The sequence below is a fragment of the Ylistrum balloti genome, unplaced genomic scaffold (assembly GCF_031769215.1).
Source record: "Ylistrum balloti isolate Yb309-2 unplaced genomic scaffold, AGI_CSIRO_Ybal_v1 Utg370650, whole genome shotgun sequence".
In the NCBI taxonomy this organism is placed as follows: Eukaryota; Metazoa; Mollusca; class Bivalvia; order Pectinida; family Pectinidae; genus Ylistrum; species Ylistrum balloti.
In genome coordinates, this window is record NW_026782395.1 from 1,326 (window position 1) to 145,504 (window position 144,179).

Consider the following 144,179-nt stretch of genomic DNA (forward strand, 5'->3'; position numbering starts at 1 on the left):
ACTTAGAAAATTCTTTTGGAATATTGTTTTCTTGACTTTCTTTGGTTATGCTTTGAGTTATAGAAATGACATTTGCTATATGCTGTCTGTGACCCTTCTTGGCAAGAGTTATGCACCTTTATGCTTCAAGTTATAGAAATGAAATTTGGTATTACAACTTTATGGATGATCGTTGCACATCCAGTTCAATTTCTGGGTGACCGTGACACTTTATGCAGGCGACACAACCAATTCCGAGGAACTCTTGTTTGATTCAAGACTACAGAGTAATTTACTTATCTTTTCTCCTCCTTCAATCCAATTTGCTCTTGATCTGATCATGTTTCCTTTTTACTTTTCTTTTCTAATATTTTCTAACTCCTTTTGTTTATTTTGAAGTTCTTGTATATATATGTCTGTTAATGTAGTTTTACTGTTCTCAATGTCATCAATTTCTACTTTTAGTTTGCTTTCTATTTTACTAGATTTTCTTTTTTTTTATTTGATGCATATTGTATAGACAATCCTGTAATCTCTATAAGAAGAGTTTCTAAAAAGAGCTGGTCACTTATTGTCAAGTCTAGATCAATATCAGATATATACTCAACAAAAAAAGAAAGGTTAACATGTTTCCTCGGCGAACACCTGTAAATTAGTGAAAACAATGACGTTTGTGCAATATTAGAAAATGGTAATGTTTTACATTACAAAGCTCAAGGGGTTACCAAAATCATTCAAGCGTGAAAGTGTATTAGCGAAAGAGCTGCACGAGGTTTTCTGCGACTAACTTGTATCTTCGCTTGAATTTCATAAACATTCAAACTGACAACTGTTCCTTAGATCCTTAGGACTTTGAAATCACCGAATCTTGCTATCTATCAATATTATCATTATGCCCCGGCTGTCACAAGTACAGAGAGAAAGGGCTGTAGGCATGATCCTGGCTGGGGAGTCTCGCCGTCGAGTTGCACGGCATTTTGGTTGCAGTGTTAAGACAATTTGCCAGTTGGTTAGTCGTTTAAACCAAACTGGGTCAACATCCGATCATCCCCGAAGCGGCCGCCCCCGTAAAAACGACCGCCAGGGATGACCGTCGTATACAATTGATACACTTGCGCAATCGATTCGTAACCGCAATAGAGACTACAAGGACATTGATAGCGCGGCTTCCCTACACTTGACCCAATTTGTTGCGACGTCACCATAATAATCGCCGTAACTAGACCCGTGTTCACCGGCGTTGGGCCTTGCGACAATGGAACAATGTTCTGTTTTCAGATGAGTCCAGGTTTTGTCTGCAACACGGTGACGGAAGGCGCAGAGTGTGGAGGCGACGAGGGGAGTGTTTTGCGAACTGCTGCATCGCAGAACGGGACCGCTTTGGCGGCGGAAGTGTAATGGTTTGGGGTGGTATTTGTGGGGGGACTGGTACCAGGCTTGTTGTGTTAAATGGCAATTTAACCGGCATTCGATATCGGGACGAAATTTTAAGACCAGTGGTTCTGCCATTCTTAAGACGCCATGGCGTTGGCACCATTTTTCAACAGGATAACGCACCTGTGCACACCAGTCGCGTCAGCAGAACTTTCTTGCAGCAGAATAACGTACAGGTGTTAGATTGGCCATCTAAATCACCTGATTTGTCACCGATTTAGCATTTCTAGGGCGTTCTTGGGCGTGAGAGAACGTCAAAATCAGCCGTCAAACTTGCTGGAGCTGGCCCAAGCCTTGATCGCTGAATGGAACAACATCTCTCCTCGAATTATGCGCCGGTTTACGAGTTCCATGTGACGATGCTGAAATGCTGTTTACTTCTCAAACGGTGGCCATACCCATTACTAATGGTGTTACCTTTGAAATTGACCTAACGTCCTTTACAGTCGAATAAAATCAACTGAAAGCAAAGTTTTATAATAAACCATGACTGCAGTTTTATCAGAATAGATCTATTACTTTATTCGTACATGATTGGTAAGGATTTATGAAGGGGTTAATTAATTAATCACAGAATAAAGTAGTGTTACCTTTCTTTTTTTTGTGTTGTTTTGGTTGTACCTTGGTGATGCGTATTGTAGTTTAGTGTCAGTAATTTTCTGTTTTATTTTGTTTACATATTTAGTGTTGTATAAAAGACTATTATTGAATTTCCATAATCCACAACCTTTTTCAAAATAATTTATTTTTAGTTCTAGTGTTATTAGTGAATGATCTGTTCTGTATCCTGCATGCATGTGTGTTTGTTCTGCTAAATTCATAAGGTTATATGATATACGAAAAGTCAAGTCTTGTTTAAAAGGGTTTCTTTTTCTCCAAGTATAACATTTATATTCTGGGTAATTCTAAAGCAATCGACAAGAGTAAATTCTTCTATGGGGTCAGCAACTTTATCTCTAGCTCTGGGATTGTTAATGTTTTCATAATTATGTGTGTCTTATTTTGGATCCAGAACAAGATTGATAAGATTAATACATGGGGAATTGTTAAGTTATCTTGTAGTGTTTCTTAAATTTTCATAAAAATCAGGACAATCCTTATTTGGGCCATACATATTTACAAGAGTAATTCTATTTTTTTCAATAGTTATATCAAGAGCTAACATATTTCCCATACCATCGTCTTCATTATTAAACACAATACTTACTCCACGGGCATTTGATTGAAAGGAGTTTTAAAAAACATTTAGACCCCCATAGTGTTTCTATCGCTTTCTCCTGATGAAATGTAAAGTGTGTGTCTTGTAGACAGATAATGTTAAAGTTGTGTTTTTAGATAGATCAATACATCTTGTCTTTTATTTTTGGTACACAGGCCCTGACAGTTTGCTGACACTAGTTTAAGTTATGACCTTGACCATTCATTGCACAAGACCTTCAGACTTGCTATAAAAAATTGGCATGAAATGGCTAACTTTAATTTCGTGAATGTAAATAGATGAATGAAATGAAAAACAATAAAATACAGGATACTTGGAACTGCTTGTATTACATTATAGCTATTAATCACTTTGTTTCTCCAGTCTCCAAAATTGTACAATATATTTTGATGAGTTTGAAAATGTCACCGATTCATTCATAATTTACAGAGATATGGCCTTGTTACTTTCTTTCAATGGACCATGAAGAAACCTGGGTCTGCAACCTTGCTATTATGGAACCGATTTACATAGTTATGGCCCTTTGCAGTTTTATCACTGGTGGACATTGTTGAAATTGGTCACATGACTCTTTAGGTCCGGGGACCTCTTGTTAAAGAGAAAACATCCATCAGTTGCTTTTTTTTATAATCTTAATAAGCTTCAGCACATGAAAGATAAGGAATGCACGCACAATTGGCATTTGGATTTCCAATTTTTGCTGTCCTGTTTCTGTCAAATTGGTTTAAGCATTCAGTTTGATTTCTTGCAATGATTGCATCACCTGAATGAAAGTGGAATTTTATTTGAAATGTGATGCTTGTAAAGTTTTGATAAAGATAACTTAAAGAAAAAAATAATTTCGGAAATCAAGAGATGCACAATGTGACATTGTCCAAGGAGGATATGGGTGAATTTCATGACCCCAAGGTGTTGCATTTCCCGTGAGAGGTAAAATTAACTGCCGGTTATTTTTTTTTAATATTTTATAAAATTTTGATTTCAACATAAATCAATAATATTTTACAGATGGATACTTGAAGGAACTGACCTAGTGTGGATGTACTAGACCTCACATGGCTACATTGGATTAGAGGATTATGGCTACTGGTTGAAATAATGATTTGCTACAAAATTGAATCAAGACGGCAGTTTGATGATGAAGATTAATGAAGATGATGATCGGCAGGTGTGATTCAGTGGGTATTCTTCGGTTGAGATTGTGATAATAGACACTAACATTGTTTCTCTTTAACTGCCCCACCCAATCCCACCCGGCCCTTGTCTATATTTGCAATACTTCCAGCAGGTTTGCCCTCTGGTATCATTTGTGTGTGATTCAGTGGGTTTTCCTTTGTCGAAATTGTGATAATAGACACTAACAGTGTTTCTCTTTAACTGCCCCACCCAATCCAACCTGGCCCTTGTCTATATTTGCAATACTACCGACAGGTTTCCCTCTGGTATCATTTGTGTGTGATTCAGTGGGTATTCCTTTGTCGAAATTGTGATAATAGACACTAACAGTGTCTCTCTTTAACTGCCCCACCCAATCCAACCTCGCCGTTGTCTATGTCTATACCGACAGGTTTGCCCTCTGTATCAATGTGATTTCAGTGGGTACGAAATTGTGATAATAGACACTAACAGGTCTCTCTTTTGCCCTCTGGTATCATTTGTGTATGTGATTTCAGTGGGTATTCCTTTGTCGAAATTGTGATAATAGACACTAACAGTGTCTCTCTTTAACTGCCCGACCCAATCCAACCTGGCCCTTTTCTATATTTGCAATACTACCGACAGGTTTCCCTCTGGTATCATTTGTATGTGATTTCAGTGGGTATTCCTTTGTCGAAATTGTTAATAGACACTAACTGTCTCTCAATGCAATACAGTTTCTATATTTGGTTTTGCCCTCTGGTATCATTTGTGTGTGATTTCAGTGGGTATTCCTTTGTCGAAATTGTGATAATAGACACTAACAGTGTCTCTCTTTAACTGCCCGACCCAATCCAACCCGGCCGTTGTCTATATTTGCAGTACCCGACAGTTTGCCCTCTGGTATCATTTGTGTGTGATTCAGTGGGTATTCCTCATAATATTTTACAGCTTAGACCTGGGAGGAGCTAATCACGCATGGCTGTACTGGAGCTGTTGTAGTTGATTACCTTCGCATGGCTGCCCTGGATTGGAGGATCATGGCGGTAGGTTGCAGTGAGGTACATTTGTACCAAGTTAAGGTATGCTTTGATTAATTGAATAATTGGTGGCCTGACAAAGGTGTTCAATTTGATAGCGATAAATGTCAAATAGTGTGAATGTTTTGTTGAAAAATCTTCTAAAATCATTTGTGTGTGATTTTTTTAGATTTTTTGTCAAAATAATCACCATGGTGGTGGAGCACCACCAATTTCACCAAAACTGGTGGGTATTCAGTGTTTTTGTTGATAATCTAAAATATTAAATCCTCTCAGAATAATATTTTACAGTTGAATCCTGGGATGAGCTGACCACGCATGGTTGTACTGGAGCTGTTGTAGTTGATTACTTTCGCAAGGTTGCCCTGGATTGGAGGGTTGTGGCTGAAGGTTGCAGTGAAGCATTGTTTTCGATAGTACGCGGCCTGCAAATCACAGACGGCGTTCGGTTATCGACGGTTTTACCCCCATCTTTGGTAAGACGATGTTATTTTCAATTAATCAAATATATTCACACTTGTCAGACTTATATATTTGCAGGTGCGGCGGCAGGGAGAAGCCGGCTGGTCGGTCAGGTACATTTTTACCAAAATAGAGGTACGTAGGTTCTCTGTTCTAAACCTGTTGTAGGAATGAAATCTATATTGTGTCGGGATTAAAGTTCTTACAAGGCTAAATTCAGACCCTACTGGGAACTCTAGCAATTGGAGTACTGGACGAAGTTGGTTTTTTCATCAGGTCCGCTCAAACTGTGTACTTCTCCCACAACGCAAGTTCCTTCGGCTGGTAAATGTCCGCGAGTCGTATACAGATATTTCTTCGAACATATGGGAATTTCAGTTGGCACGCATTCAGTGCAGAACTTGTTATTCCATACACACTCATGGGGTGAGAATGTTTTTTGTATGTGGCTTAGCAGGGTTTTCTTGCCTTGAGGGATTGTGAAACAGGAGTCGAATACGGTGCGCCTCGGCTGGTAGATCGACTGAGTTCATAATTCGATTGTCACGAGAGAAGGTATTATTTGTTTGCACCGAATTTGAGCTTTTTTCTGTACATGGTGTTTTCTTCCCCTGCGAACAGTGTTAACGTTGATACAAGCAGCGGAGCTTTGTTTTCAACAGTTCGCGGCCTGCAAATCACAGGCAATCGATTTCTCGTCCATATCGGCGTTCGGTTATTGACGGTTTTACCCCCATCTTTGGTAAGACGATTTTATTATCAATTAATCAAATATATTCACACTTGTCAGACTTGTATATTTGCAGGTCCGGCGGCAGGGAGAGGCCAACCTCGCTGGAAACCGGCTGGTCGGTCAGGTACATTTTTACCAAAATAGGTACGTAGGTTCTTCAAATAATAATTTGTCCAGGGTATATTTCGTAAAAAGAAATCTTTCATAAAACTTGATGTGCAGTTACATCACCAGACGGGAATGTGCAGTGCACTACAAAAATGTCACTGTGACCTTGACCTCGAAGATAAAGAATATTGTTTTTGCCAAAAGATTCCTAAACTGTAAAGAATATCTTCACATCAAACTTGATGTGTAGTTGCCTCATCTGAAGATGTGCAGTGCTTTACCAAAAGTTCACTATAACCTTGACCTTGAGCTCAAAGGTCAAATGATATATATTTTTGTTGGAAAGGGAGACATAATCACCAAAACATATTTCTAGTTCTTATCTTGATACACGAACCTTTTGAGCACCGAGTTAAAAATCACCCTGGATTAGTTGAAATGTACAGAACATTTTTTTGAGCACTCTGGCTTTCCTTTACCATGAAAGTTTCTAAAGACCTTGGCTCTGAATAAGACATAAAACATTACAAATATAAGAATAGATTTGGGTAAGAGTTACAGGTAGGCATTGCTGTCTACTGAGATCTTACTTGGTAATCTCAATAATCTTTTTGTTGCAGACCTAAAAACAGGAACAGCTGGAAAAAGTGTCACTGGCAGACCTAGAATTTGGAGCAGAAAAAAGCGGAGATGACGACGATGATGATGATTTTGATGATGGAGAGAGTGTTGGTTTAGGAGTCTTGTTTCCATCTGACGAAGAATTCTACATGCATGGTGTATATGGAAAACACTAGCTCAAACCAAAATAGATGTAAAATGTAACATGAAAATTGCAAAGAATCGGTAGAAATAATTCAATCCTAAAAAGAATGCGCTGTCTACCTCACGCTGAGAAATTATACAGTATACAATCTAAGTATTCAATTTCAGTGCTAATAAATTATGTCTCCCATTTTTTTGCAGGTGTATTAGTCAGCCATTTTATTGAGAGTTCAAATATATTTAAGTAGATAGAGTCAATATGTATTATATAATGTACCTATGTGATGTAGATTTCCTGACACATTTTGTGGAAAGCTATCATTAAGGGGGAAAATAAAACAAAATATACTGTTATAATGCTATATCTTTAATTGAGAAAGAAATTTATGAACCTCTTTTTCTAAAAAAATCACGATTTGATAACTGATAGTGTACGCCTAATACTTGCAACATTCTTCAGGAACTATTGGGAGCTACTCTGCACCATTGTGTTTACGAACATAAGTGGGCTTTGGCTTATGGCAAATCGGACTTTGGTCAATGCAGTCACAAATAGCCGAAGCAGACCAAGACCAGGAATGGTTAGAAGAGGGAAGTGCAGCTCACAACGCACTCAGAAGGGTTGTATTGGATACTTGGTTTCTTCGTCAGGTGCCTTACTACTTGAACTTCAGGTAGGTTTTCACTTCAAAACACTGTGGTGTATTTGTGTTTCAAAATAGCAAAAACTAAGTAGTGATTGTAGCAGTAGGACCACTGATTGTGCATATGTAATATTAACCTTGACATGTAGTTTAGTTGACATGATTCTATAGTAACAATGGGTCGAGATGACCAAGAGTCAATATTTTCTACTTTGTTCTTCATCATGTGCCGTCTATAAAACCTGAAGGCCTAGGATTCTATGTTGCATTTGACAAGCTAGATAAAGTTCTACCAAGTCTCTTTTTCAAATTATTGACCTTGACCCACTTTCAAGGTCACACAGGTCGAATGAATTCTCAGAAAACAGACATTTAGGGTTCTGATATTTGACTCTAGCATGTTGTAATGAAGCTTCGCCAAGTTTGTTCAAATGGTGGACGTTGGCCCTCTATCAATGTCACAGTAGCACAGATATTTGTGCTGCTTTATGAGAAAAGTTGTCAAATAACCATCTCACTTGCTGTAAAAATCAGAGTGCAGATATACAATTTATGAAGCGCACTCTTCAAATGAGATTTGCAATCATATATTTTTGTGTCGCATGCAAAAGGTGACATATAGGTATGGTGATGTCGGCATCTGCACTAAGGTTTTTTCACGATAACTTGAGTTACCTTTGGCCGATCAACTTCAAACTCCTTACAGTGATTCCTCACCAAAAGTACCTGCTTGCTATTGCTTTTCAGGTTCAAGGGTCATAGGTCAAGGTCAATTTTAGTATAAATAGATTTTTGTCCTAGGCACGCAACACTTTTCTATGAAATTCTTGTTTATGTACATCTATTGTAAGAAATTTTGACCAGAAGTCATGGTTTCCAATTTGCACACATTTTTTTTTCACTCCACAGAAGTACTTCAGAGCATGGAAAATTTTCATCAGCTTGTTTTGACGTATTGTGTTAAGCGATACTTGTATGTGCCACCTGTCAACCATGCCAGGATCCTTATGGCTGCTCTTGACTATAATGAAAATGTGGACAGACATAAAAAGAAATAAAAATGGCACAATAAGGTATCTTCTGATTTGATTTGCAGCTGTAGAATTTTGTGCCAGATGAAATTGTTTTTTATTTAATTTTATTTTTAATTATTTAAAATTAAATAAGATTTTACAATATTTAGAACAATGGGCCTTGTAATGCTATACATGCTACTATAAGATCTGGCAATAGGCAAGGACTCAGATCAGTATTGCACCAGCACTTCTGGAAAAGAAATTGATGTAGAATATAAAATACACGTTAATAGATTACATTGTGACATATGATAATGCTCCCTTGGTAAAGAGTTGTTTTTCTTGAACAAGTACAGATTACATATCATGGTAATACATATCAAAGTATTTAACTCCGTGTAGAGAAATGTACATGCTCAATGGGTTAGTTATGCATTTTAGACTGAAGTACTAGAACAATAGAAAAATACAGTTCATCATTTTGATCAGTCCACTCTCGTGAGCATGTGCATCATGTAGCATTTGTCAATAATAGTGCAAAGTTGCCCAAGGCAATAGTTGCTTGGTTTTTGAGTGGTGTAACTTTTAGCTGTTGGCTACCTCATCGATCAACATAATAAGGCCCTTTGCATGACATTTCAAGCAAATGGGGAGTAAAGCATATTCCCCAAGAAAGCACAGACTTCTGAACAGGCATAGTCAGATGTTTTGGGTTTTGATTATGGTTTTCAAATATTGGTAGCAGGTAATCTTGTCCTTCTTGGTAAAGTTAGTTTAGTTGATAACTCTATAGGAGTCTTAGTTGTTGGTCTTTGTATAAAGTGTAGAATAAATTATTTGGTCTAAAGTAAAAGGATGATTTTTTTAGTGTGAAGTTCTTCCATTGTAATTTCAAGAAAATGAAGCAATTAGTTGAAAACAACTAATATATGGCAGAAATAGTGAAGTGTATCAAACTGTTAAATTGACTGCTTGTATGATGTAGATTGTTCATTGACGATGAATTTTAACTGAATATTTTAAATACATAAACCATGAGTATGTAATCAGACAAACTTTAAAATGTTGAAAAGTACAATGAGGTATCAAATGAGCAGTTAAAAATGACTTGTACCAACATTCGTAACCAATTTCTGTTTACCCCTTACTTCGATTTAGGCATATTCAACTTCAAATCAAACATTTAAATTTTTGGTCAACTGAAGAAATGCAAGCTGTATTTACAATAAAATCTTGTTTAACTGAAAATCTCACTTATATGCACACATGGCCCTATTTTCCTGAGCTTTCATGAAGGATTCAGATAATGAAAATTAATACTACACTTACCTATGTCGTGCCTCCGGGCTGAAGAGCCTGCTTTTTGAGTAGTACTGTGAGGGAAGACTCCTGTCTAAGAGGTAAGTATGTGACAAGATAAAGTCGTCAAAACAATCCGCATTACCCCTCTGTATGGCGTCTGTTACCACTGATAACATTGTGATGGTCTCGTGGTAATCCAACTTCACCTGTAATACACACAGTAATGATCTCTTAACAACTCAATTTTTTCCCTTGCGAGTCCAGAGTAACATTTCTAAAATTCTGATGAGTCCAGTAACACAGAGATAAGATGGTTTCTCAAAATCTGAGTCGGTCCTACAGGAAATGTAGGGGTCCCAAAAATCACTGCAAAACATAGGTCTTGTGGTCACCAAACTTCACTTGTGACACAAGTTTTTAGGTTTTAGAATTATTGGAAGAAAAGAAGTAAAAGACTAAAGAATGCGTCAAATAATCTTGCTATTAGATTCCTGTCTGAAAAGAACAATTCTCTAAATCAAATGTTTTTGTTCAATTGAATGCTATCTTCATCTTGAAAGTTGTAAAAAGGAGAAAAAAATGAAAATAATGAAAAATGAAGACCAACACTTCAAACTTACCTTATCTTCCTTTTGTTTGTTAAAGTTCTGTATGCCTTCTCTGAAAAAAACATATAACTTTAAAATACATTCACTCTGTGATTATGGCTTATTAACCTAATAAGAATTGGGTAATGGTCTAAGGGGAGATAATCCTAAACGTGTACAGAACTCCCAAGTATTATGTATAATTGATTACACCAATTTAAAGCCTGTGATTTAAAGACAATCCTGTTAAAAATACAGGTGTAGCAGGTGTCTTTGTACTGACACAATATGAGGGGTGGCTCCATCTTTTCCGAACTCCGAAATGTAATTCCACACCATCTTTAGATGTGCCTCATGGGTCCAGTCCTCAAACGGTAAGGAAGCATCCTCTAATGCCTTTATAAATATCTCATCTCCAACGGATCTAAATGACCTGAAAATAGCCATACAAGTTATTACTACATATACGAATTAGAAAGATGGTGTTCCCTGCAGCATGGATTAAAACTGTAATACATTTAGATTTATAATTGATATTTTTTTTGTCATTATTAGCCTCCATCACCAGAAAACACCTAATTTCTGAAACAAAAAGCAGAACACTGTTGTATTTCTCCAACACTTCAAAAGTTCATTCCTTCCTATCTTTCGGAATAGACAGCTTTTAATCTAAACTTACTCCAATGACTTGCAATAGAGTCACACCATCATTTCTTGTGGTATGTCATTATATCACCCATTTTGATTCAATTTCACAGGTCATAAAGTAATCAATCTTTTCTGCATGATGTAGACATACAAATCTGAATCCTCAGGATACAGTTTTTATAGTTTAGAAGAAAAAAAAAGCCTCATGCTGAAAGTTAAAAAACTTAAGATATCTCTGTCTTTATCAAAGGTAGGTGAAATATTCTGTTAATGTAGAACCTTAACTCCTGAAGCATCAATGCATGAAAATCTTGATTCTACCTATCAACCTATTTAGTGGCAGAAGGACGATCAAACCTTGAACTGTACTCTGATTTCTAATACGGTGCACGAGTAGTTTATCTGTTTCATTTTAACACAATATGAATTTTACAAAGTCATTAAAAGAATATGAACTTGAGATGGAATCTTAATCCTTAAAAGTGAGAATTGTCAGTGTCATAGATCAATAAATTGCATATTCAAGGTGTGTCAATTCCAATCCACTTTTGAACACAGAACAGCGCCTCTAAGTTTTATACAGGTTGAATATTGTTTATTCCATTGTTTTACCTGATGAAGTACAGAAGAGGGTCGGGTGTGCTGTGATTGACAACAGCGTTACAAACATCTCCGTACCAAACATGATGGTCCCCAACTGTATGGACAGACTGAGCTGTGCACTCCAATACTGCTGAACACCCAGATATCAGAGGAAGGCCCTGGAACAACGCAATATATACTATAATACCAAAATTTTGAGAAATATATAATTGTATACATTGAGAAGCTATGTCATAATATATTAACTGACATGACAAATTCTTGTTACCTCCTTCCCTAGGTGGTGGGGTACACTGGCAAACTGGCAAATGCCATCCTTCACTGGCTCAGAGAAATGTACACCATATTTCACCTAAATCAGAAAAGATTCTACAACTTTTTTATTTACTTGTAGTGTCTTTGATTGCTAATTTGAAATCTTTATTGTTTTATCCATAAACACATAATCTTATGTCTAATGCATGGGCACTCTGCCAAACAAATAGATAATTCACAAAATACATAATTATTCACAAGCAACCACAATTTCTTGTGAAATTTGGAATTATCAGCCATTCAATCTTAGATCTTACAAGAAACTTTACATGTACAGTAATCTGAGTGATGGTCTCGCATGGTGTTTTCACAGCCACAAAATTTTAAGAAATGCTAGAAGATGTGGGTTTATATATTGAATTTTCAGAAAGAAAGACTTGAATGAATAAAACTTTTCAGTAGATTCCCAGATTTCTGTTACTGGACATAACCGATTTTGTTGTGAGTTTTTGAGACTTTTACAATGAATCTATCAAGATAAACTTGTTTAAAATAACCCAGATGCAACTTACATATTTTACATATACAATAAATCTAAAACTGCTGTGAACTGCAAGAACTGCACATTACCTGGTCCCTGGCAAGGACATGGACAGCAAACTGCTGAGTCCTAAGCTAAAGGTCATGCATGCGGCTGAAAACACATCAATAAAATTGTTTATTGGACTAAAAGTTTTCTTATTTCAATCATAGTAGTTCTGGTTTTCACCAATCTGTAAGACAAACTGGTCTTTTTTGTTGTACAAAGTTGATTCAGTTAGCTCATATTAAATTAATCCTATTTGCCAAGTAATGAACTATGGAAAACTTATAACTTAAGATGGCAGTTGGATACATTTTTCATATTCTTTTCCGTTTCAATTTTCCATTTTTTCTGTGTCCACTTTTTGAATAGTGATTTAAATATTACTTGATCTTAAATTTTGTCATTGAAATGAAGACTACAAGATCATGAAATCTGGATGAGTCATAAACACCTTAATATGTATGAAAACATACAGAAGAGATTAAGTATCATACGGAAGAGATCAAGTATCATACGGAAGAGATCAAGTATCACACGGAGGAGATCAAGTATCGCACGGAGGAGATTAAGAATCATATAGAAGAGATAAAGTATTATATAGAAGAGATTCAGTTTTCAAATTCTGATAAAAGAAATTTTACCTTGAATGATTCAAACAGAAGGAGACAACTGCTGGGTCTAAGGAAATGCTGCTGAAGGATGTACAGGTTACTCCTCTTTTCAACCAGTTGTTGTTTAAGATATCATGTTCAGACGTCGTTACAACCACCACTGAAAACAGACATCAAGCAAGTTTTTGATCGTTCATTGTTCTACCTTTTCCATATACCAGCAAACTTTGCCAATTCTGTCCTATATGTTCCGACACCTATTCAGTTCAGACTACTCACATTTTCCCATTTCAAAAAAGGAGAATTTAGTTTTACAGCAATTACAAGGATTTAATCAAAACCTGCCTTGATGAGCAACACATTTCTCAGACTACACTCTCTAATACAAAGTGGCATGCTGTAATGATAAACTGAATTTCACTAGGAAGATACTCACCTGGCTGTGGGACCTTCCTCATAACATTTTTATAGGCATCACCAACATTTGTCGACTTTGCCTCTGAAATGAATACAAAGTATTTGTATAGCTTTCCATTCATTACAAAAGCTACAACTCTTCAACTACAGCATTTTATATAATCATTTAAAAAGTTACAGTTTAAAGGGATATTCCAGTTGCAAAATATTTGGCTGTTATGTACAACTTAAGAACTCATTTTAATTACTTTAAAACTATTGTTAGCATCAAAATATCTCTCCTGTGGTCAGTTTGGACAGGCAAAATTGGCAGGAATAGTCCCAGCCAATGTAAGTTTACCATCTTAATATATAGCACATCAGGAAATCCAGCACCTGGTCATTATTTTTATGCAGAGTATTTGGTAAATAAACAAGTGTGTATGCTGTTCATTAAAATTCAGCTGGGTTTGCAGTTTGATTTCTTCTGTTTTTTCTGTTTATTTTATGATCATCTATAACAAATATTTCATTCTGTTCAGCTAGTAACAAGCAAACCTGCTGTGATGCAATCAGGACCAGGAGAGCATTTTTAAATTGATCTAGCAAGTCTATAAAGAATTTCTGCAAAATAAATATCATCTGTTTCTTTAAATGGTAAACTGAAATTTATGATTCCCATAAAAACGTAACTAGATAATTTTGTACAAAAGCATCTTTTGAAATCTGAACTGTGTAGAATTTCCCTTTATTATTCTAACACATAACCACCAAGAAATAGTCTGAAGTTTAACACACCATTCCTTCACTATGTAACCCTGGTTAAAATACTAGCCGCAATATACCAATCGGCTAGAGAGAACTTCTTTTTAGCTCGATTGGTTGAGCGTCAGACTAGTAAGCCAGGGGTCCCAGGTTCGATTTCTAGCAGGTTCAATTCCTAGCAGAGGCATTGAAAGAAATAATGACCTCTGTTACAACTACAAATTACTAGTAGTTCACAATTTCGTTTACAAATAATTAAGATGGCCTTGACCTTTCAGCTTTTGATTGACATTCTTAGCTTTATTTGACCTTGTAAAAATAATTCTATCCCATTTTGTGTTTGTTCCAATATTCTAACATACATCATGCGTTACTTCAAAGGGTTCTGACTATCTCTGTGCAATTTTATTTTTGTCTTCGATTTGGACAATAGTCAGCTGTTAAAAACTACAAGAAACATTGCCTGAATGCCAGCACTTGCAAGGATCACTAGAATTTGGCATTTTTTATAGTAATTTTGACGAAATCATTGATAGACAGTCAGAACCCTTCTGACTTATTGTGGAGCTGGTCACTACCACAGCGATCATTGTTTTCTTCATAACTCAATGAAATTATTAAACTTGAAAGTGATTTATTATACTACAATTTTATGCAATACTCTTCATTAATTCTTCGCTCTTACCAGTTGAGAATAACTTGGGAACATAATGTGATATACGTGACCAGTTGAAGGTAAGCTTTTTTCCTTGTAGTTGAAGAATATATCTGGAATTCATCTTGGGCTGCACTAGTAAATAATGGTGACGAAATGAATCTTAAAATCTGAAAAAGAAATAAATATAATGCCTTGAGAAATTACATATAACACATGTACAAGTTTGAGTGTCCTTGGGTTGACCAACCTCAGCTTCACACAAATTGAAGGTGTTTGCATAGGATTGCTTTTCAGTGTCAAATGTCAATAGTCGATGTAAGTAGAAAACAAATTTTCATCTGGTAACTCTAGTTCACTTTTCACCTTTCAACCTGAAAGTACATAGTTTCAGAATGTAAACAAGGGTGGCCAGAAGAGTCGGTATCCTTCAACGAAGAAGTCACTTCATCATCAGAACATGACTTCAAGTTCAGATGAAAATTCAGGTGATGAGAATGCCATGATCACTGACCATGTAACAGAAACTGAACCCATTACTTTAGTTGCTGAACAATAAGAAAGTCTTGTTAAGACACCACCTGGCAGTGGACAGTCATCTAAGAAAAAGAAACACAAGACTCACAAAAAAGACACTAAGAGAGGCACTAAAACCAGCACCTTGACCACCCTCAACAAGTTTCTAATCCAAGTAACTCCGTCGGTGTCTCGTAAATCAAGACAGATGGCCGAAGTGGTGCGTACACCAACAACTCCCGACAGAAATGCTGGAGGCTGGAGGAAAAGCAAAGAAAAAACCAAAGGACGATAAAGTAAATAACAAGGTGTAAATGTAATGTAGCTCAATGGAAAATTATACCTTTTGGGATTTGTATCCTTTTTCCCTCCCAGATCTACAAATACAGTATCCATGAGAAAATACAATCGTAGTAAATATATAACAGAGGAAGTAGAAAATAAGTTAGAAATATGTTTATTTACAATGTAGAAAATTTCACTAAAGCAATCAAACATGGTAATATATGTATGAATCACGAGATATATCCTATACAGAATGTATGCCATATTAACTACATAAATAGTATACATGTATTTACATTGTACATATATCAACAAAAAACAACACCATGTTAATTACCAGTATTAGTATGTCATACAATGTATAATGTACAAACATAATGAAAACACAAACATCAAAATGTTACATATGACAATCATAATCTAAATATCAAAATATTAAATACGTCTTACAAGGTGTTTATGTATAAATGTATGTATAATGATAAAAAATACCTGTATGTAACAGGATAAAACACATAAAATTATTAATCAGTTAAAAACAGACAATATTTTCAAAATATTCAAAAATTCAAAATAAAATACAAATTGCACTGTATAACGCTAAACACACAAGGTCTCGGAGAAAAACAAAAAAGGAACCGATTTTATGCATGGGCTAAGGAACAAAAAGCCAATATCATATGTATACAAGAGACACATTTCATAAAAACAGACATAAATTATATCAATGCTGAATGCCGAGGAGATATAATGCATAACTTCGGTACCAGTCAGAGCAGAGGAGTATCTATATTACTAAAAAATAGCTTGAATCATGAGATCATAAATACATGGTCTGATGAGATTGGTAGATGTATTATGGTAAATTTACAAATACATGAAAACAAATTTACAATTATCAACATATATGCCCCATATGAAAAACAGCAAAGAAACAGATTTTTCAAAAAAAATTAAAAACAAAATAGAAAAGTTTAAACAGGGCATGATAATAATTGAAGGGGACTGGAATGACATACAAGATAAAATTGACAGAAAATCAGCGAATAGAATACAGAATGGTGATAATGGCCTTACTATATTAAAAAGAGAACTTAAAATTATTTGACAGGTGGAGATTAAAAAATCCTACAAAAGAAAAATTTACTTGGAGAAGAAAAGACAACAAAAGAGAAGCAAGTAGAATTGACTACTTTTGATATCAAGGGAAATAACTCCGAAATTGATTCACACAGATATCCGTCCTGCTATAATAAAATCAACTGACCATCTTGCTGTTTCATTAATCCTACAAGAGGCCCAGGATATTGGAAATTTAACAAGAGCCTACTAAACAATGAAGAATACAAGAACAGAATTAAAGCCATTATAAAGACATGTAATACAAAAACAGAAAACAACAGAGGTACATACAGCATGGGACATATGCAAAATACAGATTAAAGAAGAATCAATATCCTTTAGTAAAATAATAGCCAAAAATACAAAAAATTAAATACAGAGGATTGAGACAACAATAAAAAGTCTATATGAGCATTCAAACAATTGATTTTTCCTACAGACGAAAAAGACCAAAAGTTGAATTGAATGGTGAGGTGATGTTCAACAGCGACAAATCTGTTACAAAGGAATTAGCAACACTAGATCACAGCTACCAGACAGTAAAAGTGAAATCGGGTATTTATGAATTATAATGCCTTCAAGTCAATCTAAATTTTCTTTCTAGATGAGTAGCAAAGAATGGAGTTTTTAGTGCAAATTTATATGTACCATGAATATTAAGCCAATGACTTTTTTTCAAAGTTCAAGACTTGGAAGAGGAGATTGCTTCCTTAGAAAAAGAAGTAGAGATGCATAAGCTGAAAAAAACCAAGAATGAAAATACAGGACATCATTCATGACACAGACAAGGTTAGCCTTTAAGTAATTATTTTATGTAGATTCCTCCATACCTGAGGTGAAATTTTAGTATTTTAAAGCATAATGTTTTGTTTCATTAAATATCCCTCCTTTCCTATCAAACAAAGGTCATTTTACCAAAGAGGAGGCAGAACTTCGTTTTAAGATTGGAAGAAGTAGGATCCACATTGAGTGAGCAAAAGAAAGAATAAAGAATTTTGAGATTTTAAATCACATCCCAGCACAATACAGGCATTTGTCAACAAAACTTTTTCAAGTTTGTGTCTGTCTTGTCAATGTTCAGGCTCCATTGTTAAAGGAAATTGCAGATAGATATGAAATTGTCCAGTCTTTAAATGTCACGTGTAGACCAGTCTGTTTTTCTATAATTATATATATATGATGGGTTTTTGGTTAATCAGAAGAAGTTGACTAACTATTTTACCAAATCTAACCCCAATGACATTAAATATTATTATGGGTCAAGCTATTTTTTCACACACTATGTGGGCACCATTAAGGGAACCTTTTGGACAAATATTATGATCCTAAGCATTTAGCTTAATCAGAAGTTGTTCAAAGGTTTAACACATTTAACTGTTGTGATCTTGAATATGGGTCAAGGTCATTTCTGTTCTCAAATATTACCAGGCATCATTGAGAACCTATTTTGGAATAACATCACTATCCTAGATGTTTTGGATCATCAGAAAATGTAATTTAAAGGTTTACCACATTTGACCCCTGTGACCTTGACTATGGGGCTAGGTCATTTCTTTTTGCAAACTTTCTTGGACTTCATAAAAGGAACATACTGGCCAAATATAATGATTCTCGGCGTTTCTATATTTCATAAGAAATTGTCTAAATGTTTTAACACATTTGACCCCTGTGACCTTGAAGATTGGTAAAGGTAATTTATTGTAGCAAACTTTGTAGGACACCATAAGAGGACATAGTAGCCTAATATAATGATTCTAGGTCTTCCGGAATTTGGGGGGGAAGTCATTTAAAGGTTTTAACACATTTAACCTCTGTGACCTTGAAAATGGGTCAAGGTCATTTCTTATTGCAAACTTTGTTGGGCTTCATCATAGGAACCTTCCGGCCATATATAATGATTCTAGGCCTTCCCGTATTTTGGAAGAAGTTATTTAAAGGTTTTAACACATTAAACCTCTGTGACCTTGAATATGGGTCAAGGTCATTTCTTTTTGCAAACTTTGTTGGGTTTCATCAGAACCTTCCAGCTAAATATGATAACTCTACGCCTTTCGGTATTTCAGAAGATGTTGTTTACATGAAAAGTTGACAGACGCAGGACGGACGACGGACGCTGCGCTATGGCGTCCGTCGTCGTAAAAATTACAACTGGTTTTACAGTTTTTATCAAAAATTCTGTGTTAAAAAAAAAACTGGTGATGAAAAAATAATTTTCAAAACACACTGACCAATTACTTTTGAAGCGATATAAGTATTTTTTTCTGCCTACAGGAACTACTGAATATGTACATGTAGTACTGATCAGCAGGTTAATAACCTGGTAACATGTATCGGTGAATATATTCCTGTATAGAGTTCCAGAAGGCGATAAAGAAATCACATCTGCCAGTCTGAATTCTAAGTCAGATGTGAAAGAAGTTACATAAAACACCAATACTTATCGGATATATAGTTTTTGCGAACTCTAAACAAAACAGCGTAGATCACCTGAACACTGTCTAATCTAATCTATTACGAAAAGAGGCACTCCGCCACTTTCGACAGATGCTTCGCCTTTCCGAGTGAGTTTACTCTGGTCATTCACATAGTTGGCCCAGTACGAAATCGAAAGTGCCATTTGTAATGTATCACAGTATGATTGGAACTCTCCAGTCGTGATTGGAACTCTCCGGTCTTAAAAGGCAATAAAAAATATAGTTGGTCTACCAGTCAGCATGGCGTCCTGTTATGAATATCCAACACCATTGTTGTTGTTGTTATGGTATTGTTGTACCCGGAAGTGCAAAAATCTCGCAGATCACGTGACGTGACTTACGACCCATAGATATCTAAGGAGAAGATACATTTTTACTCAAATTGAAACTGCTGTAACGTAGGCAAAGGTCAAATTTAAGCTTCCTGGAATTGCATTCAGTGTTAATCTGCACGAAGTTCCAAAATTAAACTTCGATCATTTTTTAATGAACTAACCTCAACACCTTTCATCTTTTAATTGAATAGTAAAACTGATAAGATAAAGGGAGAGATTATTACGCATAATTATTTTGAATCAAAATGGTTTATATACAGTTATTTGTCAAAACTTTAATATTAGGCTGAATCAGAAGATTACACATGGAAACAGTTAATTGGCAAGCTATTCTAAAAACGCCTATAAACCTAAACATGTTATCTACTTGTAGAAGTGACAATGTCCAGGGTTGTTATATTAAATGTAAAAATAAAATATTTGGAAGTATGTTTTTAAAGCTTTGATGAGGTCCATTGAAAGATTGAGGGTAACAAATATGAAAAAAAAAATATATCTGTAAAACTCTCATATGTTTTGTTAGAGATTTACTGAAATGGCAATATATATACAACAATACATGGTATGATAGGAGTGAGTATAACGTATGGGCTGTTTTAAGATTTTTCTACTGGTACTTTTTATACATTTCAAGAATTTAAGTCCTTAAATAGCATGGTTTAGTATCTACTGTTAAAAAAGGGACAGATGTCCAATTATCGGCAAATTACATTATTATCCTGTATCGGTAAAGTTTTGGAAAGTGTTGTATTCATGTGTATCTACATTACGTGCTTGATAATCCCTGCTTTTATGAAAAGCAATCTGGATTTATGTTAAATCCTTCTACAGTGCATCAATTACATACATGTTTTTGGAAATAAACCATAGTTATGTGTCTCTGTTGAAAGAAAAAACACGTCTGTTTTTTTTTCTGTTTTTATATATATATATATACATAACGAAAGTTATTGACCGTGTATGGAATAACAGTTCATTCATCAAATTAGAATGTGGTATTACAGGTAATCTTTTAAATTGGTTGAAAAATTCAAAAATAACATTTCGGGACGGCAACAACTACAGTAGTTCTAGTCAATAATGTGTATTCCGATTCAGACTTTACAAATGCAAATGAGTTATTGAATAGTTGTTCTCTGACAGACGTTAGCAGGCTAGAACAAATACAACTTAAAGCAGCAAAAAATATTACCTGCATGCCTTCTTTCTCAAACAACCCCGATATTAAAAAATCCCAACTGCGACCATTATCGGAAAGAAGGAAACTAAAAAAAAACTTTCACTTATGCATTAACATCATCATAATCTAACTCTGTCCTATTTACCCAGTCTTCTTTCTCCGAGAGAAGCAGAACATTACAACATTCGAAATCGTGAAAACTAGTTAATGAGAACTATTCTGTTAATAATTTTCATTACTTGTGAATCTTTCATTCCATTTTCTGTTAGATTATGGAATAATTTACTAACCAACGTCATGTAGCAGCCATCCACCAGCTGTCTAAAATTCTAAAAATATCAATAAAATCCTGATTTATTACCTATCGATTATTATGTTGGAAATAGAAAATTGATCGTTTTAAATACAAGGTTGCGACATGCTTGAAGTGGCTTGAAATAAGACTTGTTCAGAGTTAAAAATCATGAACGATCCAGCATGAGAATGTGGTAAGGAATGTGAAAATGTTGTGCATTCTTTATTGTATATTATATATATGTATAAGGAAACGTGGAATTTTATTTGATAACATTTTTCGTTATTGTAGCGTCACAATTAATGATGTACTCTATTGTTCTCAAAACCTGTCAGATGAGCAAAATGCAAATATTTTTTTCAGTCCGTTCATACTTTTATCAAAACCAGTAATCAGTTTTAAGGGCATCTGTAAATATCATCACTTCAGTAATACGTGTCTCTATCTCCTAACCTCTGTACTAGTTATATTCAATTTCTATTCTATTTTCATCTCTTCTCTTCTAAAATATATACAGGCAGCCACTCAAATTTGATGAAAGTATATATCTAGTTTTCGCCTGAACGTAACGGTTATATTGTTGAATATCAACCAATTACAACGACAAGGAGTTCGTACTAGTGGCGATAATGAGAGTAATAACAACGACACCGACATTTTTACCACACTAGACCTCGGACACGCGCTTTAGACAAGAATTGTCACTAAACTAACCAATTGTTTTCACTTTATGCTGATCATAGCTTAGTTCCTCTTTCAATTCAAGTTCAGAAAATACAGAAAAGTCCTTGGCGGTCTTTCGTTAAGGATTAGCTGCATTGGTGTTTCTTCAGGCGGATATGCGTCTTCTTAGATTCCAGAGCTGAACTAGAGACACGCAAGTGCATGGATATGTGTATGGTACAGTTAAATTCAATTGCGGCGAATTGTTTCAATAGAAATGTGCTAATCACTTGCGAATCTTTCATGCAGTCCTGTAATAAGCCTCTGGTATCAACGCAAGTCATATGAAACATATTAGAAAAAATCCCGTTTTATCTACTAACATCAGTTTCCCCCAGCATTAAACAATACATTAATTAAACTCCATTGTCGTCACTTAGGTTGCTTGAAGTATATTGTGTCATGATGAAAGGTTTTCTTCAACCTGTACCGATGATAACAGGGTTGATTGATAATTGGTAAGCATCATATTTAAGGGTTTGACTTTTAGTGGACATATAGCACTAGTTTTCACCATAATCCCCTTCAGTATCTCTACACTTTTGCCAGCGATGTTTAAGGTCCTCAACGCCACTTTCAGTGAAGCCCTTTTCTTAACCCTCTTTACCTTCTTTGGCGGGGTGAACCAGGATGTTTCCATTGTTTATACTACTGTTTGGCCTCTGTGGTAAAATGTTGAACCCATATGTTAGCATGATCTGCCTGTAAAGAGATAACAGGTTAGCACACGACAAAGTCCGCCTGTTGTGCTTCTGATCAACAGTCAGAAGTCTTGGTACCCAACGGGCCGAGAGCTTTCTCATTGCAAGATCTTCCATAAGTATGGAATGTGCTCTTTCCTGTGAAATCCTAACTATACTGACTATATCTGTATCTCGCCTGTCAGTCATAACAATATCATGGCATTTATTGACCATTTCTGGGGTTACAACAGTGACGGACTTTTCAGGACAGAAGTCATCCCCAAGGCTCTGTTTGCCACTCTTAAATTCTGCCACCCACATTTTCACTGTAACATATGAAGGGGTGTCATTCCCTAGTGTTGCTACAATATCAGTATGGCTATCCTTAAGTGCTAGATCTTTTTGCAAATATTGAATCACTGTTCTGTCAATTTTGCACTTGCTCTGTTTACTTTAGAGTGCTACATAAACTAACTGAATGACACAAGTTATCAGGTACACAGTCTTAAATAGTTAGGGGATAGTACAACTGAAAAAAGACATATTTGCGTAACTTCTTCAATACAAGGCTCACAACTTATCAATCAGCCCTTGTAACTATCGCTCCATCAGTTTCTTCTTTTGGCCTATCTTGCACTTGACAGTTGTCCGTAACCGATGAAGCATACTGATAGGCTGTTTCTTTAAGGTTTGATACCATGATGACAGTTTTCTATCTTTTATTCCTACAGAAACTGAATATCCCCTTAAAAATTGCAAACTTGTTTCTTCCAGACTACCTTGGATTGAGTACCAGAATTGGTCAAGTGGCGAAGATAAGTGGCATTAATCTAAGATGGATCAGTGATCAATTGACCATCTTTAAGTATGCATGTGTGATTACTATATCATCTTTCAGTGTATAAGGGTGTCTTGTGAAGTTGCTAAATAGTGTAAGGATATAAAGATCTAACTTGGTGGGAACTTATCTAACTAGTATTAAATTTGTTGAATGACATTTCCGTTTACTAAAGACACTCACAATCTTCCTGATGGGAATAAACGTTTTTCATGGTCTGCAATTTAGTAATGATCAAGAAGAAGACACATATTTTCGGGGGAAACTGCTATAAAAATCTTTTGGCAGTCAGCTTATTTTAGCCCCAGGGATATTGCGCTCAAAAATAATTTCGCTCACTGCAGTTTCTGTATGTCAATATAAAATTGCGCAAATTTATAACTTCGCCTATTTGTTCACAACTGACATTGCGCTAAAGGTTGACTGCGTCAAAATAACACATTTACGTTACGTTTTTCTCAGGGACATAAAATGTAGATCACGTGTGCTTGCTTTCTCCCCGACTGATATGCATCGTTCCTACATACTGTTGGCATTATGATCGCCGCAGGCCACTTGCATACAATGAGAAGCAAATCAAAGCAGTATTTAAACCTTTATTGTCATTAATGATACAATAAGCTAGTTCACATATCGAGATTACACACAAAATAGACTCCTTATCGTCATCAGCTCTTCTGACGTGTGTGGGTCCAACTGACATATCAAATTAACAACGTATAAACACAACCAAAAGGTGACGATCAAATACCGCTTACGTCACAAAAAGGATGAAAGATGGGTTTCAAATATTTTGGGTATGTCCTTATTTAAAATGTAATTGTCATATTTTCTTGTCATCAATCAAAACGCAACGGTTTTCGGGGAAAACTCTCCTTGTATACTCTTTGAGTGGACATCAAAAATATAGTAAATTTCAATACAGCTTAATTCTATTGCGATAATATTTTTAAACGCAACAGTAAATGAGTTGTTCCATTTGCCTTCCAGCATGCCCTCTCACTTGAGAAAAATATCTTCTAAGTGAGGAAAGATTTCTAACACCATTGAACCCACCTTTAAGTAAATACAATGTAATATTAATGCAATGAAATCTGCTTCTTGTCACCAAACTTAATGGAGTATTCTTATACGCCGACAGTGAATTGCAAGGATTGGATTATGAGGAGCAAGATAAAAAAAACTAGCATATATTCATTATACAGCACCCCAGTTCATGAGAGGATTCACAAATTGATCATATATTAAGTTTAATTCAAAAGCCCTGCAATACAAATTCACCAAATAAATAACACAAAAATTCAGATATATACAAAGCAGATATCATGTGTATGTCACTTCTAATATACAAGTCTTATTGGTTGATGAATAAAACAGTGAACTAGTAATAAAATTAACAACAAACAAAACACACGTGTAACGGAATGATAGTCCAATTTACAACAAATCATTAGACATGGCACTCTTGTAGTTATCTAAAGGTCAAGGTCAGGGACTTCCCTCTTAAGTTTTTTCTTTTAGCAACATACAATGTGATGGTGTGTTATTCACGACTGAAACTGGTTTTATGAAAATGTGAATGACACATTAAGACTTTATCAATTATAGTATAGCCTTGCCAATCAGGTGTAATGGTGTATCGAAATTTAATCAATTATATAATAAAATAAAAAAAAAAACCCAAAACAAAACAAAAAAATCTAAAAACTGATCCTTGGTTTGTTATGGAAGTTTATATCAGAATAGTCTAACATACATTTAAAGTTTTCTCAAAACTACATTTAACTGCTTGTTTGTTTCAAGTTTTATAGCGCCTCTGCATATGGCCTAATTTGCATTACATATAAATTTACAGATTTCTAGCAAAACCTTCCCTTTGGAAGCACACTCCTAAAACTGCCATGTTTATCTAGTAAATGTAACTATACAAGACGGTAAACACCTAATACCAAATTGAACAATAATATATAATACTAAATAAAATGTGAATATTCCTGACTTAATTCCCTCACATTAATTATGCAATACATAAATACACACATTTTTATCTAGCAGTGGTACTTATAATTCATGTTTTAATGATGCATACAGTATATAATGGTATGGTGATGTGACATGTGTTCTGGTACACTACACACAGGCCGTACTATAATATGGACTTAAAAGCCGTTTGTAATATTAATGTTATATAGATGGTACCTGTACATATGTAAAACTTTTCTTGGTATTTACATGTAGTGATGGTAACAGACGTTTCTAGTAAATCTGTGGTATGTTTTCGTGGTAATGTATGTAAGGGTTTTGTTGTGGTACTAGATAAATACTCTGTAAGATGGTTGTACCACTGAAGACTTTTGTTAGCACTCGGTGAATGAGATGTGGGTAATAATGAGAAATTAATTGTTAGATAATGACAGTAAAGAATGGGGTACTAGTTTCTGGCAGTACAGAAACCAGTAATAGTACATGTAGTAAGTGCCACTGTTAATGCATAGACAGTATTCTAAATACAAACATATAACACGGATAATTATGACCTGCAGTTGAACCAAGTTTTTCTACATCCTCAGTATTACTTACACTCAATATTGAAAAAGATAATGGTTAACAACAATGATGGTTTAAAATGTCAGTGCAGTTTGTGTACTATATATTTATCAACGTTGTAAATGATAACTGCTTATTTAAATGCAACTCCTTGTACATTATGTATTTTAAAAAATCAAACCCCGTCTATTCAAATATTCAAAATAGTCATTCTTATTTCTGCAATCTGAGAACAAACTTCAGTGTTGATTTTTTTATCAGAAAGACTGGGAAAATGACATCATTTTGTTTTTGTTAATGCTAAATGGAAAATGTAAACAATAGAACTGGTTGTAGTTTGTGTCACTTCTAATTTTCTTTATTTTAAGTTTTGCAGATGATGTCTAATTTAAATCTCTTGCACATGTAGGGATTGGAAGGAATACATACATGTATTGTATAATTAATATTGCCTTCCTCAATTTATGAAAACTTCTGACTACCCATAATTTTGAAGGATGTTTTTCTTTTAAAAAAAGCAATATTAAATATTTCAAAAGCTTTTTAAGATAAATCAGGAATTTCAAAAATAATGTGAAATATAAAATATGCTATCAAAAAAGAACAAATAATATCCAAAAGCATCAGTTATAATGTGTAATTTCATAATCATTTGACAATTCTTTGACAAGACAGATAAACAGCGAGAATGTCGGTGTGAAAATCTCAAAATCTTCGAGTCTCACCTTTATAAACATTCATTAACTGAAAGAAGTCTCTTTATTTTCCCAATAAAAAGAATTGATTTTTCAGCAAATTCTGAAAATTTGTTAAGTGGAGCTTGCAGGTATGTTACTTATAAGGCACAAAAACAGTTATCCTATTCTGAGATGCTTCAAATGAGAACTGAGTAGTTTAACTTGTGTTAAGTGTGTGTTGTCTGTAAATTCTATTTTGGAAAGCTGATGGGTGAAAAAAAATTTTCAAAATAATTCAGATTTACTATTTTTTTTTATACTTGAACTGTTAATATTTTTTCTCTATTTGATCAGTTTTAGTCTTTCAATCTTCTAAAATTTCCGTAACCTTATCCAAGTCTTAATATGTTTCCTGTTCACCATGATATACTAGTTTTAACATTACATAAATGTATACTGTGTATGTTCTAGTTTCATGATTTGTGAATTCCCAAATTTTTGTGCAGTATATCATAGTGTTTCCTTCAGAAAATTGAATTTTTCGTAAAAGCAATTTACCTTTGATCCAGTACCCTTTGAGCAACTGTGCTTGTATACCACTATTTGAATTTGTCAATGCAACACTATTTATACATAGGTACTGCAGATGTTTTACAGCATGAATTGACAATTTATTTATCTGAATGGTATTTTTTTTCAAATAATGAGTTTCACAATCAAAGCAATGATGATACATATATATGAAATGAGCAAATACACAACTTGCAATTTCATAATGTAAAAAGATTAGTACATAGTAGTACTGATATGTAGTAATGGAATATTTAAGTACCTCTTTCATTATATTCATCTACACCAGTACCCACCACATCTGAACCCAGTCACTCTCACATGGTCATCTGACCAGGGATACTTTCATGTAATGTGGTCAAAATGGCTACAAATTTTCCGTCAATAAAGTGAGATGTAATCAGATCTTCGCATTCTGGCGACCCTTCACGCTGAAAAATTATGTAGCACATAGTACAAAGTAGATATTCACCAACCCCAAGATGCACAACCTTGGACACATGAAAGACAAAAACTTTCATTTCTAACATCACTCTTTCCAGTCTACAATTTCAACTTTCTGTCTGCATCCTTATCCCTTGTCAAGAAGAACTGCAGAGCAAGCCAATACATGGCTAAAGATAGTAATATAATTTCTTGCATACATGGTAACTTATTTACATGTACATGACTTTACGGTTAAGTTTTGATCCTGAAATACTAAGAAAAAGATCTAAAAAAAGGAATTACGCCATCAAGGTTGAACCAAATGAAATTGTTATAAAGGAGACAGGTAGTTATAATGGAATTCGTTTGACAAATACCAGAAAGAATGACTATGGGTACATACAATGATTTATCACAGATAGTTCATTGAAATAGAGTATCAAGTGTTTGACAATGAAAATATATGTCAGTTCTCAGCCTTACAAACCAAGGAAGGTGTAGATATATTGGGTAAGATCTAAGCAAAGTATCTGCACAAAAGTCCACTCTTCCAGCTCCTCCATGCCAATCATATCCCTACAAATCACTACAATATCTTTGTAATTGTGACATGTCTTTCAAATGTTACACTAAATTTTCAAATTTATAATATGTATATATAGAAAGAATTAGCAACAATTTAATTAGCAAATATGCTCTCACTCCTCCACAACACTATCATAATGTGCAATGAAAAATTTATTTCCAGTAATGAAAACATCAAACGGAATAATTTGTTTGTGTTGCCGAAACACTGCACATGGAATGTAAACATATCTAAATTGCTGTAAACAAACACTTTGGTTACATATACAATGAAATTTGTCCTTACTCAACAAAAACTTTGAGAGTGAAGCCATATTTCATCAACAAAAATGAGATCCAATCCCTCAGAGTATATCACATACAGGACTTATTGAGGAACTATTGGTCAACACTGAAAACTATACAGTCCTTTGAGGAGCATAAACACACACACGGAACACAATATAAATAATCCTCAACACCTTCTGATTGATTCACAAGACTTTTTCACTTGATGTCTTGATTCACTATCATTCCTCCAAAAAACGCCCGCTGAAAATCATCAGTGATCTCCATCAGTTATATATCTGGTTCATTTTTCTTTCTCCCTCGCACAACCAAGATCTTGATTGTTTAGCAGATACCAACGCTGAAACTATCATGCTGATAACATTTTTATAATATCTCCAGTGAACTTCCAAACCCCATCCATAATATCTGTTGACAAAGTCGCTGTGGCAGATTTTATTCCCTTCCCATTTTAGTAGAGATTAAACAACTATTCTATCAAACAAGTCTAAAATATATCTGAATTTGTCAAACATCAAGATATCTCTATTCCTATTTCCATCCTCCTCCCCTAGCCCCTTCCTACAAACCTCCTATAGGAATGCTTTGACACGTAAGCTGACTGCCCTCTACACCTACACACATCACAGACCTAAATGTATAAAGCGTGTTCAGTAGATGTATTTGCTTCCTGTGGTTGACTTCTCCAATGATGGCATCACCTCCTCAACGCTTGGCTGAAGCCTCTTGTAGTCACTTGTCTTTGGTCGTCTTTGTCGTCTTCCACTTCTGCCTTCAACGATGAATGCCACAATCTGAAAGTGTAACCAAACAGTTGCTGTTAAGTAAACATAATCAATGTGTTGGTCAGGTGGAGCAGTGGTAAAGCAATCACATTTCAACTCGTCATCTGGGGTTTGATTCCCAGAACAGACATGAAAAGGTAGCAGTGGTAAAGCACTCACAATTCAACTCGACGTCTGGGGTTTGATTCCCAGAACAGACATGAAAAGGTAAGGTGTCACCTGCACAACCACATGGGTTTCCCCCCCAACCTCCAAGTACTCTGGTTTCCTCCCACAATAAGACCTATAATGCGCTTACATCCAGGCCAACAAGAGTGATTAGTATAAGCTGAAATAACTTGTTTTGCAATTGTTGAAAAATAGATAATGTAAATCAAGTTTATATTTAAACACAATTAATGCTGATTTACCAGCAAATTTCATGTGCTTATTGATTTGGTTTTTAATCCATATTTTGACATCAAATGGATATATTCCAATTTGCTACTGGGGCTAATTTTCTAAGGAGTGAAAAATGCTGATTACAGGATGATGATATTTCATCTTTTGAATTATCTACTGAAATCTTAATACAATGGAGTTATTACCAAATATGTACCTACTGCTTAATAAGTACATGAGTTTGTATACATAATTATCATTATAAAGTATATATGTGGTTATTCTTTTGTCAATAACACAAGTCAATGCATACATGCATATACATAATATATCACATTTTCAGTTCTGTATCTGATGCTGGTTTGTCTACATGGGAAAACATGTTATACTGTTTAACATCCAAATGCATTCTGTGACAGTGATAAAACATAATACTGCACGTGTTCCATGACTTCACGTCATTTCAGCTGATCTGATTTCTCTGACACATTCAGCAAGTTTTTGCAAGAGTAAAGTACAATGGTTTTTCCATGATAAGGTATTATCGATGCTCTTGTGAACATTATGTAAAAATATCCTATTTAAATGGCATGGGATTATGTCAGATTATCGTTCTGTGCTCTGGATTTAATACCAAAATGTGAAAAAAAATAGTTATGGCCCTTTGTTTTGATCAGTGTGAGAATTGATGAAGCAATGGTTACTAAACTCAACATCAGCCTGGTGAGTTGTACCAATTTACACTGTGTCTACATACAGAATTAGTACCAATTTATACTGTGTCTACATACAGAATTAGTGCCAATTTATACTGTGTCTACATACAGAATTAGTACCAATTTATACTGTGTCTACATACAGAATTAGTACCAATTTATACTGTGTCTACATACAGAATTAGTGCCAATTTATACTGTGTCTACATACAGAATTAGTACCAATTTATACTGTGGTTACATACAGAATTAGTACCAATTTATACTGTGTCTACATACAGAATTAGTACCAATTTATAGAATTAGTACCAATTTATACTGTGTCTACATACAGAATTAGTGCCAATTTATACTGTGTCTACATACAGAATTAGTGCCAATTTATACTGTGTCTACATACAGAATTAGTACCAATTTATACTGTGTCTACATACAGAATTAGTACCAATAAAACAGAGATTACAATATGACATGAAGATCACTTAGACCTCTGAGGCTTTATTCATTTTTCTCCTATGAAAAATGGAAAGTGAAGATAAATCCTACATAATGTCCATCCCCATCACATTAATATGAGGAGACCCTATTAAAAGTGTTGGTGTACATTTGATTATGATAAAAAAAATACTTAAATTTACCTTCTGTTTGTTGTGGAATATCACGTATCCTGCCACGTACAGGACAACAGCAGTCAAAAAGTATGCTACAAAATGTCCAGAGGAAGGTTCATCTTCGTCATCCACTTCTGAAGTTTTCAAAAAGATACAATTTGTCATCTTTCAAATAAATGTACATGAACCTATGTGTCAACAATAAGGTTACAAAATTTATATATTCTTAAAATACTTGGTTTCTTGGCTTATTTTCCTGTCTGATTGCTACAGCTGTATCACTTATTTCTTGTCTGATTTCTAGAGCTGTATCACTTATTTTCCTGTCTGATTGCTAGAGCTGTATCACTTATTTTCCTGTCTGATTTCTAAAGCTGTATCACTTATTTCTTGTCTGATTTCTAGAGCTGTATCACTTATTTTCCTGTCTGATTGCTAGAGCTGTATCACTTATTTTCCTGTCTGATTTCTAAAGTTGTATCACTTATTTTCCTGTCTGATTGCTACAGCTGTATCACTTATTTTCCTGTCTGATTGCTAGAGCTGTATCACTTATTTTCCTGTCTGATTTCTAAACTTGTATCACTTATTTTCCTGTCTGATTGCTAGAGCTGTATCACTTATTTTCCTGTCTGATTGCTAGAGCTGTATCACTTATTTTCCTGTCTGATTTCTAAAGTTGTATCACTTATTTTCCTGTCTGATTGCTAGAGCTGTATCACTTATTTTCCTGTCTGATTTCTAAAGTTGTATCACTTATTTTCCTGTCTGACTGCTAGAGCTGTATCACTTATTTCTTGTCTGATTTCTAGAGCTGTATCACTTATTTTCCTGTCTGATTGCTAGAGCTGTATCACTTATTTTCCTGTCTGATTTCTAAAGTTGTATCACTTATTTTCCTGTCTGATTGATAGAGCTGTATCACTTATTTTCCTGTCTGATTTCTAAAGTTGTACCACTTATTTTCCTGTCTTATTGCTAGAGCTGTATCACTTATTTTCCTGTCTGATTTCTAGAGCTGTATCACTGATTGAGACATGTGACTTATCTCCTTATACACGTTAATTGAGACATGTGACTTATCTCCTTATACATGTTTATTGAGACATGTGACTTATCTCCTTATACATGTTTATTGAGACATGTGACTTATCTCCTTATACATGTTTATTGAGACATGTGACTTATCTCCTTATACATGTTTATTGAGACATGTGACTTATCTCCTTATACATGTTTATTGAGACATGTGACTTATCTCCTTATACACGTTTATTGAGACATGTGATTTATCTCCTTATACATGTTTATTGAGACATGTGACTTATCTCCTCATACACAGTTTATTGAGACATGTGACTTATCTCCTTATACACGTTAATTGAGACATGTGACTTATCTCCTTATACACGTTTATTGAGACATGTGACTTATCTCCTTATACACGTTTATTGAGACATGTGACTTATCTCCTTATACACGTTTATTGAGACATGTGACTTATCTCCTTATACACAGTTTATTGAGACATGTGACTTATCTCCTTATACACAGTTTATTGAGACATGTGACTTATCTCCTTATACACAGTTTATTGAGACATGTGACTTATCTCCTTATACACAGTTTATTGAGACATGTGACTTATCTCCTTATACACGTTTATTGAGACATGTGACTTATCTCCTTATACACAGTTTATTGAGACATGTGACTTATCTCCTTATACACAGTTTATTGAGACATGTGACTTATCTCCTTATACACGTTTATTGAGACATGTGACTTATCTCCTTATACACAGTTTATTGAGACAAGTGACTTATCTCCTCATACACAGTTTATTGAGACATGTGACATCTCCTTATACCAAGGGTATGGAGGCATGTAACTTACCTTCTGTGTTTGTTACTTTCTGTACAGAGATCTGATTATTGGAAGCCTTGTTATCTGTAAAATAAAATATGACAACACTACAGTAACGTCATCCATGATAATGTTTCAGACATCAAATTAATAATAACATAAGGTTCTGTGTTATAGATTTTATTTTTAAGTGATGCAGAGTCTTGTATGTATTGACACATTCCATCATGAGCAATTGAGGTAAAGCTAGTCCCCAAGAAAACAAACATGACAGCACGTACTGGTCAGTTTCTGATCTCCTTCCTGAGAAACATATACATGCATAGGTAGAGAGCATTGGAACACACACCAGACCTTTACCCAAGGTTGTGCATGTCAACTCTACTGACTGAGCTAATGTGACCCCCTCTCTAAATAATACAATATTTTACAAAAGCAAAGATATGATGGTCTTACAATTATCAGCATAGTCATATTAATACATTAACATATCATCATTCTTTTCTGAATGTCCTTGATAAATTTTGAATGAGAATTTCAAATCCTTTAAAAGTAAGTTTTGTTCCAATAAGTTCCCTACACATTAATTGTACAGTAACTGCTTTCTCACCAGTATTTAATTTTTTTCCGGCAGTATTCCAGTTAGTGTTTGTTCCCCTGTTTTCCTCATTGGTTGTTTCCAAGTTCTCTGATTTCCTGCCGGCATTCCAATCGATATTTGTACCAGTATTTGTACCTGTGTTTGTACCAGTGTTTTCACCAGTATTTGTACCTGTGTTTGTACCAGTGTTTTCACCAGTATTTGTACCTGTGTTTGTATCAGTGTTTCCACCAGTATTTGTACCTGTGTTTGTACCAGTATTTGTACCTGTGTTTGTACCAGTGTTTTCACCAGTATTTGTACCTGTGTTTGTGTCAGTGTTTCCACCAGCATTTGTACCTGTGTTTGTACCAGTGTTTTCACCAGTATTTGTACCTGTGTTTGTACCAGTATTTGTACCTGTGTTTGTACCAGTGTTTTCACCAGTATTTGTACCTGTGTTTGTATCAGTGTTTCCACCAGTATTTGTACCAGTGTTAGTGCCAGTATTTGTACCTGTGTTTGTGTCAGTGTTTCCACCAGCATTTGTACCTGTGTTTGTGTCAGTGTTTCCACCAGTATTTGTACCTGTGTTTGTGTCAGTGTTTTCACCAGTATTTGTACCTGTGTTAGTGCCAGTATTTGTACCTGTGTTTGTGTCAGTGTTTCCACCAGTATTTGTACTTGTGTTTGCAACAGTGTTTCCACCAGTATTTGTGCTTGTGGTTGTAACAGTGTTTCCACCAGTATTTGTACTTGTGTTTGTAACAGTGGTTCCACCAGCATTTGTACTTGTGTTTGTAACAGTGTTTCCACCAGCATTTGTACCTGTGTTTGTGTCAGTGTTTCCACCAGTATTTGTACTTGTGTTTGCAACAGTGTTTCCACCAGTATTTGTGCTTGTGGTTGTAACAGTGTTTCCACCAGTATTTGTACTTGTGTTTGTAACAGTGGCTCCACCAGCATTTGTACTTGTGTTTGTAACAGTGTTTCCACCAGCATTTGTACCTGTGTTTGTACCAGTGTTTTCACCAGTATTTGTACCAGTGTTAGTGCCAGTATTTGTCCCTGTGTTTGTGTCAGTGTTTCCACCAGTATTTGTACCTGTGTTTGTGTCAGTGTTTCCACCAGTATTTGTCCCTGTGTTCCCAACAGGTTTTGCATCAGTATTTTGAACTGCTCGTGTGCTTCCGCTAAAAATTGTTCCTGTGATCTCTCTGCTATTTGTTTCAGTTTTTACAGCAGTACTTGTTCCTGTGTCCCCACTAGTATCTGCTGTGGTGTTCATGTTTGTATTAGCTACTCCACTATCCATCTCTGTCTTTGCTTCTGTGATTTTACCAGTTCCAGTGTTCTCATCAGTATTTGCTTCAGCTTTCATACTATTGACATTTCCAGTGGTACTAGTAACTTTTGTGTTTCCACCAGGACTTGCGTTTGTAGCAGTAACATTTGCTCCATCAGTTTCAGTTTTGTTTTTAGCAGATACAGAAACCCGATTTCCATCGTTCTCCATGTTCATTGTAGCTTTCGGATCAACTGCTAAAAATGAATGATAATTCTTGACTTCAACAAACTTGCAAACTATTGATGTTCAGCTTATTACTGAATCTACACACTAATCACCGCATCTGCACGTTTATTCAGCGTATGATTTGGACCAAATCAATCAAACGAGAGGTGGGAGCAGTTGATAATCAATAATATTCACTTTATATGTATACATACATAATGTCAGACTTCATTTGTTTTACAGTTTGGGGAAACAAGTTATATCAACTTAATATATAAATCACTCTCTTTGGCCTCAATGGCATATGACTCACATTATCCCAATGTAATGGTCTGAATGAAAAGGGGGTACATTAACACTGAATCATAAAAAAACTTTTACATCATTGTTTTGTCCTAGAACTGTCACAAATCATCAGATGGTTGGCAATCCAAATCACCCTATGACTTTGGTCCATCGTCAGTCGGTCTGTAAACAATTCTTGTTACTGCTATTTCTTGAGAAAGAACTGATTGGATGTTTCTCAAATTTTATATATAGGTTACCTTTGGTCCTTTGTTGTGCTGTTTGATCTTAGGACTGATCAGAACAAAAAGCAAAACAAAACAGCTGACAAGCCATCTTGGATTTTCATAAGGAAAGTTTGTTACCATTATTTCTTCAGAAGTAGGGGATGATTTTTCCTCAAATATCACAGATAGAAATCCCTTCGAAATGGTTGACAGACAGCCATTTGTATTTTGACAATGAAAAATTGTTATCATTATTTCTGTACTGGTTGGGTTGTTCTCTAATTTTACATGTAGGTTCTCCTTGGACATATAATTAGTTGTGCCTGTTTGATTTTAGGACTGATCAGAAAAATAAAATGATTGGCAGGTAACAATCTTAGACTTTGACTAGGAAAAGATTATTAAGGGATAGTAGCAGAAAGATTTTTCTCAAATTTCATATGCAAGTTCCTCTCGGTGCCTAGTTGTTCACTTTTGATTTTTGGACTGAACAGAAAAACAAAATGGCAGATGGTGACACTTTGGATTAAAGTATACATGGGATTCTACCATATCTATATCTTAGGAGTCAACCAGGACCAACATCTGAACATTAGAAATATCAGCATGAGCTACTTACCTGTTGTTTTGTTTTCCTCCCCAGCTGGTTGGTTACTGCTGTCAACTGCTGGTACTTCTGTTTTAGATTCTTTTCCATTTGCTAAAAATATTTTTCAGATGAATGAAATATATGGTCAATCCATATACAAGACTTTTACAGAGAAGCGATAACTTGGTAATTATCTGAAAGGCCATAATAATAACTTAAAATTCATCAATGAATATTGATGTAACATTGTTCGCCCTTGCCTTTTTGACTAAGGGTTACAGTACATGCCTGTATCAACGTAACTACATGTATATCAAAGAAAGTGCTTGAAAACTGAGGGTACAAATCTTAAATTTCACAAATTTAAAGGATTTTGTACCCTCATTCCAGGGTAATGGGAACATTGATATATATATTGAAAGAATATTTTTAATTCAAATGTCTTCTAAAAGAAAACATTCCATTTCATTATGTTTTGAATTATAAAAGAATGTGATATGGAACAAAAATATACACTATATAGCCATATAAATTCGTAAACTTTCTCAGCAAAAATGTGTTTTTGTAAAAAATGTTCGGTTTCAAATTTGGGATATCTGCGGGCAAACTTTTGTACATGTAAGCTTTTAAAAGCTGTGTTTAAGCAACAAAAACTTCCAAAATCATGAAAATAATCAAAATCCAGACCAAAAATTGAGATGAATGACAGGAATGAAGATATGTTTTGTGTTTTATACAAACCTAGTATTGACTGAATACCAAACTATCCACTGATGTTTCGTTGGAGTACCGCTGCATGTTTAAAAACACAGGCACTCTGACCATCATATCAACACAATCACTTTCTGCTAAAAGTGGAGTCCTTTTACCATATATTACCCTTGTGATTTAATATGATCATGGTGTACAAAAAGAATTAGACTTACCGATGGCATAATAATACATATAAAGGTATTTGCACATATCCTCCTTCCCTTCACACCATGTGCTACAAGACAAATTTCCCTCAGGCTTCAACAATCGGCAAAGATCATCGGCTGAAAACGACTTCTTTATCTCTTCGTATTTGCTTTGTTCCATCTGAATGTGACATGCCCTGTCCTGTGCCGATTTCATCAAATTACACAAGGAACCAGGATCGTCTTCAGAACATTGAAAATCTGCCATAGTTGATTCCATCTTCAAAACATATTTCAAAGGTGGAAAAGAACAATTTTTAGCCAAATAATTAATCATAAATTCTCTAGGATTTGGGGCTGACACTGAAAACTCCATCAGAATAACAAAAATAACGAACGACACTAAGTGAATCATCTCCGCCATCGTGTCAGAATGCAATCTAGATCTGCTGTCAGCAAGACGCTTGAAACGTTTGTAAGAACAGAACCAAATGTAAGCTATGAATCCGGATTTCTTTTGCGAACCTATTTATTTCTATTTATTTACTGAAGATTATGAACATTCCTGTTTTATGAAATGAGGAATATCATAATTTAATGTGTTGATTTAAGAACATTTTATCCCAGGCATAAAAATAAAAACAATGACAAAGAAAAAAAATATGTCTTCACGATATGCACCACTATTACCGAATATGACGAGGGATACAGTTTAACTTCGTATCTAACTTTTGATACATGGGATTAGTGATATTTATAAGATATGCAACTTGATATGTGAACTGGGGACTTTTCGGGACATAGTCTCGGTACCAAAACGTGTCCAATGAAGTTGAAATTTTGGCCCGCGTTGTTCAAAGGCTGCTTAGAGATAACATTTTTTTTCCCAAATACTAATAAAACAAGATAAGGTAGCAACTATTTTTCGATAGCCACTGGTTAAGTGTAATGTCATCTTGAGGAACCGGTGCCTTCCTTACCTCGGTTAGAGGGCATATCGGTATGATGTCCAGCTAAAAATTGACTGGTCGTTAGTTGAAACCCCGGCTTGAGCATGGTGTTTTTCCGGCACGACTTGCCCCTAAGCGACAGGCCACAAACGATCGCGTACCGTCCGCTTAGAGCACAAGAGAAGTTTTGTGCTCTAGGCTGAGTTTCTGATATAAAAATCTGTTTTATGGGTTATATATCTATCTAGACAGAAATATTACTCGTTTGGTGTAAATATCACATTTTAATGTTTATATAATGCGCCAAGATTATCATAATTATTTAATGTAGTGTTTATTCAACGTTGAACCTAAATTGTCTTTTTGTTGCGGAAAGCATCTGGTTACTATCCACATATCTTTAAACATAATATGTACCTTGTGTGTAACATGAGTACTAGGGCGGATTCTATTAACACATTCAGAAATAAATCGTATCAGTGCATTTCATTATCGACACTGAACAAGGAAGTTTAATTAACAAATGTCTTTTCACCGAAGAAGCGCAATATTTGTTATATAAATGAAACACCCAATACAGTGATCTTCTAACATACATTAATATACATAAATGTTTGAATAATTTCAAAATTTTGTACCGTTATAAGGATTATTTTATGACATCAATCATCTAAGATTTTTAATTTCTGTGCATACTTCGTACAATAAATGTATATTTGCTTTGTTTTTCTTTAATTGAATATACATGTATACATTGTATAACTGGTGACCAGAGCAGTAGCAGTGATGCAACTCTTAATGTAATAACGGCGCTTAATATAATAATTATTACAATAAGCGTTGCAACGGCTACGCTTAATGTAATAAAGTTATTTTTATTACATCAAGTGGGCCAACTGTTACGTTTAATGTAATAATATTTTTTTTATTACATTAAGGGCCGAAACTGTACTATTGAAAAATTTAAGAAGGTTCTAAGTGTAATAAAGTCCGAAATGAAGGGGGACATATTTAGTCTTCTGTTTTGTATTGTTATGTCATTTTGGGTATTATTAGGGCCCCGCATCGAGATGCGGAAGCCCTATAGGAATCACCCTCTCCGTCTGTTCGTCCGTCCGTCTATTCATCCGGACGGCCGGATGTATGGACGTCAACACTTTTGTTTTCCAATGATACCTTCAGTTATGATTAGATTAATTATCAGAATGCCATCAAATCTTGCATGTGGCTCAAATGCCAGTTACCTCTCATTATCATGATCCCCGTCAACCGTGCCATATCAAAGACGTTTAAAATGGCACTTGAAGCGTCCCCCCTTAAAACATTAATACTGCAAGGAGCAAGGAACTGAACGGCCTGGAGTTCGTATAACGGTGTGGTTAGTGGGTTGGGTACATGTATTGAGTCTGCCATGCATGCCATGTACCTATGATATTATCTGCAAATGACTTAAGCTGTTGCGCGGACGTTAATCGACAATACAACACCACCCTTTTTTGGTCCAACTTTCAAGGTCACGGAATCAAAGGGTTATTGCTTTGTGTTGCTCCTTTGTTATGTTGTCGCTAAGATATAGTTGCATTGATTAAAAAAAAAATAGCTTCTTTTGTAGTCAAAATGCATCACAATATTTCTTAACATCAACATATTGTGTTTGAAAAAATATTCGCTTTTTTGGAAGGTCACAGGTTTTTCTTATCGTCTTTTTAATGATCAACACTGTATAACATCACATCGCAATATTGTATTCATGGAAACCAAGTCTCCTCACAGATCACAGTTGAAGATACGATGTAATCTGGCTAAATAATAAAACAAATTTTACACAAACCATTCATGATCAACAAGATAGATGTGATTTTAAACTTAGAGTCATGTGCCAGCACAACATCCATATGTTTTTAAGGCAACAAGAACTTCAACGGGTTTCGAACTCAAAACCAAGGAGATGATAGGCTACAACGATCACGGGGCGCAACAACCTAGACCGTTCGGCCATCGACACCCCGGCCCCTCCAAACCTTGACGGGAACATACACCATTATAGTATATTATTGCTATATTGTCTTGTAATCGACACGCAGTGTACTTCCGTAACAGTATAAAAATTGTTACATTAGCGGTAATTTAAATACGACCACAACGCTTAGTGTAATAATTTATTTTGTATTACTCTAAGCGTAACAATTGCAACTCTTACTGTAATATAGATAAGTTTATTACACATTAAGCGTAACGGTCGTAACGCTTAATATAACAATTATTACATTAGCGCCGTTATTACATTAAGAGTTGCGTCAAGCAGGGCGTAATTTGTATTTATTAATACTGTGACTATGTCTTCTCTTCTTGTTGTTCACACAGGGAAAAGTTGTATGAGTGTATGGTCATATATAGCTCCCAACGCAGTGTCCACGTGTTCTGTTAGTTGGCGCGGTATTGTTATCACAAAATTGTCAGTCTGTAATATAGAGAACTCAAACAAAGTAACAAATTTAGATTGCATCCGGCACTTAGTTATTATGACGTCAGCATCATTTAGGAAACGCCGACTGTTTGACGTCAAAATGGCCGTTTCTTTTGTCCTAATAGGGCGCGTAAGTCTCGTTAGCTTTCACTTTCGATTTTCAACTTCCGGATACATCGGCGCACAACAGACATACCAGAGACAAACAGCATTGTGTATTGTTTTGCGTTCGGATGTTCCCATCGAACTGGTGGGAAACAGACATGAAGCCTGTTTAGGTTCCCCGAAAACCTCAAGGAGAGGTAAAAATAGGTCGAACGATGCAGGTAGGTCAGAAATCTAATGGGAAATCGCGAGGATTTGGCAAGATTAAAAACCTTCGGGCAGAGTCTATATTTTGGATGGTTTGACAAGTTATAGGCCTAGTGACTTCTTATTTAGTGTATGCTTTTATTATCTTACAATATTGATGAAAGAGATGGGTTCAAATAATATTCGCTAATACAGATATGACAAGATGAAATACGCCTTTTTGGCTTATATAAAGTATCTGTAGATTCATATCAGTTGAAGCCCAAGGGTTTGTTACGAATATAAAGATATACGTCACATAGGCCTACCGATCTATTTCTTTTTGTAAGTCATTCGTAACAAATCCCTCTGGTTGAAGCTGAGTTGCTTCCAAATCAAACCTAAATACTGTATAAATTTAAACGTTGTTCATCTTCTGAAGAGATATATATACATCTACAGACGTGCGGACAGGGAGGTACACATCTACAACGACAGAATATGTAGCTTCATTTCCTTGATGGAAAGAAAGAGAATGGGCCAACTATTTTTTGTTTTAGTAAAGACGTTGGCTGTTTCCCTGAAATACCCACCCCACAAAGGTATATAATACGTGTTTAGGTAGAAAAGGTAAACAATTAAGCATTGAAAACAAATAATTTTTTATACAACTATAAAAGGGAAATGATTTGCAAACTGAATGAAGCGCATTCATGATTGGTTTGCAATTTGTTTTTTTTTTCTTTTTCATAGTTTCATATAAAAAACAAAATTAGTTCAGCTTTGGTAATTATTTCAAATTTGACTTTTTGGCAATTTGATCTCCATACTCCATTCTATAAATAAAAAAAAAATGTTGAATTTTTGCATGAATTTTCATCCAGATAGTTCAAAGCAGAACACACTATTCATGTAGTGAGATCTAGGTTCGAATCCTGGTCTGGATTTTTTTTTTTTTTTTTTTTGACAAATTCAATGTTTTATTTACAATATATTTAGATTTTGACAAAACACAAAACCTACATTGAAAAAAATTCACCCCCCCCCTTCCCCCATTTGGTGTTATTTTTCGTAGCCTTGGATTGTCTAGCATTTTTCGTATAAACAACTAAAAATTAACTATTGAAAAATAACTTTATTATTTCTTGATAATTCACAGTAAATAACAATTATGAATATATATATAACTACACTCCATATATGTGTAAGGGTGTTTAAATTTAACAAAAAAATATCAATTTCCTGAATTAGTTTTTTTTAACATTTCACATTGTAACATCATGAAAGAGAGTGCATGACATTATGTAATGGCATGTCAGTTAATGTGTATCAAAACCATTGAAAACGCATAAGAGAGGTTTAAATACCGTATTTATCCGGCAATAAGCCCACGCCTGGTAGTAAGCCCACCCAGGTGTTTTTCATAGATTTCAAATTCAATGTACTAAATAAACTATATCACTGTATTAAGCCCACTCCTAATTATTGATCCAATATCAAACACTGGCCCCCTTAGCATATTACAGGATAAATACAGTATTTAAAGTTGTCTGTTGCTTACAACCTGTTGTTACCTTTTCGCTCATGGCTTATACTATAGCGATATGATAATTATGTAAATATTGCCCCTCACGTTAAATCAAGATTAAACTAAAAAAAGGAAATGTCACTTTAATTGATTTTTCCTACAGACGAAAAAGACCAAAAGTTGAATTGGATGGTGAGGTGATGTTCGACAACGGCAAATCTGTTACAAAGGAATTAGCAACACTAGATCACAGCTACCATATTCCAGACTGTGGGGATAATGTTGAAGTACAGACAGTAAAAGTAAAAGTGAAATCAGGTATTTATGAATTATAATGCTTTCAAGTCAATCTAAACTTTCGTTTTAGATGAGTAGCAAAGAATGGAGTTTTTAGTGCAAATTTGTATGTACCAAGAATATTAAGCCAATGATTTTCTTCCAAGTTCAAGACTTGGAAGAGGAGATTGCTTCCTTATAGTTGGCTCAGTGCGAAATCGAAAGTGCCACTGTTGTGCATTGTGTAAGTGTATTGTAGTACCCGGAAGTGCGAAATCATCGTAAAATCTCGCAGACCACGTGACGTGACTTACGCACCCTTTTCATTGTCGATTATGATTCATTTCCTGTAGTTGCAATCACGTTATGAATTGCAAAAGACAATATGGGTAGGCAGTGTTAATATATGCACCAACAGGAATTGTTTTGTCGTTTATAGTCGATATTAATGACAAATGATATATTTGTGGTTAAAAGGACAGGCCTTTAAATGACTCTGACTACGGGGCTGATGTGAGTGAAACCCTTTTGACTACTTGGCTATACAAGGCTTTAGTTATCGCCCAAATATCGATGCTTGCATAAAAAATTCTGAAGATGCACAGGAGTAAACTGATGAAGTGAACTGGATCATACAGCTGTTTTGTATACACTAATATATTTGACGAATTCGTCTTGAATTATGGTATGAATTTTACTGAATTACTAGGTTAGCACACCTCCCTGTGTAGATTCTGACATTCGGGTTTTCCTCAGTCGCCTCCTAGGTATAAAATTAAGTTCCTTAACATCAATGACGAGTCCTAGAAAGATGAAACAGTTGTTTGATGTTTAATTTATTTTTGGCTCTGATGTGTCTTACCTAAATTTGTAATAAATAGTGGTATTCCCCTGTATGGCTGTCAATTTATGATTCGTCAGTTATGCCGAGACACTGAATTAATAAAAATAAATCATTATACACATTTATTTATCTATTTATTTATTGAAAAATAAAGTTAATGAGTGGTGAATATGAATATATTGCTGTGAAATATTTACATTAATATACATATATGACTTGTATCTTTGTGGCAAGTGATTTCCGGAAGTGACGTCATTGATGATCTTTGTTGTACAGACAGTCATCTCCATGATAGGTGCTCACTGGTTTGTTCAATGGTTTAGTGAAGCCATTGTCATTTAAATACTGCAGAACGCTGGCTTCATGGAGAATTTTAAATTCGTCTGGGTCCCTAGCTAACACGAATAGTGTTGCTTTTAAATTGTCCGTTACCACAGCGTATTGATATAAGTTGTTCGGTCCGAATGTAGCTGGTCCAAGCTGAACAACCCAGTCTGAAATCAGCAGTACATTTCAAGACGTTTTAAAACATATTCCATAAGAATACCTGTATGCATGAATAAGTTCAATTCATCTTATGAAATCAGACTTTGATTGGAGAATGATTGAAAAAAATCGTCGAAAATCACGATTCCATGGCGTGACTATTGATCATATTATTTCTAAGATTTAAAGAAAAAGGTAATACATCGAATATAACAACATTTGGCTCAATTTCTGACTAATAGACAGATAATGTATACTTACAAGGTGCACTGAAAGCCACAGTCTCTAACTGGACACTCAGTTTCCCAACCTCTCCAGAAGGAGTGGCATATCCGTGGATAATCTTGGCACTTCCATTTCCATTTCTTAACCTCTCTGAATTGAGCACAATGATTTTTCCAGATCCATCAGTAGACATAGTGTCTTAAAAGAAACAAGCGAAAAATAAAAATATATGAATACTAAAAATTGCAAATGCATAATAATGTGGTTATAATGAACGAAATATATTGTGTCGTAATCTATGTATCGAGATGTTCAAACGCTTATATAATTATTGTCGTGGAATAGAGATTAGGCTACTAGAATTAGCAAGGAAATGTCACTTTTTAATACAAATCTGGTGTTTTTCTGATTAATACAATGGAAAATACATGTATTTTGCGAAACTATTCTTGGATCCAAGTTATTTTGATTGCGGAAGGGCCAATAAAACAACGTAAAAAGCAGTCATCAGTAATTTAGTAGAAATATCATCGGAAATATTGACGTCGGTGAATATTTGTGTTACGTAGTAGGTCATACAACATAAATCATTGTTATCCAAGCTCAAGAAAGTTGGGAATATGACACCTGGAATGATATAAAACAGGACGAACTAGATCAAAAAAAAGGGCACGAGGCTCCAGAAAATTCACAGATAATGTGCCAAGGTTAACTCTTTTTAATCATAACTAATATTTTCCATAATTCCATAATTAAATGAAAAAAACTGTTTCTACTTACAATCGGCTGTAACACAAACCGCTCCACGTTCAAATGTGGCGTATACAGATTGGCTGGCATACATCTGTTGACAAAAGATATGTTTTGAATATTTTTGTATAATTCAAGAACAATAAGGAAATATTAATCAATGCTTTCAAGATATATGGCATGCGAAATATTCTATGTCAATTACTCTGATGAAATGATAGATTAACAGATTATATTACAAATGGATCCCCGCCATACTAAGAAGAAAATCAATGCAATTTACAGTAATTTTATGACCCCTTTGTTCAGTCGTGGAGAGAAGATGAACAAGATATTTTAAATTATTGAATTGAATTTAATTAATCCTTTTAAATTTTCTAATATATAGCAACCATATATGTATGGATCTCTTTGCGATATAATTTTCAAATAATTTCTACGGCATAGATATGAAATATGGAGACATTTCGAACTAACTTATACAATGAAAAATGGTTGTTAAACAGGTTTTGTGACAAATTATAAATTATGACAAATGATATCATGTTCTATCAGTAAACTGTAATTAAATATACCTGGTACCAGCGTCCGAGATATTTCGTTACGTCCAGTTCTGTAACGGTCTGTACATTAGTATCGAGTCCTAGCGTGTCCAGCAAAAACGCGGACATGGCTGGAGCAAGCAAAACTATAAGAAATGTACGATTCATTTTGTTCGGCTACTGGTGACGACAACTGTACAATCCCCTCAGATTATAGCGTTACATTTTGCATTGGTTTATATATAGACATTTTGAAAGTTACATAAACCTGATAACGTTGTATTCTACGTCTAGAATCTCGTGTTTGTCACACACAGCACGTGTATCAACAACGTGCCGAAAATACATACCTCTATAACCCCATTCATACGACGCGATTTGCATACCTCAGTATATTTTACACATATGTAAATTTACACGTACTTACATGTGCAATTTTTGTCGTTTGAACTGATTTGCTCATAGGCAAATTCTGCACAGTTGAGTAAATTTGCACCTGGTCAGGACTTGGTGCAAATTAACTTTTGCATACATGTTGTCGCAAATTATTTGCTCCCGTGTGTAAATTTTGTCGTATGAACACACAGCAAATTTACTTATGTAAGTATTTTGTCATGTGTATTGCACCAGTCTCTATTTTAAGCGTTGTAACGGTTGTGTGTGCTTTGGCGGGAAAAATATTAGTCTGTAAACATGACGCCTTTCAAACGACAAACGAATTTTCAATGGTCATTCGTGCTCTACTTAAACGATAGTTGAAAGTAGATTGAGTTTCTGTAAGGGAAGATCTGTTGGTGTATGGCTTCAAAATCCAAGTCTTCAAAGGATACGCTGGGTCGCCAAGAAGAACTACTGGCATAGTACTTTCCCCAAATGGCTTTCGCCACTCTGGAAACAGCCATTATCTCCTATGAGATAGATTTATGAATTTGCATCATGGACCCTTCCTAGCCAATTTATATTTATGTCTCTAAAGATATAGCTGTGGTCGCAAGCACCCTGCAAAATCAAGGAGTAAAACCCTTTCCAGTTCAAGTAGTCTCCATGGGAATGCTTAGGAGCTATGATGGGAATATGCGTGCCGGGGCCAAAGCATTTTCCAAATTTTCACAAAATTTTAAGAATGTTTCCTTTTTCATTCGAAAATTCTCATACCAATCTTCGTCCATAAAGTCATTAAGTCGGTTCTGTCCTACCATTCAGTGGATAGGACTTTCCTTCTAGTTTCCTAGATTCGGGAACATCCAATAGCTAGTCCTATACCAAAATAATAAGGGAATACCATTTTTCTGTGAAAATTCACCAGTCTGAATCGGTCCATCTCCTTATTTCAAATGACAATTTGGGAAATTACTGACGGTACATAAATCTCTTATGAACGCATAGCAAATTAACTTTTACTTATGTGTGTAAATTTACTCATGTGTAAATTTGCATATATAAGCAAATTTTCGTCGTATGAATGGGGTTTATATTAATACATACATGCATCATCCAAGGAAATCGAATTTCTACACGATCTTATAAAAATAACAAACAACATCACGTGACATTTATTCTGATTAATCAAAAAGGAAATATTGTTCAAAAAGGATATGGTTAATCAGGGCATTCACATTTTCAGTCAAACCGTTAATCATGCACTTGTATTTGTCGCAAAAAGGTGGTGTTTACTTCTGGCAGCTTTCTCACGATTACAGGGGAAAGGGACGAATGGTTAGGAACGTGACTGTTACGCAGATGATGAAATAGATAAGGCCACGTGGCAATCACAACAATCCCGATGACAGACCTAAGGAGTCGTAGCTAACTCTGCGACATACAAGTTTATAAATTCCAAATAAGGGCAACATTACCAAAAATTACGGAACATGAAGAACCCGTGCATGTTTGATTTTCAAGAGGGGAAAAAGCAAATTCAATTGCTACTATGTGATATAGATTTTCATAAATTCTGAATAAAGACAAAATTCACAAATCTTGAGGAACATGAAAAATATTTGCATGCTTTACATTCAAGAGAAAACATGAAATTAAATCGATCATTAATCAATGAAATAACAGCCGCAAAAGTCGAAAATATGAACGAGAACACCTCAAATGAAAAACATGAAATTTACTTATACACCATCCGCCATTGAAGTGGGAGGAAATTTCATTTTAAAATACAAATGATAATAAGATGGTTTTATAGTGTGCAAAAAATATAACTTCATGTTGTTAAAGAAGTCCTTTTACGAGTTCGGTCTCTCCATGCTCGTGTAAATGATAGTTAAAATACATGAACACAAGATGTGAAGGTACCTTAGTATAACATGCTTAATATCACTAACAGCGACACCCAATAATGGACTAAAACTGTTTTTATGATACAGGCTATTGTCATATGTAATCAAACCATAGATCATTGAAACAAAATAGGAATAAACAGTCTTCATCAAATTCCTAACCATCAACCAACTTCAGTGCAAAGAGTGCACTTTTTTTAGAAATGTTCAAAATACTCCAAGAGTTATTTCTAAAAGTACTGATTTCATTACAGTTAAATTTGCATGAAAAGTACATGTGTTACATTGAATTTAAGAGAAGAGATCGATTCGTTATTGAAAACACATCAGATAACTGACATCAAGTTGGCATATCTGTCATTTCAAAGTGCAGAACAGGTGGGAAACAATCTGCCGGAGTCCTCTGGCATTGGCCGCCATTTCACTATCACGGTCATCTTTACCTGACCTGATAACACTGTCAGTCATCGGTCTCACTGATACGCCCGTGTTTACGACAATAAAGATAAGACTAATTAGAGCCCATATAGTCAGGAGTTTTTTTTCTGTTTGCCAATTATTTCACAGGCTTGCAGTTGATGATGTATTTTATTTTTCCTTTTTTCTCTCTCTTTTCATTGACGTTGAATCTCGTTGCGTGATGACGTAATGGTATGTATTTTCTACATCGTCAATAAATATTTAAACTTGTCATTTTTATGCCATACGCTATTGATTTTTCTGATTTTTTTTTTAATTTTTGAGTTTTTTCGTACATAACAAAAAAGACCAGACAACATACATACTCGCTTTTACACACAGAATAATATACATACGTAAGGATATGTAACATGCATCATCATCATCATCATCATCATCATCATCATCATCATCATCATCATCATCTCCTATTGATTTAAGTATTTCATGGAACTTCTTTTATCCATCGAATTTATCAACGAAGCCAGGAATGTTCCCAGACACTTAACGCCAATTTATCTATGGTATCATGACGTTATAATTTCCTCATTGATTTACAAAAATGTTTTCAGATAGTTTATTCATCACGTCATAAACAAAAAAGTAAACTAAAAGAAATTTCAACCACCAACGGTCATGCGTAGATTGTATTTCTGATATGAAAGAAAGCTGTTATGATATTGGTTTCATTTAGAATTAGTGATTTTTGTTTTTTCAAAATTTACCAATACCTTTTAACAGACCCTAGTACAAATGTCCATATATACATTTGTCTCATAAAAATATTGACATTTTAATGAGATTTCACCTGGTGACGGGTTGACTTGAACATGATGCTACACCCATTTTCCAACACACCATGGCACCACATACACCTCTAAACTGATTTTTGTTTGAGTCATTTCACAATCGTAAACATCTTTGAAACCGAACCCTCGATGGAACTGCCAGTCAACGACTTGTCGAGAGCGATAAGGCTGTGTTTTACGACATCAACGATACGCACAATTAAAGCAAGGATTGACACACTATACGGAGTGATGCTGGTCATAATACTTTTGTGTCAGCTTGCCACAATTGTTGTTGATTTTATCCATATAATGCTTTCTTTTATATCTGAGATCAATTCCAGGGTCATTCGGTTATCTGCCTGAACGTCCAAGTTAACGATAATTCCAAAAGTACCCGGATATCTATTAACGTATATGCTTGTGCCCCTGATTAGTGGAGAAGCCAGATATCTATGAATATGGCTATATATCACTTATTGGTCAAATAGGGAGATAACTGTAGATAAATTACCAATGAGTTTTAGAGTGCCCACATTACTGTAAAGACAGATCGTTGGTTGATAAAATATTAGACTTGCTTAAAATACATAACGGTGATACGATGGTATCTCTGTTGTTCAAACAGATATTTGTAAACTTTATCAGATGTAATTTTGTACGAGGTTGGTGTAATTAGAATTGTGAAAATAATGTTATTGATAATATGGAAAACATTTTATAATATTAAAAACCTCTGTTTGATTAATAGAATAGTATTATGGGTAGCGTAATAATATGCATTGATGTTTTCATATGGAGCTGCAATTTTTCCGAAACATGATTAATGCAAGTGTTTCAGGACATCAGTAGAACCATTCATGCGAATTCCCTTTTACCAGAGACTGTATCATTTGAACATGATGAACATGTCCATTGTATAACCTTATGTAAATAGGCGACCGTACTACATGTCATTCTATTTTTGTATGGACCTTTTATATCCAAAGTTCCCAATGAAAACCTGAGTTTGTACGCATTTTTGTCTAAATAGGATGATAATATTGTATTATAATGCAAATGAAATACATGTAGATAATAGAAGGCTTGCAGAAGCCAGATCTTCAACTTGCAACAACATCGACTAATATTCCAGAAAAAATGGTCTTTATTCGCAAATTGTACAAAAGACACACAATTAAATACCACTTGTTTATACAAATTGAGAGTTAGATTCAGCAACAATAGTCAAAAATGAACTAAACTGCATCATATTGCTGTTTCCTCCTTATAGAACCCGTCCATGATGTTAAGGGTTACACTTTTGAAGCCTAGGAAGCGACGAAGGAAAATCCAAAGTGATTGGAAGAAAAGTCAAAATTAAGAAGTGGGGCCGCACTAACCTCATAATTCAATAGATTTAGAATTTTTCTTATGTCTGATTTTTAGAACAGCGTCAAGTATATGTGTAATTTTTATCCTTGTCACTATTCGGAAATCAGTATAATAACAATGGTAACTTGGAGGAGGGGTTGTTGCAGGACGTTCAGACACTTTATGAATGTCTCATTTTCATCAGGCATGGTTGGTAGATCGATTTTTCGTGTGAAAAAAAACTTATTTGAGGAAAGACTTGCCAGGCATTTTTTATAATATAATATCTTCATTTCTTTATGAGTGTTGTCGGTCAGTAATGTGTATACAAATTGTTCGTCAACGAAGATTGTTGTGTTTCACGAAAATTTACTTCAATTGTACAGACAGCTTTTATCTGAAGATATTATTGTAGTGAATTTAGTGCACAAATCAATGAAATAGTAATAAAGTAATAAAGTAGGAAGCTGCACTACCTCGTCATGACGCCATTAATTTCACCGAAACTTAAATTACGGTTGTGAATGGACGTCGCGATTTGAAATGCCATTCGGTGTCACATTGAAATCCAATCTTTATCACCTACCGACTTGAATATTGTCATATATTGATTTCATTAGCTCGCGCTGCAAAATCCGCCAAAAGTCTTACTGTACCCAGCAAAACACAGACATTCTCAGTCGCTGATGCTGGGAGACCGGATATACCCGGACTCTGTGCAGAGAGGCGGAAAATTGGCCGGACGCAATATAAAGCGACACATTCAGAGTAAAGGAGATACCGGATACCGAATACAAATCCCTGAAACCTCGGAAGCTAGGAACAAATATGTGTTTTGAAAAATCTATGTGACATTTCCATATTCATCTGGTAGGCCAAAGTTTATTTAAAATAGACAGGAGGGCTTGTATGTGGAGGAATATGGGCATGTACACGGTTTTATATCCGGTCTTATCCCTGCTTTGTCACAAAGGTAAGTTTCACTATTATAAATTTTAGAGAAAAAAATTTAATGAAATTAATTTTTCAGTGTAGATTTCAATCAAATACAACTTTGCCAAAGATTAAGATATAGTAATTATAAGATGTAACTATATCAAGTGTTTAGGAATTAGATTTTACTTCTTATTTCACGATAAAAAACATATACTGACGCTTATGGAAATGAAAGGTACCCAGCAAGGACAACTTGCAGTGTAAGAATTTAAATACTGAAGAAAAATACTTTCCATACCGGTTGTTTAAAGTTTAACATACCAGGAAAAACTTCATAGATACAGTGGAACAAGCCAGCTATCATTTTTACAAAGTAATAAGACTGATTTGAAGTATGTATCGTCTAAATTTGACCAAATGAATGACCGTAAGTAAGTAAAGGATGGGCAGGTATCTTCTGTGGAGAGGACGTAAGCTATGGAAACAAAAACCCTAACATATCGTATGCTACCAATGGCGGCAATTCCGATAACCATTTCTGTCTGTCTTAAGTCTTTTACATTCTCGATGATTGCTTTAACTTTGAGAAAACATTTTGAAGATCCTTCACTTTTTGTTTCGCACATTACACCCAATAACTCAACCTTAAAAATAACTGAATGTAGAATAATACGTAGGCAATATCTTGGTTTTTATATGTAGCAAACGCGAATCAACTTGTGGTTTTTCCATAAGCAGGAAATTTGTCTAAATAGTCCAAAGGAGAAAAATATTAAGAATCTTGATATTAAAATAATGTGGTTGGTTAGAGAGTTCGGAATGGTGATAAAAGTATTATCATGATCATAATGAAAGCGATTGCATTTTGTAAAAATAAGTACAGAAATGTTCTTTGTAATGTTTTTTATTATTTGTATGCAAAGCGTGACAAACGTGAACATCAAACAAGTGCATTATATATGAAATATATTTACCTCTATCTGATAATACTATAGGTAAATACATGTAACATATAATGTCAAAACACCAAGACAACTTCATGGTAATTAGGTCTTTGTTTAACACCATGTTATTACGTACAGTACTCTATTTACCTGTGTTTTATATACCCTTGCAAATGTGAAAGATCCCGTGGTAATATTGAGCATGTCTGCTGCTTATATATTGTAATTTCTGAAAATATTGAACCTGCTAACATTGAATAATTCTTGTGATATTGAATATTTCTGCTTAATTTGAACATCACTGCTAATAACGAACACCTCTGCTGATATCTAATATCTTATATACTGACATCTCTGCTAATATTGAACAATTCTTATAACATTGAATATTTCTGCTTATATTGAACATCACTATGTCTGATGATATTCCCAATATTCCAATATTCCCAATAACAATAATTCCGATCATATTGAACTTCTCTGCTAATATGCAATATGATCGCTAATATCGTGTATCCATACTAATACCTTCATAGAACAAAATCAACATCTATGATGAGTGCCACAAACGTTTATGTGAAACAAATACATGATTTGGGTAACATTTTTCATATTTCCATGCTAACATTGAGTACCATTATTAATATCAATAATCCCTGGATGTAAGCAATTTATGCCCTTAGCCCTACTGATGAGATCTAGAAGGACGAAACAGCTGTATGATGCATTTTGAAACATTCTTTGACTCTACGATATCTAAGTTCTAAATTTGTACGGAAAGGTTGTGTTTACCTTTGTAATTTGTACAAGCTTATAACGACATCAGTATCCATGTATTTTAATATCGAGTCCTTGCAGGCATAGACTACCCATGGTAAATATTGAGTGTTTCTATGGAAACCGACAAGAAATCTCCATGTTAATACTAACTATTTGTGTTAAAATTGCTAGTTAATGTTCAGCACACCTGTGATAATGTTAAATAACCATGTTACTGCTGTGTGTCGTTTTATTGCCTTTCTTTTATTTCTTTAAGTAAAATTGATTTCGCTCTTTATTGGACACAATGCATTAGTTAGATTAACTTGTCCATCCAAACACCCTGTGGAACACAGCATATTCATGGAATTAACCTGTCAAATATGACATCCTGTGGGACACCATATATTGGTCAAATTAACCTGTCCAATGTGACACCCAGTGGGACACAGCATATAAGTCGGATTGACATCTGATCTGACATCATTGCGACGTTCAATTAACTGGTAAAATCTTATCCGATACGATGTGGGATACGACACATTTTCAGATTAGCAACTGATTCAACAAAATCAGATAAATCCAATGCATGACGGTTAGACAATAATTCGAGATATCAAGGGTTCCATCGCTTTATGTATTACAATGTCATGAAAGTCAAATGTTTCGTGTGGTTATTTTTAAATATTATTTCATCCGGATATTATCCGGATATTTTCCGGATATTATCGAATTCTCAAATTAATTGATTTCCAATCACAACCGTCATATGCTTTATCATCTTATACAATATTTAAAAAATATCCGTTTAAACATTCGGTGTTCATTTCACCAAAATAATTTCCTAAGACGATTAAATTTGATAAGTGTTACTGATATGAAAGAGGTTCTAGGTAATTCTATTTATGATGTATAAGCCTAAAATCCCTGACCTTACCATCTGATCCTTATCGACTTTTACAAAGAAAAAGAGATTTCCGGTATTGACTAAACAAGCTCTTCAGGTTTGTTTATGTTACCGACAGTAGAGAACATGAGTATTACAATTATAACCGGAAACATACAGAAGAGTCTAAGAATTTAAAATGAAAATCATGTCAGAATTGGCATTAAATTGATTTGCGAAAAGCTATTATTTCTGAAAGGTATATTCGTGGATGTGACACAAAAGGGGCATATAGTGTGACACCATCACTCTTCACGGTAACTTTTACATAAAAACAATGTGGGTATGTAATATGGCGGGTTTTTTGTGGAGTGATAGCATTGTACTTGTTAAAAGAGATATATCAAATTTCCGGGGACTTCTATTCTTGTGGAAAACATCTTTCTTTAGAATTATTCATAAAGATATAGAATTCAATATATATGTGACTATTGAGAGCTAATGGTTACCATCTATAATAAAAAAAGAAAATACTACCTGACAGTATTTAGGTCATAAAGCTTAAAAGATAAATATTGATATATCAATAAACCTTGTTTGTGAAATCTATTAAGTTGTATTTGCATTGCTGTACCTTACATACGTGTATTGTGTCTATAAGGAACGACAGTTCTGGTAGTGTTTGGTATTTCATTATATTTTGATATCTTAAAACCCGTTTATGCGTAACTGAAATTAGCATATTGTGTAAATAAGGAGACTTTAGGCAGCGAGTAGTGAAGTGATTAATCATCATGTTTATGTAAGTCGGTTGTGTAACTTGATACTCAGCTATAAGATTGGTGTAATTTTTTTGTCTTATCAAAGAGAGCCCGAACCTAAATACACACGTCACACTGTGTTGTTGTTGTTGTTGTTGTTGTTGTTGTTGTTGTTGTTGTTGTTGTTGTTGTTGTTGTTGTTGTTGTTGTTGTTGTTGTTGAATAATGTTTGCCCGACATTCATCCAGAGGGCACTGTTGCGGTGATTTTAGCATAAGTAAACACGTCAAACGGTACATCAACACTTCGAAAGTATGGCATTTTCACAAAGATACACGAATGATCATGGTTAGGTAATCACTATGTCTACATATGTTTAACACTGTGATACTGTATTAATTTTGTTGATGCCATTGGTGCTCCCAATCATCGAATTCATGTGTCCCCGATCTGTTACAATTATTACAAGTAGACATATTGAGCTATATTTGACAACGATATAAATTACACACCCACCCGCCCACTTCTTTTTTAAACCACGAAAATGGAACCCAAGAAACTTCGCGATTTCACAATCACTTAAGTTAACTTTAAACATATCTTTTTGCCTAAACCGTGGTAAGAATATTAAGTTCTGACATCAATACCTTCCTCTCCAATATCAACATCACACTGAACTTAACACAACTTCACAGATGAAACAAAACGAAAGAACAAAGGCTGAAACGCCTCACCAGAGCAATATATCAGAACAAGTATATGTATATAAATATTTACAAATTCGAAAAAAAAACATTATTTTGTATTAACAATCAAGATTACCTGTTAAATATACATCAAAAGATATTACATACAATTTAAGAAAATATAATAAAGCACGTAGAGATTCGGACATGTGAGGCGATATCGTCAATAGCAACTCATCGTGTAGCGGCTGTAATATACAATCTCATAGATATTATTATATTTTATTCTACTTGTAACAAAAGGTGTTAATCACTTGTATTGGAACTGCAGTTGCACCTTAATTGTGTACGAATGATATTTATTTTAGCTCACTATATCCAAAATCACTTATTAACTTTAAGCAGTTAAGCATTTTCCAAATATCTTTATTTTTGTTTAGACAAAGAGTGGCAATCTATTCCTTTCGTGGTATTCCGCCCTGATGTCATATATTAAAATATCTGGATATATATTAAGATCACATAACTGTACTTACCATTTTACTTTTCAGTAACGTCTAGTGTGTCTGTGGGTGGTCAAGAGAGGACATGGTCAAGGATAGGATCTTTAGACGACCGATTGGAGTATAGTGGTCAGATTTGGATGTTGGAAGGTGTTTCAAGACTCAAATGTTCTGTGGAATGTACTATAGACGCTTCTTGCGAGTCTCTTTTCTACAACAGTCAGCTCAGTAAATGTGTTGCTTTATCTAAACAACCAGAAGACTTCAACTTTCTTGTCAGCGAACCGGGCTACAGCTTCTACCACAATCGTCCTGGTAATATGTACTAGTGTAAAAATGTTGTAGCTCTTATTTTTATGAAATAGTTATTTTTTAAAAAAAAAAAAATATATATATATATATATATATATACAAATCCAACATCAAACAAACTATATAAAAATAACAAGTCATCTTTTCATACTCACAAAATGGAGGATAGTAATCGAAACAGAATAAAAATATGCAGAATAGTTTGAATTTGTCGTAGATAGTTTTATTAATGCTTGAAATAACTAAATGCATTATATCTGGTACCCGAATCATTCACCACGAGAATAAGGTCAGAGCATTGAATAAGACTGAAATACTTTTGATTCATCCACTTTGAATGTTTTCTGTCACTTATTAACATTGATGACACTTTATAAACACGTACATCAATACTTAGTGTACGCCGGTGGGTGTTAGAGACCTTGTAACACAATGTTACATACACATTCACCATTATCTATCTCGACCTTGTCAGTCCCTCCAGTCAATGCGTGGTGACGTTTATGGAAATTAGCCGATCACTAACCAACATCCATATTCATTAACTTATTAATGTTCTTTATTTTTTGTAAAGTTGTATAACTCGATAAGGAAAAGTGGGATGGCTCGCGGGTACTGAAGCTATCACACAACTCACTCAGCAGAAGGTCTATCTATGTGGCATGCGGTCGCTTTAAACCGTGTTTAATGTTATCAGGAAGTCATTATTCCGCTATTACTATTACCGATTACCAATACATCACAATCTGGACCACTTTTGTTCGCGGCAAAATGATATCAATAACTTTGACATTTTGCTCGAACCATTTTTGGAACTGTGATCTGATTTTACCTGTCATGTATCTGTCACGTATACTTGTAATTATAACAAAAAAAACCGCATTTGAAGAATAAGTAATACGCACCTGAAGGAACTTTCTTGGGCAATCGTTTATTATACTGAATACGATCATGGATTCATTCTTTGGCAAAATACACACAATAAACATATCATTAATATGCATTAAGTCTCTTTAACCTGAATTAACAAATTGACAGTTGAAGTATACGTAATACATACCTTTAAGAACCATCTTGGGCACTCGTTTCTATATATTAAATACGACCATAGATGCCTTCTTTGACAAAAAATACACACAGGCAGTCAACATATCCGTAAAATGCATGATAAGTCTCTTAAACCTTAATTAACAAACTTACATAGCTTCATTCTTTGAATTTTAAACACATTATATTCTAGGAAAACAATCCTGAGTGGATATCATGTAAACATATAGCTATTCATTATAGCACAGATAGTGTCATTTTTCTTAATAATGGAAAACTAGTAAAACATTGCAAAAATGTCGCTTAATTCGATTTATTTGACAGTTTAATATGATTTTAAGCTCAGAAGAATGAGTAGCTAGCCCATATACCTCTTGTGTGGTCGAAGATGTTAATGTAAGGCTACGTAGCAGATAAATGATGTTCCTGGAGCAAAGTTAATAATCGGCGTCTATTTTAAATGACACAAATGATCTCTCGATCTATTTTAATCACCATCGTTTGTAAAACATAAGATTATTTGACCCTTGTAAAGGGCCTCCGGCGTCCATCGGCCGACGGGATTATCGAAAAACCTGAATTTACACTAACGTTCTCAACTGTGATCTAATTTATGTAATATTTGTGTCTTGATAAAGGGGTGGGGGGCAGAATGCCTCGAAAATTTGACAATTCACTTGTCCGTAGTATCGTTATTACTTCATTGATCATATATCTAGTCCAGTAATATGCATCCAACGAACATTTGTTTGTTAGGATCCAGTACCAATATTGGAGTATACGTCGATATTACTTACTAGATTCTGTGATATATTGGAGGTTTGCGTTCTCGCAACAGTTAGGTCATATGACAATGTTGTCTTCGAATAAAAGAGATGAATCGTCAAAACCTTGACACATTAGCAAGTCGTTGCTAGGTCACATTGTACAGCAAATGCAACTACCCGTTCTGAAAAACATCATTGAGACCTTAGGATAAAGTCAAGATTAATTGATCCGAATCAATTTGCGGACTTTCGATGTGTTTCGACCATGGGATTAGAGTCCATTATTGTCTTGCCATAGATTGAGGAGAACGCCAATTTTATAAGGTTAGAGGAAACAAACATGCATAGGACAGGACCAAACAAATATCGCGAGCAAAACATTTTTGCGATGTTCGCGTATCGGTTACGAAAGATCACCGCGAGATTAATTTCATAACATGTCGATAAACAACCGTAAGTTTCCGAAAACATGATCAGGAAAAAACTTCAGGGGTGCAAATTCGCGAAAGAAAATTGTTTCTTTGTCGCATTTTTGAGATACCGAAAAGAACACCAAAATAAGAAAACCGTTCTGGTCATAGAGTGTGCATTCCTATACCTTTGAGATGATATGTATATATATATATATAACAAGTTTCTGTATTCTCTCGGGTTTTTCATTCTTAGGATTTTCATATCCCATCAAGATTATAATTGTTAAATTGATCTAGTTTCTTGTACAGAAGGTATAAATATACACATCAATGTACAAGCACACATATATACATTATTCTAGAATACAAACATCAATATCAACGAAATTCCTTCAAAAGTTATATTTGTATTTACAGGGTAAAAAGGCAATCATAACAAGTTATTTTTAAACTAACCAAAAAAAGCCATAGATTACCGGTCATTTATATTACGTATCTATTTATATATATATAGTCTATCGGAGGGTTTTTTTTTTTTTGGGGGGGGGGGGGGGGTTATTATATAAATATATATATATTTGTATTAAAATTGATTGTTTACATGTTAAGTTTCTTGTTTGTTTAAAGCTAACTGTCCAAGTACCTACTCCTATCGGGACTCCGTTCAACTCTGCTTTAAAATCAACTACATCGCACGGACACGTGCAAATGCACAGGCGGCATGTAACAGCGACGGTGGACATCTTATCCGGGTTGACACGGAGGCGAAGCAGAATTACATCAGAAGCGTACTTCAAGCTGCAGGTTAGTGTATACAAAAGAACTCATCTAAAAAAGAAACTTTACTTGTTTGTCTCTTTTGTTGGAGAGCTTAGTTTTGAAATTTAAGTAAATAACAAATACTCTCAACAAACCTATTGTCAACAAACTGTAAGATATTAATATATCTGGCTGTCTCTGGTTGGTTGTTCTTTTGCATAATATATACTTAGAATGGTTTACATTTGCTTCACCATATTATGTTTGCCATCGTTGTAAACCTTTTATTTACGAAGGGTTTGATTTTCGGGGCGACAGCAGGAAAAATAAAAACAAAACAGTTGACAATTGAACAGTCCATGATTACTACAGATAAACCATCCTTTTCAGAGTATTATTGTTTAACTTACAAATGTCGTTTCAGGTTCGTCGCATATGTATATTGATGCTTCAGATGAGTTAACTGAAGGCGTGTTTCTGTGGGGAGACGGGCGTCCGGTCAATTACTCAGACTGGTTTTCCTCCGAACCAAACAATGAGGATGGCGTTGAGAATTGCGTCATGCTTGCTAACGTCAACTATGAATGGTATGATGTCCCGTGCCATTCGTCCAAGGCGTACATTTGCGAAATATCAGTTTAAAGACAAAGGGGGCTTATAAGACCGATGAATGTCTACCAAACGTTACACAAATAAATGTAAAAATTCAAATTTATATATAAGAAAAACAAAACGAAAACAATGCACACTGAGACACTTGAAAAAGAACATGGATTAGGTGATGTGTTTCGGGCGGAAGACAAGTCAGTTGCATCAATGTTTTCTACTTGTGATCTAATCACGAAATGGAGAACCCAGGAATGGACAAACAGTAATGTTCTAATGAGAATTGAACACGTCAAACTCTAATTTAATCACTTGAAGGTTTTCTGCCTCATCGGCGACACCCAACAGTCAAACTTGATCAATCCAAGTAAGTAATGACGTGTTCCCAAATGAAGACAATGAATTAAATACAATAGAACCACCAGGGAAATGGAATATGTACGGGTGGGTTCATTATGACAGCAATAAACATTCCGTAACTCTTCAATAACATGCCCTCCCGAAACCCCTTGTTGCTATATAAAATGCTTATCGTACAGCTTGGTGGAAATCTGTCCCTGTTGGTTTTGTTGTAGGAACGTCAGTTATTTTTATTACATTAAGCGCCGAAACTGTACTTTTGACAAATTTAAGAAGGTCCTTAGTGTAATAAAGTCCGAAATGAAGGGGACATATTGAGTCTTCTGTTTTGTATTGTTATGTCATTTTGGGTATTATTAGGGCCCCACATCGAGATGCGGAAGCCCTATAAGAATCACCCTGTCCGTCTGTCCATCCAGACAGGCGGATGTACGGACGTCAGCACTTTTGTTTTCCGATGACAGCTTCAGTTATTATTAGATTAATTATTAGAATGCCATCAAACCTTGCATGTGACTAAAATGCCAGTTACCTCACTTTTTGTATGCATACACATTATGATGATCTCCGTAAACCGTGCCATATCAAAGACGTTTAAAATGACACTTGAAGCGTCCCCCCCCCCCCTTAAAACATTAATACTGCAACTGAACGGCCTGGAGTCAGTATAACGGTGTGGGTGTTGGGTTGAGTACATGATTTGAGTCTGCCATGCATGCTATGTACCTATGATATTATCTGCAAATGACTTAAGCTGTTGTGCGGACGTTAATCGACAATACAACACCACCCTTTTTTGGTCCAACTTTCAAGGTCACTGAATCAAAGGGTTATTGCTTTGTGTTGCTCCTTTGTTATTTGTTGCTAAGATATAGTTGCATTGATAAAAAATAGCTTCTTTTGCAGTCAAAATGCATCACAATATTTCTTAACCCCAACATATTGTGTTTGAAAAAATATTCGCTTTTTTGGAAGGTCACAGGTTTTGGCTGTACCTTTTAGGTTAAGAAGAAGAATTTACACGCGATCAAATTGCATATAATCTTATCATCTTGTTAATGATCAACACTGCATAACATAACATCGGAATATTGTATTCATGGAAACCTAGTCCCCTTACAGATCACAGTTGAAGATACGATGTAATCTGGCTAAATAATAAAACAAATTTTACACAAACCATTCATGATCAACAAGATAGATGTGATTTTAAACTTGGAGTCATATGCCAGCACAACATCCATATGTTTTTAAGGCAACAAGAACTTCAACGGGTTTCGAACTCAAAACCAAGGAGATGATAGGCTACAACGATCACGGGGCGCAACGACCTAGACCGTTCGGCCATCGACACCCCGGCCCCTCCAAACCTTGACGGGAACATACACCATTATAGTATATTATTGCTATATTGTCTTGTAATCGACACGCAGTGTACTTCCGTAACAGTATAAAAATGGTTACATTAGCGGTAATTTAAATACGACCACAACGCTTAGTGTAATAATTTATTTTGTATTACTCTAAGCGTAACAATCGCAACTTAATGTAATAAAGATAAGTTTATTACATTACGCGTAACGGTCGCAACGCTTAATGTAACGCCGTTTTTACGTTAAGAGTTGCGTCACACGCACTTGATTTCCAATTATACCATGGCTATGGTCAGTAGATTTCTACTTATTAAGACAAACTTTTGACATCATAATCTAATAGTGAAATTGCGACACATAGTAAGATAGTTTTGGCCCGTTTTGATAACCTCTTCCATAAATGCAGTCTCTGATGAAAACATGGTAACTCGTTTCAGCCTCTATATAAATGTCATAACACTGAAGTTTTTTTTATCCATTTAGAGGCAGATTTGTTCTACGTTGATCCTTGAATAGTTCACTTGAAAGTCCATTTGCTTTTTTTTTTTTTTCTTTTGATAGCTTGGATCTTTATCACATGATGGGTCCCGTATTCCTATCCATGTGAGTTGTATTAGTCCTACTAGTTAGTGTACTACAAATATTGGTGTTGTAAGCGATGTGTAATTAAATTATGCATTGATAATGTGTGTATATAGATAATTGAGAAAATCATATTCGTTCTGTCAATTTATTATAGAATTGTTTAGTTCTATTGCAGTGCTGTTAAGAAACAAACATTTGCAGAATCTGACTGTTCAAATTCTGATAAACTAAATGACAAAGTAGAGGAACTGATTTTCCGGAATCAAAGTCATAATAAAAGGGGGAAACACAATCGTTGCATTCCTTTAAAATGATAAAAGTGATAACTATGTGTAAATTGTAAGTAAAACAGTTAGACTTTGAAGTATCCCCATACCTCAGTTTCATCAACTTAAAATCAGAAAGAAAATAACACCTATTTCAAAAACGTTTTCTACTTATCAGAAATCGTCTGTGATTAGTAACTTATAACAAAATACATGCAACATAGCAGAAGGAAACAAAAACATCCTAAACTAACGTTCCTTCACGACCATTTTTCCTTTTTTTATTTCTTTCTTTTTTTTTCTTTTTTTTTTTTTTTTGTAATGTTTGTTAAACGATAGAATTTTACCAAGTTTTTGATGTTCCATCAAAAAAAGACAATAGTTTTTCAGTCTATACATTTTTTTTTTACATTTAATCAATGTCTGAATCCCAACATGCCGAACACTTTTTTGTCTTAAGCTAAAAAAAACAAAAACAAAACCAAAATATCAATCTATTTACTATCAATGAAAATATATATTTTTTTCTAAGAGAACACTTACTAAAGAAATCCAAGAGAAGAAAAAATCACACACAAAAACAAAAGAACGGATGATGAAAAGAGGACTGATATGAAGCCATTTTTTCCCAACCTTCAAAATGTGTTTCCAGTACTTTCATAAGTGAATTAAGCTTGAAGGCAGGCTGCTATAGGTCAGATATACATTATAGGTCTAGTACTTTTAAATCATTTCTACATATAATAGTCTTAACTTTTCTATAATGTAATCAACAGGTAAAGTCAATTTTATGAATGTTTTAACAAGAGGCCTAGAGGCCTTGACAGTCACCTGTGATAAGCAATATTGAATACAAAGGTTAAAGGGAAAGTAGCTTTCAAGTGTCATAAAAAATAATAACATTGATGAAAGTAACAAGTTATAGCATTCAAGCCCTTGGAGGTCAACCAGTGTCGTTAAATATGCATACCATCAGAACTGTCATCCTATACTAGTAATTCAAACCAAGTTATGTCCAATGGAAAATAAACTTAACACAGAAAAATGTGTTTTCCTATAAACTATAGAAGACTTTACCTCCTCCCAAGTGGGAAATTTGAGACCTTAGGGTAATGAAATTCACAATTTTGGTAATGTACCCTAAGACCATTCCATCTATGAAAAGCTTTTGATCCTATCATATCTGGAGGTTGAGAGGTAACATTCTGAAATCTGTGTCAATTTGACCCCTTTGGCCCCACCTCTCAGGTCCCTGAGGCATAGGGACCACATTACTCACTATTTTGGTTCATATTTACCCAGGGAAGGTTTCTGCTAAATTTCATTGAAAATAGTTCAGGGTGTTTTGAAAAGAAGTTGAAAATGTTAAAAGTTTACAGACGAACGATGCAGGACAGCAGACAAAAGGTGATTGCAATAGGTCACCATGAGTATTTGTTACGGGTGACCTAATTATGCAGCAAAGTCCTCTGTAAATCCAGATACTTCATCTATGTACACTAACAATGAATACTTGTTATCTTATTATCATTCTAGTACCTTAATTTTAGCCAGCATAACACAAATTAGTACATGTGAGTAGACAATTTCATGTTCTTTTTATGTACAACTTTTAAACATACATTGAAATTGTAAGTATCCAATTATTGCACTTTATTTCAATACTGTAAACATACATATTCTAGCGATGATCTTATTTTAGAAATTTTCACTTTTTATGAATTGTACTAAAATATGACTGCACTATTTGCAGTTTCTTGATGCTGATAAAATGTGTAACTATTTTGGATGCGAGAAGTTACTGATGCACTAATTTATCAAAAATTGATAATGCACTAAAATTTGATATCACCAAATAAAGTATGTTTACTGTAAATACGATGGTACATGGAGCACTGAAAACTAATATCAAACACAATTTCCTGACTTGGTCAATATTGAATCTACCGCATTAAAGTGCAATTATACACTGAAGTACAGCAAGCATAGCTCACAGATATGATGTGTTTACAAATCTAGAGTGAAACATATTGTGTATTTTTAAAAATATACATATGAATATGTAAGAAATAAATATTTACAAAATTTTAGGAGGTTAAATCTTTATAATGCCGAAAGTACATCAATATATTACACTGAATGAGAAATCCTAATTGTATAATATTGATCTAGGTCAAGACATTCCATGCAACAATTTGACAGCAATGTTATGGTACCACTCTTGGCAAAAGCAGAAGGGAGATCACTCTTAAACCAAAGATGGTTAGGTCTATTCCATTAAAACATCTACTTGACCCTGGGACTCCAAAATAAATCAATTAAACTCATGGTTTGGTTTCCTGCACATTACTTTCATATCAGTTTTCAATAAAATTATATGGATGGTGTCTCTGAACAAAACCAGGAATCCTGGGCTTGGGTAAACATCTTACTGGCATAGTCCTTAATAGGGAGGTAAAGCTTGTTGTCAAAAATAAGCAAGGAAAAAAATTTAATGCAAATTATCACAGTATAGTATGTATAGATATATCACACACACAATATACCTTCAAGTTTGGTGTATACGATTTTGATCTGTTTGGAAAAGATGCTTTTAATCATATTGAGACAAAATCATCCGAACTGGTATTTCAACTTCTGTAAACAACAAAGTTACTGAGATTCAGAAATACCAAAACATTTTATTACACCAGGCAAAAAAGAGCATTTGCAAAAAAAATTAAAAATATGAAAATATTTGGAAAAAAGTGTAAAGTCTGATAAATAAAATTGTCTTAAAAAAAAAGAATTAACGACATTTCAAACCACCATATTTTGTTAAATAAAATGCATTTTGAGATATCAATCATGATTCACATGTTAATTTTAAATTATTTTAACAAAATGGCCTTAGTTTTAAAAAAAATATATATTAAACATTTCAGATCTAACAATAACAATGGACCCAAATGTATAAATAGAAAATATCATCAAAAAAGGGTTAATCATCATGATTCACAAATATGTTGAAAACTTATTTCACATTTTAGAGGCTACAGATCTCCTCTTTTAGAACTTTTTGCATTTTCAGACTGTTTAGAAGGAGTCTTTTTGCTGGAACTTGTCACACATTCACAGGCATCTTTCTGGCTCTGTATAAAACTACCACATCCTAAAGCAACTGTTCCCTGGTACATTAGCTCTGCTGTTGCTTCACATCCTGTAATATTAAGTATTGAAGATAAAATGTAATAATATGGTGACAAAAAATGTTCATAAGTTACTGAATTGAAAAATGAATGAAATTTTGAGCTGCAACAATGGTCTTGAGTTTCTGATACAAAGCACATAATGCTACACACCCTTTGCTTCAATTTTTTTCAGTACAATAATTTTGGTGTTTGTGATTTTAAATACAGACTTCAAAGTAACATGAACATAACTACAAAGTATGGCATGAGAACAGGATGCCAATGGAAATTAATTCAAGAAAATGTAGGCATGGATTTCTAAGAATGTTTTACCTTCCAACTTATATAATAATACTACATATTTAACAAAAATAACAAAGAGTTTTAGCCCATGAATAACTGCCGATGAAATTATAATCAGGAAGCATCTGTTTTCACGTACATATCATATCATACTTTCTTATTTGCAATCAAATTTTTTTTTTACTGCATTATTAATATTATCGTTTGGTGCAGCTAGCATATTTACCTTCATATTCATCCTGGGATAAACTCCCTGATAAATCTGTGCACATATCCTCTAAACATTGTTTGAAAATGCGATCACAACTGTCTTTGTTTGTGTTACAAGTGCCATAGCAAATGTCATGACGGTCGCAACACTTGGTCATTTTAGGCAGCTTTTCTGTGTTCAGCTAGACCAAAAACAGAAAAAAATACAACATTGGATCACTCATTTGTGCTGTGGTGACCATTATAGCTAATTTTGGCATATTTTCATGAATATACCACACTTCTTTTTAATCTTTTAAAAAACACAACTAGAGCAGGTTTTATTCCCCAATATAAGTTTATGTAGTTGTATATCATAAATATTTCTCGAGAATTACTGCATCTTATATATATATTTATATGTGCAGTATAATGAAATTGCCAAGACAAATTCAATCACCTAATTATTTTACTTTTTAAAATAAAAACTCTCAATTATGTATATATAGAATTGTATATCATAAAGATCCCAAGAATTGCTGCACCTCTATATAGACCTACAAGTTTTAACATTTAGCATGTTAGTGCTAAGAAACATGCAACTGCCAAATTTTTTTATATTCGAACTTTGATATCTTGTCCTGACATGTTTACTGATTTGTGTCTTTGGACTCTGACCAGGAACCTTAAGCAACTAAACTTTCTTGTCCTCTTTTATGTCAGAACTTTAAAATAAAGGCAAGGACATTTGTAACAGAAGGATAAGAATCTGTCTATATCTCTTTGTAATGCTACAGAGAAGAAATTCACGTTAACTAGCCTTGCTGATTATGAACAAAATTTCTTCCTAAAGTACAGAACAAATCTTTTCAAAATACACAGTAGTAGAAAGCTTAATAGTTTTCAAACCGATTGTTTGCAACCTCTTGTGACAAAACAAATCTGTAAACTATTTTTAAATTCATAAAACATAATGCATGCTTTAGCTATTTATAGCTTAAATACCACTCTATATTTAATATCACTTTCAGTCTGAAATGTGAAGAAAATCGTCATTGAAAAGATGGCATTAAAAACCTGTGTCATTTTCAGATTAACTCAATTAAGCATTATGATACATCACTTCCTCTTGTGAAAATGAGACTCACTGCTCACTGACTGACAAAATAGCTCTGGTCATGCTAATCAGTGCCAAGTCAACATTAACGACAGCATAGATAAGATTATGTAACAGCAGTAAAAAGGGAATTTCATGACTTCATGGCTCAGTTAACATACCAAAAACCTTGTACCAATTAGGCTCCTATGTTACTCTCAAGCCTAGTTTCTTATCATTCTGTTAAATGTCCCTGGTAGAGGGGAAGTTACTCTGTTTTCACAAGTTGTACAAAATTTATATCAGTTAATACATTTTTTTTCAGGTCCACGGTTATTAATGAAGTATTTCGTTGAATTAAAAATCGAAAATACTAGAGACAGTGATTATATAACAGTTGGGATCAAATGAGATAAGACAATTTGTGTAATTTGGTTTAAATAGATATATATATAATTACCACCATTCCATATGACCCACAACCGTTACTCGTAGGATTATGGCCTTCTCTCGGCTTACTGACTTGATTGGCTACAAGAGAACAAATATACACGTTTTAACCGTATTCATTTGGTGATCATATGAGTGATACAACAATTTATCTTCTAAAGACAGTTTCACAATCATACAAGAATGATGAATTGAATTATGTGATTTCTTTGCAAGAATTTTGTTCCAAAAATATTCACTTGTAAATACAAGTCTATACATTTTGCCCCTAACCTAGTCTATAACATCGATGAACATACCCTTAGGACATCTGAATGTGCAGTCCTTGTTGTCTCCTAATGATCCTGACAAAGAATCAATCATCGAACCAAAAGACGCCAGTAAGTCATCACCGCCATCCCCGTTTAATCCTAAGTTTAAATCATAGTCTTTAGTTGCATAAACATTCTGTATGACGATAAAAACAGCGAGAAGTTTCTGAATGGTAGCCACTGACGCCATCGCGTGTAAGTGTAAAGATATAAACAACATCTACGTCGTGTTTTGACTTGTAACACCCATGTGCTTGTAAGCATGAAAACAAAACGCATTGGTGATTAGGATTTTCTGTCTACGTTTTTCGATTTCATTGGGTCCTCGCGCGTGAAGCCGGAACTTGTTGACTTTTTATATACTATATATCAGTAAACTGAGAACATTTTAAATACGTCTGCTTTAAAAAGGGCTCCCGTCTTTGAATATATCTTATTCAATTTGCCAACAGAACTCCGATCACCTGTTACTTTGAAAAATAGGCAGTATAGTATGTAAACTACTTAATGAATGACAAGCTGGTTATTTCATAAGGTAACTAGTTAATAGCTTGTCTGCGAATGCGCACATCGAAAAACGACGAAAGGAAATCTAGAGGCATTTCAGCGCAAATTACATTTACTTTATTGTGGCAAATCACTGCTTGTTCTCCTTAAACACTATGTAGATATGTTTTATACGTCCTTGACCGAGTATCATACATAGTATAAAGAGGAATTTTAAATTTTTGTTATTCCAGGGACGTATAATACAGATTATACGTCCCTGGTTATTTGCAAACATTTTTTGTACAATATATGAAAATGTGATTTAAAATATATGAATTATTGAATCTTAATCAGATAAAAGGTAGCTTTTGAAATGAATGAGAAATCTACATTCAATATTAGTTATTTTTTCGACGGTCGAAATCGATTAACAAATAATCATTTCCATCATAAATCAGTTCTAAATTATTTTCAAAACCAAATATTGCTAACTCGTCTGATTCTTTTCGACCATTTTATTTTAGTTAGTTTTATCCCTCTGCCCTTAGACTACAATATGCACCCCTCTGTGGCAAGCCGTTTTAACATGTAGGCCTATTTCTTAAGAGACTAATTATGAGGTGGAAAAATAGCAGTACGTAAACATTTTGTTCAACTTCAGGTGAAAATGATATTATCTTTCATCATGTAGATTAAGGTTTACTTCCAGAGGTTAAAAAGAATTCTGCTAAAGTTTTGAAAAATATTATGAGTACACACATATATAATACTAAATTATTTTTACATTTTTTTCAAGTCCCACCATACTGTCAACAATTTATACGTTTATTGTACGTGATGAAAGTTCCTTCACATAGCGTCTATATACAGACAGACCGTAATATATCATGTATACATAAAATTCGTGTCATCAGGTTCATTTAGTAATTTTGATACTTTGTCAAAATTTAAAATGTAAACTGCTGCTCGTACAGATAAGCCTTACCGCTGACTTATATATAGATCCAAGTGTTCATAACCTCTTCGTCAGGCTTTCAAGGTGCAAAATTACCACTGGTCCAAAATAGCTGAAAATGTGTCTATGGGAGCAATGTAATCTTAATGAAATGTTTAGAAAGCGGTTTCAAAATGGCATAGGAGCGACAAATAAATTGACAAAGGAATGAAAAATCATCGTGATCAGGAGCGAACGCTATCTGAGAAGGGGAGGTAACTCCGTCGATCCTAACTCGATTTCAAGAATGACCCGTACAATACATACATGTACCATTGTAAAACGTTAATTGTGACTGAAATTAATAAAATGATTAATATAGAGCTTAATATTGACAAATTAATCATGATATAAATATTCCTGAATAAATTCAACATGAGATAAAACAAATGTCGCAGCTTTGTAAAAAAGATCTTGTTAAATTACTGACAAATCATGGCACATTTAACATGTGCAAAGTTTGGATTAAAAGTACTTTAACTTAAAAGAATTACAGCTTCATACTAAATTATATGATAGTATAAGTAATTACAAACGACAATCAGTTCATCTTTCTATTTTTCCCAAAAATATATTTAACCAAACGAAAACAGAAATATTTCAGGAAATATAGCATAGAGTACACAGTACATCCACACAATAAACATGGCATTCAAACAGTAGATATGGAGTACACACAATAGATATGGAGTACACACAATAAATATGGAGTACACGCAATAAATATGGAGTACACGCAATAAATATGGAGTACACACAATAAATATGGAGTACACACAATACATACGGAGTACACAATAAACATGGCATTCAAACAGTAAATATGGAGTACACACAATAAATATGGAGTACACACAATAGGTATGGAGTACACACAATACATATGGAGTACACACAATCAATATGGAGTACACACAATACATACGGAGTACACAATAAACATGGCATTCAAACAGTAGATATGGAGTACACACAATAAATATGGAGTACACACAATAAATATGGAGTACACACAATACATACGGAGTACACAATAAAGATGGCATTCAAACAGTAAATATGGAGTACACACAATAAATATGGAGTACACACAATAGGTATGGAGTACACACAGTAGATATGGAGTACACACAATAAATATGGAGTACACACAATAGATATGGAGTACACACAGTAGATATGGAGTACACACAATAAATATGGAGTACACACAATGAATATGAATTACACACAATAAATATGGAGTACACAATAAAGATGGCATTCAAACAGTAAATATGGAATACACACAATAAATATGGAGTACACACAATGAATATGAATTACACACAATAAATATGGAGTACACAATAAACATGGCATTCAAACAGTAAATATGGAGTACACACAATAAATATGGAGTACACACAATGAATATGAATTACACACAATAAATATGGAGTACACACAATACATATGGAGTACACACAATAAATATGGAGTACACACAATAAATATGGAGTACACAATAGATATGGAGTACACACAATATATATGGAGTACACACAATAGGTATGGAGTACACACAATACATATGGAGTACATACCATAAATATAGAGTACACACAATAAATATAGAGTACACACAATAAATATGGAATTGAAACAATATATACAGAGTACAAACAATAAATATGGTGTACACACAATAAATATGGAGTACACACAGTAAATATGGCATTCAAACAATAAATATGAAGTACACACAATGAGTATGGAATTCAAACAGTAGATATGGAGAACACACAATAAATATGGAGTACATACAATACATATGGAGTACACACAATAAATATGGAGTACATACAATACATATGGAGTACACACAATAAATATGGAATTCGAACAATAAATATGGAGCACAAACAATACATATGAATTACACACAATAAATATGGAGTACAATACATATGGAGTACACACAATAAATATGGTACACACAATGAATATGAATTACACACAATACATATTACACAAACAATGTACACAAAAAATATGAAGTACACACAATGAGTATGGAATTACACACAATATTTATGGAGTACACACAGTAGTACACACAATACATATGGAGAACATACACACAATAAATATGGAGTACACACATACAATAAATATGGATTACACACAATAAATATGGATATGAACACACAATAGATATGGAGTACACACAATAAATATGGAGTACACACAGTAAATATGGCACACAATAAATATGAAGTACACACAATGATATGGAATTCAAACATAGAAATACAATACATATGGAGTACACACAATAAATATGGTACATACAATACAGTACACACAATAAATATGGAGTACACACAATAAATATGGAGTACACACAATAGATATGGAGTACACACAATAAATTTGGATTACACACAATATATATGGAGTATGGAATTCAAACAGTAAATATGGAGTACACACAATAAATATGGAGTACACACAATAGATATGGAGTACACACAATAAATATGGAATTCAAACAGTAAATATGGAATTCAAACAGTAAATATGGAGATCACACAGTAAACATAGTCAACATGGGTACTCATAGGAAAACACAGTTATTACAGAGTTGAGACAAAGAATACACACAAGTGACATGGAATATATACAATTGACACGTAAAACACACAGGTGACATGGTATACATACAGGTGACATGGTATACATACAGGTGACATGGTATACATACAGGTGATATGGTATACATACAGGTGACATGGTATAGATACAGGTGATATGGTATACATACAGGTGATATGGTATATATACAGGTGATATGGTATACACACAGGTGATATGGTATACATACAGGTGATAAGGTATACACACAGGTGATATGGTATACATACAGGTGACATGGTATACATACACGTGACATGGTATACATACAGGTGATATGGTATACATACATGTGAAATGGTATACACACAGGTAACATGGTAAACACACAGGTGACATGGTATACATACAGGTGATATGGTATACATACAGGTGATATGGTATACATACAGGTGACATGGTATATATACAGGTGATATGGTATACATACAGGTGATATGGTATACATACAGGTGAGATGGTATACATACAGGTGACATGGTATACATACAGGTGATATGGTATAATGGTATACATACAGGTGATATGGTATACATACAGGTGATATGGTATAAATACAGGTGATATGGTATACATACAGGTGATATGGTATAATGGTATACACACAGGTAACATGGTATATATACAGGTGATATGGTATACATACAGGTGACATGGTATATATACAGGTGATATGGTATAATGGTATACATACAGGTGATATGGTATACATACAGGTGATATGGTATAAATACAGGTGACATGGTATATTTACAGGTGATATGGTATACATACAGGTGAAATGGTATATATACAGGTGATATGGTTTAATGGTATACATACAGGTGATATGGAATATATGCAGGTGAAATGGAATACCCACACGTGACATTAGATACATACACGACAGAGAATACACACGATAGGGAATACACACAGTTTACATAGAATACACACAGGTTACACAGAATACACATGGTTGATATGGAATATATATAAGTGAAATGGAATACACACGGTGACATGATATATACAGACAACACGTTTTACACACATAGGTGAAATGGAATGCACACATGTGACTTTGAATACGCATAGGTAACACGTAATACACACCGGTGATATTGAAAACATACAGCTTACATTGAAAACACAGCTTACATTGAAAGCACACAGCTGACATTGAAAACACACAGCTTACACTGAAAACACACAGCTTACATTGAAAGCACACAGCTGACATTGAAAACACACAGCTGACATTGAAAACACACAGCTGACATTGAAAACACACAGCTGACATTGAAAACACACAGCTGACACTGAAAACAAACAGGTGATATTGAAAACACACAGCTGACATCGAAAACACACAGCTGACACTGAAAACACACAGCTTACATTGAAAGCACACAGCTGACATTGAAAACACACAGCTGACATTGAAAACACACAGCTTACATTGAAAGCACACAGCTGACATTGAAAACACACAGCTTACACTGAAAAAACACATAGCTGACATTGAAAACACATAGCTGACATTGAAAACACACAGCTGACATTGAAAACACATTTGACATTGAAAACACATGTGACATTGAAAACACACAGCTGACATTGAAAACACAGAGGTGACATAATAATACCAACATATACATACATGTATATTTTGACAACGCTACAAGGAAGATCTGTTTGGGATAGTTAAATAAACCTGGCTCATTTAACTACTTACGAGATATGATAGACACGTACATCAATGTAGCTTGACTTAAGGAGACATAATTCTCACTGTTGTCGTTAACACAGAACAAGAATAGTTAATCTAAATGAGACTTTTCATATGTTTTCACGAAGTTAATTTATTGCTAATGCAAAGACATTAATCAAATATGTCAAGGCTGTACAAACGTTCTGATATATTATTTAATGTATTCAAAAATTATTTTTATTTCATACCAGGTGTTCTCGTCACTCAAAACATAAATCACAGTATATCATACGTGTTCCTCACATCCATCTTGCTGTTGTAGAGATGATCAGCATTATTTTGCAGTGGTGATAATACGCACGTGACACCTTTTAACACTGTAGCATCCATTCGCTGAAATTATTTCACAAAATGTAGATTACAAAAAAATAAAGTTTGATATTAAAAATGTACTTTTCTATAGTAATAAAAGTAAACGACCTTACATTTATAAGGTAGTCAAATAAACTCGAAGTTAATAAATTACAAATCATTTCTAATGTTTAAATACGGCCCGATGTATAAAAATATCCAACGTATATAGACAGTGTATATACATAATAGATGCATCATGTGTCAGGGTCATCCTCTGTATCGACTAAAATAAAAATAATAATAGCATATCATATTTCTGCCGTCCGATCGCAGGACTACCCCTTTAATCAAACATTCACTTTAGATTTGAACAAAAAACAGACCTTTATGCGTATTTTTTCATATAGATATACATATATATATATATATATATATATATATAATTTGATTTGTACATATTTGTCATATTATAAATTTTCGATAACTTTTACAGATGTCCATTGATATGTAAGGTGTGTTTTCATCTAATTATCCTAATCATTAAATAATTTGCTTGTTATCTAATGAGCTGCACAAGACAGAAGTGGATGTCATGATACTAAAAATGACGCTATGCAATCAACTGAAAATGGCACAAGAAAATGCCTACTCACCTTTGATTCTGTCCTGCCCATTTCAATTTAGAATATATTAAAATGTTACTTACGTGAGTTTTGTGTAAGTAAATTAAATTTGTTTTTTAATAAGAGCTTCTAATTTAATTTGGTTTCATTTTCCGAAATTTCGAAACAAAAATTCTTTGTTCCTTTTATGAAAAAGGAACAAAGAATTTTTGTTTCGAAATTTTTTATTGAAGGATGTGAATTTCATTGTATTATAGCCAAACGTGTAAAAACATTATAGCAGGAATGTGTTTGGCTGAAAGATCATATTGGTTTAATTGTGACGTCATAACATCATGGCGTCATATCTATTTTGATGACACAAATGAAAGAACTAGGTATCTGGTAAAAATACTACCATTTTAAGTTCAAAATCAGGCTCATAATGTGCTCTTCTCATAAATGCTTCCAGATGTGTCTTAGTTATTTGATGAAAATAGGCGAGATTAAGATAGAGTGATAAATTTTTTTTAAATGTTTCAAGAAATCGGGAAACATATGTTATATACATGTTTAAATATCGCCACTATATCAGGTCAGGACCCGAGGACTGAAAAGTCGAAGTTTTCAACTTGATGTCCTCTTTACAAATGTAGGCGTCATATGTCACGACACTACATGAAACAACTGACAGCAAACAAATGTCATCTAGCGTTCATGCTAATTTAACTAGACGCTCACACCAAATCAATTTAATTAATGATAAATTATATATAAACGATTAATAAATTTATGACGGTTCTGAAAGGAAAGTAATCATTATACAGTCATTACTCACGCACGGTTTTACGTGTGTAGCTGCAAGATAATATTGAGAATATATATATATTCTTAATTGTGATTGATTATCGAATGAACAGTTGACTGTGGGTCCTCCCTTGAAAACAGCCCACGATTGCAGTGTCTGTAGATAATGAGACTGATCAAGAGTCACAGCGGAAAAAACAAGGTCATCTACATATATTACAAGGGAGAATTAAAGTGGATATCACTGGATAACCTGCTGTTTGTGTGATGGATAGGATTTTTACGTGGTAATATACATATTACATATAAGAAGGATCCCACACGAATTTACAGTCACATGTGACGTGTGAAACAATTTGTATTGTTTTTTTTTCAGTTCTTTTAAGCGAGCCTCATATGAAATAGGAACTATTTCAAAATTAGTTTTATCATACGAAAGATATTTTTTTCAAATACATCAGAAAAAGCGGTCTAGGCCTGCGTGACGTACTCTCATTGTGATCTTCTGAAGCCACAAATAGGTCATAATATAGGAAAACACTACCTAATTGATCAATAAGATCAAAAATAAACAACTTGTACAAAAATATACATCATTTTGAACTGACCGTGTCATGCATGACGTCACTTAATTAGACATAATCTAAAATGATATTTTTTTTAGAGCTGAGATGTAAATAACCCTATTTGTTCCCATGCATGCAATATAGGAAACAAACAGCGGCCCTTATATGTAGAATTTTCATGTCAACTCGAGACCGTCCGGTATCTCCCGTGCAAAATCCATAAACATTTCCGAGTTTTTAACCGGAGATCATGTAAACAGGAAATCAGACGTGCTTTAGCTTTGATTGGTTAAAAAATAAGGTATATAATAGTTCAGTTATTTTGAACAATTTAAGACTTTTAATATGATTTTACTTATAAAATTGTGTTGTTAAGCTAATAATATGTACATTTGTATGTTTATCCTATCAAAAGATTATCAGTATACTCTACAGTAAAAGTTCCAACGTTGCAGCCGTTCAATGATGAGATCATAAGAATTTTATTGTTTTGTTTTTTGTGTGTGTTTTTGACCATTTAAAATACACACAACGCCATAGAGATCTTGCTTTTATTTGAGACCACAGTCTATGATGATACATGATAATATTAGATACCATACCTCGATACGTCACACAATACCATTCATTGTACGATCATTTGTCGACAATGTCTTTAAAAAATCACCCCAAAACATAGTGATCTTTTATTAATATTTTAGACGGGGATGTTAAAACAAATTATTGAACGGGGTATGACCTAATTATAGAAAAACACATTAGCAAGGCAAAGCATTGTGAAGACGTGACGATGAAAACAAAAAACTTGAATTACGTAATGACATTTTTAAAAATTCTAATCACAATATGGGTTATCAGTCTTAATTTGTTCTTTTACGCCCAATTTATTTTGACACGTATTTCAAATGTCATCATCACTTCAAAACAAAGTCAAATGTTCGACCCCGATCATCGTTCATTACGCGCCCCTGGGGTATTTGGTTTGTCGTTGTAAGGTAGACCCCCACCCGCACGGCCCAATCAAGTGGCCAGTATTTGGTTTTATTATGCGATGTTTCTTTTTCAAAATATCAAATGGTGTCGGAGCGATAAATTGGATCAACTAAATCATCAAGTGCGAAGGTTTAAAACAATTAACCTAATGTTGCATGCGACCGTTATTACCCCGGAAATATTCTCAAATGTGTTCTCCTTGTCCGTTCTGGATCACCCCTTGATTGGGCTAGGACAAAGCAACTGTCGTAACGACTTTAATTAGCACGTGTATTGTGTAGTTTCTCTGGGATATATCTCCACGCTGGAGATCAGCACCCGCCGATTATTTGGGTGATAACCGGGTGTAACTGACGGCAGGACTCGTCCACGGGTCAAACATGGCGGGCTTCTTGGTTTGATGCCAGAGCGAGGGACAATACTGAAGAATTGACTATTGTTGGTGACAAGAGCGCTGAAGGCTGTCGTACACGGGGGGCTCGACCTTGCCCATTGAACAATAGACAGTCAAACTTATCTTGTCAATATTTCAAAATATCAAACTTAAATAACACATCGTAACCCGACATTGGATCCACGTAAAATATTGAAAACACATTATCTAGTATCGTTCCCAGTACTACCTGTTTTTCTCCTACCAGTTCTACCTCTCTGTTATCTGTTAAACCTCCTCTATTACCAGGTGTACATTATCCAGTGTATCAGTGATACACCTCTTTATTAACTGATGTACTTCTTTATTAACCAGTGTAGATCTCTTTTACCTCTCTATCAACTGTGTTATCTGGTATACCTCTATTACCAGTACCTCTATTACCAGTTTTAACTCTCTGATTTCCACGTTTTATTGCTATTATCTGGTATACTTCTCTTTTACCGGTTTGACCTTTCTATTACCTGGTGTACCTCTATTATTTGTTATAACTATCTTTAAGCAGTTCTAAATCTCTATTACCCATTTTAATTGGTATATATCTATTATCTGATACACCTCTCTATTATCTGGTATACCTCTCTATTATCTGATACACCTCTCTATTATCTGATACACCTCTCTGTTATCTGATATACCTCTCTATTATCTGATACACCTCTCTATTATCTGATACACCTCCCTATTATCTGATACACCTCTCTATTATCTGATACACCTCCCTATTATCTAATACACCTCTCTATTATCTGATATACCTCTCTATTATCTGGTATACCTCTCTATTATCTTATACACCTCTCTATTATCTAATACACCTCTCTATTATCTGATATACCTCTCTATTATCTGGTATACCTCTCTATTATCTGATACATCTATCTATTATCTGATACACCTCCCTATTATCTAATACACCTCTCTATTATCTGATATACCTCTCTATTATCTGATACATCTATCTATTATCTGATACACCTCCCTATTATCTAATACACCTCTCTATTATCTGATATACCTCTCTATTATCTGGTATACCTCTCTATTATCTTATACACCTCTCTATTATCTTATACACCTCTCTGTTATCTGATATACCTCTCTATTATCTTATATATCTCTGTATTATCTGATATATCTCTGTATTATCTGATATATCTCTGTATTATGTTATATACCTCTCTATTATCTGGTATACCTCTCTATTATCTGCTATACCTCTCTATTATCTTATATATCTCTGTATTATCTGATATATCTCTGTATTATCTGATACACCTCTCTATTACCTTATATACCTCTCTATTATCTGGTATACCTCTCTATTACCTTATATACCTCTCTATTATCTGGTATACCTCTCTATTATCTGATACACCTCTGTATTATCTGATACACCTCTCTATTATCTGATACACCTCTCTATTATCTGATATACCTCTCTATTATCTGATATACCTCTCTTTAGTCTGGCGTATCTTTATCATCAGATATATCTCCCTATGGCCAGTTTTCACCTGGCTTATTTCTATTATATGGTATTCCTTTCTATTAGTTTCTTACACATATCTGATATAATCTGTTTCGATAATTTGTTTGTCTCAGTATCTGCTTTGTACTTGACTCGTGATATTTACGTTTGCAAGGAAATGTCACTTTATCGGCTCACCGAAAATATTCAGCATAGTATCATTTGACGTCAGTGTTGTTGGCAATGAAACGGAGACTTTTCGTCGTCAAAATGTCTGTTTCACTTCATTACAATGTCCGTTGTGAACCATTTAAGTTTGACTTAAGCTATGCTAGGTGTATGACAACAAATTAAATGTGTAGGGAATGTAGTTATAAGCAATGAACTACATTATTGCGGCATTTGTAGTGGTTATATATACCATAAAAAGACAGTTAATTTCTAAATATTTTCTATTATCATTGATATTCCATTACCTAAAGCTGCTCTTTCTAAGTCTCGTCAAATATCCTACAGCATCTATTTTTTGTATCGTTCGAGTTGGCATTGTAACCTGTTTGTTTTGTTGTTGTTGTTGTTGTTAGTTTGAGCACCCTCCCTCCCCCTCCCCCTTCTTGTGAACAAAAAGACAGAAAGCCAGTTTTTAACGGATATTGTCTAAACCTACCCGTCCTGATAGCGAACTTCTATTGGCGAACTCATAAACAACCGTAAAGTTGTCAGGACAATCTCTCTTGTTCGCGAATTAAGTACAATAATGTGGTATTAAGTGTGCCATTAGCTATCGGGCAATGTTTATGTTCCGGATGTAGACTGATAACTCTCGGCTCCTCCCCTGAAACCGTTGTCCGGCCCCGGACTTCACAAGATCTGGACAACACGCGATGAGCACTGACGCCAGTACGCAGTCTTATCAAGGTATAAAATCGACGCTTTTTAACACTTTTACCGAAAATGACAATCATATTTAAAAAAAATCCGCATATATATATATATATATTTGCTAGACTATATCATACACAGAACTCAGCGAACCTTGAAAACTCGTTACATATCGGTATGCGTTGACAGAGAAATACTTCCGTGCGGCACACGAGTGCTTCTTATATCTGAAAAGATACTTGGCCCCAAATGTTTCGTTGTTATCATTAAGATCAGTTCTGCTTACATACAGGCCACGTAAGAGGGCAGAAATGTTATCGGAGCATGCTAATAATAAACGACCTAGAATGACTGACGTAAACCTCATTCATACAAGTATATATCTGTGTGTTTAAATTCGGCCATTCACATGCCTCGCGTGCATGTAACGTGTCATGAGAGCTCTATATAGGATTGCTTAAATAGTCCATGTTATCACTTTGATGTGTAATGAACATTAAACGGTTAAAATAACGCAAAGCCGTCATGACATGAAACTTGGAGTATAAGAAAACGTCCACTTACTTTTCAATTTTTATTCCTTTAACCGTAACGAGAAAACAAAAAATTTAAAAATACTCACCCACAACTTTATTCATACTAGTAATTTCCAGGTTATAACACAGTTTGAATATAATTCAAGATTCTCGAACATTTCTCTGTGAAAAATGTTATTATTTTCATTGGCAAGTTAAAGCAACATAAACAAAATAGTTGGAGAACAAAATCGTCACCATTTGATTATGTAATGGAAGGAAAACATTACAGTAAGTAAAGTTATATCTTGATAAACATTCTGGTTGGGAAACGATCACGGAGTGAACTGAGACACATTAGAACTTGGTGCGTACTACATTTGTACATAGTCATTTATATACTAAATCGCCCACTGTGAACACATGGTGTATAAACGTTAGCATTTGTATTGCGTGTTCTTATTTCAGAGTGACCGCTTTTCTAAGGGAATAACCGAAACAAAATCGATTTGATCACATGATTGCCTTGTTATTCACTGGAAAAACCCATGTCATATTTTTGCATGTTCAACATCTGTAATACAGTGTATTATTACGTCACTATAAATAATCAAATGACATCACACATTCATAGATGACATTGTGACGTAACCATGGAAACCATAGATGACATAGAAATGTCTGTTTTCTACTACATTTGCTTGAAAAATCGAGCATGTTATAAAAAGGATCTTAAATCTGTTTTATTCGATACGTGATTTTTTAAACTCGTCATGACTTCCTTTAATTTTAGCTCTCGAGCCTTTATGTAAGTAAAACGCCATTAGTATATCACAACGTATACATCATGTCGCCCTGCCTTGCTTGCCTGTGTGTTCCATTATAGAGGGTAATATGCATTGTGTGTGTTCCTGCTTAACGTTCAAGCAAATGTTGCCGGAGTTGGTGACGTGTGTGTTCTTGGCCTTCCCAAGAGGAGCCTGATATACTGCACCAGTTAGCATCAATATCGCTCATGATTAAACGCCAAACCCGTTCAGACTGACGGAATATCACCAATGTTTGACCACACGTAATTGGAAAATTTACTGACTTTTATGACCCAAAATCTTATTTTCTTCGATACATAGCACAAAGATTGCATCCGCCACGAACATTCCAACCCGTGGTCTGACTAATTAATTGGCTCGTGGCTCACTCCTAAATCGTGAAGCCGTTTTACAAAGGCATGAAGCTTCAGATCTAAACAAAACAGCATCTTACAAAATACTGTAACTGGGAGCCGGTCCCCTCGCCTTATCATCGTCGTTCACTTTCGCCAGCATTCATAATATAGCAGAGCATTGGGTTGCTTAGTCATAGCATATTATACCATTATATTAGATTCATTTCAATAGTGAATTAAGAGATCGTGAGTGAAAACGCACACCGTATATTTGAGATTCTAGGGTATTGATGGCCGGGTGCCATTGTTGTGCTGTGCGCTACACACGCCAGGAACATACCATAACACAATACTGATGGTACATTACATTAAGGGTCGGGCAGGCTTTGAGTTTGACTGGTCAGTCGTACATGGGTGTGGGATGTACACCCGAGTAGAAACGGGTAACTTACATGTGGCGCCATCTCGACTCTTACCACGACGGCTACAGTGCTAGCAACCGCGCGGGCTGGAGTATCAAATGTACCTTTTATTCGCCTGAGCGGATTCTGGTGAAAAACTGAAGTACATCGGTCATGTCAAACGGGAAGCTCTGAAAACATCTAAAGAGGTGAAACTATTTGAGAAGGGATAAAAATGGAATTACATCAGAATAGAACAGATAATTTTTATAGCTCACGTCCTTCAGATATAGGGTAAACATATTACATACTTCGATATAGTTGTAAACATCATGTTTTTACAACCATTCTTATATAAGGTGTATTAGCTATATATCAACCATCCTTCGTTGGACCAGATAGAAGCGCGCCAGGAATTGTACCTGTACACTGTCATTCAAAAGTCAATGAAGGTCAGAATGATTTCAATAATATCAAATGTTGTATTGTGCAGTTTTTTGGGGTGTTTTTCAATATATCATTTATACATCGCCACGTGAAGTAAAATGTATTCACAGGACAACACTAGGTTCAAAATTGAGTACGCCAACAATGGGTCGTTTCCCAAAAAAGGAATCATACAAGGTCTATGGTAACACCTGAACCATGGGATCACACGATCTAAGTCGGTAGAGAATTGCAATTTTAGTGTTGTGGTTCGAGAATCCCTGCTCATGCTGTTATGCCTCTGAGGAACCTAGAAAATCGGACTGGTCTGTGTTGTCGTGGTGTTGTCCTTGAGCAAGATGTTTACCCGAATTGTTAGGTCCTCTCGTATACTGTTCATTGAGGTAGCCACCAGCATACAAGAAAACGCCCCCTTAAAATGGCTGCGACTGTTGACGCGGTAATAAACTCAAACAAATTATGATATAACCGTATCAATTTGGTGTGGCAGGGGACAACCCCATGTTCCGTGTTTACAGCACCATATCAGTAACATGGTTCACATGATCTCATTAACTAAAACGTTCATTGGATCGCGTCGCATAAAATGCCCTTGAAAGGTATCCGTAAAACACGTGGTTCATACAACCACGTCTAACAGAAGGTTAACAGGATACTACCAGATACAAGGGTCACGTGATCCCCTCATATCCGTGGTTCATACAACCACATCAGACAGAAGGTTCACGGAATCCTATCAGATACAAGGTTCATTTGATCCCGTCATATTAACAGTCCATACAACCACATCAGACAGGAGGTTCACGTGATTCTATTAGATACAAGATTCGTGTGATCCCCCCAAATATACGGTTTATAAGACCACATCTTATATAATTAAGGTTTATGGAACCACATTAAATTTGAGATTCATTACACCAGAGAAAAACAATTGTTTCTTGATGGAGCGGAGGGCAAAAACAGATTTTAGAGTGAGAGAACTTAAATAAGTCCAAGTAATCAAGTCTAGAAGTTACCGTAAAACTGACCGGGTATTTATCATCGAAGTCTAATCGTCTTTATAGCTTGAACAATCTTCCTTTGCAATGGCATCATGACAACTTATAGATCATCTGTAGACAAATTAACACGATCGGGTGGTGTAAGAGACGCTAGTCAAGGTGAGGGGATTTGAACAGATAGGGTACGCTGTGAGACCTAACATACCCACAGTGGGCCGGTAATTTATATCTGTTGGCGCCGTGTTTATTTCTCGGGGTGTCAAGGCGCCACCCAGAGCCCTCTTTACCGATATATCAGTCTATCCGTCTCGTGGGGAGGGTTACCGCCCGGCCCTACACGGGTAGTGGCGCCCTCTAACGGCCGGACGACCGACGAATCGTCAATTAACATTATAACACCAAAGGCTACTTTATTGAATATCGCTCTTCAATATAAACCTATTGCTGTTTGTAGTTTGTCAAAGAAAGTTGTGAAAAGGGGTATTTGGTTTGAGCTTTAAAAATAAACCAAGCCTCAAACATTGAGGTCGTGAAAGGTGTTGTCATTCAAGCAACAAAAACATCCGTGCTGAACATCACCGAGTAACTGTGATAAAACTATCGCAGTTATTATGGTCTGTAAATTATTGTTTAAATGGCTGTCTTATATACTAAGTGCCGGTGTTGACAACTAAGGCTTCAGTGGTCACGTCAACTTGAACACCTTACGGGGTTTTGAACGTGTGAATTGTGATGTCTAAGGGTTCTTCTATTTGTGGTTGGTACTTATTTGTGGTTAATAAATCACTTGACTTTTTCGATCGGTTGGGGGGAAATACCCTACCTCACTGTGTATATAGTACAGCTGATACACCAACAACGATATAACATACAGTGTTCACAATTTTGCAGATTTTGAAAATAAACCTGTATCGACCTGATGCGACATATGACATTGTAGATGATCACTATAGTCTACATTTTTCGCCGTCATCATAACGTAACGTCATCTATCAATCCACATCATATGGCTTTGAATAAAAACAGACAACACCCGTTTGTTGTACCCATGGTATGTCTGTATGAGGAAAACTGATATAGAGGATTTTGTTGCATTTTATTTATTTATTTATTTATTTCAATTTTCATTTCTTTCTCGAATTTTAACCCCGAAAGAAAATATCCCGAGGAAGAGAATAGGGTTTTCTGCATCCAAGCTGACCTAGAATATGTTATAACGGCTCATAACTGTACTAATTCATCAATATTGTCTCTTTTTATTACCACAACTGTGGACTGATCACTTTCTAGAACGAGAACCAGCATGGCTTTTAATACTGAATAATCCTTCTTTCTTTCAACAATACTGGGTTTTTTTTTTTTTTTTTGGGGGGGGGGGGGGTGGGGAGGATTTTTGATAAATTCACATATTTGCATAATAATTTTATCGCAGTAACACTAATTGAGTAAATTATTACACTGTTAAACATATACGTCATTTCTTGTGTTGTATTTTCTCAATTGGTAAAATGATACAACGTAAAAGAATCTAAACTATTTAACATACTTATGTGTGTAACTTCAAGTACAGTTTGTAGTATTGTAATTCTCGAGACCGTTTTTAATTCAGAATTCAGACTAGAGAATTAATTGAATTTATTTCCATTCAATTCAATAAATATTCACAATTAGCTGGTAATACTTCGGTTAATGAGTGATTAGATGACGATCGCCATTTAACCGATGTAATAGTAGGGTGGGTCCGAGTACACGAGCCGACAGACCACCGGCGGTGATGCCTAGTCAGAGATTCAGGGAGCTAAATGCATGTTTAACTTACTCAATCAGCACAAAGATTAGAGTTGTGTTGTAGCTCCTAATAGGCGATTAGATTCAAAGAAATTAATTACTGTACCCGGAGTTCACAGGGTGGGAGTAGAGAGCAGGCAAACGACACTGTCTTTGACTAGCGACATATAGTAACATTTGCTGAGGTTGAGCAAGGGACTTGTAATCGCCATTTTTTAACATACCAAACAAGTCAAAATGGTCATCTAATGATATATGAGGTTTTAAGTGGTGAATACCTTCTGAGTTAATGGCCCAACAAACAGGTACCCGTTGAGAAGGTCTTTATCGGGGAAATCTACCACACCATCACCACAACAGTGAATAACCCTTTTCAGGAGCGTTTTGCCGGTTCATCACAGATGGATTGGGGCGTGTCTTCACCAAAACAACGCCCGGTGTGAACTGATCATATACACTATAATGAGAATTGCATGTACATGTTCGTAGCGCGCGAAGAGAGTACTCTGATCCGCCATGTACCGGCAATGTTCAAAATAGTAAGATACCCACAATATATTCGCTATTCCGGATATAAGTCTGCGTACATCGTCACTTTTAAATCCGGAATAGTCCTACACCATCATTAACTAACATGTTCTCGTTCAATAATACGGATAATTGGTATCTTTTTTTTTTTTTTTATTTTTTTATTTTTCAAGAGTTTTTAATGTACATAACAATTACATCAACAAAACATCATCAAACATACAACATACAATATGCTCACTCACACATCACCATAATCTTGATTAAGTTGTATCATCATCATCATCATCATCATCATCATCACCACCATCATCGCCTGGCATTTTCATCAACACCCTTACTAACATCACAACACTACCCTTACACACCCACTCCTACACATACATCAATACTACACATAAAGATAAAGAGGAGAGAAAGAGAAAGAGAGAGAGAGAGAGAGAGGGGGGGCGGGGGGGGAGAGAGAGAGAGGTGATCTGGGTTAGTAAAAATTGCAATAATCAGCGAAACAATAGGGACTCGAGTATAAAGAAAAATACCTGGTAAATAAATAAATAAATAAATACTATAAGGGTAAGCAAGGGGCCTGCTATACTGTAAAGCCAGAGAATACTAAAATACGGTAAAACATACATGACAGTAAATGTATTTAAAGTTAAGAATTGGCCAATTCCAATAATTTTCTCCATTTTCTCCATTCCTCATTAAAACTTAACTGTGCCTGTTCACCTTTACTATTGGCAATATATTTCTGAAAGGTATAAAATTCCCTGACTGAATAAATAAGACTATATACACTTAAGGCTTTGTGTTGACATCTTGCCTTATATATGTAATATTTAATGATAATTAAGATTTCATTGTCAAGTTTGCTACTGATTAACTGATTTTTATTAGCAATGAAACCAAACAGAAAACTTATTTTATTGAAGGAAAATGGAATAAAAAGAGCCTCCAGCAAAACTTCTACATTTTCTAAAAATTTTTGAACTTCTGGACATTCCCACATAATATGAATAATTGTCTCCTTTTCTAAGTTACAGAATGTACAGTGTGGGTTATTCAGTAGTCGAATTTTAAACATGTATAAATTTGTTGTTAAGATGTGTTGAACCACTCTGTACTGAAACCATTGAAGTTTTGTATTTTTTGTTGCACGAAAACAATTTTTATAAATATCCCTCCAATTTAGAACATCAAATTCTAATATTTCTTCCCATCTTTTCCTCCCAGTAGAAATTATATCGTTTTTTACTAAAAGATTATATATATCTTTTGACCCATTTCCTTTTTTTACAAAACACTCAATACTACTTGGAATGGTTGGAAAAACTTGAGAGGTACATGTTCTTACAAAGTCAGATCTAGCTAAATATGACTTAACCACAGAGACTACACCATGGTATTCAAGGAAATTTGAATTTACATTATAAATTTGCTTAAAATCTTGAAAAGTGTAGAAAGTGCCAGTAGAAAAATCTTTGAATAAATCATTAACTATCATCACTCCCTTATCATACCATGTCTTGTAGAATATACTTGTCTTCCCTATCAACAAATCTTTATTATACCATAAAGGAGTTTTCCAAATATTTTTCTTAACATATTCTACCCCCACCCTTTCACTGAACCTCAACAGGGCTTTGAAAACATCACTCCAGAAATTATTTCTACAGATATTACAACATTTCTGAATGTAATCACTTCCACAGGAAGATAGCATATGTAGGTCAATATATGTTTGAAGAATTGCTTGCCATTTAGCAGATTTCTGGTGTAATCTTCTAATCCAGCCTAATTTCAGACTATCTATAAACAACTTTATATCTACCATTTTAAGTCCACCGTTATCAAAATTCTGGGTAACAATATCTCTCTTTACCTTGTCAGTTTTACTGTTCCATAAAAAGCTAAAAAGGATGGAATTGAGCTTATTCAAGAACTGGTTGTCTGGGTTTGGCAAAGACATAAATAAATGGTTAAACTGTGATATCATTAAAGATTTAATAAGATGAATTTTCCCAATTGGAGTCAGTGATCTCCTATTCCACATCTTAATGATAGATTTCAATTTAATTAATTTTTTATCATAGTTTAATTTTGGAATTTCATGAAGATTGACACTGAATTCAATTCCAAGAAGCGTGAATTTGACCTCTCCCCACTGTAATTTCAAGTCAGGTAACAAAGTATCTTCACTATATTTTTTACTTCCTATCCAGATCACTTGTGTTTTGTCAATATTTAGATTCAAACCAGAGAATTTTGCGAAAGCATTCAATTCTAAAATAGATTCTTTTAATGATATTTCAGAGCCATCTAATATAAGAGAGGTGTCGTCTGCATATTGTGAGATAAGAATTGGAATATTACTGATGTTTATACCCTTAATGTTTTTGTTATGTTTTAGTTTAATGGCCAAAATTTCAACACAGAGAATAAAGATATATGGCGCGATTGGATCACCTTGTCGACAGCCCCTTCTTATATTGATGGATGAAGATACATTACCACCTTGATTAACAAAAGCACTGACATTAGTATGAAAAACTTTTATCCATTTACGAATATCTGGACCAAAATTAAAGAATTTGAAAACCTTGTCAATAAATTTCCATGAAACGGAATCAAATGCTTTCTCAAAATCTATCATTAACAGCATTCCGGGAATATTTTTTTCCTCTACATGTTGCATAATGTCATATATTAATCTTGTGTTCTCCCCAATATAACGACCTGAGATAAAACCTGACTGATCCTCACTAATTTATGTGTCTAAAACTTTCTTAATTCTTCTAGCTATGGTTCCTGATGCAATTTTATATACTATATTCAACAATGTAATTGGTATCTTACATTTTGCTAACATACAGAGTGTCATTCTCCGAGCTTCTCATTCACTATTTCGGATCCTAAGTAGACTGGAAAGCGACTATAAAATCTTTTACGTCTAATGGTGAGCTAAAATCTAGCTGATCTGGTAAAACCTGTCTACTACGCCAGCCGACTGCCAATCTATCTCCGATCGTTTGGACGAAAATTTTAATATTCTTTTTTCGTGGAACATGTTTGAAAACCAAAGGAGGTTCAGGTAGAGGTAAATACACTGGACAAACATATAGGCATTTTATGTACATTTGAATATGCACGAGGCTGGCAACGGGATGTTTATTGTCATCTTCCAATGCCGATTCATGTCGGATCATCCCTATTTACGATGTCAAAACATCATTAAAACCGCATATCCCCTCAACACTGTCTCGCCACCGTCCTTGTACAATATGTCTTGGAAGGCGACGAGATTCACACCGCCGAACGAGTTCGACATCCTTCAACAAAGGCTTAAAATACACTGGATTTAGAAGTAACTTTATCAGGATTGATTAAGGGTGCGGGGATAAACTAGTATTGGCACTTTCTCGTGATTTGTGTGCATTGTATTGTACCCGGGAGTAGAAAGGTGCACACAGGAAATCCTTTAGAAATTTAATATTCTTCTCACCTGTATTTACCTGCCCTGTCGTCTTGATTCACGATCGAGGCCACTGTTTCTTTTGACCTTTCCAACTTTCTGTATAACCTTACAGCTTGTATTACCCATGAATAGTATCATTTCTTCTACTTTAACTGCATGTCTTCCGCGTGATTTTATTCAAACTCACTGTTAAGATATTAAGGTATAATATGCACGCGCCCTGAAATTTAACACGTATATAATGCATATTTGCAATACAATACCATAAGTAAAACTATTTACTTGAAGTTGCATTCCATTTAACCGACTAACCAACTTAATCAGATTATCTTAATACCGACAAATTTATCCTCAGGTCAGTGGATTCGTCCAGGTATGTGACATCTAAACTCTGACCTGATGAACCCCTGCCTAGTAGTCAGATACATGTATATCTACCCTATGACAGAATGGATTAGGTAATGTATGTAACATAGCTAATGAATACATACTCTCTGTGAATATGTCTATTATCTAGTGAATACATACTCTCTGTGAATATGTCTATTATCTAGTGAATACATACTCTCTGTGAATATATCTCTATTACCTAGTAAACATCTGATCTTGGTGAATATGTCTATCATTTAGCGAATACATACTCTCTGTGAATATGTCTATCATTTAGCGAATACATACTCTCTGTGAATATGTCTATCATTTAGCGAATACATACTCTCTGTGAATATGTCTATCATTTAGCGAATACATACTCTCTGTGAATATGTCTATCATTTAGCGAATACATACTCTCTGTGAATATGTCTATCATTTAGCGAATACATACTCTCTGTGAATATGTCTATTATCTAGTGAATACATACTCTCTGTGAATATCTCTAGTATCTAGTGAATACATACTTTATGTGAATATGTCTATTATCTAGTGAATACATACTCTCTGTGAATATCTCTATTATCTAGTGAATACATACTCTCTGTGAATATCTCTAGTATCTAGTGAATACATACTTTATGTGAATATGTCTATTATCTAGTGAATACATACTCTCTGTGAATATGTCTATTATCTAGTGAATACATACTTTATGTGAAAAGCATAAAGTAACGGTCTATGACATCGTCAAGAACGATTTCTAATGCGAAGACATAATTGAAAATCGAAGACCAAAAACTTTTTCTCTAATTATTATTCAGTGGAATTTTATTTTCAGTTTGCTCAGTCCGCATCAAATAAAACGTTATTTTCTTGTAATTTTACTATAAAAAAATTGTTAAAATCACAGAATATATATATATATATATATTACAACATTGCGAGACAAGGTATTCCAACTGACATTAACTTTTCTCGTTGGCAAGGATGGAAGCGCGCGAGGAGTCTTACTGAGGAAGGAAATTGGAGTATTTTGGGAAAACACACGTGGTCGGGCAGGTTACCTAACTTTTCACGTCTGTTAGGGACATCGAACCCCGGATACCAGGGTTGAGGACGAGTGCGTGACCCGACTACCAAATATTTTTGTTAAATATTGTTAATAAAGTTATGAACGAATGAAAGGCAGCCTACTTTTCTCTGATAGCCAGTCCTGTAGTCTGTGTTTCAAACTTTATGATCACGGAAAAAAAACTATAAAACCGATATAGAATATTTGGAATACCTTTGTAGTCGTCGGATTTTTGTTAAGGAAATGAGACATATTTTTCTATGTTTTTCGTATGTGTACTCTTCCGTTGTCACTTTTCGTTACGTCCGAGCCGTCAGACATATGCAAAGACATCAGACGGAGTACAGTTGACCCCAGACATTTTTTATATAAATAAATAAAACAACATTATAAAGTCTACAAAATTCATCATAAATGATCTACCTGAAGATGTCAATTAACTCATAAATGGATATTAATAGGTGTGAAAACATTTTATTACTTTTGCGATAACGACCTTCCGTATTTATTCATATAAAAAAGTTTGAAAACATTTAATAGTAGCTGTCGTTTGCTAGCATTGGAGTTGAATTCCTCGTGATTTATGCTGTGTAATGCCGATTGTGCTTGCGGTGTGTGTGGAAGTCTAAGGGTGTTATCTCCGAGATCAAACCATAAAGAACGTAGTGTCGCCACTTCGCCCGGGATATATCGCCCCGTTCTGCTTTACAGTGTTCCTTTTCAATAAGTTAATTACTTCAAAGTGTATGAAGAACTATGTTTTACTAAATTTGCATGTATATTAAATCAACACAAACGTAAGACCTGTTAACTTATAGTGCAGTGTTGATTTGCATCATTGCGTGCTTGGCTCCGTGGACATGTTCTCTGTAGGCGCACCTTCAAGGTCCAAGTGACCTCTTAATACCTTCAAGAACACCTTCATCTAAAGACCATCCCGCTCCTCATGACTGCTTCCTTTAAGGTCCGTCCCATATCAACGAAAAACCCTTTTGGACAATCCCTCCTTCCGGTAGGGGTCAAATTAGGATTTTTTTATCTTAACTTTGAGGCAAAATCTTGAAGAAAAAAAATTCTCACATGAATGATAAATGAAGCAGATAGGAAACAGTTTAACCCATAGCTCGTTGGTGGGTTGGTTACAGATTTTCCGTCTCCGTGACTTCCCTCTGTCTCAAGGCATTGTCTCCCAGACTGCAGTGTTCTGGCGACGTGTACCTATAGCTCAGAAAAGAAAAGTGACATTTTTAAAGGTTTCAAAGTAAAATTGTGAACATGCAAAATTAAACAAAGACAGACATTTTATTGTCACATTTTCATTTCATGACGTAACGTCATTGTATAAATTATGACATCACAATCGATTTCTGTATAGCCAATGAAAAACGCTCAAGTGTATATTACTCTTGTGATATATGCATAAAACATATTACATGGACGAACTCATCGAATAACAGGCTAATTATGTGATGAATGAGATTTCTACCTGCGACCGGTGGGTGCCTCATACGTTAACTGTATACGATATAAGTCCCTAGAACTCAAGAAATGAAGACCTTGTATAGCGAGGTAAGCCGGTGCCACACTTTAACCCCAATATTAGGTGATTGACAGTAAATAACGATTTAATATATTGATTTATATTCATCTTTTCAGTTTGAATATAAAATTTCAAAGAGAACTCCATCAAATCATTTTTTTTTAATTATTAAATGTCGTCAGACATACAATATATCTTAAGTGATCATACTGAAATTCGGACAAAGCAGTCTGTCATTTAAAGTGACGGCACAAATGTGCAACAGGTGAAAATCATGACACTAGGACACGGTTCGTGGTCTTGTTATTGGTGCTGTGACCTTTTACAAGGTCAAGGTCATTAACCGCCCCGACTATCATCTTTATATAGCACGACTTCAGTTAGATAATCTAGGATAACTAAACACTGAGATATATATCTATATTTATAAAGTATAATTTACCTGCTGATATATATATATGATATAAAATGTGCACCTTAATTCGGAATGATTAAGCCAGGTTTTCCAATAGTATACAAAATTAGGAGAACATACATTCATTTAAGCAGCAGTAATTCTCAGTTTGCACCAGCGGTAACGAAAATGTAAAAACAATGTTTCATGACAATGGAAGAAATTTTCTTCAGACGGAAAAAAAGTTTATAGCTTAAAAAAGAAATTTCGAAGAATACTTTGATACATGGAGACTTCCCTGTACATTTTTTGATAAATGGTGGTACTTTTGCGCTTTCTTTGTGTTTTTTTAACTGTATCACGTTACTGTAGATTGGAACAAGAGCAGTAATATGAAATGATTGTATTGAGGAGCTGTAACTAGGAAGAAAAGGCCTATGATAATCGTCGTTAAACCTACAAAGCAATGTCATCGTTTCTGATCGCATTCCTCTCACCTCACGTACCTGTATCAAATCAAAGCCAAACTATGTGTGATATGACAAATACCTATGTGTAAGACCGCATTACAAAGCAAAACAAGAGTAGCTGGGCATCGTCACTTGTCTGGGGGTAACGGTGTTATGTAAACCTTGTCACTACAGAGATACAAGGTAAAATATACAGACAAAACTGTGCAATTTGTGGCTGTTTTGACAATCGATTACACATACTTATGTATTATTCATCTCTGCCAATAAGTCACTTGTCGGCCTAAAGACGCCTCGACTGCATTCCCGCGACACCCCCGGCGGGGAGGGGGTCGTGCCCTATGTGTTTGTACTTGGCCTCGTCCTCTCGCGGAGCCCTATAGTTGTAACGTCACACAGGCCTCCTGCCATGTTCATGTGACCCTAGAGGTTGACTAGGGTACGAAAGGCTCCCGGGTTAGGAGGGAGCTGGCGTGAGGTTAGACCAATGGCTCAACACTAATCTCGAACCAGGAGATAATCGATGTCAGCTTACGATATTGACACTTCACTAAAGCAATACAAAGAGTTCGTATCATAGAAATATTTGCGAAGAAGCGTCCGTGTAAACAGACAAGTAGACATTTGATGTTTCTGTCCCGACGGACAGTTATTCAACATGAAATACGAGTCAATGCAGCGAGTTTTATCTCGATACTAAAACCGTAATTACATTTATAAGTCGGTTCGTGCTGTAGTCCTCACACCATGAAACAGCCTGGAGTATCTAGCAACCGGCATTGTTAATGCAATAATGATCCATTTGATGCCGTACATAGTCTATATAAAAGAAATAAAAACCGGTTTAAAGATGATCGGATAATCGGAACTCCGGATTAAGAAAATTTAATTTAGAGAGAAGGTAATAGACTGGCTCCCAGCCTCTAAGTTTAAGATATACCTCGCTGTATTTGTCTCTTAGTTTATCCCCCTTCATGTGAAACTTAGGTGCAGGGCTATCTATTTTTATTAACAGAGGCAGACGCCATACTGAATGAGGAGCCGCTGGCTAACGATAGCAAATCAACATATTAACGATTGTGTGAGCGCGGTTGGTGTTCGGGATGAACGTTCGGTTATATAACTCATATGACGATTCGCAAATATAAAAGTCACTTAACTTGCTATAAAGTGACGAAATGTCCGGTAAAGTGATTATGTTTTATAGCCTTCCTACCACAAATACTATAAAAAAGTTATATTAGTAATGTCCTCCAACTGTTTGGATGGAGTCATTACAAGGTGGAGTGTGATTCATGTGCAAATAACTTCTCCTCCAACTGTGTCGTTTGTCATCGCACTGATCCTGAAAGTACATGTAAGGTACGCCCCTACGTACAACTCACCCCTTCACATTGATCTAAAGTAGTGACGACGACGACGACGACGACGACGATGACGATGATGATGATGATGATGATGATGATGATGATGATGATGATGATGATGATGATGATGATGATGATGTGGAGTCATCGGAACGACGACGATGATAATGTATACTTTCAATGATTTACGGTAATGACAGCTGAATGGTGATTTCAAATTAATTCATAGGTCAATTTGAAATAAGGATATTAACTGTATCCAGTTTCGCACAGTAAAATTTTATCTTCTCTGAAATTACCTAAAAGTGCAAAAATAATCGCTATGTCATCGCAATGCTTTTGTAGTGTCTGGCACAGATTCTGTATCTCTTTTCTGGAGAAAGACGTTTTTAGAACATTCATTCCGACTGATTTCTCGTTCTACCGTGGTGAAGACTGTCCCCGTATGCACGGGAAGCTGACATATCACATCAAGGTTCCCGTAGTACCAGCTCGTACCCGGATACTTATCACCCCTAAAGACAGCGACAGTGGATTGCGTGACTCCATCAAATTGTGTTTAAATCATTTAATATAGACTAACAGCATTAAAATTTGTTAAGATCCGACATAAGGTATGTTTATATGTTTTATGTCAAATCAGACGTCTTTTTGCAATTTGACGGTTTAATCGGAGATATTAAATTATCAACTGTTCTTCGGCATGTTTGTAAGAAATCATAGTCCCTGATGACATAAAGCGGCTCACTTTGCAGATGAACGGAAGTCATCATTAATACTACATGGAGCCTAATATCACTCATATACTCTCTCTAACTTTCTGATTCCGATTACTCTCATTCAGCTGTAAAACACGTTGCCAGTTATGTATCCGATTTTCAAGTTTAAGAAAAAAAAATATTAACTAGATTCTTAAGTTTATCCCTGTATAAAATAAGTGTTTTAACCGATTTACTTTTGTTAATCAAATGCACTAATCCGTTTTAAATCAAGTTTAAATCAAACAGGAAGCGGAAGTTGAAACACAAAGGTTTAATCTGTCTGCGGACGATCGACATACGTTAGATGCAAAGTTGTGATGATGACGCCGTGGAATTGCTCTCGAGCATTTGCCTTTCTTAATCATCTGTCGTTTGATCACCAGCATCAAAAATAATGTTGAAAAAACACAGGAAATTAAGAACAGATTAATTTTATTGGTAAAAAATGGTATTGACATCATCGCCGATTATTACAGTTTATTATAGAACATTTCAATAGCTCAGGTTGGTGATATGACGATAGTGGAAATCCAGTCCCGTCGTGTGTAGCAGCTCATCTCGCGCGTGAAATGGAAACTGATTTAGCCTACAGTAACGGGCTCTTGACTAAAAATGTGACACAATTCCGCACATAGGACTGGATCGTATCTCAGTATTCTATCCATTATCAAAAGCATCTTTAGAAAATAAATTCCTTATCTTGAAACTTTGACCATCAGAAAATTACAGCGAGAGTCTGGCTTCGTGTACGCTGTTTGGGCGAACCGTGCGGTTATAACATATCTATTCTGTCCCGGTGATTTATATCCGCACCCGTGCTGCAGATAAGCATACGAGGCAAGAACAGTGTCTCCGAAACTGCATTATATTTCGAAGTTTGTCGATGCATATCCTAACAATTGCGTTTCTGGAAGTTTGTTTGGCCTGCCTGCCTTGTATTCTACAAGGGAAACAATAGATAACAACGGACATATTTATATCAGAATTGGGAGAAAAATCCGCTTAACTTTCCCTTATATCGAAATAGGAATTTCTTGTCTCAAAACATGATAATAAATTTTTAACAAAATGCAAAACAATTATTGTAACATTCGCCGTCTAGCTATCGACGTGTGAATGTTAAATGTTTGGCATACCGCTTCAAAGCCTGTCGGAGCTCTCCCCCTCATCTGACGTATGAGGTGCGCGCTTTCCATTTGTCGTCATACATCACGCGCAAGCACCTATATGATAGGTATATTGCAATATCATTGATAAATCAGCATTTTACATGAAACATAAGAGTATTCTGTATCCTAAAAATCGTCGGGAAGCCGAGCGTTATATGGAGAGAACTTTGATAGCATGACATCCCTGCACAGTGAGTGATTTACTGACAATATTCAGACGATTAGCTGATCAGCAGATACTGTCAGACACAACAACGGAGATTGGCGTTATGCAAATCTTCGAAGAACCTTAGAGGAACGCTAATACAGACCTTCGTCGTATTTCACCAATTTGATAAATTAAATGAACTTATATTAATCACTCATGTTGACTCCGATGCAAGTGCGCGGATTGAACAAACCTGAGCGTGGATAGCAATGTTTAATATGCCGCATAACTCAATCACTCTACAAACTATTTCAGATAAGTCTTTTGGAAGTGGCTGTATCGATATCTCAATGATTAAGAAAATACGTGTATATATGTATGACTGGAGAAGGATAACACTCAGATAAGTGACATATCTTAATAAACGAACTGGAACATTTGACCATTCTGTAAATTTGGACGGACATACATATACTCATTACTACCATTATGCATGATACCCGGGATATACCGAAAATTGATTCTCTGAGGACTTGCGAATATGTTATTAGATTTTAACAGGACTTGTACGGACCAAAGGCCAGGGATAGGTTGTCGTTTATGAACGCATACGACACCAGACGTCTGTGTTTGACGGAATTTCGAAGCTTACTGATTATGGCTTCTCTTTCTAGAGATCTTTGGACAATCGTGTTCAGGTTTGTGTGATTTAATTACGTTCCGGTCAGATCGACACGCGAGTTCATCAGTCACGTGACTAATGCGTGGTCGTATTGTTTGATCACGGCGCCTCGGTTTGGTCAATATTTTTGACATCGGTCAATTGCTCCTAGTCAGTTCCTTAATATATTTACTTCAGCCATTTTCCAACTAGAAATATTTGACAAGAACTTGTCAAAACATAAACATCGCTGGTATATCGTCATTAACCACGGGGACCTTAAGAAATGAAAAAAAAATCAGGAGTCACGCTGTACAAATTCTACCGGGGAAACCCTCGCGATCATTACCAAAGTTATATTTATATCACCCATAGTGCAGTACAATAAATAAAAAGAACAAGTGTGTATTGATAGTTGCGATTTTGAAGAATCCGTGGTGACAAATCAGCCGCCATAGCCGAAACAGATGCCACCATAGTCGAAACAGTTGCCGCCATAGTCGAAACAGTTGCCGCCATAGTCGAAACAGATGCCACCATAGTCGAAACAGTTGCCGCCATAGTCGAAACAGATGCCACCATAGTCGAAACAGTTGCCGCCATAGTCGAAACAGTTGCCGCCATAGTCGAAACAGTTGCCGCCGTAGTCGAAACAGATGCCACCATAGTCGAAACAGTTGCCGCCATAGTCGAAACAGATGCCACCATAGTCGAAACAGTTGCCGCCATAGTCGAAACAGTTGCCGCCATAGTCGAAACAGATGCCACCATAGTCGAAACATGTGCCCAATAGAAGATTGGACAGATCTGAGGCCGAATCGGGACGGTCTTTGCTGTAAGAAACAGTCTTGTATTATAAGGGTCGTTTCCTTTCACACATCACTACAATTGTTTTGCATGGTGTGTAACTTATCTCCCGCATGTTGTTTGGTAATGTAGCTACCACTTACTGCAGGGATACTCTGCCTCCAAATGACAATGACGGGGCACAAACCCAAACGAACAATCATATATTACCTAAATGTCATGTGATTGGGAGGAGACCTGGAATGTCCGAGTGACGCTTTGAGCATCGAGCTCATCACTAAAGCACCAAACGTCACTAATTGCAGGCTTCAGAATGACATACATGTTAATATATCGGGAATATTGCTACCTGATGGATGATGCATTCATGAAATGCAGATGCAGCAAAAAAAAAAACGTCCTTTTTTTGCAAAATATACCTATCCTGTAGACTTCATAAGATGAAAATACTAAAACAATGGTTTCTATGTTGTACTAGATTTATCAAAGTTGTCGTTTTTGTGTATTTAAAAAAATTATTATCATGTCATCAACCTCATATGAAACTGAAAACGTATGTAAGGTGTTTTAGTATACCGACACGATACCGAGACAGTTTATGTAGAGGCACTACTCGCTACAACTATAAAGTGATTTCAGATCTCTATCGACATTGTGTTAATTATTACAATACAAAATGGTTTGGTGAGGATTACAAGAGATTGTCTTGTCGTAAACTAGGTTCGCCTGAGCCCGTTTTTGACACCAGTGTTGTGATTCAAGCGGATACCGTCGATAGTACGGGCAGGTCTAGGTGTTCCGTCGCCGTTGGCCCCACGCCCGCCGTTCAGACCAGCCACGGCAGTCCTGTCGGGCCCAGAGTGGCAGTCGACCCCGGTCGATCACCTTGATTAGGTCTTATCGTACAGGTTTTATGGTGCATATAGAGTTAGCAGTAAAAGTTTCCTGATCTGAAAGTATTGGATCGTGATGTCATCAGACGGTGATACCGTAAATCAAGCGTTCAATCTTCACAGTGTCAGCATCTGACTCCCCCCGAGTCAGTAAGCGCCACTATAGCAACAGCAGTGAGTCGCCCCAACTTTAAAACACAGCTATTGTTCCACCTGGCTTTGGGTTTGTCGTTTCTTCAGTCTCGTGGCAGTTCGGTTTTTTTTTTTTTTACTTTGATTTACGAAATTGCGTTCCTTACGAAATAAAACAAAATGAAATTATCTCTTTGTAATGTTATGAATAGGAAACTGACATTTTTTGTTAAAAGTTCGTTTAACATGCTATCAGAAGCTTACAAACTAGATTCGGTAACTGTTGTCAAAATTATCATCCGAAAATTAGTTATCTTTATACCCATGTTTATAAAATGTGCGGAAATAAAAAAAAAAATATTTCTTATTTCGAGTTCAAATTTATCATCGAGGTAGACCATGCCCTGATTTTTTTTATTTTACCGCATAGCATTTCTTATATCCATAGCTGTTCATTTGCATTTGTCAAAAGGAGCTTGTTATTTTAGTTCCTTAAAGTCACTCGAGATATTGTTATCCAGTTCCTTCTAAAAAGACAATGCATTGTTATCACATTATTTTCAATATGTGCAGTTGAAATGGAAAAGAAATTTTTTGTGGCTACCTACTTAAATAAGTTAAATTCCTTTCTTAGGTCTGTCCCGTCATCTGTAGACTGGGAATTGACACTTCCGGGGAACAATTAAGGTAACATGCCACATTTCGAAATACATAAGGAAATAATGTACGAGTTATCTCCCTGGAAATCACTTCTTTAAAAAGTGACACTTAAAAAGTTTACAAAATTATCATGTCACATGTCTTAGCCCACGACGTCCAAGAGTACAAAACTACCTTTTTCAACAAACACACCATCTCATATAGTAGTAAACGTGTCGTCTAAAGTTATTTGTTCCTATCAAGTTTTAACATATCCCATTCATTGAACGTATGTTGACACCCCTGTCCCATCAATATCTTCAAACAAGCTTTAGATAAATCATTGAGCAATCTTTTTTATGAATAAAGAGTTGAAGAAAAAAGAAAACACATTTTACAGTCGCCACTCTCTTTAGAAAAAAAAGCGTTACAAGTATCTAAACTTGTCGCTTACAAATTTCTTCTCCATAACTGACAGCCTCGAGGTTCATTAATCAAAAAATTGTTCGGGATCAAATCCACATAATGTCAAACAGACCAGGGAGAATTAACATCCTTAATCGATTCTCTTGTTCCGTTCGGCTATTGGCTAGTCCAGCGTAAAGTTTGCATAGTGTCTTTCTTGTCCACGCCAGACAGACCCCAATTTAATGCTGTCCTGTCTCCCTATATAGCACTGGTGTTGAGGTCCCTAAGTTAATTACTAGTATGACCACATGTAAATAAACCTTGTAATTGAGTTGAGTCGGACGGCTCCGGCCGTTTGTGTAAGGTCCCAGACAAGGGTTGGGACCTGAACAGGCCCGCCGAGACTGACGGGCGGCCCTACAACGCTCCCACACAAAACATGTTGGTTTTTTTCTCAAGTTCTAAAAGCCTACCCCTGTCCGACAATCGGAACGATCAATCCAAACAAGACTACGTCTCAAAATCTCGTCCTGTCCGAGACACCTCGCGAGGATTCGTGTCGCTGTGTGAGCCCGATCAGCCAGTAGAGGACAGGCTTTGGGAATAAAATTGGGGTTGTCATATCTAGTGTCACGTCATCTTGGGGACGTAAAGAATTATAAAAACTGATAACATCTACAGACTATGCAGCTTAAACACAATACCCTATAGGTATCAATGTTTCTATCTTAATGCGCTTACTTCCTAGGTGCCGACAGTCGGACAGGGAGACGTTCGCACTAATGTACAAACCACACCTTTACATAGAGTCTGTAGGGACCGTAAACATCAGTGTATACATATGATTAAATCATCATCAGATCACTTATGTCATTAAAGGGATAGCCATGTGGATCTTAATGTCACAATATTGTGATAAAAGTCTAGTAAACAAACCAGTAGGTACCTGTACGTATACGAACGCGCCGTAAACCGGAAAACGTTTTTTTTTCTCTCGAAACACTGGCATGCAAAAAACTTAATAAATTTTATCTATATTTATTCTTGTTTTGCTGAAATAAAATAATTTCCATATCAGATATTATGTATCCGACACGGATAAATCTTATGAATGAGTGTCAAACATGTTAAAAATAGTAATTTTCGTTTTTGCGCATACCATTTATGAATAAATGCTGGCGAGAATACTATATGATTAATTTTTCTCACCTTTCCTCCAACTCCACCCTCTTTCAAATGTAGTTCTCTTACACATTTCTATTTTTGTCATTAGATCTACATTCATCATTTGCAAATTCTGTTTTGTTACTGTCATTAGATCATACATCTAGTTTTCTAGAGTGCCCGAACATTACTAAAATGTCAGAGATTTACAATGTTTGAAACATGTACTAAGAAAAAGACACGATTGTGAAGTGTGTTTAAAATGACCACTGTGACGCCATATCGAGCCCCTAACCAGTGTGTTCTGACCATGTTGATAAAGCGTCGCGTGGTCATGGCTATTGCAGGATCATACCAGACAAGTTTTATCTGAATCCCATTGATGGGGCTGGAGGAGAATTTGGAAAAGCGAAATGTTTACAAACGGTGTCGGTACATCAGTACATTGTTGTCATAGACACGGAGTACGTCATAAACGTACACTGTCGTCATAGACACGGAGTACGTCATAACAGTATACTGTCGTCATAGAGACGAAATAACGTCATTACAATATACTGTCGTCATAGACACGGAGTACGTCATTAGAGTATACTGTCGTCATAGCCACGGAATACGTCATTACAATATACTGTCGTCATAGACACGGGAGTACGTCATAAACGTACACTATCGTCATAGACACGAAGTACGTCATTACAGTATACCGTCAACATAGACACGGATTACGTCATTACAGTATACTGTCGTCATAGACACGGAGTACGTCATAGCAGTATACTGCCGTCATATAGACGAAATTACGTCATTACAATTTACTGTCGTCATAGACACGGAGTACGTCATTACAGTATACTGTCGTCATAGAGATGAAATTACGTCATTACAATATACTGTCGTCATAGAGATGAAATTACGCCATTACAATATACTGTCGTCATAGATACAAGAAGTACGTCATATCAGTATACTGTCGCCATAGAAACGGAGTACGTCATTACAGTATACCGTCATCATAGAAACGGAGTACGTCATATCAGTATACTTTCGCCATAGAAACGAAACGAAGTACGTCATTACAATATACCGTCATCATAGACACGGATTACGTCATTACAGTAAACTGTCGTCATAGACACGGAGCAAGTCATTATAGTATACTGTCGTCATAGATACGGAGTAAGTCATTATAGTATACTGTCGTCATAGACACGGAGTAAGTCATTATAGTATACTGTCGTCATAGACACGGAGTACGTCACTACAGTATACTGTCGTCATAGACACGGAGTAAGTCATTATAGTATACTGTCGTCATAGACACGGAGTACGTCACTACAGTATACTGTCTTCATAGACACGAAATGACGTCATTACAGTATACTGTCGTCATAGACACGGAGTACGTCATTACAGTATACTGTCGTCATAGACACGGAGTACGTCATTACAGTATACTGTCCTCATAGATACACAAAATACATCATTAAGTTGTCGTCAGTCGTCATATGTGGGGTTTATATCGATACAGTGTCATTATAGATACAGGAAAGATGTCAGTTAAATGTTGTCATAGACATACAAAGTACAACATTACGTTGGCATCATGAATACACGGAGTTCACTAATACAGTGTCATAATAGATACACGGTGTACATCAGTACACTGTAGTCATAGATACACGGTGTACATCAGTACACTGTAGTCATAGATACACGGAGTACATTATTACAGTGTCATCAGAGATACACGGAGTTCACTAATACAGTGTCATAATAGATACACGGTGTACATCAGTACACTGTAGTCATAGATACACGGTGTACATCAGTACACTGTAGTCATAGATACACGGTGTACATCAGTACACTGTAGTCATAGATACACGGAGTTCATTATTACAATGTCATCAGAGAAACACGGTGTACATCAGTACACTGTAGTCATAGATACACGGTGTACATCAGTACACTGTAGTCATAGATACACGCTGTACATCAGTACACTGTAGTCATAGATACACGGAGTACATTATTACAGTGTCATCAGAGATACACGGAGTACATTATTACAGTGTCATCAGAGATACACGGTGTACATAAGTACACTGTAGTCATAGATACACGGTGTACATCAGTACACTGTAGTCATAGATACACGGTGTACATCAGTACACTGTAGTCATAGATACACGGAGTACATTATTACAGTGCATCAGAGATACACGGAGTACATTATTTCAGTGTCATACACTGTAGTCATAGATACACGGTGTACATCAGTACACTGTAGTCATAGATACACGTTGTACATCAGTACACTGTAGTCATAGATACACGGAGTACATTATTACAGTGTCATCAGAGATACACGGAGTACATTATTACAGTGTCATCAGAGATACACGGTGTACATCAGTACACTGTAGTCATAGATACACGGTGTACATCAGTACACTGTAGTCATAGATACACGGAGTACATTATTACAGTGTCATCAGAGATACACGGAGTACATTATTACAGTGTCATCAGAGATACACGGTGTACATCAGTACACTGTAGTCATAGATACACGGTGTACATCAGTACACTGTAATCATAGATACACGTTGTACATCAGTACACTGTAGTCATAGATACACGGAGTACATTATTACAGTGTCATCAGAGATACACGGAGTACATTATTACATTGTCATCAGAGATACACGGTGTACATCAGTACACTGTAGTCATAGATACACGGAGTACATTATTACAGTGTCATCAGAGATACACGGAGTACATTATTACAGTGTCATCAGAGATACGCGGTGTACATCAGTACACTGTAGTCATAGATACACGGTGTACATCAGTACACTGTAATCATAGATACACGTTGTACATTAGTACACTGTAGTCATAGATACACGGAGTACATTATTACAGTGTCATCAGAGATACACGGAGTACATTATTACAGTGTCATCAGAGATACACGGTGTACATCAGTACACTGTAGTCATAGATACACGGTGTACATCAGTACACTGTAGTCATAGATACACGGAGTACATTATTACAGTGTCATCAGAGATACACGGAGTACATTATTACAGTGTCATCAGAGATACACGGTGTACATCAGTACACTGTAGTCATAGATACACGGTGTACATCAGTACACTGTAGTCATAGATACACGGAGTAAATCAGTACACTGTAGTCATAGATACACGGTGTACATCAGTACACTGTAGTCATAGATACACGGAGTAAATCAGTACACTGTAGTCATAGATACACGGAGTACATTATTACAGTGTCATCATAGATACACGGAGTAAATCAGTACACTGTAGTCATAGATACACGGAGTACATCAGTACACTTAGTCATAGATACACAATGTACATCAGTACACTGTAGTCATGGAGACACAAAGTGCATCAGAAATGTGTCGTTATATTGATACATCAAAAGTTCACCCTACCATGACGTCACAAAACACATTGATGTACATGTACCCGCTATTCCGTGTAGTGTAGGCCGCCTATGTGTAACCTTAGAAAGTGGTATCGTACTTCATTGCCATCACAGGGGTTTGAAGTGCGCTCCGGTGTCACATATCAAATCACGTACGTCGTCTTCATCTCGAAAACAACAGGAAATAACTAGTGACGGACAATAGGGAATTCGCCTGTAGGCCAGTACCCGAGAAGGCTGATGTGAGGTGTCTACGTTTACAACAGAGATATATGTACCACATGACGTATCTCCTGTCATAGGTATTAGTACTACTCCTAATACATCTCGGGTGCGTCGCTCTATAGTACAAACTGACCAATAAATCTCCTATAAAATCGTCATTTATCATCCCACAGAGTGTAGTCGTTTTATAGGAGACCTATCTCGATGAACGAAGACAACATTTCACATCAAAGGGACTCGGTCCCGTGACAAATCTGACGGTAACACAAATAATGGCTTAATTTACCTGTAACTTTATATATATATAGTGCACTATAATCATTCATAAAATTCCGTCCGGCTAATTTTTACTGATTCATCAGTTTTTTGTGTGTTTTAAGAAAGAAGGGTTGCACTGAATGATCGATTGTTTTTAAAGGATTTCTTTTATAGTCTTAGATATGTATGTGCTGAAAGGCGCAGGTTCAGTACCTATTTAGATATGTATGTGCTGAAAGGCGCAGGTGCTGAAAGACGCATGTTCGGTTCCTATTTACATATGTATGTGCTGAAAGGCGCATGTTCAGTTCTTATTTAGATATATATGTGCTGAAAGGCGCAGGTGCTGAAAGGCGCATGTTCGGTTCCTATTTACATATGTATGTGCTGAAAGGCGCATGTTCAGTTCCTATTTAGATATATATGTGCTGAAAGGCGCAGGTGCTGAAAGGCGCATGTTCGGTTCCTATTTAGATATGTATGTGCTGAAAGGCGCAGGTTCGGTTCCTATTTAGATATGTATGTGCTGAAAGGCGCAGGTTCAGTTCCTATTTACATATTGCGTTGTCTTTCAAAAGGTATGGACACAAAAAAAGAATAGAATTTGATTTAAACATATTTCAACTGGTCTTTACTCAGTATAGCAAAGAAAGATTCTTCACAAGACTATTATAAAACTACAATATTGTCATTGTTTGATGTGACAGACATAACTGGGCAAAAAGAACGATTGACCACAGCAATTTAAGTTACGTGTGACATGGTTCAAGAGAAATAGTTAACATATACTTTCCGCGAAGTGTTTTTATAAGGAAATAAATCTATCGTGTCAAACCCATCCCAGAAATGGTCAGCTTCAAAAACCCGGCATTGACACTGATACGTTAAATAAGATAATTTCTCGTCCGTCATTGTCAATAATACTAATGTAATTTCCCATTCAAACACATAAATCAGAACAAGGCCAGGTGAGAGACAAGCACATAACTGACCACGCCATTATAGGGGTCAGACGTGTGTTTGACGCCGATGGGGCAGGCCTATGGGCACCTGACCGCGCTAGTGGAGCACCCCTAGTCCATCATTACCGCTGATTACAACATCTCGGTTTTCCTTTAATGAGCCGTTCGCCATCTCCCCGAATGGGCAGCTCTCACCTGGTCCCGCCCGAGACTGGTTTGGCGACACGAGAACGTGGGACCCGTGCTAGTATTATATCATGTTCTGGACATTTGTAAAAGTGGGGAGGAAATTTAATTTGCTTAAACAGAAAAAGGTGGGGAAACTGTCATGGTGTTTATGTCTTAGAAAATTAACAAAGGTATATATATTTCCGGAGAAATTAAGGTCAACTCAGGGAACACGTTTTTGCTTAGAATTATTTTGTATTAGGTGTTATACATCGGTTCTCGCGTTAAGTTTTTTTATGAATATGTAAATTATGTGGTATTGGACGTATCAACGAAAATAACAGGCATTATCTCAAAACCAGCACAGAAAACAAACAGAAACACGTCTTTATTCATCGAGGGATGGGTCCACCCTCCCAAATCATACACACAAACAAATGAGCTTGAGAAAGCTATAGCAACGTATTGCTGGTATTTTTCAAAAGAGCGACAAAAAACCGATAGCGTCACTATGAAGTTGGTTTGGTTCTCACGGAGTTCAGCAGACTGGGGTCCGAAAAGTCATTTTCTGATTCCCAGAAAACAATGGCGTCAAAACCTCTCTTTGCAATACCCTGGTGATTACAATTCATAAGAGGCCGTCCAAATCCTTACAAGCTGGCCTTTCCACCAACCACTAATATGGATATCGCGCTCATTCTCAAATGAGTCAGTAATGAAAAGTAATATGAATATCTCCCCTCCTGAATAGGTCATCTCGAGATTTATCTTTTTTCTGTGTAAAGGTGGAGCTGTTCTCAAGGAAGTCGCCTTACCCACAGGAACTGGACACGAAATCCAACCCACGGTCCAAACTACATAAAGTACACAATTACGTGGGCAGTGGGTTGGAATTCCTGTGACCGCATATCCTGCCCTCATCCCCCCCCCCCCTCTCTCTCCCCCCCCCCCCTCTCTCTCTCTCTCTCTCTCTCTCTCTCTCTCTCTCTCTCTCTCCCTCTCTCTCTCTCTCCCTCTCTCTCCCTCCCTCTCTCTCTCTCTCACCTCTCTCCCTCTCTCTCATTTTGGTTACTGCCTCCAACAAAACATCGGTGGTTCCCCACTTCTCTTTGATTATTACGAAGCATCAGAGCGATCTGTTTAGTCTTTTGGAGACGCAATTCTTCGCACCTTTTCCTAACAACACTCCAAAACAGCGACCTCAGTCGCACTCTCTATCTCGTCAACTCGTCCTAGATAAATACCAGCAATACTTGTGAAACGTTCGAAGTAGATTTACGAGATGGTTTACCTGGTGATAATATTACAGACCTATTGGTGTTTAATGGCATCATTCACACAGGTTACACGACCGCCCGGAGACTTGCTGTCCAACAGGCTTATCGTCGCCGTCTAAATCAAATACACTAGCATCCCTAATGTCCTCCCTGTATTGCTATTTGTGTACCTGTGTGTCGTTGTTATCTTTGTAGTACTATGTAAATCGTCAGATTTAAGGAAACTGAGTTATGAATGAATGTGTGTCAACGTATTAGTTTGGACGAATTGTGAGCCAATACATCCTTTCCATCAATCAAGGACGTATAAATAGATTATTTGTCACTGTGCCGATTTGTCACTATTCAATGAATACGTCACTATTACCTACATAACATCTTCCTCAAAATGTTCATTTCAGTAAACACTCGCTTAATCAAACTGATGTAAATATCTGACTTCATCGAGAGTGATTACAGCACACTCACTTCATCACACTGATGAAACTGGCCATACTCCGACATTTTTTATTTACTTATTTATTTATTTATTTATTTATTCATTCATTCATTCGTTTATTTGATTATTCATTTGCTTATTTATTTGTTTGCTTTGAACTTGTTTGTTTTCACAATTTTCAGAAGCTCTTTTCGTCATCAAAATATCCTAATTTATAAGATTCATTAGTTTATATCGGATAGTGGGAACTTTTAATTACGTTTTTTTTTCTTTTTGAATCATTCACATTTTGTTTCTGATCAGCGGAACCGACCCAATATCATTAAAAGTTGTCAAAGTTAATGCCGGAATATTCAGTTTTCATTTCGTTTCATCCGTCACAAACGTAGAAAGGGTGTCCAGAAAAAAAATCGCTCGGCTTCAGGTTCACGAAAATACATAATGACCTCCAAATCATTCCATAACATTGTAATTTCAAAAATAGTATCTGCTCTTTATTTTACAACAAGTTATGTCATACGACCTTTATTCGTCTTAAGGAAATTAGAAATTCTAAAGAAATTGTAGTGGCTAGTCTTGAAATAATTTTTTTCTTATTTTTTTATGACGGAATTCAATAATTCCTATCGTACATGAATCTTAAAACCCTGAAAAGGTTACGGTCGAGACGAAGGAGAAGTTGCCGAAAAGACCAGTAAGCAGAAGAATAAAGGAATTAATTCTAAAAATTCTGACGTTATCGGGGACCAAGATAATTTTTGTTCATTCAGTAATCACTTCTGTGGACGGGACGAAAACTCTCCTATCTGCAAGACCCTCCTGCTGTCATAAACCGCGATACGCTACGTGTTTTCATTTTTCTCGAATCTGTACACTAGTAATGTAGGCTAAGGATTTTGATATGAAGTATTATATATTGCTTCATTTAATTTATTTGTTTTATACGCAAATCTTTGATTGAAGCGGACGTATATATATATTTTATTGTGAAATATCACACTGGTGTTATATGAAACACGAAAAAGTACTAGATGATCAATATCTGAAGATCCTATAGTTTTTTTTTCGAATACACATATGACAAATCTACACCCGTGTTATTGATACTGGAATAAAAAAAAAAGAAGATATGTACAGATATTTGTATATCGTAATACTGTATGGCCTTGTTCAGATATCATGTCCATCGAAATCACTTATGACGTCAGACTAGGGAGTCAAAACAAAGGGGCGCCGGGTCTAATTTGGCGGGTCCCTGAAGGACAAAGATGGTGGATTTGGCCTGCATCACCAGTTCATCTTATCGGAGCTTGTTGAGTGACAATTCCTACAGTCTGACTGTAATGTAGCTCAATATCACCGCCATCTTATCGGCTCCTAAACGTCAATCCCCCGTCCATTTTATCAAATCGACAAACTAAAAATAGGATTTCTATGCTTAGCATAATTTGTTGTATGTAAATTCCTATTGTTTTTGCCCTGTGTGTTGTTGTTCACGGTATCTAACAATCATTCTGTACTGTCCCGACAAATGAAGCGGCACCTTACTTGGGCTGGGTTCTGCACTGTGTACCGTGCACTTTTGGCAAAGATTCCACACCCGGAGCCGGGCATTCTCGCCCGATGACCGTCTGGAAATCCTCAAACTCCGGATTGTTAAAAGGGAATTCTATTTCAAGAGAAGTCAGTAATTAATTATATTTTTGTGAAATTTACCGGTATCCTACCACATAAACAGCAATTCGGCGCCATAAGTTTTCTTATGTCAAAAGCTTGATTGAACTTTCATCCGTATCCGGTTTTAAACATACGCATGCTTTCAGGTCGGGTCGTGCGATCGTCTGAGTTATAAACTACGTATATCCTTTCACTTCAGTACAAATAAAGAAAAATTGGCTTTACAGTTTTCTTTTCAAATATGAAGGTTTAGTTTTGGTTAAAAGGTGACGAATGTTTAATTAATTCTCTCAAAATCTAATTAGAATCACACACCAGCGCGTGAAGTGAATCTATCGTAATTAGCACAGAACAATTTACTTAATACCAATCTTTTCAATCCCGATATGCGGTTAAAACATATTGTTTGTCCAGGATGTGTTTGTCCAGTAAACCTTGACCTTTTACGCGTTTTATTTCTTACAGGTTTAAAATTACTGTTTGTTCACAAACCTACATCTGACGGTCCCGACGTAAAGTGAACGGTGACAAAATTGATACTAATTCATTAATTTGCTGACCGTAAATACCGCCACTAATTAGACTAGACATGTCCAGCGGGTCGTAACAACTAATTGATTTCTCACGGCTGACCGGACGTGATGGCTAACGAGACTAGACGTTATCCGCCGCGGTGAGGTGAACACTCGTTAGTGTCATCTTGGTCACGTGTCAGTGTATATATGTAGATCGATCAGAACCCTATCCCCGCCTCCACTATATGTAAATATATAGTAATGTAGGTGCGTTTGTTTTCCGTGATTGTTAACCGGTAAGTATAAGAGTTAATTTAAATCCTAAATAAACATACATGGCGTCTCCGTATCATGATCCGTCTTGTGCTTTGTTAAACTTTGAAAGGCGTAGAGGCTTGTATCCTACCGCTGCCAAACTCTAAAAAAAAAAAAAAAATCGGAACGTAAAAAGGGAATAACAGTACAACTATCGATATTCTACATTTTATGAATTTTGATAATTTACTACAATGACAACAGAAGTATTCTTGGCGAATTGTTTCGGTAATATTCTCAGAGACCTCAATATGAGGATCGTATCTAAAGTTCCGCGAGTGACTATTATCGGGACAACAGCGAAACCGTTTATCTGGCCATTCCCACACCGACTGTCATTTCGTCCTATGTGTAAAATAGTGGACCGTCTTGATATCCATAATTTCAGAATTTCAATAACACTGATTCCTGATTCAACTTCCCAAACATGATATTCCCACCAAACTGAATTAAAGTGACGGTCTGCCCCTAACAAAGGGACAGGTTCAGTGAGCTACCCGACAGGCGCCTTCTCATGGTATTTTCATTCTCGTTTATTGCATATGAATTAGCTTTGCAACAGTTGATTTTTCTTAGTTCATTTACCCCGTTTTGTAGAGCGTAGAGCGAGGTAGCATCAGTGGGCCCTCGTTAGTGTAGAGGTGACGTGTATTGGCGACAACAGGCCAGCCTTCGCCCGACCCGCCGAGCGATCTGTTGTGATCAAGTGTCTATTTTGTGCTATTGAGCCGAGGAGATATACGTTGAAAAAGCTGGATTTCGTGTCTATGCTATTGCATATTAATGGTATTGTATTGGCTCGAAGCCTTAACCCCTCCTACCTCTCCATGGCTAGCACGTGAAAGCCGTTACTATATATTTATTGTAAACGTGTCCCCTCTGCTGTTTGATCTCTCTACATTGCAGACTTTTTGCCTCATTAATACGCTGAGTCGCTGGCTCCAGTGGGCCTGCCTCCCCCAAAACAAGTTTGATGACCGTGGTCCGAGGGCTGGTCTTACCAGAGGGAGATGGGGATATAGCCAAACCGCTCTCCACTGTACACCAGTAAACTACACGAACGTCGTGTGCTTTGGACTTACCTGCTGGAGATAGCTAAGATACATAAAGCCTGTTTGATAGATCTTAATAGTATTACTACATGAACGATACAAACTGTGTGACTACACACACTTCTGTGGTAATTCAGAATTTAAAACGAACGGTGTGCCCGCCAGTAAAGGCCCATGTCTAGACTCCGTGTCTCTTGTAGCATTTTTCTGTGTATACCTGGATGAGAAAAGGACATTTTACGTGAAAACAACATACATATATATATAAAAGAAAATATGTGGAGATGAATTTATAACTGAGTGTTTTTTAACTGAAGAGAACACCCGACAGATAGCGGATAAGAAGTCTTTGTTTACAGTGGTATGGGCACAGAAACAATTCATAGCTGTGTTGACGGAAATTGATGTGACCACACGCTATGGTTTGGTAAGTGACTGATTTTATTTAAATTGTCAATATTGAATGTTAAAATACCATTTAAAAGAAAATGATTGGCGCAGACTTGTCACATAAGTTTTGAATTGCATAACTAATTCAATGACTTCAGATGTGAGATACGGCAGCTGACTAGCACGCGCCAAAAGCACGTGCCACAATTCTAAAACATCATCTGACTTGCGGAACGAAAAAGTATTTCTGTACTTTGAATAACGCTAGGTCTAAAAGGCTTGATTGATTTTTAGGTTTAAGTACTTTTGATACTCAGTAGATAGAGAAAAAATAACGTATCGCTTCGCTGAACTTTTGATGTCAATTATCAATCAATGAATTCTATATTTCGTTTGTATTTAAACAATTTATTACCTTACCTGTACTGATAGAACATATTTACACAACGAAATAACTATTTGTTTCCTTACGCAGATACCGATTACAATCTCCGTTAAATTAAATCTCGTAAATTTAACCTGGTATCTATACTCGGTATTAAGACGTTCGGAAACTCGTACTATTTTTATACTCAAATCGAAAAAAAAATTAATTATAATTTTGAGGAGGGCGAAAAAATTACCACCATGTTGTAAAAGAGACAAAAACATAGTTTTTAAAGTAGGGGAAGGGTATTGCGGCTGGCGACGATACGACCTCAACGAGTAACAACCGCGCTGACTAAAAACAAGAATCATGCACAGATCTATGATGATATCCAGACAAACATTTAAATAACGATTACGGTGTTTTTTGGCAAACTATTGTAATGTTGATGCTGTATCTAGAACAGAAGTGTTATGTCAGGGCAGGTGACCTAAAAATAGGTCATAATAAATGGCCAGATTTCGGATGATTAATTTTTTTACGTTCCGTCAACAACTATGGTCATTTAAAGAACAGCGCAACAGATGGCACGTGCATGTTGAGTAACTAACAGTTCCTATGATGCAGATGATTAATTGCATGATGGAGTGTTTTTCTTTACTTTTAATTTCCGTCGCTAGTTTTATATTCATGTTCCTAATTTATTTTGTAAAAATAATGAATTATTTATTAAAAACTAATTATAATAATATTTGAATGTGGTTATCGCTTATTATATATGATACAATCAGGTAGGGTTTGCTTATAATAATCAATAAATTATGCCGATTTGGAGTTGAGAGGTGGCAAGTGAAGGCCTTAGTCCCACTATGGTACCGATGACTGATCTGTCCACTTGAGCAATACTTGTCACTTCCATTGATTACTAACACGTCAGCCTAACCACACAACACCTCGGTAATGATCAGTATGCCCTCCCACGGGGGAGTGGACACAATTCAAAACATTCGTATTTCTTTCCGAAAGTGATACTTTTTTCTAGAGAAATTTCTTAAACGGACTTTTTTCCCTTTCACAGAAAAAAGAAACAGTGAATTTCGATTTTACATATGTTAGAGTAATATCGATGGATTTGTCACTTGTTTGAAAATAATTCATAATTCAGATTTAACATAGTTTTGTATGACTTCTGAAGATTGGTATCTAAGGGTGTCCTCCGGAGATAGATCGTGTATTTGTTTGCAGGGAAAATGTTTTCATGACATGATTTTCATTTTTCTTAATATCCATTCTTCATTTCCACATATTGGATATAAAAAGACTATCTGTTAATGTTGGGTCTAAATTTATAGTCATAATTCATTTAAACACTTGTTTTATTTAAGTTTAATTCCTCTTTCAGATTGTAACCTGATCGAGTGATGAAGTTGAGAGCGTGCGCTCGCGCCGTGTTGCGGTGTGTTGTGTACCTAGCATGTATAATCGGCAGGACGGAAGCGGACCGGGAACATTGGAATAGTTTACAGGAAAATGATGTGTTTTCAACGGACGAAAGTGTGGGCAATTCTATAAAATATCACAACAAAGACAGACCGGTGCCATCCGATGACTTACCTGTGATAGAATTGATTGAAAACCCCGACAATTCCTTCAATCCCACAGACAGGGATACAGACTATCGCCAATTGCGAAGATTACTGGGTCACCATTTTGATAAAAACTTCATGTCGACTGTTAGACCTTTAGAAAGTGTTATACGTCCTAATGGAACGTTGGATTTTAAACTTAAAAAGGGTCGACCGAAAGAAAGAAGACCGAATTTCATTAAATATTTCGGATCGCCAGTATTCACAGGTGTGGGTAGCCAGTCTTCGAAACTTCGTGTTAGCAGACGGACTAGGAAAAAAATACAGAAATATTTGTGGAGTTCCACTCATTGTCCTGTGTTCCACACCTGGAAAGACTTAGGAGTGCGGTTTTGGCCAAGATGGATTAAGGAGGGACAGTGTTATAAGCGCAAGTCATGTTCCATACCCCCTGGAATGACTTGTCGTCCAAGCGGTTCCACCTCAAAGACAATCCTTCGATGGCACTGCCGGGACTGGCAAAAGAATGCCGTGTGCCGATGGATACACATTAACTACCCCATCATCACGCGCTGTTCGTGCGAGTGTTGACACGTGAAGCAGGATATTTACTTCATGAAGGAAGTTGTTCATATCGACGATATTTAATTTCTCATGGTTCGAGTTCAAAATGGACGTGGATTTTTATTATTGTACTTTTCGTGATAAGAAATGTTTAATTTATTTTCAATGTGCGCGACTGCCATTAAAATGGCCGACACATTTGGTGTTGGCAAATTCGTGCAATGGACGTGCGCTCTTCGGAGCGTTTTGATAGATTCCTTATATGGCAATGCACGATCATTATTGACACCAGCACTTTTGTATGTGTTGATAAACTATGATTCTGTAATTTTACAAGTATTTCGTGGTCATGGTGATTTGTACATCATTGGAACCCGTATGTTATTATGTTTTGTTATCAATGAAGTTAGTAATCAGTTTTTGTTCGGTGTTTTATCTGTACATTCTGACTAAGCTCGTTTCGTTATTTAACTATCGCGATTGATTCGTGTTCTACAGAGATTATCATCTAATTCCATGTCATATCGTTGATATAGTCATTTTGAAATTCATATATCATTTAGTATTTCTCAACGCGTGGTGTCCACGAGTGTAAGACGATCTACCCGGGAACACAAATAGGGTAGACATTGAGGTAATTCATCAACCATTGTCTCGATTCGCTCCATTTATGTAAACAATAGAACGAGGTTTTGCATATTTTATTTTCTTCGTCGAATCCTTGACAAACCACAAGTAACAATATCGCTAGTATTTTGGAACATTGATTTGTTTTTTTGTTGATAAACTGATTCTGCAATGTAACCTTCCCAATATTGATCCTTGTACAAAGACTTTACAGCTCACTTTTGTTACTATTACAAACTTTTCGTCCTTTTGATCAGATAAGGAAAAACACCCTGAAATGATATAATCGTCCTTGTTCTGATACATAGATATGTTTATAAGCTTAAACAACAAGGCTAACAAATGACAAGGAACGAGGTAGTATTTTTTTTGTACGTATACATCATACAGTACTGAAAAGACTCTCTTGTAAAGTAAATTCTGGTAAACTCTCGCCGTATTACCATCGTCTGTCTACCACGGTTCCGAAGCTACACAGAGGGACAATCGACACACCGAGTGAAGTGTATTCAGGATATAAGTGTGTCTTCTAATATTTTTGGCGGAAATTAATTGTTCTTAGTTGTCCTGTAATAATTTATCAAGATGTCATATTTGCACGACAATGTCACTTTTTAAAGTAACCTGAGAGATTTGTGATTTAAGATACAATAAATGCCATCCGGCGGGTGATCAATATAACGTCAGTATAGTAGGCATGGAAAAGACGATGGTTCGTCATCAAAATGGCTATTCTAGTTGATGGCTTACACTTTCGATAATGAAACACTTATTTTAGCTTAAATCCAGTTATATTTGACACAAGACAATAATAAGGGTATAGAAGGTAGGTATAAGGATTGAACTGTGTAGTGCGCAACAGGATGGTTGCATGCAAGCTCTGGCATTTATGACAACCATAAATGCCATATGAAACAGTTCAGTGTTTGGATGTTACATACATATACACGGGAATAGTAAAATACTAAATACTGCGTTAATACTGATCACAATTTCAATAGGTTATATAATACAATGTATATCCGCCCTAGTATTTCCAATACTGTCAGTGACAATGTAAAACAAGGTAGATATCCGCGCTAATACTGCTATTTATATCAAGAACATTGTAATACAATCTATATATCCCATTAGCATTGAGACTATACTTTTAATGGCTTTGTAATACAATGCGATTTTATTGACCACACTTTCAATGACATTCTGATGCAGTATATATACTCAGCTAGTGCTGACACTACTTCCAATTACTTTGTAATACAATGTATATTTTCCGCACGAGTATTTCCGATACTTTCAGTGGCAATGTAGTTACCAAAAATTTCAGCGGCAGTGTAGTTAAAAAAACTTTCAGTGGCAATGTATTTACCAGAACTTTCAGCAGCAAAGTAGTTACAAAAACTTTCAGCGGCTATGTAGTTACCAATACTTTCAGTGGCAATTTAGTTACCAATGCTTTCAGTGGCAATTTAGTTATCAATACTTTCAGTGGCTGCGTAGTTACCAATACTTTCAGCAGCTAACTATAATTCAATATAGAAACATTTATATTTATGTATTCTCGCGCTAGTGACAATACCTTGATTGACTTTAAATACAATGTATATAACCGTAAGAATATCTAAACATGTATATAATACACTTTAAACGACCGCGGACATAGAAACTCTTGGTCCGAATGAGGGTTAACAACTTCTGATATATTAACTATTGCTGGTTATGCATAATCTAATTTCACAAAGTAAACACATCTTTAATCATTGAGACAACGACGTTGTAGCATTGTATGCTATTTAAACCAGTGCGCCAACATCCCACAGTAGCACACATACATTGTAACTATTCTACACGATGATGGTGCGATGTTGAAAAGTCACAATACCGGAGCCTTCGGCCACACCGTAACTGTTACTTGCTGCTGTGTGTACTAAAGATCACGTTTAATTTGATATGTATCTTATTTATTAAAAGCAATTACGATTATTTGTTCCCTTTCAAGCGACATGTCCTATTGTTGACGGCTAAATCGCATGACTGCCGTTTACCTACAGATAGTTTTTATACGTATACACAGCGGTGCGTTCGAAAGGCAAGCGATGATCGCCGCTCCAATAAACAATTTGGCTACTATTTCACAATTGCAGCTAAATAAGAAACTGTTGCCGAGATAAAATCACTATGAATGGCGTGTTTCCATTCACTAAAACGAGAATGAAAAGGTTGTCTTCCAGTCAAATTTTTTTATCACGCCATCATGACAATAGACTGTACATAAAGAGTACTTAAGTTCCACGCACAGCACTCTCTTAATTATAGAATAATGGCTTAAAAAACGGATATAATCCGCACATTTGGCGTAAATTTCATGAATTACTATTTGGTAGTGCTTTTTCCTCCGTTGTCCAATATAATCAGTATCTGTGTTCATTTACAGAAATGCTTTAGAATTGTATCGAATATTCGTTTATGACTTACATGCATCTCTTGATAAATAGCTCTAACACCAAGGATATTTTCAAGAAGACTTTTTCCCTTTTATATCTTATTTAAAGTTTGGTGGACTTTGTCTATTTATGGTAACGGTGTATTTTCGACACATTTCAAAATAACTATTGTCTTGTATGTTAAGGTTCCCCTGATATCTGATTAAATTATAAAATTTAAGAATATTCTAAATATAGAAGGATTATCATCCATATCAAGTTATCTTTCCAGAATGTTGCACTTGCAAAACTCTTCGTACACGAATCGTGTCGATGGTCACCAAACGTTTGTCAGCTAGGAAGACTTTTCTCTCTGTTAGGCATTATTCAAACGTATATGTGATGTTGATTGATTATTTCGCCGTCAAATTGACAAAAAGGTGGCACTTGTAGTAATAAAATACATATATTACATTCATATGAGTGCGATATCTTATTGTAAAAAGGAGAAAAACATCTTATTAATCCGTTTATCTATTGGCAGATACCGGTACTATAACAAACTGCAATACGATTTTCAGCGGCTGACTTCCTTTCTTAGGTCTTAAGACATGATATCATCACAAACTCAAGACAAGAAAACAATGGTGGCGTTTTCAATTGGTATTCATTTTTTCAGCGAAGTGTTCACTGTAGGTGATTCGGTGAAATATATATCGTAAAGAGGACGTCATTATTGGGCTAGTATTAAACATGTTCGAAATTCACAATCAGTTGGGATTGCCTATTCGTATTAAATGGTTAAAACTGTAGATATGACACCTAAATGAAACCAAAGCTTATAATCTTAACATTGGGTCGACGCTGCGAAATGGACTGGTCAATGCTGACGTGGATGTGGGCTTTGGACACGACACATTACCCTAACTGCTCTGGACAGTTTGCGACGGGCCTTCCGTGTTCTTTTCAGTGAGGTAGATACCAGCCACTAAATGGTGATAATTAAACGAAGCTATAAGCACAATCATCTTAAACATCGTCATCATTCGGCATCTTTCAATCAAACATTCATCTCGATCTGATGGTAAGGAAAGGACGACGTCAAGAGATTTCTGGGGAAACATGCTCTTCTCAGAAAAAATAACGAAAGGGCAAGAAATTTAAAAGACAAAGTAAAAAAAAGCAAAGACATATCTACCAAAAGGGGGAAAACGAAGACCGGAAAACAGCTTGGAGACCTATTTGTCTTCTCATTAAGGTGTTGAAATATTTAGTGTCTGCGTGACACACACGTACCGATAAAAACACAAGCTAAAGACGAGGACCACGTGGAACAAACGGGGAAAGTTGAGAAAACTAACCCAACGAATTGCTTCGGAATAAAACTAGAGCTATCAAATTTAAGAATCATCATCAAAAATGTCCAATGACAATTGTTTCATTTCGAGTCTCGATCTCAAACTGAAAAGTTTTTAAAAAAAGATCTACAAATATTCTAAAATGACTGCTTTGTAACTGCTCTGTTCTTGAAATGTTAACAGAGAATTTCCATGACACGATGTAATTTGAGAAAAGCCATCTTTAACAAACATAGCGGACGACCAGAACGTGGGTCGTGCACAAGGTTAAGAATGCCGATATGCCTCGTTTTCTTTTCTGAATATTTGTAAAAGACACCAAAAACACTAGAGAGACAGAGAGAGAGAGAGAGAGAGAGACACACACACAGAGAGAGACAGAGACAGAGACAGAGCGAGAGAGACAGAGAGAGACAGAGAGAGACACAGAGAGAGAGAGAGAGACAGAGAGACAGAGAGCGAGGGGGGGGGGGGGGGGGCTAAGCACGTGTTTTTCTGAAGATCAGGAAAGAACACTTGGACTGTGTACATAAAGAAATTCGATTGGTCGACGGAAATCACTTTTGTAATTATCAATAGTCAGTCGTAGTCTTAGCAGTTTCCTGTATTTTCGACACATTTCACTCATGGTTCCCGTCTTTATGTGAACCCGAAAAAAACAAAACAAAACTCTGGTTGTTTTACCTGTAACGGATAAAAATTTAATGTATACTACAGACAGTCATGTTTAATGCTTTTTTAGTAGTATATGTTCGACAGTGTGAGTGTTTCAATCAGGTTTGTGGATAAGTTTGATCTCAGAATGAATCAATGTCTACCTTGAAGGTTATGTAAGGTTAGTTAGGCACTGGTTGGATTTTTCGTATAAGGGAGTGGTAGTAAAGTACAGCGTAAAACATACCCCGGATTCCGGAGGAAATCCTTACATTGTAACTTCGGTGACAGAGATGGCAAAATATAGCCGACCTTTTGACGTAAGGTGGCGCTCGGGAGGAGAGACACCTGGTGAGCTGTACAATCAATTCAATATTTATAGTAACTCCACCCACGAGGGTTTGGCACAAGAAACAAACAAGTCGAGGGGCGTATAATATTCGCGAGGACGGATACCGGTAGCCAGGTGATGAAGAATCATCTATTTCCGGGTTGTTTACGTCATGACCGGACGCGAGAACAAACTAATGAGGATCGCCAGTGTAAATTTAACATAAACATGGTTGTTTTATAACGTTAATATGGGAAAATATTGCAAATAATAACATCAATAATTGTAGACTTGACACTTACGTTAATGCAGAAAGAAAATGTATGTCTAAATAACGCGCCATGTAAAGTTTGTCATGAACTTCAAACTTCTGAGCGCATTTCATTTAACGCAACCAAACATTTCAATGGTTTGAATCCCCCTTACATTTTCTTTGGCCTGTATTACCGCTTACACGAGTATACTGATGCGAGCTGACAAATAACATAAATTGGGTGTCTCTCCTTTCTTTCGTCTCTCTTTCACACTCTGTATACGCGATATACTGTCTTCATCTTCGTGGGGGATTTATTTTCGTTTAATTGGTGGATTCTCTTAATCCTCGAAATTATGTTCCCGCGAAATGATAAACACGTGAAAACTAAATGGATTAAAACACCAGTGGATTTCGTGGGCAAGATGTTTGTATCTCAGGTGCAGGTATTGTTGAAAAATCAAATAAATTTGGATCCAGCGAATAATGTAATTTTAAAGTATGTTCCAAATAGAGTGAATGTATCTTTTGAACTTTTCATGATTCAACTCTCTGTTCTGTCAATCGTAATCTATTTCAACTGTTTGTTTGTTTGTTTTGTTTTTCCTTTATTTATTTCGTATTTTAACAATTTAGTATATCAAGTGTAATTAACACAGAGTTTGTGTGAGGAAGAAAATCCTCTAAAGAGTGATGCTGGATTTCAGAGGATTTAGATGAGTTTAACTAGAGACTAACCATTACATCGTTCTCCGGGAAGAGGAAAGGGAACATACATGCATTATATTTACAAGTATAGAACAACACGTCTGCCAACTGATTTTTAGTAATTATATATTGATACGATCTTATGGGACATATGTGGTACATCGCATGGATGACGTCACGAGATTGGTGGTCAAATACACAAACCACGTTGTCTGATCAGGGTATCACATGACCGGAATCAATGATTGAACTATCGATGTAAATGGACGATCGTCTCTGCTATTGTTTAAAGGCGCCATCTTGTTATCGACCTCCAAGAAACAGGGTATCTGGTGACATGGTGTGAACACGTCGTGGGTCAAACGCTGGTCTGAACGAGTGTAAATTACCCGTAAATTGTTTTACGAGACACACCGGTATGAGTTACCGCTCAAAACCAGATATATTTTTGCGCTGTTAAAGAAGAAAGGTCAGCACTCCAGAAACCCCCAGGAGTTGGGGACATGGACATATTGATAAGTGTGCCGCGTGGTACCTAATTGTTTTATAGTATTATAAAGTCAGCCACAGACCAACGGACATTTTCTGATCAAAACAGACAATTATCGCCGAGTACAGTTTACATTTTTGTGGTCTGGTATAAGAACATGCCTTTAAAAAATATACAATGATTGATTTCGTTTGAATTGGAGATCAAGCGGGAGAATTTCAATGTATATATCCATATTTGATATTCACATATGACTTTTAGGTATCATTTTTGATATGTTACTCATATTTCACAAACATTTCTTTCCATTTGTGTAGGCGAATTTTGCACAACGGAAGTAGGGAGAGTTTTGTCGATTTCACATCCGGATGGATGCTGTTCATATTGAGAGTAGAGCGTACCAGTGACACATATATGATTTATATCTATGATCTAAACTCGACCTTTGGGTGCTTTTTTCACACTAGACCTGAAACCACTATACCAACAGACACACACCAGCGCCTAACGCTACATCTGTTAGCTACTCACCTCTAACACTACTACCGGTGAATTTCCAACTTCTAGCACTACCGATGAGCAATTAAAACAACAAATCGTTAGTGAAAACGTCTTGTCACCCCTATCCTCCTACTGATAACAAGGCTTGCTTTGTACATCTCTCTATACAGCGGCAATGGGTACATTGTGGGGTTTGGCGGAGTCTCGTGAGCAGATGGGAAACATCATTCCTGCACAAAGTGAAATATTCTCCCTTAGCATTATATAAAATTGTGTTTACTGTAAATCGGCTGGAAGAAAGCCTGTCTGACAAGTTAATATCGCGTCTGTCATTACACGTTTATGTTCAAGCGCGCCCATACACTAATGAAGACATTCTTGTATTTTTTGAGAACGCCATTAAAAACATAAACTCTGATCCAATATCCGGACAAAAAATCCGGAAAATATTAAAATCAATCATGACTTGAATTTGAAGAGTAAATAATCCTGTCCTTAACGATATAAACTATTCTCAAACTGTTTGTAGTTGGTAGGTAGAATGTGGATTCCCTGTTTGTATGGCAAGAGATGCGATGCTAGCTTGTTACTATTTGTTTGTATTAACACCGCTGAGAATTAACACTAACGCCCTATCAGTGCTAATTACGAGCGTTTCTGCGTACTGGCAGGTGGAATACTGCACAGGATACATCTTTATATATAAATATGTGTACAGCGTACTTTTGTTTACATGTTTGTGTCGGCGGTGCTATGGAACGACGATACTGAAGGTATGGGCTACTTTTGTTCCTGTAGAGAGGGTGTGTCATTGTTTCGACCAATTCTGTGATATTAATACACATCTTGTCACTGAGAACGCGGACAAAGGTACAACCCATATTGTTATTCCTTTATAGTTAAAAATACAAGACAAATAAATTGTCTAAAAATAAGTCAAATGTTTTATCAAAATCGTCATGCACCTAAAACAAACCCGGGAGTTCAGCTTCTCATCGTCTCCTTTGACGTAAATGCAAATTTTAATTAATATCTCATTGAGGAATTAAAGCAATGTTACATTCCAATAAATGACTGCATTCCATGCACACATCAAACCTCTCAACTCAAATTATTTGTACAATAAAGTAACCCTGGTCCACTTCCTGCTGTTTATTGATTCAGAACAGGGAGACGCAGTTCACTAGAATCGATTATGCGACACTTTACGTAAGACAAGAGTAGCCTGCCCTTGCCGGTGGAGGGGAGGTCGCTCGGCTCCGAGCGGATAAGAGGGAACACTACCCAAGTTACCGATGTGTGCAGCAGGTGGTATGTCTTCCTCTCTATCTCCCTAATGATGCCAAATGTTGGCGAGGATGATCCGCCATAGAGTTTTACTGGTGTTTGACTACTAAACAAACACGCGGCACGCGACACCATGACGACTCCACATGTAAATACGCCTCTTCTCGTTTGGCCCAGGAATGCGAGAACAATCCTCACGGGTTTGATGTGTTTACTCACTAGAGGGCAGTGAGTACGTCTCGACCAGAGTACTACAGCTAAACAACACGAAGAGTAACGACCCTTGTTATAGCTGGACCAGAGACAAAGGTCTGGGGTCTTAAGTAGTTTCGACATCAAGGGAGGTAATAGGGGTAGCCGGTAGTGCCCATTAATACAAGTACTGCCAAACCATTTCCATCAAGGACAAATAGTTCAACTCTTTTCATCTTCATCTGTGTATTCAGGCAAACCTTTTAAAAGTAGAACAATACATTTCTATAAGTTCGTAGACCATTTTATTAATGAAATGTAGTTTACTAATTTTCCATTCTTGTGTGCTCGTGTAAAGTACTACTGTACCTATAATCATCATCATATAAATGTTACTTTATACAAGACTAGTCAAACAAAACACCTTTAAGTGAACCAGTAGAATTGTGTTACACTTCCAGCGTAAATGTCTGCACTCAACACATATAGGACACGCTCTTTCGCACTGATAAAATACACTTGCTTTTGTATTTGATTAATTGTTCATAAAATAAACATAAGAAAATGGGTGAGTTGTTCAACTTGACCCGGCTTTCCTCTACAACAGTATCACCTGATCCATTCAAACAGCCGATGTACCCAGGAAAAGTAGCGTGTGACCAAAAACGTACAAAATGGCGGACAAAAGGAATTCTGTTTATACCCTGGTTACTGATAAATCAATGATGCATGCACTTCTGAAACAGATGACTTACAATAGTCACAATGAACCTGTATCGACCATCTGTTGACTACATATTGCAAGCTTCGGGAAACCTACACAACAGAATCACAAGGATCTTCTCCAGACAAAAAAACAGTGCTTATGAAGAAAACTATTGCTGGACGATTTTATTCGTTTAACTCATTATTTTTTATTTTGTTTTTTGTTCCGTGAGTTATCAATCCAAAACTTAAAACTATTTTTTTTCAGTATGTTACTGATCAAATAGCTTGGTGATAATTATTTATAGATACTTTTTAAAAACAGTTTACTCATGTGACCTTGTAAGTCCGTCGATGTTATTCTCATGAACAAACCCGATAATCATTCATTCTACCAAAATGTATATAAATGTAATAATAATGGGGACTCTTGACTTTTCAGAAGCCGTCTTATGATTTAGAGACACTAAACTTCTCAAAGTGTGACTTTGAAAATCTGCGAAGGTCATTTAACCCAGCACGCCTCTCTTCATATACAATGTGTCTCGGTATCGTTTTATCATTGTTTTCAGTTTTAATCTCGTCACTTACAGCGTATTAGATATGACTGAGAGCTTTGGTATCCGTGTAAAACACAGAGCCTCGGAGTCGTATCACTGGGCTGTGGGATAGAAACTCCGGTTGGTACACTGCGCAACTGTGACCAAATGAGCAGATCCTGAGAGCGGTATCCCACGGACTTTGTGACAGAGGAGCGGGAACTCGGTTTGTAATGGAAATGTGTAGGGTTCAAGCAAAGTGCCATTTAAAACAATTGTACCTGGTATAATTTTATGTCAGCGCTGCCAGGCAGGAGGAGGCAGAGCACCAAAAGAGGTGTGATTGAGAAGGACGCGGAGAGCTAAGTGACAGACATTGTGTCGAACTCAAGTTAACGACAAAACACGGGAAAGTGTTAAACTGTTAACAGTTATTTCACGTGCTGATTTATGTGTCGGCGTCCATTGACGTTCTTCATCCGTCACAGTACCCACCCGTAATGGACGACGCTGCTCCCTCCCCTGTCACCCGACACTTGCAATTAGTAGCGGTAATTGTCATCCTCCGTCTCTAAACCTGTCCCCAGGTTCATTTATATACCTTTGTAGAGCTAGAGGAAATCTCTCATACCAGAACCCTTTAACAGGAGACGGTTATACATATGCTGTAGTGAACTGGTCACTACTGATACGATATAGCTCCTGTGTGGTCCCCTAGTAATATACACATCTAATAACTCACCCGTCCCGACTCCGAGGCGCTTACTCGCCCTGTTATGCTCTGCGGTGTATTGTGACTCTATACCCGACTTTGGTGTGTGATTTACAACTAGGGCTTCCTTACGATAATAGACAAGTTGATGTAAAGCATTAAAGTTAATGTGCTAGCAGGGGCACATTTTGTTACATTCGGGTCACCGAGGGTCACGGATCTTCAAAATCAACGTTCATTCGTTTGACAAGAATTAATCGTTTCGATTCTTGTACACAAACCGCTACGATCGATCAGTCCTCGTGGTATTGAAACGGAGCAAATGATGACAGGGTTACTACTGTTTTATTGAAAATTTCCTCGTACCCTCGTACTGTATATACCAAACACACGGGAACCCTCGTACTATATATACCAAACACACGGGAACCCTCGTACTATATATACCAAACACACGGGAACCCTCGGACTATATATACCAAACACACGACAACCCTCGTACTGTATATACCAAACACACGACAACCCTCGTACTATATATACCAAACACATGGGAACCCTCGTACTATATATACCAAACACACGACAACCCTCGTACTGTATATATCAAACACACGAGAACCCTCGTACTGTATATACCAAACACACGACAACCCTCGTACTATATATACCAAACACATGGGAACCCTCGTACTATATATACCAAACACACGACAACCCTCGTACTGTATATATCAAACACACGAGAACCCTCGTACTGTATATACCAAACACACGACAACCCTCGTACTATATATACCAAACACACGGGAACCCTCGTACTATATATACCAAACACACGGGAACCCTCGTACTGTATATATCAAACACATGGGAACCCTCGTACTATATATACCAAACACACGGGAACCCTCGTACTGTATATACCAAACACACGGGAACCCTCGTACTATATATACCAAACACACGGGAACCCTCGTACTGTATATACCAAACACACGGGAACCCTCGTACTATATATACCAAACACACGGGAACCCTCGTACTATATATACAAAACACACGAAAACCCTCGTACTGTATATACCAAACACACGACAACCCTCGTACTATATATACCAAACACACGACAACCCTCGTACTATATATACCAAACACACGGGAACCCTCGTACTATATATACCAAACACATGGGAACCCTCGTACTGTATATACCAAACACACGGGAACCCTCGTACTATATATACCAAACACACGGGAACCCTCGTACTGTATATACCAAACACATGGGAACCCTCGTACTGTATATACCAAACACATGGGAACCCTCGTACTATATATACCAAGCACACGAGAACCCCCTTACTGTATATACCAAACACTCTACAACTCTTACATCCTGCTCCAAACACACTAAATATCTCACATCCTGCTACAAACACAATAAAACTCTCACATCCTGCTCCAAACACACTAAAACTCTCACACCCTGCACCAAACTCACTAAAACTCTCACATCCTACTTCATACACACTTAAACTCTCACATCTTGCACTAAACACACTAAAACTTTCACATCCTGCACTAAACACACTAAAACTCTCATATCCTACTCTAAACACACTAAAACTCTCACACCCTGCAACAAACACACTAAAACTCTCACATCCTACTCCAAACACACTAAAACTCTCACACCCTGCAACAAACACACTAAAACTCTCACACCCTGCACCAAACACACTCTGTACCAAACATAACAGAATTATCACACTCTGAACAAGACAAACACCTGGGAACTCTCAAACCAAGTACCAAACACACGATAACTTTCTCTGTACCATAAACACTAAACTCTCACACCCTGTACCATAAACACTTAACTCTCACACCCTGTAACATAAACACTAATCCCTCACACCCTGCACCAAACACACTCAAGCTCTCACACCCTGCACCAAACACACGTTACTCTCACACCCTGCTCGAAACATACTAAACTCTCACACCCTGCATCAAACACACGATAACTTTCTCTGTACCATAAACACTAAACTCTCACACCCTGTACCATTAACACTAATCCCTCACACCCTGTACCATAAACACTAATCCCTCACACCCTGCTCCAAACATACTAAAACTCTCACACCCTGTACCATAAACACTAATCCCTCACACCCTGTACCATAAACACTAATCCCTCACACCCTGTACCATAAACACTAATCCCTCACACCCTGTACCATAAACACTAATCCCTCACACCCTGCTCCAAATATACTAAAACTCTCACACCCTGCACCAAACATACTAAACTCTCACACTCTGCTCCAAACACACCTGGGAACTCTCAAACCAAGTACCAAACACGCGATAACTCTCTCTGTACCATATACACTAAACTCTCACACTCTGTACCATAAACACTAATCCCTCACACCATGTACCATAAACACTAAACTCTCACACCCTGTACCATAAACAATAATTCCTCACACCCTGCTCCAAACACACTAAAACTCTCACACCCTGCACCAAACTTACTAAACTCTCACACTCTGCTCCAAACGTACTAAACTCTCACACCCTGCTCCAAACACACTAAACTCTCACACCCTGCTCCAAACACACTAAACTCTCACATCCTGCTCCAAACATACTAACCTCTCACACCCTGTATCATAAACACTAATCCCTCACACCCTGCTCCAAACACACGAGAACTTTCTCTGTATCATAAACACTAAATTTTTACACCCTGCACCAAACACACGAGAACTCTCACTCCTTTACCGTAAAAACTATTCTCTCATACCCTGTGTTAACATACCTGGACTCTCACATTAAAACTCCAACATTCTTAGCCAGACTTACGAGATCTCTTTCGCTTTATAGTCAGAGATGTATTTTGATATAATTTTCTGATTGGTTCATATTCTATGACGTAAATAAAATGACGCTGAGTATGTGTTAAGGAGTTGTTATGAAGATGATGCACCGTCCTCTCGATCAGTACACTACATATACAAAACAATTATTACGATAAAGACATCAACTACAACGAAGTCATTAAAAGAGCCCCCATCCTTCTTACCTGTGATCAGATTACAAAAGTGTGTACATGTAATTAAACAGATATATCATATATTAAAGCCATGTTTTCTTTAATTTCGGTTATATATGGAAAGGCAGTTGATCATGTACAATGTATTGCATCCAAAAGAAGCCTCTCATATATTAAAGATGTTTGTGTAATGTACCGTAAAAAATGACGAACAGCTTTATCAGCTTTGGAGTATACTAGTACGCAATTTATGTAAACAGGAAAAGAAATCCCAAGAGATATAATTTTGGTTTTGTATGAGATATAGCGGATCTTACACGAGTCTCCATTCATATGAGATTGATCAATCGAATCTCAGAGCTCCATAATAGGAACGAGTGTAATATTATGTTTATCACATAATTTGAATATTACTATAACAAAATCGTGAAAACTTCGATAAGACTGATACAATAATCTAAGCTGGTGATAAACTCATATCTTATCTCTTTCTTAAGTGACGTCTCCGTTTATATGACGCCATGAAGTTATGACGTCATACTCGAAACAATTTCAACTTTGTAAATCGACTTGCACATCAATTGTCCAAGGAGTTTTATTTAAGTACTGATTACAATTAATTTTATAATTCTTGTAATTGATCAGAATATTTGTTTTGTCAAACAAAGTTATTTAGCGAATGGTTGGGTAAATTTATGTGACGGTTCGAACTGGGCGTGGTTGACTAGCTTGTTTCGGGTTTTGTACCCGAGAAAATCGTTTTAACTGGTACATTTGTATGCAGTTGGTAAATGAGACACACAGAGATTAATTTCACGTGGTTATCGAGATATCTTATGTAGGCTACACGATCTGTTTGTAGTATATACCTACATGCTTATGTTGTTTTTTTGTGCGATGCTGACATATATATTTATAATTATATACTATTGCATTAAGGGATATGCTATGTTGTATTCCGATACGGGCTGTCGGGGCACGCCCAATTAACCAGGCGTGTGGTTTTATTTCTTTGTATGTTGTTCTTTTCCATATAGGTATATAAGCAAAAACAGAAATATTAATACCGAAAAATAGATTAATTTCCAAACTCTTTGAACTCATAATTCAAATTAAAAATGGGGTCTTTGACCTTCGACGGATTTTTTGCTTGACGATATTATCGCTTTCAAACCATGGTAAAAGAGTCGGTTTATCCAGTTTTTTATCTTGTGTTAAATCTTTGACGTGAAAAGGCAAGGAGCTACCATTTTTGATAGAGTCGCCGTTCGTTTAACGAGTATGGCTCCACGCTAAAGGGGGGCACTGGATTAAATGGACCTCCTGGCCACTGTGTTGCAAAATAAACGTGTTTTATCAAGTACCAGAGAACAATCTTTACAAAATAGAAATAAATGGTCGATAAACTCTAATGCCGTTTTAACATGGAAATTAAATAAGTTCGTTAGAAATGCATGCGATCTTTGTAGTTATCCTTAAGGCTATACAAATAGTACTTGGCGCAAAGTGTCTGTACATAGCCATCAATACGTACGTGGTGCCACAAAACTGTTTATTTTTAATAAGAAGAGAGCTACAATATACGGAGGAACTGGCGGACGGGGCGCCGGACCTATCATCCAAAAACCGTGGTCACATTCCCCGCCGTCGACTCTGCCCGTCATCCGTCCATCACCCGAGTAGTGCTATATATTACCTGTGTACTTACGAACACGTTACGCATGTACTTTGTCGGTAGAAGTCATGTTCAAGTTCCATTCATGAGAGAGTCAGCCAATATTCTGACGAAACTATTTCGCAGCACGGCTCCAGTGAACGCACGCGATGCTCGGGGTGCATTCATACGAGTATCATGTAGGTATTCGTGACAGAAGATACCTACCTAACAAAGTTGTGCCGTATCACGCTCCAAGGTCAACTTGACGTCGTCGTAGCACTATTCTATAAATAGTAACATACCTTCATCCCCTCCCTCTCCCCACCTCCCACCCCACCCCCCCTCCTTCCCTTAGCCTGACTAATATACCAAGAGTTATTGTTCCTGATAGACATCACTTCACGCTTCAGTTCGCAAAGCATTGATAGGCTTCATAATATATTTACGGAATTACGTCATGTTGAATAACGCATAGGGGTAGTCGTTATGACGTTGCTTTGGAGAGGCGATATGGGGATAGGATGAAGGTATGTTACTATTTATAGAATTGTGATACGATGACGTTAAGACGACGTTGGAGCGTGATACGATCCAGCTTTGTTAGGTGGGTGGACAACTGCCGAACAGAGCTGTCAGCATGTCTGCTAACTCTCTTTGTACCGGATTGCCTGTTTGATAAATTTTTCCAGTAGTTCAACAAATAGGTCTTGCCATTTAAAATCATGAAGTTTCCCTTCAAATTGTTTATTTTTCAAATATGATTATTATTTTATTCTTTGCCGATAATTCTACATACAATGCCGGAACGCTTACAGATATAGTTCACATACACATACAGTGTCGACACCATCATGAGTCTCCGATGTTTCTAATTTGCAAACAAAAGACAACATCGACCATCCTCACATTCACGTATGGAAAGCATAAAAATCATATGATATTCACTTTAAAATCATTATCATTCACACATTTATATTTACATCATAATGCATACGCGCACTACACATATCATCGTCGTCGTCGTCACCATCATCATCATCATCATCATCATCATCATCATCATCATCATCATCATCATCATCATCATCATCATCACCATTATCACCATCATCCTCATCATCATCTAGTTGGTAAAAAACACATGTGATACATTGTATAACGTTAGCAATACACCTAATACACATGTACGGTAAGTTCTACTAAAGTAAATCGGGTTTTATTGGAGACATAAACACCATGTATATCTAATATGTTAGGATTACCGGCGAATATTTAACATGACAGTAAATAGTCTAGCCTCTGTATTCCTATGCTTTATTCCAGCCTCTGTATTCCTATGCTATGGTCTAGCCTCTGTATTCATACGCTATATCCTAGTGTCTGTATTCCTATGCTTTATTCCAGCCTCTGTATTCCTTTGCTATGTTCTAGCCTCTGTATTCATACGCTATATCCTAGTGTCTGTATTCCTTTGCTATGTTCTAGCCTCTGTATTCATACGCTATATCCTAGTGTCTGTATTCCTATGCTTTATTCCAGCCTCTGTATTCCTATGCTATGTTCTACCCTCTGTATTCCTATGCTATGTTTTAGCCTCTGTATTCCTATGCTATGGTCTAGCCTCTGTATTCCTATGCTTTATTCCAGCCTCTGTATTCCTATGCCATGTTCTAGCCTCTGTATTCCTATGCTTTATTCCAGCTTCTGTATTCCTATGCTTTATTCCAGCTTCTGTATTCCTATGCTATGTTTTAGCCTCTGTATTCCTGTGCTATGTTCTAGCATCTGTATTCCTATGCTATGTTCTAGCCTCTGTATTCATATGCCATGTTCTAGCCTCTGTATTCCTATGCCATGTTCTAGCCTCTGTATTCATACGCTATATCCTAGTGTCTGTATTCCTATGCTATGGTCTAGCCTCTGTATTCCTATGCCATGTTCTAGCCTCTGTATTCATACGCTATATCCTAGTGTCTGTATTCCTATGCCATGTTCTAGCCTCTGTATTCATACGCTATATCCTAGTGTCTGTATTCCTATGCTATGGTCTAGCCTCTGTATTCCTATGCTATATTCCAGCCTCTGTATTCCTATGCTATGTTCTAGCCTCTGTATTCCTTTGCTATGTTCTAGCCTCTGTATTCATACGCTATATCCTAGTGTCTGTATTCCTATGCTATGTTCTAGCCTCTGTATTCCTATGCTATATTCCAGCCTCTGTATTCCTATGCTATGTTCTAGCCTCTGTATTCCTATGCTATGGTCTAGCCTCTGTATTCCTATGCTATATTCCAGCCTCTGTATTCCTATGCTTTATTCCAGCCTCTGTATTCCTATGCTATATTCTAGCCTCTGTATTCCTATGCTATATTCCAGCCTCTGTATTCATACGCTATATCCTAGTGTCTGTATTCCTTTGCTATGGTCTAGCCTCTGTATTCCTATGCTATATCCTAGTGTCTGTATTCCTATGCTATGTTCTAGCCTCTGTATTCCTATGCTATGTTTTAGCCTCTGTATTCCTGTGCTATGTTCTACCCTCTGTATTCATATGCTATATCCTAGTGTCTGTATTCCTATGCTATGTTCTACCCTCTGTATTCCTATGCTATGTTCTAGCCTCTGTATTCATATGCTTTATTCCAGCCTCTGTATTCCTTTGCTATGTTCTACCCTCTGTATTCCTATGCTATGTTTTAGCCTCTGTATTCCTATGCTATATCCTAGTGTCTGTATTCCTATGCTATGGTCTAGCCTCTGTATTCCTATGCTATGTTCTAGCCTCTGTATTCCTATGCTTTATTCTAGCTTTTGTATTCACATTTATATTATTGTCTGCTCAGTATTCACCTGAAATATTCTAACCTACTTTCTCAACTATATTCTAGCTTCTGTATTCCCAGGTAATATCTCGCCCTCTGTATTCCTATCTGTGCTCTAGCCCCTATATCCCCAGGCCATATTCCAGTCATCTGATTCTATCCAGTGTCAGTTTGATTTGATTTGCATCCTATCATCTCTAGTCGACCAATACCTGCAGTCTACCATCTCTATTCTACCACTTTAATACCTAGTTTAGCATTTCTATTCTATTTGCTGTATTTTGTCATCTTTTTCGTCTGTCTTTCTCCGTTTTCACTCTATTTTGATATCCATTGGCGTAGGGAGTTGTCAAATAGCGAGATAGCAATTCGCTTCTCCCCCCCCCCCCCCTGCTTCCTACGGAGTTAATCATAATTGTTCAAACTACCAAACACAAGTAAATTTATATAATTCCAAATGATACAGAACTCACAGAGAAAATTATTATGTCCGTCACCTGTGTGCAAAAAAACTCTGAGAACTGATATCAGCCAAGGGCCTCCCGTTACACATTGAGAATGTAACAAACACTGTCGCGGTTATTTGGTAGACCGCAAGGAATATAGAGATGTTATCTATGAGCAATTGGCGGTTTGGGGACGAATGACACTGTCTTGATATCGGAGTAGGAATGTCACACGCTGAGCAGAATGTCTGGTATTCGCTATGCACCCAATAAATGTAGTGTTTATGCACAAATGGGGTAGGCGTGTGTCGTAAGCTCACTCTCGTAAAATAAAATTATGGTCAGCTACATGCATGGGTAAACATAACCACAAAAATGTGGTGTATTGCCGCAAAAATGTTGAGGTTTTGGTAGCTTTCATTGTGTGAGAAGGGAGATAACTGTTACAAAATTGTGGTCAATCGATTCCTTTTGGTTTTGATTAAATACACTGGTGGCCGTTTTCAGTACATTAACTAAATACTCTCTTTGAAATACATTTCTTTAATCAAATAAAGGTCAATTTTAAATTGAGGTTTCCATCTGTCATCAGAATATATATATATCGTTCAACACAAATCTCCGTCAGAACTATCATTGCTGTCGATTGTCGTAATTTAAGAGCTCGGAAACTAGTACTACATCACAACATTTGGAAATCCAACCAGAAAACAAGAAAAAAAAAAAAAAAAACCACCCAGATATTTGAGTGACTTCTTGGTATTTCTACAAATACAAACTATGTTACCATTGTATAAAAATAGCGTTACAGAATTCCTGTATATTCAGGCTGTATGATGTTATGCTGTTTCTGGTGACTATGTTGATTTATTGTTGTTGATGTCTTGGTGTACTTTAACATAATTGTATTCATTATAAAGAAATAACAATGGTATCTATGAAGATATAAACGATTTCCCAAGTATACTTCGACTTCCTTCCACTGTTAACAATTAGTCAACAGAAATTGTTTTCTTATGTTTTGTCAAGTTTAAAAACCATACATCTCAGTACTAAGACACAATAGTACGTTTCCAGACATTTTGAAATACATGTAGATTTTTTCTGTTTTCACAGTTATACGTTGCGGAAGGTTTTGTGGTCCAATATGTATGATGATATGACATGATCGTTTTTCCTACCCACAATGATACACTTGATATAATAGAGGCCACCGTCTCCTTATAAGTGTATCTTAATTTCGTATTACGATTTATTATTGGAAGAAAGTTGGTAAAACACGTAAAGGCGTGTTCCATTAAATTGATCAAACCAGCTCCCTTTTCTTCCCCTTGAAACAGTTCCGAGTAAAGGGACACAACTCTTACGCGACATAGAGAAGAAATCAGCTAAAGTTAAAAAAAACATCGATCATTTTTTGTTCGTTTTGTAACATTGACTAGAACCGTGAAGAACATGTTATTATACACGTGCTCTGTCACATACAGGCGTCTGCCTTCCTGATCTATGCCTATGTTGACAAAGTTTATGCATCTGCCACATAAGATATTTCTGGTGTTTACACGTGTATTAACAGATTGTTGAGCGTATGCACGTTCCGGCACGTGAGCAGTAGTAAATACACAATATACATGTAGCATTCTGCATGGATTTAACACAAATATCCCACATATTACGAAGAACTTGTTAGGTCTAGGGTGTGTTGGTATCCGGTGGAGTTTTTTAACGTATACATATATCAAACATACTAAATTCACCAAGAAAAAGTGTGTTGATGTTGTGTATTTATTGTGCTGTAAACTAACATGTCTGTTTCATATTGTACGTGTATGAATATTAACAGGTGTATGTGCAGTATTTTTTTTTTAAATTTCTTTAAACAATAATAAGCTAGAAACATATCATTCAAGTAAATATTTTTTTATATATGTTTGGAGGCGAATTCTTTCCACTTGTATACAATCTTTACATATCAGTATTTTACAGATGCAACATAACTCCATAGCTCCAGATTGATTATTTTTCATAAGTATGTTCTGTGCGCGTGCATCGAAGTGTATTTACATAGGGGCTACTACACGTCGCTTGTTGCACAATAGCATAACAATCGTTATATTGGCATTTGATCACTACATATTTCTGTAAAACAGCGGACATATTTCACTGAAAAACGATAGATGGTGTCTCTTGAGCCTCATTGACAACGAAACGACAACAAAATAATCTCAAGAACAAATTATCAAATTGAATTTTAATTTGCAAATACATATATAATCTACCATTACATCTAAATATCTTACACCTCTAATCACATTTAAGCCATGTTTAATTACTGAGAAGACCATGCACGTAACTATATATACAGATAAATATCATAAATGTATATTTCATTTTTATTTTACAACAATTGTGAAACAAGATATCAGCGTCTATTAGCACTCGGGGGGGGGGTCTCACTGTGGGAGGAAACCGTGTGAGTACCCGGGGAGAACTCCCATCGTTTGATTGATTGATTGATTGATTGGCAAGTTTCCGTGTCTCCTCACGTGTCCGGGTTATCGTCTCACGGACGAACGCCAATGTATGGGCGGAAACCGGAGTATCCAGGGAAAGCCCACGTGGACTGGCAGGTGGCCTCATACTTTTCACGTACATTCCGGAGATCTAACTCCGGAGGGCTAGGTGAAAGATGACTGCATTACCACTGCGCCCCCGACCACCACGCGATGGTAACAGAGAAAAAAGTTTCAATATACGTGGAAAGGTGGTTCAGGTGTGCTTTGTTTAAAATCATATAGATGCATGTATTATGAATACACATGCATTACAGATTTCGCACGTGTACGGTGGTAAACTAACACGTCATACGATATATCTAAAATCCAGGAGTGTATCGGTATAACCCAAAGCAGTAACCGTGATTCTGGCGTCTGTACGTGGCATGTTTGTCAATATTTAGATTCTCGACCATCTCGGGTAGTGTATGTCAACAATTTAAATCCTCCTATTTTAAATAAGGCTATTGTCTGTAGTGTACTCCGGATACAGCTGTGTATGTTGATCTATATGAAAAAACATCACCTTTGATCCGTGACGTCACTATGACGTCACTGTTTACTTAAAAAAACGTTTTAACGGAGATAAACGAAATATTTTTAAAAGCCAGAACATATTATATGTTTCTTTTCAAATATTTTCAAATATAGTTTTTAATATTTGAATTTATGCATCCGATAAGAATCGAACCTGGGACATCTGGAAAACATTTTCCTTGTAGAAGATAGAAGTCCCAATGCTAAAACGAATGGGAGCAAATAACTATGGTTCTTCATTAGCACTGCATGACCCCAACACTCTGTCCTAATGTAACACCAATTCAAACGTTTGGCGACAATATGAGAGGCTTCTCAGGAGAAGTAATTAAGCTTTTTAAAGCAAATGTTAACAAACAGATGACGGAAACTGCGTCATCCCGTAATCGTTTTCTGCCACGTAGGCAAAAACCAAAATTATCAATTTAATTAAACCCCCCTTGAATGTTTCCAGTTAATCACCTTCTTTAGGTTTTTGTTTTATCTTTAATTTGTTTTTGTTGTTTGTTTGTTTTTTACCAATTTTAAATCGGCCTTGCGTATACACTCTGCATGCTGTACAAGAAAGTTAGAATAATCATCACACTTAGGTCTTCACCACTAGACAATTCTTTAAACGGGTTACGCATTTCTTGCCGATACACAAATCTACACTTTGTACACAATAAAAACATCATGAAGATGATAAACTACATTGTTCTATACGTCTGTTTTAAAATCCATCACAATAGTAACTAAAGACAATTCGACTACTTCAGTATTCATTACAAGATGAAACAGGAACACTTGATTTAACCCAAGTGTCCAATTTAATTTGACGCAAGTGATGAGCATGAACGCGCAGACATTCCTGCTCGCCTGTACAAGTTCTTCATAACACAATGCATTAAGTAGCTCAAGTCTGTGCTGTGTTTTAAACTTTTCTCTCTTTTTTTATGCTAATATATTTTGGTATTTTGGAGTTTTAGAATACGACTTACCAAGACATATATTCTCTTGTGTGCATATTCTATGATAATTTCTCGCCTATTCGTGTCATAAACACTATTTATTTCTCCTTGATTTGGATACAAATATACATATAACGTAGACAGAACTAACGAGTAAATTAATTGTGACTAGTCCCAGTGTTTTATCTTAAAGGGTTGTACGTCGACATATGTTTTTAGGATAAGAATATGAGAATGGGGCGAGAATTCATTTGATATATGTAACGATTGCACCTTAAACTTTCCTATTATAAATCTTATACATTTGCCAACTTTGAAACTCGTAAATTAATTTTCTAATGAAATCTCCATTGGCATGCTGGCATGATGCTGATTACGCTCAGTAAGTAAGGGGAGATAATTTTGCTGGTCCCGCCGAGTTTTATGCGAGAGTAAATATTTCGCTTATTATACAAACCCATTTTTGATAACGATCCCGAGAAGGCGCGAAAATCGTCCTTGGTGCACTCGCACACGCAGAAGAATGATAACGGGCGTACTTGTTTAGCGGAATCGACAAGAATTCTTGTTGGATATTGGAGAGGCCCTTGAGACGGACATCAGTTGTGTCATCATCAGACAAGCGTTGGCAGAGGTGTACAAGTGTTGATAGTATACAGACATCGTTTCAAGCATTTCAGTGATGTGCAGGTCTATCGGTAATCAAACTGTCTTTCAGAAATGTCAACAAATCGTGAAATGCTTACATAGTTTGCTCGTCCTATGCAATATCGATTTAATTTTTTCTTTGAATATCGTGTTCTGTAATGTCCCGAACCTCTGCCAACTCGACAAACAATTAGGTTAACACCTTCCTCGATATGGACACATAAAAATTCGATCTTCTCGTTATTTGAGATATTTTAATATGTTTATCAAAAACTACGATAATATTCATTTCAATATCTTAACGAATGATTGGTGATTGCTTTGCTGTAAAGTCAGAGATAAGTCTAACGGTAGGGTCGCCTTACAGTAGTTGGTGACTCACTGAACATCATGCGTGACGCTCGCCGCATGATATCAATATCTATTTGTGGTAAGTATCTTATTTTTATGGTTTAGATGTATGTCTTAATGTTGAGTTTATTGTTTTCAATCCCAACGTGCCAATACATTGCATTCCCGATCCCTCTGTCTGCCTCCTGTTGGCAGCAGACATTGCAACTGTCGCGGCAGCGTCGGAAACAAGACGTTGTCAACAGAAAAAGCATACCATGGACTGCCAAACATATCGACTAAACATTGTAGATATCGGCTACTAAATTCCAAAACAACCCAGACAATATTAACACCAAAAGACAGATAAAATGTGGATTCAGACTTTAAATAAGTTAAATTTTTCCCTGATGTTTACAGAATTTTGTATCCAGACAAAAGTATTGCCAAGTACAGCGTACTAGGTATTGCACATTATGAAGACTTTGTATTTAACGATTTCGAAAGTTTTTTTTTTATAAAATATGAGAAAAGAGATTTGAAAGTGACTGAATATCTGTTTTCATTATCTTTTCCCTGCTATTAGAGTGCACCCCAATTACAAATTCTTCAAGTGAAGATGTATATATCATGCTTTTTATATGTTCTTTAGACATTCAAGTTTCAGTTAATATCATCAGCTTTGACACAGATTTGTTTTCTGCCGCATTAAGACCAAAGTTTATTAATTTTTAAATCACACCCACTTTGCTGACATTGCAAAGTGATCTGTCATGCACAGCGTAGGATTTTTTGTTATATATGTAAAATAATAACCATGGAGCGTGACTTTTTGGATTCAGTCGCATCGCCTAGTATATGCACGCAAAACATATTCCCGTTGACAAAATACAATATATTTTCACTCCTACAGAACCTTGTACCTTGTAGCTTCTTCCGGTTCATCACGCGCAACTATTCAGCAGTTCACGTGAACATTGGAGATTTCCCTCACCGATACTGGTCCTCATTTAAAGAAAAACCTTTAAAAAGACAGCTGAGATATAACCACATATAAAACATCCATTATTTATTAATAATTTTAGCGACAAAAGTCTTCTCGAAAATGTACATTCAAAGTGTTGTAATATAGCTAAAGACGATTGATGTATTACGTCATAATCGAATTAATTGTGACATCACAAAACCATCGGAAATCAAACAAATACACAAATTCACATATGATATTACTAATCAAAATACCTATTGAACATTTTCAAAGTCTAGTAATCACCCATAAACCTAATATATTTTCCCCGGGTACACAAAACCCGGCAAGTATTTTTTCCGTTTTTTTTTTCTTTTTACATAAAGTATGATGGTGGCCGCGGCGTCTAGTGATCAGATGGATTTCAATGATTCCTGGTACATTTTCTCCGCTGGTAGATTTTTCCATCTTACACCGGAGTTATCGGAAACCAGATGTTAGAACACTGAACAGCACGACTAAACCCAACGGTATGAAAAATGCCCTTTACCGGTGTCATCCTTAGCAAACCATACATTAGTAATGTCCTTTTTGGGAATTCTTATGTTACGAGTTATCGGAAACCAGATGTTAGAACACTTAACAGCACGACTAAACCCAACGGTATGAAAAATGCCCTTTGCCGGTGTCATCCTTAGCAAACCATACATTAGTAATGTCCTTTTTGGGAGTTCTTATGTTCCGAGATATTTTTGAAAATAAACATCAATATTGAATCATAAGACTATCACAGGCCATGTTATTATGTGTAGTAGACAGTTATTAACTTTATCGTGGTAAGTATTTGAAAGATACGTTATGGTAATTGTAAGCGGCGCATTGTTATTTCGGTTTCGACGTCGGGTTTTTCCGTTATTATTCGGTCCGAAATTCGGAAAACGAACAGAGCATCAAAATATGAAAGATAATCAATTATGAAAAAAACCCACACATAATATACACAAAGAACAATCGTGATTGCACTCGTTGCCCGCTAATCTGCAACACTCGTACTTGCAGTTATAAATTCATGTTAGCTATCTGACGTCAGATGTCATTAAAGATGTAGAATTTGTAAATGAAACACGTGTAGCAAAGAGAATTCAACGCGTTCTTAAATCCTTCTGAAGTTGACAGTGCTGTCTGCTGTCGTTTCGATGATGCACGGTTTATTTGATAGAGGGAAGTTGAGTGTTTCGTTTGATGTTTAACAAGAGCTTTGAAGATCCTGATAAACTAAACACACTCTTCTGTTTATCGATACTTTACATTAGTTTTCTTATGTTAGAAAAACAAATTAAATAACAGCGATATTTGTGATTTGTTATCCGGAAATCGTCTCGAGGAGAACACTTCCCAATCCAATTTTTGCCCGACATACTTTTCAGCCCACCTGACAATGATGACCAACGTGATGGTCAAGAGATTCGCGTCAATGCTGGTATATACATATGATGATAATCTTAATCTTCAAACTGTCAACTTATTATATATATTAGTCCGATAAATTGGACTGCCGGAAGTTGACCCCTGCTCTACGTGTTTAAATGTGTCCCAAAACCACGTGTTATACAATATGTATATATCTATGTCACTAAACATACTAGGACTTAACACGAACAGAAACATTCGTCTGTGACCGGGAGTTGTACCTTAGTCCATCGGCATCTCATCCGCTTTTTACGATGTTTCCTTTTTCTCGATACTGCACCACTCAAAATTTGGTTCATATGCCTCCGCCAGGAGTTTTTTCTAGGCCGCCTCATGCGACAATTCCACCGGAGTAACTGTACTATTTTACTTTCTTTGGGAACACAGTGCATCCCGATTGGCCAAGAGCATGACACCTCATTGGAGCATGTTCCCTTTTTTAACCACCTTGGCCAAAACAGCGGACCCTGATCTTCCCATTCATATTTGACCTGGCACGTGCCATGCGCGAGAAGCCAACGTTTGAAAAGTTGAATATTTTCCTCCCCTACGTCCACCACTAACCCGTTCCTGTTTGTAAATGTAAAGTTTACATTATCGAATTCCTCTGCTAGTCGACCGTCTATAATGCTCTCCTCTGGGTTAGATAATGTCACATACTCAATTTCAGAAGAAGTACCTAATGGCGACTCAATTGACATCCAAAATGGCAAAAATCCTTTACCGAGTTTTTTCAACAATTTCTTTGTCTTGAGATCTTTTTTCCTTGGTCTATATTGATTGCTAAATGGCGGAAATTGCCGAAATGGTTTCGGATCGTCCGAGGGCGAGGGACTGGTGTGTTGTTCTGGAAACATGTCCAAAGATGGTATTCTTTGTCTCTCGGGAAATATGTTGTTGGTCAATGGTTTTTCGTCATCGATGTAGCAGTGAACAAAAAGGGACTCTGCCATCAAGGACATCGTTACGATGAGACTGCAAATATCCATGACGTCGATAGTTACAGGGTCATCTGTAAAACAAAATGTGAATTTGTAGACACGGTGTCTATAGCCAGGGGAACTTTGTTAATCAATATGCAAGTTCAAAGACAATGTGACAGAAGAACGGGCCCGTCTGAAAAAACAAAACAAAAACAAAATGTAACTCCGGACATGGCAAAAATTATCTTGAGAAGGTTTGTGTGATTAAATAACTGGAAAGACTTATTGTAAGATGGAGCATCTGCAACGCAAAAGTAGATCTCCATGCCATCTCGGGGTTGCGCTACTTTGAAAATGCAAGTATAGCAGCTCTCGTTGTGCGCGTGATGTCAACTCTCATAAATATTACTGCACACAAACAGATGCTAGATGTCTCGATCGAACCGTCGGAAACGTGTACTGATATCAAATACAGAGCTGGAAATTCCTCAGGCCTCTGTAAAATAATTGCACCACATCCCCACGTGTATCGCATGTATAAACTTTGTACCGTACACGAAGTTATTATATTAACTGAGTATGGAATTTCGCAATAACATAAATACCAAACTTTGGTAAAGATATTTCGATATAACTGTCTAAAATCGTAATATGATAACGACAAAATTAAAACTTATAATACAAGCAATGCACGCGTGGGCCAAAAGGACATTGACGATAGTTCTTATTTGTGAGACAAACATTCAGTCAATAGGTCATTAAGTACTTCTCCGTACAGAAAAATCTGTTGACAGTTATAAATATACCATATCACGCCAAACGCTAAGACATGCTATGCATGTAAATATACGTCGTAGTATTTGTTAAGTGTACGTGTTTATGTGCGTTTCTGTAAATATATTGTCCGCCTGTCTTTTGTAATTATTCTCGTTCGGCTCATGTGTATGTCTATCTGTCCGTTTATCTGTCTGTATAATGTCAATGACTAAATATGTAGTATCCAACCGCCGTCCGTCCTGTACTGCATGATGCAAATGTTTCGAACCGTTCATAAATCCATGAAGTATCTGTCCTCGTCTGCATATTGTACAGTATCTGTCTGTTCGTCCACAATAATAAGTATGAATTACCTATGTACACTCATCTGTCCGTCAGTCCGTCTGTATTTCTAAATAACACATGTGTATGCATGGAGAATACTCCGACAACCACAACAGTAATTACTCTGGACAGTAAACGGGAATGTTTCATGTACATGATAGCTCAGGTTTCCCATCCGACAGATTTAAACCCGGCCTGCCAATGTCATTTCACAATAAACACCACGCGCTCCCTCACTCATCTAATCCCCGTGTTTAATCAAAACCACAAAAAAGCTAATATTACGGTAGATATAAGATGGCAATCGTAGTCCACAGATGTTTTCCATTTCCGGGTTAGTGCTTATTTCAATTTTATGGCAAATTCGACCAGGTAAGTCTGCCATGCTTAAGTGTCAGATTCCACAGATTGATAGTTGTATACAAGGGCGATATTACTAAGGCGTTGCCCAGCTAAACAGGTGCTGGAGCTTCCGCCTGGTCAGACTTGGCCATTACCTCATTTCTCATTCTCCTTCCTAATCTCGCCACATCACGTGTGCATTGCAACATCATTTTTAAAAAATGCAAACATGTTAAATTAGGGATGTTCTACGTGCCTCTTAAAACAAACTCGTAAGGCTTATAAAATTAAGACTTATAGAGTAAGGTTTGGAAACAGAAAAAAAACGCATACTTACCAAAGAAGAATATTTGCACGGTTTTAAATTTCCTTCAAGTATTTCACAAAAATGTTTAATTGTTTGCATCTATGGTTTCAAAGTGTATATATCCTGACCATTCACGATACGTTCCACTTGTTTGATTGTTTTTTTTTTTAATTTTATAGGTGAACTTAAACCACCGAAGCACAACAATAATTTAGCTCACACGGAAACACGTGAACTGACCACGACCCGCGGGAGAAAAATGTCTATGATGTCAATTTCATTGTTTGTTTTAATGGCAGCGTGCGTACTGCCTGAGAAATTGAGAATCAACATCACACCGCGTACCTACAGTGCAATAATACTCCAGCACTAGTATTGGCGGCTGATGTAGCACGTTGTGATTATCACTTAAGTGTAAACACTCATTTCCTTACAGATTAGCACGTTTCGGCGCCTGTCTCTGGTCAAACTGCGTAACACCTACCCGTACATATCACACGCTCAATGATCATCTGTCTAACACGGCTGGCCACTTAAGACTTACAAAACCCTATTGATCCTCACGTAATATCAAACGTACTTGTGACGCTGGTTACAGCTTCTAAATGACACTGTTTTGAGGCGGAGCGAGTGGAAACGAACCCGCCTGCGTAAACTGTCAGAATATTTCGTTAGCAGTATAAAGCTCTTCGTGGGGCTTGTCACGTTTGCTTCTTAATTATAAAAGACACTGTTCATCTAGATCGATTTTTTTCACGTGAAATCGTCATGATTACTTTATGTACGGGCTGTGGGTATGAACGGGACTCGTTCTCGCTTCCACGCAACGCCCGTTAAATTGAAAACTTGGACATAAATCGGATCACCTCAGACCGTAATGTCTATCTGTATATGCACTAGTATTTTATTAGTTTAAACTTCAGTTATATAAATCTTAAGAATAGTTTATGTAGGTGAAATGATTACAACTGCAAAGATGACTATGCATTTATGTATCACACTCTCATGCCTGTTCATTTGAAACGAAACATTTTGCTTGCGAAATTTTGGAATCTTTAAA

The 144,179-nt window shown here is 36.0% G+C and overlaps 6 protein-coding genes and 1 pseudogene across 7 annotated transcripts; 2 read left to right on the forward strand and 5 right to left on the reverse strand.

Annotated features, from left to right (window-relative positions):
• Nucleotides 1-9,862: 9,862 nt before the first annotated feature.
• On the reverse strand, nt 9,863-15,109 carry LOC132557249 (uncharacterized; annotated as a pseudogene).
• An 8,869-nt stretch (nt 15,110-23,978) lies between these two features.
• Nucleotides 23,979-37,335, reverse strand: LOC132557245 (putative per-hexamer repeat protein 5). Of its 2 annotated transcripts, XM_060221734.1 has the most exons (6): nt 36,969-37,335; nt 36,073-36,153; nt 33,459-34,970; nt 32,879-32,932; nt 31,010-31,116; nt 23,979-29,283 (listed from the first exon to the last, which is right to left on the reverse strand). In XM_060221734.1, exons 1-6 carry the CDS (start codon nt 37,315-37,317, stop codon nt 29,140-29,142), a joined length of 2,247 nt encoding a protein of 748 aa, XP_060077717.1. In that variant the 5' UTR covers nt 37,318-37,335; the 3' UTR covers nt 23,979-29,139. The 2 variants fall into 2 exon arrangements, with proteins under 2 accessions (XP_060077717.1, XP_060077718.1); XM_060221735.1 differs by lacking the exon at nt 32,879-32,932.
• A 3,248-nt stretch (nt 37,336-40,583) lies between these two features.
• LOC132557248 (ladderlectin-like) lies at nt 40,584-60,239 on the forward strand. Its single transcript, XM_060221738.1, has 5 exons — nt 40,584-40,684; nt 42,341-42,495; nt 55,712-55,978; nt 58,830-59,006; nt 59,386-60,239. Exons 2-5 carry the CDS (start codon nt 42,378-42,380, stop codon nt 59,601-59,603), a joined length of 780 nt encoding a protein of 259 aa, XP_060077721.1. The 5' UTR covers nt 40,584-40,684; nt 42,341-42,377; the 3' UTR covers nt 59,604-60,239.
• On the reverse strand, nt 43,550-45,468 carry LOC132557253 (uncharacterized). Its single transcript, XM_060221741.1, has 4 exons — nt 45,334-45,468; nt 44,789-44,852; nt 44,045-44,206; nt 43,550-43,791 (listed from the first exon to the last, which is right to left on the reverse strand). The coding sequence occupies exons 1-4, from the start codon at nt 45,466-45,468 to the stop codon at nt 43,550-43,552; spliced, it is 603 nt and encodes a 200-aa protein (XP_060077724.1).
• A 4,888-nt stretch (nt 60,240-65,127) lies between the features above and the next one.
• Nucleotides 65,128-67,860, reverse strand: LOC132557250 (group XIIA secretory phospholipase A2-like). Its single transcript, XM_060221739.1, has 4 exons — nt 67,659-67,860; nt 67,370-67,440; nt 65,851-66,016; nt 65,128-65,350 (listed from the first exon to the last, which is right to left on the reverse strand). The coding sequence occupies exons 1-4, from the start codon at nt 67,858-67,860 to the stop codon at nt 65,184-65,186; spliced, it is 606 nt and encodes a 201-aa protein (XP_060077722.1). The 3' UTR covers nt 65,128-65,183.
• Nucleotides 67,861-113,488: 45,628 nt separating this feature from the next.
• LOC132557252 (noggin-like) lies at nt 113,489-114,244 on the forward strand. Its single transcript, XM_060221740.1, has one exon. It carries the CDS (start codon nt 113,489-113,491, stop codon nt 114,242-114,244), a length of 756 nt encoding a protein of 251 aa, XP_060077723.1.
• A 24,819-nt stretch (nt 114,245-139,063) lies between these two features.
• Nucleotides 139,064-143,652, reverse strand: LOC132557247 (noggin-2-like). The gene is made up of 2 exons (XM_060221737.1): nt 143,150-143,652; nt 139,064-141,458 (listed from the first exon to the last, which is right to left on the reverse strand). The coding sequence occupies exon 2, from the start codon at nt 141,433-141,435 to the stop codon at nt 140,626-140,628; it is 810 nt and encodes a 269-aa protein (XP_060077720.1). The 5' UTR covers nt 141,436-141,458; nt 143,150-143,652; the 3' UTR covers nt 139,064-140,625.
• Nucleotides 143,653-144,179: the final 527 nt, after the last annotated feature.

Bases quoted from the DNA above. Each gene is read 5' to 3' on its own strand.
- LOC132557247 (XM_060221737.1), bottom strand. From the start codon at position 141,435: ATGGATATTTGCAGTCTCATCGTAACGATGTCCTTGATGGCAGAGTCC.
- LOC132557250 (XM_060221739.1), bottom strand. From the start codon at position 67,860: ATGGCGTCAGTGGCTACCATTCAGAAACTTCTCGCTGTTTTTATCGTC. The intron at 66,017-67,369 runs GTAATTATATAT...TTTTTGGTCTAG, and splicing joins GTGGGTCATATGGAATGGTG to CTGAACACAGAAAAGCTGCC. The intron at 65,351-65,850 runs GTAAATATGCTA...TTAATATTACAG, and splicing joins ATCCCAGGATGAATATGAAG to GATGTGAAGCAACAGCAGAG.
- LOC132557248 (XM_060221738.1), top strand. From the start codon at position 42,378: ATGTTCGACAACGGCAAATCTGTTACAAAGGAATTAGCAACACTAGAT. The intron at 42,496-55,711 runs GTATTTATGAAT...TTTACTTTTCAG, and splicing joins AAAAGTAAAAGTGAAATCAG to TAACGTCTAGTGTGTCTGTG. The intron at 59,007-59,385 runs GTTAGTGTATAC...ATGTCGTTTCAG, and splicing joins AAGCGTACTTCAAGCTGCAG to GTTCGTCGCATATGTATATT.
- LOC132557252 (XM_060221740.1), top strand. From the start codon at position 113,489: ATGAAGTTGAGAGCGTGCGCTCGCGCCGTGTTGCGGTGTGTTGTGTAC.
- LOC132557253 (XM_060221741.1), bottom strand. From the start codon at position 45,468: ATGAATCGTACATTTCTTATAGTTTTGCTTGCTCCAGCCATGTCCGCG. The intron at 44,853-45,333 runs GTATATTTAATT...TTTTGTCAACAG, and splicing joins ATCTCGGACGCTGGTACCAG to ATGTATGCCAGCCAATCTGT. The intron at 43,792-44,044 runs GTAAGTATACAT...TGCTGATTTCAG, and splicing joins TGTGGCTTTCAGTGCACCTT to ACTGGGTTGTTCAGCTTGGA.
- LOC132557245 (XM_060221734.1), bottom strand. From the start codon at position 37,317: ATGGAGTTTTCAGTGTCAGCCCCAAATCCTAGAGAATTTATGATTAAT. The intron at 31,117-32,878 runs GTAAGTTACATG...TGAAAACTTCAG, and splicing joins GAAAGTAACAAACACAGAAG to AAGTGGATGACGAAGATGAA. The intron at 29,284-31,009 runs GTAAATTTAAGT...TTACACTTTCAG, and splicing joins TATTCCACAACAAACAGAAG to ATTGTGGCATTCATCGTTGA.